The sequence below is a fragment of the Amphiura filiformis genome, chromosome 17, assembly GCF_039555335.1.
Source record: "Amphiura filiformis chromosome 17, Afil_fr2py, whole genome shotgun sequence".
Classification (NCBI taxonomy): Eukaryota; Metazoa; Echinodermata; class Ophiuroidea; order Amphilepidida; family Amphiuridae; genus Amphiura; species Amphiura filiformis.
Genome location: NC_092644.1, coordinates 57,297,876 through 57,442,054, shown reverse-complemented (window position 1 = coordinate 57,442,054; position 144,179 = coordinate 57,297,876). Strand labels below are relative to the sequence as shown.

General features: G+C 37.7%; 6 protein-coding genes across 7 annotated transcripts; 5 read left to right on the top strand and 1 right to left on the bottom strand.

The window, feature by feature from the left end:
- Positions 1-1,360: 1,360 nt before the first annotated feature.
- Positions 1,361-48,040, top strand: LOC140138036 (regulator of telomere elongation helicase 1-like). Its single transcript, XM_072159876.1, has 32 exons — positions 1,361-1,526; positions 3,802-3,907; positions 4,931-5,162; positions 5,632-5,725; positions 6,121-6,202; positions 6,888-6,948; positions 7,885-7,960; positions 8,573-8,657; positions 9,225-9,290; positions 9,857-9,998; positions 10,566-10,604; positions 11,490-11,568; positions 12,175-12,272; positions 14,816-14,874; positions 15,282-15,353; positions 15,707-15,797; positions 16,508-16,640; positions 18,249-18,403; positions 19,005-19,090; positions 20,702-20,779; positions 21,861-21,938; positions 25,916-26,053; positions 26,424-26,539; positions 27,261-27,384; positions 32,266-32,428; positions 32,947-33,047; positions 39,838-39,945; positions 40,586-40,693; positions 42,187-42,252; positions 43,356-43,434; positions 44,432-44,569; positions 47,171-48,040. The coding sequence occupies exons 2-32, from the start codon at positions 3,806-3,808 to the stop codon at positions 47,890-47,892; spliced, it is 3,771 nt and encodes a 1,256-aa protein (XP_072015977.1). The 5' UTR covers positions 1,361-1,526; positions 3,802-3,805; the 3' UTR covers positions 47,893-48,040.
- Positions 48,041-73,804: 25,764 nt separating this feature from the next.
- Positions 73,805-74,455, bottom strand: LOC140137319 (uncharacterized). Its single transcript, XM_072158962.1, has one exon. The coding sequence runs from the start codon at positions 74,453-74,455 to the stop codon at positions 73,805-73,807; it is 651 nt and encodes a 216-aa protein (XP_072015063.1).
- Positions 74,456-85,336: 10,881 nt separating this feature from the next.
- On the top strand, positions 85,337-95,389 carry LOC140138035 (neuronal acetylcholine receptor subunit alpha-3-like). Its single transcript, XM_072159875.1, has 6 exons — positions 85,337-85,570; positions 88,108-88,247; positions 89,416-89,460; positions 89,882-89,991; positions 90,462-91,155; positions 93,044-95,389. Exons 1-6 carry the CDS (start codon positions 85,492-85,494, stop codon positions 93,143-93,145), a joined length of 1,170 nt encoding a protein of 389 aa, XP_072015976.1. The 5' UTR covers positions 85,337-85,491; the 3' UTR covers positions 93,146-95,389.
- Positions 95,390-98,004: 2,615 nt separating this feature from the next.
- Positions 98,005-107,850, top strand: LOC140138480 (acetylcholine receptor subunit alpha-type acr-16-like). Its single transcript, XM_072160365.1, has 6 exons — positions 98,005-98,133; positions 102,363-102,505; positions 103,078-103,122; positions 104,118-104,227; positions 104,456-105,149; positions 107,600-107,850. The coding sequence occupies exons 1-6, from the start codon at positions 98,040-98,042 to the stop codon at positions 107,702-107,704; spliced, it is 1,191 nt and encodes a 396-aa protein (XP_072016466.1). The 5' UTR covers positions 98,005-98,039; the 3' UTR covers positions 107,705-107,850.
- A 9,040-nt stretch (positions 107,851-116,890) lies between these two features.
- Positions 116,891-120,758, top strand: LOC140138479 (neuronal acetylcholine receptor subunit alpha-2-like). 2 transcript variants are annotated; one of them, XM_072160364.1, is made up of 3 exons: positions 116,891-116,997; positions 117,991-118,690; positions 119,378-120,758. In XM_072160364.1, exons 1-3 carry the CDS (start codon positions 116,945-116,947, stop codon positions 119,477-119,479), a joined length of 855 nt encoding a protein of 284 aa, XP_072016465.1. In that variant the 5' UTR covers positions 116,891-116,944; the 3' UTR covers positions 119,480-120,758. The 2 variants fall into 2 exon arrangements, with proteins under 2 accessions (XP_072016465.1, XP_072016464.1); XM_072160363.1 differs by having other exon boundaries at positions 119,375-120,758.
- Positions 120,759-130,552: 9,794 nt separating this feature from the next.
- On the top strand, positions 130,553-139,386 carry LOC140138034 (neuronal acetylcholine receptor subunit alpha-9-like). The gene is made up of 6 exons (XM_072159874.1): positions 130,553-130,774; positions 132,586-132,725; positions 134,271-134,315; positions 134,540-134,649; positions 136,372-137,065; positions 138,098-139,386. Exons 1-6 carry the CDS (start codon positions 130,693-130,695, stop codon positions 138,197-138,199), a joined length of 1,173 nt encoding a protein of 390 aa, XP_072015975.1. The 5' UTR covers positions 130,553-130,692; the 3' UTR covers positions 138,200-139,386.
- Positions 139,387-144,179: the final 4,793 nt, after the last annotated feature.

Below are 144,179 nucleotides of genomic sequence, written 5' to 3'. Positions count from 1 at the left end.
GGCCAAGAAATTACTGTAAATATTATAGAAATCATACTTCTAATACATTGATTGTTCCAAAATTTAAATCAAATTCGGGTCAACGTACTTTTCACGTCAGGGCAGCCTATGCATGGAATTCTTTGCCACCGACAGTAAGAGAGCAGATGGAAAATATGACTTTAGGCCAATTTCAGTCAAAAATTAAAGAAATTTAGGCCTGTCTTTATCTACATTTTGTTCATTTGCTTGCTTATTTTTTGTATAAATATAATTATTGTATTTCTGTATTTTGAATCATGGTATTTATAATTTTCTTGTATTTGATGATACCATTATACTTATTTGTAATACTAGTATATTATGTATGCTACTTTTGTAAATATTGTGTATCGTAATATATTTTGTTGCTATAACATGTATACAATGAGGGCCTGCTTGAAAAGCAGTGCTTGTCACTGAAGCAGTATTACCCTCAATAAAGAAAGAATAAATAATAATAATAATAACTGTGAGTCGCATCATCAACCGGAAGTGACGTGGCACGGACCGACAGAATACCGGTAGTTGTGGGATCATCGATGAAGCAGCCTTTTGCAAAGATCCTTCGCAGTTTTATCCCACCTCATATGCACATTTGCATGTTATTTGTCATGTAAATTACCATGAATCATTCATTGACATTGAAATTGAATGATCATGTTCATACATACACGCTATGTAACAGCGCGCGTGATTGGTCGAGAGATGGGCATAAACAGCGTTTATGCCCGGTATCCCGGATGTGCGATCGCCGTGTAGGGAAAATGAAGGAAAATCACGTCTTTTTTATAATGTTACTTGGAATTTTTTGTTATTATTTTGATGAAATAAGAATCTCAAAATGTTCTGGTATGTATGAACGAACGGGGCTCATTCATATATTTTCATGACTAAACGGTTGTTTATGCCCTCGGGCCGCAAGCGGCCCCTCGGGCATAAACAACCGTTTAGTCATGAAAATATATATATGAATGAACCCCTAATTCATGAATGATGTACTTCAATACATGGTTATGGTCATGGATGGGACAGTAAGCTTACAGACAATGACAGAAAATCATCAAAATGAAGACATTGTGCAAACAGTGCACACCACCATAGACCATGTCCACAATGTATAAAACCTTAATTTTGTCTTTATTGTCAGTAAATATGTATGCATTACCACACAATGTTAAAATTTGACAAACCTTTACGTCCTTCAGTTGAATCCTTCGAGAACTCCCTTCCTTTTGTTTTCAACCGGGCGATGTCAAGGTCATTCGGGGTCAAAGCAGGTCAAAGCTCAGCTGGTCAAAGTTTACTCACATAAATTCAGCGATGACAGCAGTGGCGGGATTGATGAATCATTCTCAAGTCTTGCCTAAACATGTTTAGATATTTAGATGTTTACTTCAACAGAAAAGCTATTCATTTGGCATGGTTAGTATATGACTGTCTTCTGTCTACCACCAGTGAGAGTGTTGAGTGAACTCAGAACTGCCATCAAAATTCTAAGAATTGAGGTAAGCTTACTTACAAAAAAAAGAGCAAAAGAGAGAAAAGAAAAAAAGAGCTAAAACAGTACCAACTGACCAGCAGGGAAACTTTGAATGGATCTTAAAAAGATTCAAGTAGTGTACATAACCAAGGAAAATAAATGTTAAAAACTGTTTAATATGTACAACAACATCCAAAATTTTGGGTTAAAAAGACAAAACAACCGACGTTTCGGGAGCATAAAAATAAAGGGATATTTTTATTCTGTCGGTCCGTGTCATGTCACTTCCGGTTGATGATGTTCGAGTGAAAACAAGTCCCTGATTCGATTTTTGTTGATAATTTCTGTCATTGGTGTAATGTAAATTTCGATCGCAAATAGTTAGTGGAATCAAACAACCGTTTATAAGTCTTCAGACATGTCAGAGTGAAAGAAACTTACTTGATTTACCGTTTATACTGACAAACTTAAAATTAAATTCCATGGTCGAGTGTCGCTTTTTCCGAAATTGAATGTCACTCCAGCAACATCGCTATGTAGCCTCCTTCACAGCCGGTTTCTGTTGTTCACAACAAACCGTGAGCCACATGCAGTTTGGGCCCGAGACTAGAGATAGCCCGGATGTTGGACCGACAGAATGCTCCCGAAACGTTGGTTGTTTTGTCTTTTTAACCCAAAATTTTGGATGTTGTTGTACATATTAAACAGTTTTTAACATTTACAAAAAAAAGTCATAAACATTTTTTGTATGGCGATCTTTTAATTAATTTTAAAGGTATGAGTATGAACTATACTATAATGAGACGCAGCAAACCTCAGTTAACAAATAATTCCAATTGAATGAACGCAGCTTTCAATAAGCCAAATCGGCATTGGAAGTTTGCAATGCATTGTAGGACAGTTTTGCAGTTTTGGGACACTTTCCTTTGACCTTTCAGAAAATTCAGAAATATTGGGTTTTTGTACGTACTAAATATAATAATCATTATGACAATAAGAAGAAAATTAATAATAATTACGTCAATTTTCCCGATATGTCAGAGGTCAAAGTGTCCCAAAACTGCTCTCAAAAACCGGAAGTTAGAATGGCGATTGGGCTTATTGTGTGACGTTTTTCTGCGTACACTATGCGATGTACGCCAGTGTGTGCGACTGTGTGTGTGTAAACACGGAAGAGAATGCAACCATGCCAACACACTCGTTATTGGTTAGCATTGTATCTATCCATGGTTGTGTGTTTGCATTGTAGTTTGAAATACGCGATATAGGATTGCGGTTGGATCGAGTACAGCTGTTGAAAGCTGCGTTCATTCAATTGGAATTCCTACTGTAGTCGGCCAAATTGGCCTTAACTTAGGCTTAAAGGAGTATTTCGTGATCCTAGCATCCTCTTTTTATGACATTTTTCAGTACATATCCACAAAAAAGCCTATTCCCAAAATTTCAGTTGATTCCGATTTTTGCTTTGCGAGTTATGCATGATTATGTGTATTACACTGCTCCATAGACAATGCGTTGTAATTTCGTTCTGGTGCACCAGAACGAAATTCAAATTTCACGATATCTTTGCAAAACGAATTAATCTGCAAGAAATATTTTGTACATAAACATTATGTAGCCAGAGGTTTCCAGTGATATAAAAATCTCAACTTTTTTTGAGAAAAGTGGGGGGATGAGGCTGTGGATCACGAAATGCCCCTTTAACCGGTGCCCAAACTCAATACATATTTACATAGAAATTTAAAAGAAAAGATTTGTAAATACTTTGGTCCATCACATTAGTGAATATTGATGGATTTGAAATAATTGTGAAAGAAAGTGGAGCTGTCTGCCAACATCTGGTAAATTGTCTCTTCAATTGGGCTTGTACCGAAAGTCACAATATATATTATACCAATTGTAATAAAGTACTGCAACTGCAAGTCAGTGTTGAAACTGATGGGCGATACCTTCTCAGCATAGTCTATTGAAATTACAGGTTTTATATAGTACTAGTACATCTATTTGCAAAGACCTGTTCATGTACCGTCACTGATGTAAACATAGCTGCTGTCACGCATATTATGTTCATCGCCACTTTTTCAATATCGTATATCGCCAGCAAAATATTTTGCGATAATCAATAATGGCAATAATGAGGGGAGCTTAAAAACATTTTATTTTACCATGTTTCTGTTTCGAAAAAAACCATGAAAATATTGTTTTAAATAATTATGTTTGTTAGTCTGTATTATGTAGTTCATTTTTAGGTTTAAAGAATTTAAGTTAATCTTTTATTGATCTTTTTTGCCCCCATTCAGGACAATGGCATCATTTAAGTGCAGGGGAGTGAACATAGAGTTTCCATTTGAGCCTTATGAATGCCAGAAGAATTACATGAGCAAAGTCATTGAATGCCTACAAACTGTAAGTATACCATACTTGTTATATTGGTTTTAATACAAGAAAATCATGAACCATGTTGGATTGTTGGTCAATGCAGAGAATTTTAAAGCCGATAAAACTTATCAAGAATGTTGATTTCAAAGATATAACCAAATATTGCTTTAAGATTGACTAAAACTGCTCATAATAATGAGGAACCAGAGTTCTATTTTGATGCACGGTTTCCTGCAAACTGTGGCATTGTAAATTCAAAATACTTTTATAAACAAAGTGGATATGCCCGACACCGGACTGCATTGCATCACAAATGATATAAAGTATAAAGGAGGACAGCCAAAGTGGTTCACTGTGCTCAGCCAAGCTTGGCTGCCTTTGATAATGCATTCTAGTGAAGGCGTAGACAGCTTTTGACAAACTCATAAAAGACTGTAGAAAACACATTGCTCCGATATCACCGTTGACCAAAAATCGATCAAATCTATTTTACAACCATGCTTGAATTGACAACCCCTTGACACATAATTACACCACTTAAACACGTTATTTTCTATTGACCGCAAAAAAAGACCCAACATGCTTGTTTAATAGCCACTTGAGCATTTGATGAGTGGGTCGTTAATGTGTACCGTACATACTGAACACAAAGGAAATTAATTATGGTTGTGTCATCAACCCTTGTTTATAATCTTGCTGCTTTGATGAAGGCTCTGATGCATATCAGCAACTGGTATACTGTTCGCTTGTTAGTATCGAAGGCTCAAGCGAAGAAAACCTTCAGTAAAGTCAGCAAAGCTTGGCTGAGCTCAGCAAACAGGCAACCAAATCTCAGTTTCATAAAACATGCAGTGCTATTATATGGTACTGCTACCAGCACAAGTATAGAGGTATTTACTCTTTGTAAATGCATCACAACAGTTGCCAAATGCTATTTTGCTACAAATTAGATTACACTTCAACTACATGTAGCACTAAATTTAGACTATTTACAACATTGAAGTCATCATCACCATGTAAATAGATTATTGTCCCCCATCTTTTTTGCAGAGTCAGAATGCTATACTTGAGAGTCCCACTGGAACTGGTAAAACTGTGAGTCTTCTTTGCTCAACATTGGCTTGGAGAAGAGCTTACATTGCGACCCAAGAACTGGGAAAATGTATTAGGGATGATGGTGGTAGCAATAATCCAGGCGGAGAGGGAAGCAATTTCAGGCAGGAATTGTCAAAGGAACTCAAAGAAGGAGCTACTGGTTCAGGATGGGGTGAAGTACAAGAAGGTAGGCTTTGTTACAGGTGGACATTGTACCGTATTCATTACAATAAGCGCCCAGGGCGCTTAACAAAATCATTTTGGGGGTGGGCGCTTATTTTTTACCTGGTTTGCCTAATTTTTCGTGAGGGGCGTTTATTAGAGACAAATTTACGTACTTTATAAAAAGGTCCTGAGATGTTCTAGTAGCTTTTCTGATGTAGAAAATGTATTGCAAGTTTACACGGGATGTGTAGTCCTCCATTTATTTCACTATATCAACGTCTATCTGTCACTTCAACATTAATAGTACTCTTTAACAAATAGAAAATATCCTGGGTGGGCGCTTATTGGAATGAATACGGTATTAGGGATGATGGTAGTAGCAGTAATCCAGGGATTGGGAAGCAATTTCAGGCGGGAGCTTTTAAAGGAAGTGCACTACACATATGTAATTTTAAACCACTAACATTTGAATCTTTGAATCATTTTCACAGGTAATTTTGTAGACCGACCTCGCATCATCTATGCCTCCAGGACTCACTCACAGCTCTCACAAGCTGTGGACCAGCTGAAGGACACAGCATACAGGTATTGGAATTGTTTGGTTGTGGATTTTAATAGTAGAACCAAAAATAACCAGATATATACACTCTCTTCATCCCCCATGTGTCAAATTTCACAAAGGAATTCTATGCTTAAGTCCCTAACGACTTGTACCTTTGTAAATTGTATTAAAAGTACAGTGTAAACAAAATGATAGATCCGACTGGTGAGCAATGATTGGTCAATGCAGCTAAACATGACAAGTGATATCGCTCAGGTGTTGAAAATCTTTCCACTATCAATAGTGACATTGTTTTTGCAAAGTGTTAGTTATCAATCGATTGGTGTGACACTCTAAAGGCATATTTTACAGCTTAGTACAAAACAACATTTTCATCTTAGAGCTATAATTTTTGTACCATGTTTATTATCTGATGCAGACCTCGAATGTCTATCATTGGATCTCGTGAGCAGCTGTGCATTCATCCTGAAGTACTACAACAAGATAGCAATGCAGGCAAGGTAAACAAACAGAACATACACATATTACATACAGCTGTCATCTGCAATTACCTTGTTATGAGGCCAACATTGACATAACAAAATTACTGGAAAAAATTTCTTTTTGACAATGGTCTAATGGGGTTGGAAAAAATATTTTAGTTTACTGATTCAATCATCTTTTGGCATCAGAATAAGTTTATGGTACAAATGTGCGCAAAGCATGCAAAACATTTTGCTATATTGAAGCTAAAATTGTGTAATATGGTGCAAAAGTGGAACCAATTTGGGTGAACAGCACAAGAATTTGCACTTTTCAGGTGAAAATTTCTACATACAAGGTTAATTTGGCCAGAAACCCACATACAGGTGTCAACATGGGGGGATGATTGTATGGAGCATCTCCAATTATCAAAATATTTACGCCCTATGCTGTAAAATGACATTGAGTACTTGCTGATTTGTGATAACAAAGGTTACTAGAATGGGTGATTCCATTTGAAATCTACACCCCTGTGTGGGTGATTAAGGTCATGTCTTCCATAGGTGTATGGATTTCAAAGCAAATGGAATAGCCTGAAATTGAGCCAAAAGGTTGAAATGGAATATTGCTCATTTCATTAGAACATTTTTCTTTGGATTGTCATTTTCATGTGTGTTTTCAATTTTAATGTTATTCATAAATTGTATATGTTTGTTTTATCAGGTTCACATGTGTCGTGCTAAAGTAGACAACAGAATGTGTCATTTCCACAACAATCTTGAACGTAAGTTGGATCTCTATCCTTCTGCCCTTGTTTGTCCTTTGTCTGTGTCTATGACTGTCTTTTTGTGCTCTGTACTTCATCGGTTGATATTTTCTGCCAGGCACATAGGCCCTTGTGTTTCAAATAATTATTTCTACAGCTGCTGAGACACTCAAGGGAGGGATAATCATTACATGCTTATTCTCTGATGTCAACCATGGAGTCGGTGAAATGGAAAGTGGTAAATCTATCAGTCCGGAAATCTAGAGAGCCCTGGATTGATTCCTGCTGGTTCTGATATACTGAAACCTAGAATCATACAAGTGTTACACACAATGTGGTTTACCCTGACCACTCAACCGCAAGTACATTGTAACAGATTTCAGCTTTAAAAAAATTAAATAAATATAGGCATTTATATGGCACCATAGATCAGTAAATAAACAGATCAATAAACAGTCAACAATAACGCCGCTGGTATACCCCCTAACAGCTCCCCATTTCACACATTATGCTTTAAGCACAACGTCGGCTTACCAGAACCAGAACACATGGGTGGAGTGAGTAAAGTGAGATGAAGTGTCTTGCCCAAAGACACATGATGTTGGTCCTGACAGGGTTCGTACCCACAATCTCTCGATCATGAGTTGAATGCTCTAACCGGTAGGCCCTCATACACCTTTTATACCATTTTCAAGGACAGCTGTATAGCTCAGTTGGCTGAGCATCTTGCTCTCTTCTGAAAGTCTAGTGTACAAGTTCCCTCACCAGAGATGTAGACTCGAGTCGTGTGACTTGGACTTGCGTCACTATTTTTGGGACTTGTGACTTGCATCATGATAGCTTTACCAACTGCTGCATTAAGCCCCTGACAGTTCCCTATATTATTTTTTCAATGGTAAAAATATGAAAAGACTATCCACTAATCTTATGTTAAATTCTATGATTATTTTGTAGATAAGAAAGGTGAGAAGGCTTTCAGTGAGGGCCTTCTGGATATAGAAGACCTAGTCAAACTTGGAAACCAACATAAGTAAGTGAAAAATGCAAAATATGTGTTGTGCTCGGTATGTCTTCTATTTCATATTATTTAAAGAAATATCCCTGTAATGAATTCTGTAGTTTTGTAAGGTACAAAATATGTATATTTAAAACCATGGATGTACCAAACAAACCCTTTTGGGGCACTTTAAATAAATTAAATTTCAAATGATGAAATGAAAGTCAAACTTTGGAATTTTCACACAAAGTATTTGAAATACAGTACCTGAATCCTAAGCAGTAAAATTGATGATTTAAATGGTAATTTTATTCAAACATTTGATGCAATTTAGGTTTACAGGTGTATTGAAAAGTAGGACTTAAACTGTTGTCACTTTAAAAATTCCATAAGGAGACCTTATTGGGGGAGGAGTACTAATTAGGTCAAATAGGGTAGTTTGTTCTGATGAGGCAATGTAATACACACAAGCAGCAGCATCACAGATGTTTATTGGTATGGCAAGTGACTTGTGCGTCCACATTTGAATAGCTAACATCTGTCTGAAATTTGAAAATCTTACTCATTCTGTTTCTGAGAGAATGTTTGTCATTTGTTTATTTGTATTTGTGCAATGACTTCAAATTGTTTTCTTGCATTATGCAGAGTATGCCCATATTACATGGCAAGGGAGTTGAAGACAAGTGCAGACATTGTGTTTATGCCATATAATTACCTCTTGGACTCAAAGGTAAGTTTCAATTTTTTCTAATTTCAATTGGTAAAGACTGCATATAGCAATTTATCAAATTACAAAGACATCAAATATCACCACAAACATTAAATCAACACCTAAAATCGACTGCTCAGTGCCAGAAGTGGGTAAGTGCAATAGCTGTCATGTGTAGCTGCCATGTGTAGATGAGTACAATATACTGTGTGTAAATTGCCAAATGTTGCACTTACCCACTTCTGGCACTGAGCAGTCTAAAAACACCTTACCATCTTTATCTTCTATGTGTGTGTTTATGAAAGAATTATATTTATACGCACGTTCTGCCTCAGCCGGCCGGCCATTTGCTACTATCTCTGTGACGAAGTATTCCTAATTCTAACTCCGTCTTGATGTAAACTAAATGATCAGGTTCTTTAACTGAAATTCTGTCTGCTCGTCTCTGTAAAGGTGCATCATCAAGTCGCACACCCAAATAAAATTGCAAGATTCAATCCATTAACATAAGAAAATGGTAGACATCAACATGCATCAAAATATTTGATGTAGTTGGTCACTTGTTTTATTGAATGATTTTGTTTTTAGGCCAGACGTATTCATGGTGTGGAACTGTCAGGTAATGTGGTCATATTTGATGAAGCTCATAATGTGGTAAGTGATAAATCATTCCATTCCATTTACTTTGGCAAGAAACAGATGAAATGTGACTTTCATTTAGTGTTACATTCTATCCTGCAGTCTACTGATAATGAGTAAAAAGTACAGAAATTAAATCAAATACTGGAACTTGCGTTTCGTTAACACAACGTTTCGTCCGAAACTATCAGACATCATCAGGTGATAATGAGTATCAGCTACCACTTTTAAACTGACATATTTTTACAATTTTAGCTTACATGAAATTTAAAGCACAAAAACAAAATTTGATGTTGCATGTGTGTGGGAGAAGTATGATTTTGAATCTTGGATTAGTATTATAGTATACTATGCAGTTTGATGCAACTAAGCTGGTAAGAGCACTGGATAGATATCTATGGTCAGTCCCGGGTTCCCTTTTGCTTTTGAGCCAAAAATAAGGGCTCTGTCATTATTTGTAGGGCCAAAATGTTTAATTTTCTTTTAGTGGGTTTCTTGAGGTCAAAACAAGTTTTTCACAATTTTCCATAAATAGTGCCCTCTAGTAATGATCCTACCTATGTATTTGCCTTCCATTTCAGGAAAGGATTTGCGAGGAGAGTGCCTCATTTGAATTTTCATCAGCAGATTTGGCATCATGCATATCAGAGACAGACCAGCTGCTTAAAAGGACTGTAGAAGTTGAAGAACTCAACAAGGATTTCAGAGATGATAACGCTGCTGGTAGGTGCTATCTACTCTTATGACATAAATGTATAATATATGTATTTCTTCATCTATGTTGTAGTAAAAGAATATAAGGTTCTCTTAAGTTACAGAAAAATTAATTTACTCAATAGAAAATTAGAAGTCAAAGAATACAGCTTAGGTATAAAAAATGCTTATATATTTGTGTGACAAATCCACTACCTACTTGAACTCTCGTCATCACCACTTTTACTGGCTATGTGAGCTTTTGCCATCCAGGCATGAGTAGAATGATCCACAATCCTACTGATGTATCTGTATACGGGAAATATCTTAAGTACACAGTGCTTTTTTCTTTAGGCCTAATTTTCTCAATATAATGTTCTTGACACTGTGATACACCAGATAAGTTATAAATTAATATGACAAACTGATCACTACCACAATCATGAGGTCAACTGAGGTCAGCAATCTATGTTTATCTATGTTGAAGGTGTCTTCACATCAAAATATTGAGGTTAGTCTCAATTATTTTTGCACTGAATGACTGTTTTTAAAACTGTAATTAGTGTAAATTCTCTGTTTTCTTTTTTCACAATACAGAAGGAGATTTTGTTGCCAAAGAACTGTGTGAAATGAAGAGTAAGTTATCTCCTTTAAGGCTGACAAAAATATTTGTGTGTCTCTAGTCACCCAACCAACCCATTTTCATACCCTCTGACTAAAAAATAGTGTTGAGTGCTGGAACAAAAATATTTTTTAGGCTTCCAGCTTCCCAAATTGGAACATTTCCAACTTTAAGTGATCCTGTGTGCCACCTTACAGTAGAGTGTGTTTATGTATGATACAATATGATTATACCCGTATGTTAAGCTGAATTTATAGTAGATCGCTGGGCAATTGCGATGCAGTGATATGCAATTGCCCAATTTTCGATGCATCAGTCATCGCTTTTGCATTTATACTAATCATGGCGATCAGGATTGCAGACAACAATTAAATATTCAAAAGGCCACAAAATACATTTTTGAAACATCCATTCCTGTCAATGATTATTGTTTGAATTAATACATCTCCAAAAGTTAATGACCAAGAAAGGTAAATTAATTAGCAAAATAATAGATCCAGTTGGTAGGAAATGATTGGTTGATGCATTCATGTGACAAGTGACATCGCTCGGGAGTTGAGATTTTTTTAACTTGCAAAAGCGATGTCGTTTTTGCAAAAGCGATGAGTATCAATCAATCGGCTTGATGCTGTGAAAACCCCAGAGCATGCGTAAAAATTGCTTTTCTTCAAAAGCGATCCAGTATAAGTTACTTCTGAGGGCCTGGGTAAGGTCCCCAGAAGAGGGTATAATTCCATAGAAACCAGTGTGTTTTCAAGTTAAGGTCCTCAAAGATAATAAAGCTTCTATTTTAAAACCAATACTGATGTGATTAAATAAGCAATTCAAAATAATGTAGTTAAGTATAAGATGCTTTATTCTTTCTCACTACTATCATTTTTCTTTGTCTTTTGCTACAGTGATATTCATGGAGTTAGAAAATCTTCTTTCTGCAGTAGATATACCAGCTTCAGGGTCAGGGGTCACCAAACCAGGAGGGTAAGTATGTGCAGGATCAGAATTCATACGATCGAATAGATGTATCACAATGATTGATTACATAGGTGTGCTACAAAGATGCGAAAATGTAGTGAATTTTATATTCGCTGTTTTGCCACTAACTGCTTACATGAAAAACAAAAGTAGTGTACAGGGGAAAGAAGAATTACGCATCGCACAATTAAACATGAATTTACAAATGGAAACATTACATGCATAGGCAGATATACCAGAGTAAAAACTCCGGACATACCTGCCTGTGTGGGACACTGAAAACCCAGACCTCTCGCAGTCGGGTAGCGCTCTACCACTGAGCTACACAGACTGTCCCTGATAAACAGGACTCAAGTCTGGTACTTATGGATATGAGCAGTCATGCGGGGTAAACAGTACAAACAACACATTACATACCAGTGTACGAGATCAATCAATGATGCTTACCCGCCGGCCTAATATAATCATGCAAACAAGGGAAGAGGCCTACGCATCATACACTGGAACATGGAAACAGTACAAACTAGCGCACGAGATCAAATTAACATGTTATACAGTCTTTGTAACTTAGAATTTGGTTATAAACGTTAGTTTGTGTGATATTATTTTCAGGTACATATTTGAGCTATTTGCAAAAGCTAAAGTGACATATGACAAGAGGACTGACATCATGTCCATAGTAGAGAAGATGATCTCACATCTGACATCAAGTAAGTATAATAGTAAAGGCTACCTACATGTAGAAAGTTTACTTGTCCAAGGCTAAGGGTGAATTATACTGCGCAGTTGAGCGTGTGTGAAGAATAAGTGTTCTCATCTCTAAAGTTGCTGATGGGTGGAGGTGGGCTGCATAGCTCTCACAGCTGAAAGGACCAGTGTATGGGTTTGGTACACTATCAAATCAACCCCGCAACATTTTTAGTTGGTGTTTTTAAGTCCATAGGCTCAACCCTATGGCTTGACTATGTTGACTATTTACAATGTTATGAAAGTAAAAGTGATTGTTTTCCATGTGAAAAATGTTACACTTTAAGATATACAGGGTGTCTCAATAAAAATAGGCCCTATGAAAATTGGGGCATAACTTAAAATATCGGCAGTAAAATTAAAAAATTCTTAAAGATTCAAAAACCATGAAGTGTCTGCTTAACAATGGTGCAAAAACGATTCAAATCCGTTCACGCGTCACTGAGCTAATTAACTTTGTACAAACAGACACATTTTTGGACCATTCCAATGAGGTAATACACATAAACAGAAATGTGTAGTTTATTATAAAAGAAATAAAAGGAAACGCGAAGTGTTGCTGAGTATAGTTCAAAATCAATATCATACAATCAATCTCCCAAAGAATGTTCTTCACACGTTTGGGTTAAGGGCTCGGATAGCAACGTTTGCGCAGTGATTTTTGTGGGACCTGAGAGCACATCAGAAATATCGAATTGAATTCTGAATGCGAGGAATGTCCTTCTGATATCAAATATTTTTGTATTTTTTGGAAATTCGCGATATAACACACATTTTATTCATATGATTCAAATTTGATATTTTTTGTATTTTTGATATTTAACCATCCTCGAAGTAAACTTCATAAATCTAATGATATGTACACCTTTCATATTAATGATATTTCCCCCAAAAGACCTATTTTTTTTGTGTTTTGTATTTTGGGGGAAAATCTTTATCTTCAATATGAAGAGTCAAAATTTCCATATGATAGACGGCTTTTTGTCCCAGTTACATATACTTTAAGTATACGTACATATCATAAAAATTTATACAATTTACTTCGAGGACTGTAAAATTTAAAAAATATCAATTTTTAATCATTTGCCATAAAATGGCATTAAATCGCGAATTTAAAAAGAAATTGATATCAGAATGATACCCCTTGTTTTCGTTTTTGAAATGCTCTCAGGTCCCACAAAAAATACGTGAAAATGACGCTGTTCATACATCTGTTAACCATACAGTAGGGCTGAACTTTATATTGAAGTGGCTGAAATGTTTGATTCAAAAGAAATTGGTTCCCTCAAAATGAAATGTCCAAGTGATAGTATTTATGGTGAAATAAACAAAAATTGATAAGCAACACCAATAACAGAAAAGAGGCATAGTTGCTGATCAGGCAAGTTATCTCCTACATAGCAACACTGGGCGTTAAGGTTTTGCACTATTTCAAACTATTGTGAATTGGTAGTTCACATCATATTGCGAATTGTAGTGAGCTTTAGCAAAACTTGCATCGATATTATAGATATACTTTTATAGGTCCTGTGGTTCTCGAGTTATGTGGTAAATAGGGATGAAACAACATCACTTTTGTAAAATGTACATAACTCATTAACAACAATAAATCAAGCAAGTTTTCAAAGTATGAAGTTTTGCCAAACATCAAGGTGTTTTTTTTTTTTTCCAATAATATATTGAAAATCGATCTTTTTGACTGTTTCAACCAACAATTACTTTCTTCAATTATAAACTACACTGCAGCACATTCTTGTTAATGTGTATTGTCCCATTGGAAAGGTCCAACAATGAGTCTATTTGTAGTTTCCCAATTATCTCTGTGATGCGTGAACGGATTTTGATGCTTTATGCACCAATCTATAGAAGACGTTTCAATAATTTTGAATCTGCAAGAAACTTTTATTTTTACGGCGGATATTTTAAGTTACATTCCCCGATCCACAGGGCCTATTTTTATTGAGACACCCTGTATGCATATAAATTGGGAATATATGTTGCAGCCATTCAACTGATGCCCAAATAGTTTTTATGTTGTGTAACTATGAGATTGACCCACATCCATGTAAATATGTGAACAGACGAGACATACAATAAGAATAAGATGTCAAGTCCACAGAGGCAGCTAACTTAATCTTTGTTTGGTAATGATGTCATGCTTTTTTGTGGTTGTTCTGCAAGCATGCCAACAAACCTCCCTTGTATGTGTGTATGATTCTATACTGTGATCACATACATGACAACCGATCTTGAGGCAAACCAATGTGTAGTGAAGGAGTGTGTAATATTCTAAATGCTAGAACTTGATTTGAAACTTAATTTGAGACCTAGGTAGAGATGTCAGAGGCTATGAATGCCACTAGAACTAAACAATTCCTTTTTCAATAGCTTAACTTCAGGTGTATTTTTCATATCAAGTTTTGATGTGTTGCAGATTAAGTGCAGATTATATTTTTAAAAATTACATTGCGTGTGTATTTAATTTTCTATGTGTATTCATCGACAGGCTCCACAGGATACCAAAATAAAGCAGCAGGCCTGCAGAAGTTCCTGGATGTCATGAATGTAAGTTAACTCAATATTCTGTCCTTTCAACATATAATTTGATATAAACACATTATACTTTGCTAGATACGCTGGTATTTCGCTATGAATTGCACATGCTAGGATAAATCTGTGGAGCGTATACACATCCGTACAAGGGTGATTTGTTGGTACGTACTGATGCACTACCAAACTCAAGAGATACAAGTTATGAATGTATTGTCCTAGAGTCAGTCTGAGTTAGTCAAGAACATGTTAGTCATACAACTTTTGTTTAGACAAGACTGATCTTGTTCAGTGCTTTGTTTTTTTTATAAATCTGAATCCAATCTTTCTGTGAAACCTAATCCTAAAACAAAACCTTAACCATAAACTCTTGATGTAATGACCTTTATTCTGAAGTCTTCCCCTTTTCTCATTTTGTGCAGATTGTGTTCAGCAGAGATACACCAGCCATGTCAGGTCATAACCAGACTTATCAGATGAGCTCATGTTACAAGGTAAGTTTGATATTTTAGTCACAGAGAGCTGACTCTCCACAGTCTCCAGTCTCTCAATATATATTTGTGGTAGTTGTTAATTTCTTCATTTCATCTCAGTGTTCAATTTTTCATCCATTCTGTTGTTTTTGTTTGTTCATGGTCTTATTATAAGTTTAGTCAGCAGAGTGACTCTTGTGGTTTAGTTGTTCCACATTTTAATTAATTGCATGCAAATTGTCACTATTTTAGAGCCAGATGAATGCATTTCAAGTCACCACCAATAATATCTTCCTGATCCTGACTTAATTGGCCTGGTGAAGTTTGCTGAATTGATTATTTTACAATTTGGTTTTGTTTTCTGTATTTCTAAGGTTCATATCAGAGGTGAAGATGGGTTCAGTAAGAAGAAGAAACAGAGAACTGATCTGTGGACCAGTGCCAAGCAACCCTCACAGAAGAAAGGTAATATTGAATAACTTTAAATGATTTCAGTGATGTGTGATTATTTGTTACATCATACAGGGATGTGCTGCAAAATGGTCACATTTTCAGCCCTTTGGTATATCAATGACGCCTTTTTCTAGGACAAGTTTGGGATAGGGATGGGTCATTTTTTCAAAAAAATTGTCTATTTTGGAAAATATGCCAAATTTGCTTCACTGCAGCCAACCAAACTTGAGTGAGTACACTCCAATATATTCTCCCCCAGCTTCATTTCTGGGTTGACTCACTTTCAACAGAAATTACTGGATATGCTTTAATGATATGTTCATAATCAGTCCAGGATGATGCCAAATATGGACCATAATTAATAAAAAAATGTTACAAAATTGATCATAACGTTTCTAGAATGTTTTTCTACAATTTCCATTATTTATGTAATTTTACATGTAAGTTTGTGTTTTTAGTATCCAAAATAAAAAACAGAGTCCTGATAACCAGGACTCACTTTTTTACTTTTAAGTTATGGTAGAAAAAAAAATTTGTATGATTTCAACCTTTATTGTCTCCCTTCCTTTCTACAACATATATGTGATGGAATTAATATGTAGCAATAGCATTACACAAAAAAACAGATTTTGCACTTGATAGAAGGCCAAAGCAATCAGTAATCATGATACTTTCATTATTTTTTTATTAACAGCCTATTATTTCTTTCCATATCCTTGCAGTGTTTGTGTTGAGTTATTGGTGTTTCAGTCCAGGATTTAGCATGCAAGAGTTGGTATCACAAGGTGTGAGATCTATAATCTTAACAAGTGGAACTCTGGCACCATTATCATCATTCAAATCAGAGCTAAGAATGTAAGTGTTTCTACAGTTTGTCCACTCTGAAGTACAAAGTGACAACGCAGCGTTTACAGCGTTAACAGTCGTAGTGCTGCGTTTCTGCTGTAGGTATGTGTGCCTTCAAAGTCGGCACAATGTGTGCATCGCGTCGGTACTTTGTACTTCAGAGTAGACTGACTGTATACAGTGTTTGTGTTAAGTTACTGGTGTTTCAGTCCAGGATTTAGCATGCAAGAGTTGGTATCACAAGGTGTGAGATCTATCATCTTGACAAGTGGAACTCTGGCACCATTATCATCATTCAAATCAGAGCTAAGAATGTAAGTGTTTCTACAGTTTGTCCACTCTGAAGTACAAAGTGACAACGCGCGCGTATACAGCGCGTTAACAGTGCGTAGTGCTGCGTTTCTGCTGTAGGTATGTGTGCCTTCAAAGTCGGCACAATGTGTGCATCGCGTCGGTACTTTGTACTTCAGAGTAGACTGACTGTATACAGTGTTTGTGTTAAGTTACTGGTGTTTCAGTCCAGGATTTAGCATGCAAGAGTTGGTATCACAAGGTGTGAGATCTATCATCTTGACAAGTGGAACTCTAGCTCCATTATCATCATTCAAATCGGAACTGAGAATGTAAGTGTTTCTATTTTGCTTTTGTTTATGTTGTGTATGTATGGTGTTTTGGATGGGCGGGGTGTTTCTTTGTTTACGTCAGTTGGTGTGTGTTTTCTTGCTTGTGTTTCACCTATACATGTATGTAGTTTGTAAGGTTAAATGTCAGAACTAGGAAATGTTTTTATGTACAAAGCTAAGCAACATGTTTATTGAAATTTCCAATTTGAATCAACCAATTTTCTGTTTCTTGAACCAACCAATTTAATTCTACCTAAAGCCAATAATTGGTAAACTTTGTCAAACTTAAGTCACACAAAACATAATCTTTTTCAAATATGACAAGTACATTGTAGAAATAATTATTGAACAATGCTGTGCAGCAGGTCAAATTTGCCAAAAGACTAGGAAATATGATAATTTATGTAAATTTGCAGTCCACAGTAGAGTCCTTTCGGCAGCTGCAGATGTGATCATCCTGCTTATTGTGTGAAAAGTGCTAGATCAACCCAGGGTCTGGCATTGGGAGTTTGCTGGTTCATTGATGAATAAGATGAGATGCCGATATTTCATGGCATGATTTACTTAGGTAATGAGTTTAACAGCTGCAAATCCAGGATGGCCAAAATATGGGGGCGTAGGAGCCATCAGGACCCCAAAATTGTCAAATTTGTGCTGATTTTGCCAAAAAATATGGGAGGCTGTGCCCCGTTAAACATTCCCTACATCTGCTACTAGTTAGCGAATGATTTATCGATATGCTGGAATAAACATATGATCATTTCACAGAGTTTTATATTGCCTTATTGCCATGTATCTTATTTGGCACAAGTTTTTTAATACATGTCCTCAAGAAAACAGGTGTGCTCACATACATACTGATGGCCACAGAACAGTGTCAACTCTTCATCAACTGTTTGATATGACATCACATGTCACCTCATCTATAATAGGGTGTAGTCTTTTAAAACTAATGATTTTAACATGCATATTTTGTTTTCTGACATTACTACAGAGATTTTCCAATCCAGTTGGAGAACCCTCATGTGATAGAGCAACATCAGATGCATGTTGGTATAGTAACCAGAGGACCAGATAAGACAGTACTCAACTCATCATATCAGACTAGATTCAACAAAGATTATATCCTCTCACTGGGCAATACTATAGGTAAGGCCATCTTAATTTAATAGTTAGTCTTAAAGCTCCTCAAAGTTTGAAAACCTAATGCGGAATGCATTTTTTTTTCCTTCTTTGTTTTATTGTCCATGCATGGATGTTTAGTTGCTGTCCAATCTTCGCTTTGCTTAAATTTTCACTGTTGTTTCCAGGTAGTCGTAGGTATCGAATTCAGCAGTCATCAACGCATTATCAATCCCGAGAAATTCCAACACAGGACATATCGAAGCAAGGGTTTTGGCCTAAAAGAATATCCCATGCAACATACATTATGGCTTTGAGTATAGAATTTGGTCACATATACATGTATTTCAAAATAGTAATAATGTGACATAAGTGATGATGTATGTGTTGTAAATTCGATTTCATTCATATCTTGTAAAGTAATGTGATTTTGGTGTCATTTTAAAGGTAACTTACTAGTAACCGTTCAAATACCTCTGGAAAGACCAAACAAATGTGACCTGGTATGGCAGTGGACAATCATTTTGCATTAAGTAAACTTGAACAATTATGTTATGATGGATTTTGCTTCTACATTGTATTTCTTTTTGCAAACAAGTGAGGTCTTTGGTGTTATTTTTTATTGCAGTAAACTTTGCTCGCATAGTACCAAATGGCCTGCTGGTGTTCTTCCCATCGTATCCAGTGATGAACCATTGCTTAGAAATTTGGCAGGTATGTCTGGTCTCCCAGCTTGCAATCAAAAATGTACATCCCAACTTGTGAAATGGGCTATTCAAGTTAAAATCACAGAATTGGAGAAGGAGAACCGGGACTCCCTATACCGCCACATACAATCGCGCCGTCAGCTATGGGGTAAAAATTGGGGGTATTAGAGTCCTTGCCGACGGTGCGCGGAGACGAACAAAAACAATTCTGCGTCTCATCTGAAGCGTCTTGGTACTCGTGTGCAGGTAGCATCAAGTGCGTCTCTCAAATGCGCCCTTCATCCATGTCGCGCTTGCATGACAACGAATGCCTGGAGTGCATTCCGAGGGAAACCGAATACCCCAATTTTTGTTGCTCCATGCCTGTATCAAGATGGCGGTCGAGTCTCGATTCTCTCTCTTTAATTCTGTGGTTAAAATCCATATAACCCCTATGGCAGACATGACCTTAATCTCACATACAGGGGTGTAGATTTCAAATGGATTCACCTATTGAGGTAACCCCAGTTAAAATTCACACTGTGTGTGATATGAGATTAAGCTCATGTTTTCCATAGGGATTGCGTGGATTTCAACTGGAATTGCCCAATGTTAAACTTAAAGCTTAAAAGCATGCAAGAAAAAAAATGTTTGCATGGTTGATTGGTTAATGTTTGGCCAAAGAACTTAGAGAGTTGAAATCTGATTCCATTAGCAGTGGAACTTATTTCTGTATTGCATGCTATTAAAGGGACAATCCTAGATTTTCTCTACTGAATATTTTGCCCAACTGATCTACTAATTGATTAAAAATCATGATTAGGTGAATTTGATCATAACAACTCATGATAATATCATAAATTTTGCAAACTTGTTCTGTAAGTGTTGGTGACTGTTCCCAGCATTGAATGCCCGTGTTTGTGGCGATAATAAAAGTATTTACAAAAAAAAAAAAAAATCTAAATTTGGTTCTGGAGTAGCAAGGAAGGCAGACTTGCGAACTGTCCCTCATTTTGAGGGACTATCCCTCATTTGGGGTTTTCCAAAGTGAAAAAGAGGGACAGTCCTGCTTTCTGAAAATTTCAGTGATGGCAAATTAAAATGTAAGAACAGCAAAAAATGATGCAAATTTCACTTGCTATATAGCATTTTCTATAGTCTATTGTGATAAATTTAGATCTGCAAATCCTTCCCTGAATTCTGAAAGTATTGCACACCTCAAGTCTTTGAATTTGTCGGTACCAGGTTTGTGTACATATACAAGGTTTTGGTCTCAATGTCCCTCTTTCTGACTTCAGTAGGTTGGCTGGTCTGGGGAAGGTGTATACATGAAAGCTGCTGAAAATTGTTTTTAGCTCTTCACATAAAAATTTGAAAAACAAACAAATGAACAAAAACAATATTATTATATTGAATACTAGTCGTAAAATCCTATCATGCAATGCAATATTGTTGTGTTCTGACATTTTGTGTGTAAGAAAACAAATGTTATTAATTCATTCCAAATTTCAGTCAGTCAATCAGAAATAGTTCATTCAGTACTTGAATTCAAGTTAATAACAGCAGAAATAGAGTAGGATTTTACAGCCATGTCTTCAACATAACACTACCAGTATTGCATCATTTCTCTCTGCTCCAGGAGGATGGTATTTCCAATCGTATAACTCAGTATAAACAGATGTTTGTTGAGCCCAAAGGAAAAGGAGATTTTGTAGAGGTAAGCTTGAAAGCATAATGATGCTCCTGCCATGATACACAGTTTATCAGATGGCCATTTTGTCAGTTGGTTGTGTGTGGGTTTGGGAGCAGTGTTTATATCCACATTCAAACTTGGTTTGCATATTATACACATATTATACACATACCAACTGTGGTGTCTGATCACAACATATGTGCACATGCAGAAGTCAATATACCGTGTAGGCCTAATTCCTCGATACGTCACAAGCATTGTTTAGAGGTTAATAACTGCGCATCGGTTATTTGGAGGGCATTGTGAAAAATCTAAACATTTTGCCTTTGGAACCGAGGAATATCCCGAGATATTCCGAGGTCCAAAGCAAAATGTTCAGATTTTTCACAATGCCTGACATATTATCGATGTAAAGTTATTAACCTCATTCATAACCTTCACTTTAATCTCTTCACCTTACAAAATAACACAAAATTTTGCTCAAAAAGTTGATAAAAATAGATGATTTTTACATCTTCCCTTTCCAAAAATCGATCAGGCTAAAACAGAACGACCATTAACAAAAGTGCATATCAAAATATGTGCAAATATGGTAGCGCGCAATCCAAATACGGCAGCCAGCGCGCGCGCAGTTTGTTCGATGCACAACAGCATGCAAACGCCAGTCAATTGTGTTCACCATTGGAACAATTACACATTTTGCGGTCAATTGTGAGATATTAATGACCTCGATTTGCGTTCGCGTTTTCACAAATAACTAAGTGTAATTGGACCGCACGCATCGCGTTTATTAATGAGGTTATGAATGGATATCAATAACCTCTGCACCGGTGTGTGTATATCATCTAACAAGCAATTTGATTAGGATGCACATATGGTGTGATACACAGAGGATATGAATATCCGATAAAAGTTCTGGGTGATAGAGAAGAAGCCACCTATATTTCATGGCACAATTCAATCAGCCAATATCAAATCACACTTTCTTATCTTCGTTATATTTGTGTGAAGTGTAATGAATTTGCATACAAATAGAAAATTTCTAAGTAATTCCCTCTATATTTTGATCCTTGGTTGATTGAGAATCATTACTATTATCTTGTAGGCCATGGAAGGTTTCTATGAAAAGGTACGAGACCCAACCCTGAATGGAGCATCTTTCTTTGCTGTCTGCCGTGGCAAGGTATGTGTTATTTACTAACATTATTTTTTATTAAAACTAGGGTAGGTTTCAAATGTAATGCGTAATAGATCGCATTATAAACCCATCGTAACTCCTAAGCGCATAGAAACTATTCCATAGGATTCTTATGTTAGAATTTTGATTGGTTTCAGACTTGTAGTACCCATACCCGCATTTCGAGTCCCAATTTCGTACCAACCCATGGCTCCGGACCCATTACCGTACTCATGCCCTATTTTGGCTTCGGACCCGTACCCGTACCCCCGTACCCGTACCCGTACTCATGGCCTGGGACCCGTACCCGTACTCATGGCCCGGGACCCGTACCCGTACTCATGGCCTGTGACCCGTACCCGTACTCATGGTCCGGGACCCGTACCCGTGGACACGGGTACCACAAGCCTGTTAACTCCACTGCACTGAGTCCTCTGATCATAGACATAATCAAAACAATAGGTTACATGGATGGGGTTGGGAGGAGAGTAACACATGCATGGATCCAGATAGCAAGTGCCCTAAATTGTAGCCTGGCCCAGGGCCCTGAAAAAGGTAAATCTAGTCCTGGCTACACAAAATGTACATGCATGCTACACACAGGGTAGATACCTACATTGTCATGATTGTGACAGCCTCCAGCCTATGCACACTGTATGCCACTCATACATGTATACTACATGTAGCATTCACACTCTGACTGATACAGAAAAAATAGCAAACTGGAAGTAAAACATTTCAAGAAATTGTTGTTTGTGGTGAATTTCAAGTTATCATGTTTTGATATCATTATTATAGCATTATTTTATTCATCATTTTAATATTCCCCATCCAAATACACTCCCTTAGCACAAGTGCACACATAAAAACTACATTTTCCCACCACATGTAATTGCAGTGTGTGCATTTGAGTCGAATGATACATAGTTCCTTTGCCATACCATGTTTACAGAAATTTATGATTTATTGGAGCTTATAGGCAAAATATTAATAATTATCCAGATGTGCATAATTAATGATAATAATTATATTAAGCTAATGGATAATCTGGTGGATGTGTGCTGGGATGTGTGGATGTCCATGAAAGGCTTCACTAAATTTGATATTGACAATTAAGTCTACAAATTTTGGATCAAATTTGAAATCCAGTTGATGTTTTGAGGTGAATAATAACTTGAATGCTATATCACTGCTAAATGTATGTTGAAATTAGTATTGTGCAGTCTGTGTGTCAATACACAGACATAGTTTACATGATTTTTGCATCCCAAAATATTTAAGCTAGATTCACTAAGACCATCACCAATCTCTTTTTGTACTTGATTAATTCCACAAAACCTTTACCTTTAGTTCTACAATGTTCTGTAAATGGAAGTACTTCTTAGCAAATAGAAATGTCTCAGCAACTCATGGCACACACAACAAATTAAAATGTTGTATACATATGCTTATGACAAAATTAATTTCTCTAATTCTGTTGGTGCGAAATGTATAGTTTAATTCATTTGTTGTGGTATAAATGACATCAAAGAGTGTATTTACAGCAAGGTATAATAGCCAATAAATTAATGTCAATAATCAATAACAGTAGCTTTGCTTATACCCATGTACCCATAATGGGACTCATACAATGTTTCTAGTCCCAATATCTACCCGTACCCATGGCCCGTACCCATACTGGGACCCGTACCCGTGCTTGAGTCCCAATTTCGTACCGTACCCGTACTCATGGCTCCGGACCCGTACCGTACCCGCACCCTATTTTGGGTTGGGACCCGTACCGTACTCATGGCTTCGGACCCGTACCCATGGCCTGGGACCCGTACCCGTACCCATGGTCTGGGACCCGTACCCGTACTCATGGCTCGGACCCGTACCCGTACTCATGACGGGTCCCAATACTACAAGTCTGATTGGTTTTGACTTTGGATCAATCAAAGGATGTATGCGTTGTAATGTTTGTGAAATTGCAAATCTACCCCTCCTAGTGCAAATCATTCACTGTTCAGATACTATACTTTCATGATACTTAAGGGCACGGTGTACTAACAACCAAATGTTACTCTAATTGGAACTACATGTACCTGCAAAGCCTTCTGTAATCCACTGCATGTACCTGCAAAGCCTTCTGTAATCCACTACATGTACCTGCAAAGCCTTCTGTAATCCACTGCATGTACCTGCAAAGCCTTCTGTAATCCACTGCATGTACCTGCAAAGCCTTCTGTAATCCACTGCATGTACCTGCAAAGCCTTCTGTAATCCACTGCATGTACCTGCAAAGCCTTCTGTTATCCACTGCATGTACCTGCAAAGCCTTCTGTAATCCACTGCATTTACCTGCAAAGCCTTCTGTAATCCACTGCATTTACCTGCAAAGCCTTCTGTAATCCACTGCATGTACCTGCAAAGTCTTCTGTAATCCACTGCATTTACCTGCAAAGCCTTCTGTAATCCACTGCATTTACCTGCAAAGCCTTCTGTAATCCACTGCATTTACCTGCAAAGCCTTCTGTAATCCACTGCATGTACCTGCAAAGCCTTCTGTAATCCACTGCATTTACCTGCAAAGCCTTCTGTAATCCACTGCATGTACCTGCAAAGCCTTCTGTAATCCACTGCTTGTACCTGCAAAGCCTTCTGTAATCCACTGCATTTACCTGCAAAGCCTTCTGTAATCCACTGCATTTACCTGCAAAGCCTTCTGTAATCCACTGCATTTACCTGCAAAGCCTTCTGTAATCCACTGCATGTACCTGCAAAGCCTTCCGTAATCCACTGCATTTACCTGCAAAGGCTTCTGTAATCCACTGCATTTACCTGCAAAGCCTTCTGTAATCCACTGCATGTACCTGCAAAGCCTTCTGTAATCCACTGCATTTACCTGCAAAGCCTTCTGTAATCCACTGCATGTACCTGCAAAGCCTTCTGTAATCCACTGCATTTACCGGCAAAGCCTTCTGTAATCCACTGCATGTACCGTACCTGCAAAGCCTTTTGTAATCCTTCTGTAATCCACTGCATGTACCGTACCTGCAAAGCCTTTTGTAATCCACTGCATGTTCCTGCAAAGCCTTCTGTAATCCACTGCATTTACCTGCAAAGCCTTCTGTAATCCACTGCATGTACCGTACCTGTAAAGCCTTTTGTAATCCACTACATGTACTTGCAAAGCCTTCTGTAATCCACTGCATTTACCTGCAAAGCCTTCTGTAATCCACTGCATTTACCTGCAAAGCTTTCTGTAATCCACTGCATTTACCTGCAAAGCCTTCTGTAATCCACTGCATGTACCTGCAAAGCCTTCTGTAATCCACTGCATTTACCTGCAAAGCCTTCTGTAATCCACTGCATGTACCTGCAAAGCCTTCTGTAATCCACTGCATTTACCTGCAAAGCTTTCTGTAATCCACTACATGTACCTGCAAATCCTTCTGTAATCAACTGCATTTACCTGCAAAGCCTTCTGTAATCAACTGCATGTACCTGCAAAGCCTTCTGTAATCCACTGCATTTACCTGCAAAGCTTTCTGTAATCCACTACATGTACCTGCAAAGCCTTCTGTAATCCACTGCATTTACCTGCAAAGCCTTCTGTAATCCACTGCATGTACCTGCAAAGCCTTCTGTAATCCACTGCATTTACCTGCAAAGCCTTCTGTAATCCACTGCATGTACCTGCAAAGCCTTCTGTAATCCACTGCATTTACCTGCAAAGCCTTCTGTAATCCACTGCATGTACCTGCAAAGCCTTCTGTAATCCACTGCAGTAATCAAGGGAACTGTTAATTGTTATTGATTTTGGCTTCTATTTTGGGTCAGCGAACCCGCCTAGGACCTCATGCACCAGAATTAAGACCTTTATTACTGTGTTACGCTGCAATATCCATACAGCTAATGACTGATTTATCATATTAATCATATCACATACCTGTGATAACTTTTATTCTAATTTCATATGATGTATATGTATTATTATATAGGTATCAGAAGGTCTTGATTTTGCTGACATAAATGGCAGAGCTGTGGTGATTACTGGTTTGCCATTCCCACCTCGCATGGATCCTAGAGTTAACTTAAAGATGCAATACTTGGATGAAATGAGAAGGAAAAATAACAAGGTAAGAGAGAGAGAGCCATGGGTCAGAGGTCATTATCAAAAGAAAATCATACAGATTTGACGTTTGACAGCTTTCTGGTGTGAAAAAAAAATGTTAAGAAAAAAAAAACATGTTTTTTTTTTTTTTTGGTTTGCCATAAAAATGTTTATGAGTCCTTGACAATCTGTCAAGTCCTTGACAATCTGTCAAGAGCTGTGACGATTCTACTCACAGGATATGTTGGTCTTGTAGATGGGCTTAAAAGTACTAAAATATTTAAGACATGTTTAGCTGAGAGTGCATTATTTAAATTGATTTAAATCGATATATAGGATAGTCTCTTCAACACATTTTGATGTGCTCATTGCCTCATTCACCCTTTATCTTACAGTTTTTAAGCGGCCAAGAGTGGTATCGTCAGCAGGCTTCCCGAGCTGTAAATCAAGCTATTGGCAGGGTCATCAGGCACAAGGAGGACTATGGTGCAATTCTTCTTTGTGACACCAGGTAGGTTGTCATAAAATATGTACATTATGGTATAGAATTTTTGTCAGTTTTTGATTCCAAAATGCACGGTTGTTTGTCAATACGCATGTTTACTGAATATCATGATCTTTCAACACATATATTCAAGTGCAAGCCTTACAATTGGTTTCTTTTGAAACCCAAAATGACGGGAGATATTAATCATTTTCTACCCCGGTACCAATGATCTGTCGTCTGAATATCAAATAGCAGATACACCACTCTGCGCTAGTGCACAACTCGGCAGCCCAATTTCCCTAGCCCACCTGAAAAGGACAAAGATCGCGAGCGGTTACTTCAAATTATCTCATTGCCACCATGTGGTTTAATCGTTCAGAAATTCTATAGAGATGGTGAGACACTGCTTATTTATTGTCCCCTCAACAATGTAGGATTTTTATTCTGTTTGGTTGTTAATAGCAATAGGGTAGTTATCATTGATTAGGAGCGAATAGAAATGTCAACTCTATTTTGTATATTGTTATCGGCGGCGTGATAATTCCCTGCCTGTATAGTATAATTATTTACCTGACCGCTATTTACCTGTGCGCTGTACTACACAGCTTGACCAGCAAATGAGGTGCCGATATGATGAGGTGATTCAATTAGCCAATCAGAAATGCACTTTGGTGTTACGTTATAAACTGCGAAAACACCATTGCAAAAGCATTTCTAACTTCTCTATGTCATTCTTTTTTTGTAGATTTACCAGCAAAGATTCCAGAGCCCAACTTCCACTCTGGCTTAGACCATATGTGAATGAGTACACACAGTTTGGACATGCTGTCAGAGATCTAACCATCTTCTTTAAAGTAGCTGAAAAGAAGGTAAGCTTTGCATGTATGTCACATTTAGATGTTACTGTTTTTAGATGGAATCTAATTTATGGTTTAAGTCACCCCATAGTCTCCTGTAATTTTTCTGTTTGTTAACATTATTAAGTCGAACCTCTTTTACACAAATCTCTTTCAAAATTACAATTTATAAAGAGAGCAAGGAAGGAAGCAAGGAAGGCAGACAATTTCCACATTGTGTTGTCTACTAATGTCAAGTGTATAAAGGGTCTCATGTGATTTGCACGAACATGCTGGTTGATGTATGGTATGATATGATGCTCAAACCACTGTTCAAACAAGATCGAATTGATCCATCCACTCTTGCTGAACTTCACCATCCATCCCTCTGGTGCCCCTTCAACTAGGAATTTGTTTGTCCTCACATCCTTATAAATCACCAGCGGGGGCATCATTTTACCTGATGCGCTCCCGCACTCCATGACTGTGATATTTGTCTTGTCGCCACTATTTAAAGACCATACATTTGAAGCCTTTCTGCTCGCAACAACCTTCCTTGGACTGAAGTCAAGAGGAACTCCGTATTTGTCGCAATTCCATATTAAATTGGGATCTCTGTCCTGGTTATTTTCTCTGAGAATCGGCTCCAAAGTAGTGTAAAAATCATTCAAGACCGCTTTGTTGGTCATTTTTGCACGACTCTTACTGAGTTTCTCTGGCGTCTTCAGACTTAATTGTTTATTCCTTTGCATGAACCTGTAATACCAATCTTTTCCTGCCTTTTGTTTTGTGAGCCAACGCTCACAGTGATGGCTCCTGGTTGGGTCTCTGTGTATAATCATGTATGCCATTTCTTTTACCAGTCTCTCCCGGTACTCATAGCAGTAACACATGCATGTGTTACTGGTGGAAGTGACATGTTTAGATGATGTTACCTGCAGCAGTGACATCTGCACAGTCTCTGCAATTCACACCTATTGGAGCTAAATAACAATATGTATCATGCCAGTAAGTGACTGTTGTGTGTCTGGATGAGGAGAATAGTATTTCCCCAAGTAAACATAGGATACAGACGAAGGTCAGATGGATTTGTGGTTTGTAAAGTGTTGAAATCATTCATAATTGGGTGTGATAATGCTCCTCTTTGGGGTCTATTACACCAAAAGAAATCAAAAGATTGTATTTCTATCTGGATAATCTGTTACTTTGGTACTTTGAGATCATGTTTACATAGTTAATTTCTTTGCGACTCTCATTTCTGTAGGTGCGACGGTTAATTGAAAACAGGAAGTTATGGCCAATATTTTCCAAGTGTTACTTGGTAGGGTAACACTCTTGGCAGCCATGTTTTTTAATGGTTTTCAATGTTACTGCATTGTAAAATGTGACCTCAAATTGACCTCATTTGAAGGGTGCCGCCAAGATATGGACTGGTGTGTGTTACTTGTAGCAGTAACAAACGTGTGTTACTGCTGTAAGTGCTGGGAGAGACTGTTTACCTGGTCACGTCTTTTGCCAACCCCAACCTCTGCTAATTTAATGAGGTAATTACTTAGTCTGTTATACAGAACTGGCACCCGATTTTGCCTCTTTTTCTACTCTTCCACTAACTCGATCCCCCAAAGTTGAATATGGAATGAGATATATCTGTGATGCATTTTTGATTGATATAGTCCCCGCTTTAATTTTGCAAACCACTTCAGACATCGTTGTCCTGTCGTATTGCATGTATTTATTTTGGGTTTTCTGCGGCATCCTACAAAATATGCTAAAACAACATGACACAAAACAAGTTTCTAAAACTTAAAATGCTGTACCGTTAATGTCTAACACTTAGGCATTGTCTTCTTCCAGAAGTTCATCAAAACCGGCATTGTCTTCTCCCAGAAATTCATCAAAACCGGTATCAATAACGTCAAGAATTATTTGTCGCAATTAAAAAAATATCAATAGCGCCTACTTTATACAATTCACTTGCCGCTAGCAAGCAATTGACCATGCTAAAACTTATGGCGTATACGCCTTGTTCATCATCATCGTCTTCAGACGATTGGCCTCCATCATTGTCTTCCTGGACATTGCTGTTGTCACTTTCATGCTGCATGTCATCATCATTTTCTTCTCCACTTTGAGGCTGTTCAGCAGGCTGCTTGTTTGGAAACATTGGGCTTGTAGAAACAGAATATTGATATTTACAAAAATAGTTAGGCCTATGAATGGAAAACCGAAACTATTTTTACTCAGTGCATAGCTGAAGTTGATGTTGTGTGTGTTGATGATGATGATGACGACGATGACGACGACGATGAGTCGTGTATGTTCACTCTCACTATAAAACACATGCTCAAAGCATAAAAACAAAGTTTGTTTGCCAACGGGTAAAAAATCGCTACCTATCAAAATCCCTACGGGTATATTCGCTCTTCACCACGTTTTCATGTACTTTGCCATAGCGATCTTACCTGATTCTACAAAAGTGTAACTTTTTACAATTGTTCTATGTATTTTCACATGAGATCGTTTTTACCCGACTGTGTATGCTGGCAATGGCCTATGTAACAGTAAACATGGATTATTTTACTGCAATATTACTGAAAAGCTTGACATTATTTTTTACATATAACATGTTATTAGTAATCTATGACGAAAACTGAGCACTTTGTTACATTATTGGCTGAATATATTAAATGGAACAGTTAAAGTGACGTTGGCTGGACGTGGTTCGGAAATTGCAGATGTCGAAAGGAGAAAGGCGCAAAGATGCCCAATTTTACCCTATGAACCTGTATGCCCAGTAATACGCAAGTTCTGATCATTAGTGACATAATTACAAGTATTGCATCTTTTACGATTGCAAGTGAAAGTTCCTTTAACCATCTCTGGTGGCTTAGGATGTGAGGCGCAAACCAGATGGTTAGCAAGATTCCGATCCCTCTTATATGCAGTGATGGAGACCTAATTAGCGAAAATATCCTTGGTGGAAGGGTCCTCCATCAGCGCACTATAGTTCTTTAAAATAATCTGACGGATAGGATGGATCAAAGGGTGGTAAGGCAACACTAGAGGGATGCGATCAGTAGGCTTATGTTCTGGTCTCTGAAGAGCTTGATGCCTATCGACAGTGTTTATTCTCTCAGCAGCAGATTGAGTGATGTCGCCAGGGTATTGCGAATTTGGCGGGCATCAAAGAAATTGGTGATCTGTTCAGAAAGTTGCACAAAATCCTTGTCATCCGAACAAGTGCGATTGGGGCGTAACATCTGAGAATAGAGAGATTGCGAAATTTACGTGAAACGTGACACGGGAACGCGAACGGCAAGCTACATTAGTCGAAAATCGGTTATTATGCCCTCTAGAGGGTGAAATCTATTGTGAATTGGTCAATCGTGGAATTACCGTAAGGCGATTACGCTTGCGGTTGGTAGCAAAAATGACGTTCCAAAATGACAAAAACGCATTATAAAATGCAGAAAAATGTTATGTTTATCATGTTATGAAACAAATCAAAGTATCCTAATAGAACAAGTAGAGTCCGACATGTAATAAAATCCATTTTGGGGTTAAAATTTGATCTCGTATAGACAAGAAGAAGTGAACAAATTTCGATTTTTTTCGACGCTGAATTCGAACGGGCAGATTGCCTATTCATTTGTGTGTGGAAAATGCCGTCCAAAAATCAGCTTATGAAGAGGCGTTTTAGGCCAGATTGTGTCGTGTTACGGCATAAATGCGTATAATTGTCTGTTTGGGACGGGAGCAGAAGTTCGCAAGGAGCATTTTTCGCCTTTGCTTTTTCGTTGTGCATTAAACAGCTGTCAAAGTGTTTTGCTTATGGATACTATTCAGCAAACTCCAAAATGTTTTTAAAACATGATAATGCATGCGTTTTTGGTTTTAGTAAAACGTTTTGATAACATATCGATGTATGTTTATATAAAAATCATGAAAACTCGTGTTATACTGAAAAAATAATACAACATTTTAAGCCAAAATTGAAATGCTATAGTAAAATATCATTTGGCAAACATATTTAAGTGTTGTGTTAGAACGTTTATCAGCAAGTTTAGAACAAAGGTTTTTTGAATGTTATTAAAACTTTTAATGCCCTTGACCCTCACATAACCTTTTTAAGCCGACATTTAACGCTTTCTGTAATATATTTGTGTTTGCTGGGTAGTAATCGAACTAGGCATATTAGATTATCTATTTTCATTTTGCTTTAGAAAGTAAACAGGGTATTATTTATATGATAATGGAGTTTGTTTCTTGTTTTATTCGAATAATATACATCAAGACTTCCTAGGCATCCAACACCAAACTCTGTTTATACAAATAGCATACACGTGTGAACATAGGCCTATACTCATTTTCCAATAGCCCGCAAAACTCAAATATCGCTAATCTGGACTGAATGCTTAGAGCATTATAGATACAGCCAGTCGATTTGCATATCAATACCGAGGAAAGTAGTTCGATGAAAGAAGATAATCTTCTTTGGTTCGATGCACCCAAGGTGAATCAATGGGTGCTTCCTATTACATTTGTCTCAGCATAGCGCCATCATGATTGCAATTGCGTTTACACGTAGTCTTGGTTCAGACTATGCGGCTATCACAAACATACTAGGAACGACGAGCGTTAGGACCGACACAAACTGGCTGTGTAGGAGGCTAGTTTGGATGTGAACGGGACTATGACGTTCCACCGTAAAATGCAGAAATCCGTAACCCGTATGGCGTTTGCAGTGAACGCCTCTCCGCAATCTCTCTATTAAGGAAACAAAAGACTGGATTTCCAATACAGGATACAGAAGTAAAAATCAATGTCCATTACTAATTCAATAATTTGTTATTGAATTGACAAAGAAACAAAAGTCAAATTTTGAAGACTATCAATATATTTAACCTCTCTCAGATGCCAGCACCCAAGGCGAAGAAGGCTCGTAGTACTACACCAATCATGTATGAGACGGAGACTAGTGGGATGCATATGCCTGGTCCTAGCAACAGACTGCCTGCGATGAAAGCTAGAGAGTTGGATTCACATGTACGGAGTCTAAAGCGCAACAGAGATGGTAGTAAGTGTGATATGTCATTATTATAATATTTTTCAAGGTTCCTTTAAATGTTAACCATGGCGTATACGCAAGCGACATCCAGCGTTTGCATAGGACCTTGTGCAAAATAATATGCGCTGGACGGTGAGTAGTTCACTTAATTTGTAAAAGAAAATCTGTAAAATATTATATCATTGATTGATCATGCATAGCTTAGATGCCTTATTCTGCTCCTGCTTCTAAACCCCTAACCTTGCTACCCAAGCTTCCATTGAAGAACAACCCTTTTTGCTCTGAATGATGCGCTGCCATGTTAATGAGGGAAGTACACAGGGTTTCGCTTCGTTCTGCTCTAAATAAATGTCTAAAGCTTTGACATATAATAGGCCAATTAGGTTACCAGCTGATGTAATGATTAAATCAGCCAATCAGAACCCTACTTCCGTGTTTACGCTGTGTAAGCGCACCATTGGCAAGAGAGTGGAAGCTATTGAAGTTACCTTTAGTGATGTATGAAAATATCATTGTTTTGTTTTCAGGTCATGTTAGTGAAGATCAGCTGAAGAGTATGTATGAAGAAGCCAGACCAAAAACCTCCATAAAGAGTACAGGATTACTTGATGCACTCAGTCATGCAGAGGTAGGTGGTTACTAGTCTCTTACACGATTAACTGTGTTTGCTTTTTAGTTCAGCAGCAAGAACTGATCAGCAAGTTTTAACACAATTTGATGAAAATGTATTTTTAGTAAGAATATTATACAATTACAGCATTTTTTTAAGAAGTGGTGAAAACCATACCTCATAAATGTTTTATGGTGTGTAATTTGTAGTCAAATAGTCTGGCAGAAATATTGGATTTTTTTAATATTGGTTGTGGTGGTGTTTTAGACATAGTTATCAGTTCTTGTTAGGGGCCGTCCATAATTTTCGCCATTTTAAGTTATGCACAAAATGTGCATAAGAGGGGGGAGGGGGTAAAAATTTTGGGCATGTGTGCATAAGAAAAATGGCGATTTGTTTGAGCAATTAAAAAATATGAAAGTGTAAAATAATGGTGTTTTCACAACATTTTATTCATAGCTTAATAACCTTTAATGAAATTGTTTAACAAATTCTATAATATACCAATAGTGATTTTATCTCTAATGTTGTATTTCGTGTCTATACCTTTTGCTGAAGTTTTGTTTTCACTGAATAGTCGGGCAGCAAACTACCCAGTTTTTAAGGCCCGTGGCCTTTTGATGAAGACAATGTGCCACCTATCCTAGCATGTTGTTTGGGTCCCAAGTAACATATTTATACATGTTTACAAAATTCCAGATGCAGCCGAAGGCGGCCATCTTGTTTTTCAAAATGGCGCCCATTTTGGCAAAATATTTCCAATATTTGTCAAACTGCCCCTTCCCAATGTGATTTTATTGGCACAGTAGTGATTTTTTAGGCTTGTTATAGTAGTTTTGTCATGTTGGCATGCAGTAGCACCAATATTAATGATTTACAAATTCAAAATGGCCGCCAAAATTCAAAATGGTCACCGAAATCAATTTATTTCCTTCAAACATACAATAAGCCTACATCAATCTGGTAACATATGAGATTGGACACGTGACATGAATATTAAAATAATAACACACACAAATCCCATACTTAATGCACACCCCACCCCACACCCCCTTACCCCCCACGTATATTTCAGATATTATTTTAAAGTGCCACAGAAAATGTATCAAAAACGTTTTCTTGGCTCATACGGGTATCCTTTATACAAGAACAGTTGGTGGTGCTAGTTTGCCTACAGGCTGTATTACTACATCCATAAGCACATGGCAGCAGGGGGTACATGGTTCTTCAAAAAAATTTGAAACATTTAAGGACAATTTTGCCCAAATGTGCCCAGTTGGTTGCACTGGTCTCCACTGAAAACCCACCCATCGATATACCAAAATCGCTGAAAAAGGTACCCCCAAAACGTGGCACCTTCCTGTACACCTTCAAACAGGAAGACCCCAGGACATGGCATTGGCCAGACATTGAGAGGTATTGAGGGGTATTGAGAACAGGGTAAAAGGTACCGAGTGGTCCCAGAAATGGTTTATGGGTCCCGGGGGATGGAATTTTTAATGGATACCAGTAAAGGGTACCGAAGGTCCCAGGGACAACAGTTTATGGATCCAGGTGAAGGTGCTAGGTTCCAGGGGTGACATTAGGGGTGTCAGCAATGGGGTTTGGGGTACCAAGGACATGGTTAGGAATTCGGGGGATGAGGTTAGGGGTTCCAGGAATGGGGAGAGTCCCATGGTCGGTGTTAGGGCACCTAAAACAATGCCTACTGTACCAATAAATTCACAATGGGAAGGGTCAATTTGAAAAATATTGGATAGGGTGAGGGGTACTGGGATGGAGTAAAGGGTCCCAGGGTTTGGATAATTGGTACCGGGGACAGCGTTAGGTGCACTGAGGAAGGGCTAGGGGTACTGAGGACAGGGTAACGGGTTATGGGTCCCGGTGAAGGGGCTAGGGGTTTCAGAGATGACCGGTCATGGGTCCAGGAATGGGGTTAGAGGTCGCATGATCGTGACGCGTGTTTGAGGTCCAAGGGATAGGATATGGGTGACTGGGGATTGAGTTAGGGGTACCAGGGTTGGAGAAATGGGTACCAGGAACTGAGTAAGGGGTACTGGACATTGGGTATGGTGAACCAGATGTGGGCTAACAGGTTCCGAAGATGGTATTAGGGTCCCAGGGATGTTTCATGGCCGGGTCTCAGGGACGGAGTTTGGTGTTCCATGAATTGAGTTAAAGGTCACATAGTTTGTGTTAGAGGTCCCCGGGAATAGGGTAATGGGGATGGAGGCCAAGGGTTAGGGATATGAGTACCAGGAACAGGGTAAGGGGTGTAAGGCATTGAATATGGGGACCAGATGTGTGGTTACAGGAGCCAAAGATGGGATTAGGGTCCCAGGGATGGGTCATGGGTCTCGGGGACGGAGTTACGGGTTCCAGGAATAGAGTTAAAAGTCCCATAGTTGGTGTTAGAGGTTCCAGGGAATAGGGTAAGGGGAAATGGTGATAAAATTAGGGGTCCCAGGTTTGGGGTAGCCCATTAAATGGGTACCAAGAACAGAGTAAGGGGTGCCGGGCATTGGTTAAGGGTAAACAGGTTGTGGGGTTGCATGTACCAAAGGTGGGATTAGGATCCCAGGGAAAACTTTGTACATGTACACAAACCAGGTACCGACAAATTCAAAGACTTGAGGTGTGCAATACTTTCACAATTCAGGGAAGGTTTTGCAGGTCTAAATTTATCACAATAGACTAAAGAGAATGCTATAGCAAAATTTAAAGTGAAATTTGCATCATTTTCTGCTGTTCTTACATTTAAATTTGCCATCACTGAAATTTTCAGAAAGCAGGACTGTCCCTCTTTTTCACTTTGGAAAACCCCAAATGAGGGACAGTCCCTCTTGGCAGGTCTGTATGGGTCTTGCGAGAGTTCCAGGAACGGAGTTTAAAAGTCCCAAAGTTGGTGTTAGAGGTCCTAGGGAATAAGGTAAGGGGTAATGGAGATGGAGTTAGGGGTCCCAGCGTTGTGTAATGGGTACCAGGAAAGGGGTTAAGGGTACCGGACATTAGGTAAGGGTACCGGATGTGGGGTTACCGGTACCAAAGATGGGATTAGACTAGAGGTTCTAGGAATGGAGTTAAAGGTCCCATAGTTGGTGTTAGGTGTCCCGGGAATAGGGTTAGGGGTACTGGGGATGGAGTTCCGGGTTACCAGGTTTGGCGTTAGGATCCCAGGGACGGGTTATGGGCAGACCTGCCAACCTAGCGCAGTAAGAAAGAGAGACATTGAGGCCAAAACTTTGTATATGTACACAAACCAGGTACCGACAAATTCAAAGACTTGAGGTGTGCAATACTTTCAGAATTCAGGGAAGGTTTTGCAGGTCTAAATTTATCACAATAGACTAAAGAGAGAATGCTATAGCAAAATTTTAAAGTGAAATTTGCATCATTTTCTGCTGTTCTTACATTTAAATTTGCCATCAGTGAAATTTTCAGAAAGCAGGACTGTCCCTCTTTTTCACTTTGGAAAACCCAAATGAGGGACAGTCCCTCTTGGCAGGTCTGTATGGGTCTTGCGAGAGTTCCAGGTTCCAGGAACGGAGTTTAAAAGTCCCAAAGTTGGTGTTAGAGGTCCTAGGGAATAAGGTATGGGGTAATGGAGATGGAGTTAGGGGTCCCGCGTTGCGGTAATGGGTACCAGGAAAGGGGTTAAGGGTACCGGACATTAGGTAAGGGGTACCGGATGTGGGGTTACCGGTACCAAAGATGGGATTAGACTAGAGGTTCTAGAAATGGAGTTAAAGGTCCCATAGTTTGGTGTTAGGTGTCCCGGGAATAGGGTTAGGGGTACTGGGGATGGAGTTCCCGGTTTCCAGGTTTGGCGTTAGGAGTCCCAGGGATGGCGTTAGGGGTACCAAGGACTGTGTAAGGGTACTGGAGTAAGAGACTTAGGGTACTAAGGATATGGTTAGGGTGCCAAGGGTGTGGTTATGGGCTGGTCCGAGTACATCAAATTTAGCCAGAACATATCAGGTTATGGGCCACTGGGCAGTGGATTATGGGTTCCCTTGTTGTGTTAAGGGGTCCCTTGGATGGGTCTAGGGGCCCCAGGGATGGGTAGTGCTACTGGCCAGGGATGGGGTTAGGGGTACCAAGAATACAGGGTTACGTGAACCAGTAGCGTAGCTAGGGGGGCAGGGGGCAGAGTGCCCCCTGACAAAAAAAAAAAATGAAAGAAAAAGTGCCCTCTGACAAAAAAAATGAAAGAGAAAATCAGGAGGGCAAAGGAAAAGAAAAGGGCAAGGAGCCCTTTTCTAGCAAAATTCAGGGCCAAAATAGTGTAAAATACAAAATTTTTCAGCGCTACGCTACACATTGTAACAATAAAGCCCTTTTTAGCCGGATAATGGGCGAAAATAGTGTAAAATATTTTTTTTTCAAGGCTACGCTGCGCATCATCCAAATAAGACCCTTTTCGGGAAGCTCAAGACATACAGTCTCTATGTATTGTATGATGCAACTGCAATTTTTTTCGTCTGTGCCCCAAAAATTTTATTTTGCCCCCCCCTGACCAAGAAAGCTGGCTACGCCCCTGACGTGAACCGAGGAGGGTATAAGGGTAGGACATTCGGGTACTACATACTGTAGTTACTGTCCGTTTTCCTATACACAATACACAGTGCTCTCACCATTGACTCGTGAACTCTACAAATGATGTACGTTGGAAGAATGGGCACATGCCTAGTTAACATCACTGTGTGAAAAATAACCAGCCAATATTTTAGCTATTCTCCAAACTTCTAGCAAATATATTTCTCTAACATGACCTAAAATTACAGCTAGGTTAGATGTTCAGAAATAGTCGCACTTTTGTAAAATATGAGTGAGGGCAAGGCATTGCTAGCCAACTCCCCGTGTTAATTGAATGGAGATTTGACCGAAAATATTAGTATCGGACCGCTCACTTCTGAAGGATGCCACTAAAAAAGGGTATAAGCTACATTTTAACTATTCTAAATAGGTTCTAGAAAATATAGTTTTGTAACATGTCCCTAATTTTTAGCTAATTTAGATGTTTGGAGAGGGTCGCACTTTTGTGTTTTAGGAAGGATATGTAAACGACAGATAACACCAAAAATATGAAGAAATTATTTCCAAACCGTGTTAAGTCAACAATCATTATGTTGCTCATTTTGAAGAATGCTGGTTAACAAAAAGCAGGTCTTTGTCTCATTTCGTGAACAAAAGTACACATACCATTGTTTCCTTTCGTTTCCTTTATAATCGGTTACCCAACTGAAGCTATAATACCAGCTTTATTGTGATGTCGCACATTGAAAACAGACACTTGTGCACAACCAGAGAAGATCTGATTTAATCAGTTGAGCTGCTTCAATGAGTGTTATCTTGGTTTAATAGCTTTTAATGGGGTTTAAGTCCTGCAAAGGTCGAAATGAATTCTACTGTAGACATGACTGCATCATGAGTACGGGATACATGTTATTGGGTTTAGATATCAGAGTACGATGTACGTTTAGCAGGGTAGGCCTACAGGGTTATGAGTTAGGTACCAAGTTAGGGGTGATCGGGGTAAAGATTAGGATTACGGGTTCGGTATGAGTATGGGCTGGCCCGGTACATCAAACTTGAAGCGGGAACATAATTATTATTATCATATCCAGATGAAGAGGCATGAAGACATTTAAGGTGGAAGTTACAGATTTTAAATTCTATTATAAACTATTTTAAAATAAAATGTTATCATAGAGAGTGAATTATAGGTAAGCATTGGAATGTGGGGGTGGGCGTGTGGGGTGGTGTGGTGTTTATTTGCAGTGTAGTATGGAGTTTGTGTATCTGTTGGTATATTAATTAACATGTTACTTGCTTAAACGTATATTTTATAATGCTCATTGTATGTATAGAGGAAATAAGTTGAATTTGGCGGCCATTTTGAATTTTTGGCGGCCATTTTGAATATCAAAATCGTCAATATTAGTGCATACATGTCATAAATAATATCCTAGGCCTAAAACAATTGCTATTGTATAAATAAATTCACAATGTGAAGGGTCAGTTTGAAATATATTGGCAAATTATTGAAAAAAATGGCCGCCATTTTGAAAAACAAGATGGCCGCCATCTGCTGCATCTGGATTTTTGTAAACATGTATAAATATGTTACTTGGGACCCAAACAACATGTTAGGATAGGTGGCACATTGTCTTCAAAAAAAGGCCACGGAATTTAGTTTGCTGCTTGACTAGAATACAAAACTTTATTATGGCACTTTATACAGCATATTACCTTAATTTTCAACAGAAAATTCCAAAAAGTTGAAATTGAAGTTTTCTGAGACCCAGTCGTACATACTCACCCAAACAAAATTCGAGAACCGGGTTTGTGATGCAAGGAAGTACACCTTGATTTTGGATATTTTGTTTGAAGTAATATTATTTTTTATGTTTTATTATGTGGAAGTCTTTTAGACCAAGAAAGAACTGCCACACATACCAGGAATGAATGGTGCATCATCCGAAAGTTTATCTGATATGGGGAAAGGAAATAAAGTTGCAAGGAGAATTTCACACTATTCCTAGCAGTTTAATTTTGATTTATATAAGCCTAGTGGGTACTCCCGCACCAAAATTGCATCATATACACCCGCACTAAGGTATCTACAGAATAGTGCATCAGTAGTAGGCCCCTACTCATGGAAAAATTTTCGCCATTTTATTTGTGCATAACTCGAGGGGGGTAAAAAGTTATGCACGCTTTGTGCGTAAGTGAAAATGGCGAAAATTATGGACGGCCCCTTAGTCTAAAGCTAAAGAAATGCTTGTGTATTTTTATTTCTTGACAGGGAACCAGATCGACTGGGAGTGGCTTCTTGTTTGACGATGCCTTGAGAGAACAAACCAACCTACGCGGGAACACTGATGAACCAAGGAAGAAAAAGAGGATTGTGATTGTAAGTTTGTATTTATTTAATTTTTCTCTTCCATCTGTATCAAGCTTGTTTACATGTACAATACCTTAGGCCAAAAACAGATATGTCTAATGTCCCACACACACAGCGTCACCACCCCTATATCTTCGTCATCAAGGCAAATTAGTGAATTTGTGATGATACATTATTCGAGATATGGGCTGCCCTTATGTGGAATGGGCGTAAACCAGAATTTGAATTATATTTTGCAACAATCAATGTAGGCAATTTGATTCATGGTTTCTAGTTTCATGAGAATGAAGGTAACCTTTTTTCAAGAAATCAACTAAGTGGGTTACATGCATTATACTACATTAAGAATGACCTATTCGCAGTATGTGGAAAGGACACAAACCAATCATCTTGCCATCTCACACTGGGCTAATTGAAATCCATACACATGCTATGGAAGATTGCAAACATGACCTTAATCTTCCACATAGGGTATGTGAATTTCAAATGGGGTTACCTGAATGGCTGACTCCAGTAAGCTGTTTGAAATCTACATACCCTGTGTGTTAGATTAAGATCACGTCTTCCATAGGAGGTATATGGATTATATCTGGACTAGTCTTTTAGAAGACTACAATTTCATTATGTTTCTTTGCTTTTTTTATCACAGAAAGAGCGAGGCTTTGACTCGGCAGGAACAAGCTCAGATGTCAACATCCCAGCAAAGAAGAAACCTACTGGAGATACAATGCTGTCTGCACCCGTTTACTTACAAGAAGTAGGTTGACAACATTTTTGCTCACACATACACACATGTTTAATAGGCCTAGGCGATGCATGATAGATGAGGAACTATTTGTCTGTAGGCCATCTGAAAACGCTGCTGTAAAATCACTGAAAAATTGCAAGTTGTATAGCAAAAAATGTGCATTTTAGGGTTCTTTCATTATCTGGTATTTTTGTTGAAATATTCCCTAAATTCATCTGCATGGCATTAGTTTTTAGAAATCATTGAACTCTCAGCCTCAAGTGCACAGTGCCAATTTAAAGCACAATGTATATATGTTTGAGTGTGTTGAAACAAAAAATTCTCGGGTAAACCCAGGGATCTAAAAGAACCAATCAGTGATTTGTTTATCTGGACGATCGTAAAAATCATCAAAATTCAGATTTTGGTACCTTTGTCATTGCCATAGATGTGCTAACATAGTCTGCAAGTGTTTCAGCCGAAAGCTGTTTATTTAAGACAAAATAAGTCATTTATATGAATCTGTAATTTATATACTGACAGTATATAACTTAGCTGCCTGTATTTGAATGGGTCTTCAAATTTGTCAATACTGCTGTTTTCTTCGTTATTTGCCAAATTTTTCATTTCAAAAAATATCAATTGACAATTTGAATGACTTATCCTTCACTTTTAAGCAATTTTTAAGGGGGTACTACACCCCTGTGGTAAAATTAAGACTATTTTTGCATTTTTCTCAAAAAATAATAACACACTGATGACAAAAGTTATGTATATTATAGGGGCATGGAATCCAATTACTACACTGACATTTCAGTGACTCAAGATAAGCGGTTCAGTATATATGATAGGAAATGAGGTACATCCTAGCGGTACCTTATTTCTTATCATAAATAACGAACCGCTTGTCTTGGGTCACTGAAATTCCAGTGCAGTAATTGGATTCCTTGCCCCTATAATATACATAACTTGTTTTACCAGTGTGTTATTTGTTTTGAGAAAATGCAAAATAGACATAAATTTATCGAGGGTGTAGTACCTCTTAAACAATTTTATTTTTTTTTTGCTGGCATTACTGAAATAAGTCATGTACTTTCATCTGATATTGTTGACTTTGAAGTGTGAGAGTTCTGAATATGCAGTTTCTGCTCAAAATTATAAATAAAATTTGCCATCAAAAAGTGTGTAATGGGCAATTAGTGGTATTTAACTGAAAACAGACAATGTCTATAATTGAAGATTTGTGACTCACAGAATTCAATTGACATGTATACATTATTGGAGCAAAAGGGCAAAGTTTGACATTCACATATACAAATTGTCAAGTGGCGTGTGCAGGTTTTCAAAAGTGGGGGTCAGGGTCTCACTTCCCCCGACTGCTCAACAATCATGTGCATTAATTTGTCTTATTTCTCTCTCAACAAGTAATATACAGGTAGTAACCTACAAGTAAGGAGTTGAATTTGATCAGTTAGTTTTACAATTGTTAATTTGCTGTTTAATATTAAAATGTTCACTTCCAGGTCAAGAAATCAATGAGCAATGAATCGTATGAAAACTTTTCATCCCTGATTCGAAATTATAAGAAGGTAAAGTAACATTTTGTTATTGAGTTATAGCTTAGTACATGTAAATAAACACTGAATTGACTTTTATTCAGAATTTGTCCTTCAAACAGTTATCATAGTTGTTGAAGTAACAACAAGTATGTGTTGATCAGTTGAAGTTGAAAATTGTTGTGCATCCCAATTTTCATGTTGACTAAAAAGATGCAAAAGCCCCTTCAAAACCTTGGGGAAAACTATGCATTTAGAAACAAGAGCCAAACTTGCTGATGTTGACTTCTTTCTCATGTATATTACTGAATAGTACTGAATCAACCTCATTTATTGTTGTAAAGTAAATGCTTCAGATCACCATTTTGGTCTGAGCACACCCTGAATAGAAACAAAACAAGCTTGAAGCTAGTACAGCCCAACTTGTTTTATTTGGCCATGACGGGACCAAGCATTGACCATGACCCCCGGGGGGTTTGGTTTTGGTAGGGGTGTGCCGCTGAGAATTTGAAAGTGGACCGATAACTATACCAATTTTCAAGACATTTGGACCCATTGATATACCAAAAGTCAAAATTTTCGGCCAAATTTAACCAAAATTGTCTTAGTTTTTACAAATTTTCCCAACATTTTTGGCAAAATTTCATAAATCTGGCTTTTTTCCGAAAAAATTGAGGAAAATTTGAAAAAAGGACCCATTCATATACCAAAATTGGCTTAGAAAAAGGGGTCATTGATATACCAAAATGCTGAAAATGCTACCCATGTTTGCGGCACATCCCCATATGGTAATTTGCACTGAGTACCCCCCCTGGGCCATGACCGGACCAAGCATTGGCTAGTATAAGGGGAAAATCTGGTTAAGTGAATTATATATATTTCTGCATTAAATGCCTGAAGTGCTAAAATGGGATGGTATTTGAGTGCTGTATGCAACATTGGTATGCCCTTCTAGATGCCTCTGATTATGAAATTAAGGTGTCAAAGTATTAAAAGTATGTTTACCTAGGAAGACCACACAGCCAGATAAAAGAGATCCGTATTAAAGAGGCCCGGATAAGCGAGGTTGGACTTTATTTTCAACAAGTCAAGTTGTTGCTGTTATTGATTGTCTTGTTTTTTTTAACATGTTTCAGACTTGTGACTTGAATGAATTAGTATCTAAACTGGCAGACCTGTTTGTAGATGAGCCTTCAAAACACTACCTCTTTAGAAGTAAGTACTAATATCATATGATCATCCTCAAAGGGGTGTGACCAGATCATCATCCTCATCCCTCCCCACTGTATCGTATCAAAATGAGATTTGGCATCAGAAGAAAGCACATATGTTTATAATCCCATTGATATGTTTGAGAGCTGAAATGTGTTTAGATGTTATAGTACTTACCACCCATGCTGTTCTGTAGTGAAACATGTGCTTGCTTCTAATATCAATACCGCTAGTGCAACAGGCCTCATTGTGAGGTACACAACACAATAGTGAAAAAATCTGTCAACTACTTTAAATTTAATTACTTCATTTAAATTAGTTGAGTTAACAAACTCATTCCCAATCACCCTGACTATTAGTAACTAATGCATATGCACAGAAAGCAATTTCAGGTACATCAAAGTGGGAAAAACAATCCAATCACCTCCATTAACAGTGAATGAACTGTGATTGACTGGGAATTATTTGACCTCTCAGTTACAACATTGGCTGTTCTTACCAGGCTGATCTAATAATTTGCTTGTTATGCAAGTACTGTGAATATAATATGAAATGTTTATGACCAAACATACGCAAAAAGATGGATGGTCTAAAAAAAGGTGAAAATATTAAGTGACAATAAGTTTGCTACATGATAGCTATTTCTTTTTATTAGTACATGTGGAAAGTTTTGATGAAAATCATTTGATCTTAAAAATGAATTTTGATAAAAAATTTCTATTTCCTTTCTTACAAAATAGTCAAGTATTAGATTCCTGAGGAAGAAATGGACGCTCTTTACGGGTGATACCGTTGTATTTAGAAATTATTTGACAGATATTGGAGGTGTGGGATTTTCAAGAGAGGTTATCATCAATTAACACGCCGAGGAATTTTGTTGCATGAACTTTTTCTAAATGAGTGTTATCGATAACAATTTTTACATCTTTTGTGTTTTGATTATTTGATTTTTAACTAAATGTATTTCATCGATTTGGTTGTCTTTGGACAATTATTACAGACTTCTATTTGTTTGTACGTCCTGCACACAAGAAGGAGTTTGATAGTGTCTGTCAGTGTGTGATAGGCAAAGGATGTGGCTTCAAACCAGAGGATGCTATCCCAAGAAAGAAGCTGGAAAGACACAAGGAATCTACTTGTAAGTATTCACTTGGTCAGACTGACCTTCCACACAGGGGACAAGCACCAAAAAATAGTGTGTATATGGGTGTAGTTTTTCCCTTTGCCTTTTTATTTGAAAAATTGTCCAAAAACTTCCAAAATAGGTTAGTTTTTTACAGAAAATCCATAGACATGGGTCTATATGTAGAAAAAAGAGCAACATTTTGGGTTTTGAACTGAGGGGGGCACCCATAAAAAATAATTCAATGGATTGTTGCTAAGTGCACACTCCAAAATTTTGTAAATGGGACAACTTGGCAGGCTATCTGCTACATTTAGATAACCAAGATGTTTATTTAAGATTTTTGTAATCTAAAGGGTTTTGCTGTAATGGTTTTAGGAATTGAGGTGTTGGTGTTAATCATTGATTGTCATTTGTGATATGGATAAAAATGCACCACACTCTTGATTTTGGGAATTATTTGATTTATCTTACAGCAGTGTCAGGCTTTCCCCATTCCTGTGTGTAAGATTTACTGTTTTAAAATTTTGCACCTCTTGTCCACATGTTATAAATTTGTCAATGCACACATAGCTGTATATTTGTTGTTGAGTTCTTAATGACCAGAGTTGTGTGTGGGGGGTGGGGTGGGGGGGGGGGTGTGCGTGTGTGTGTATCTGTAACAAGCCAGTGCTTAAAATAGAGCATGGCCTTGAGTCAATTCCTGTTGAACAGATCCAGAAATAAATATGGAAAAGTAACATAATTTTGACTTGGGGTCATAAGTGGTATTGGCAATAACACTGACCTAGTCCCCTAAAATGTGTGATTTATTCCTTATTTGGTCATGTGGTAAAGATTTAGGGAACTATACTTTGATTAGCTTGTAATTGGCGGACCTTATAACATCACAGATTAATATCAAAATATTTTATTTTGAGAATGTTTGTGTGAAATCTCATCAGAAGCATCACAAATTATTAATTCAAGTCCTATACTTTGTCTACTTTCTTTAACACACAAAATATAGACCAGACAGTTCACCTAATAGCACTTTTAATGTGGGTCTACTTTTTGGTTTATGAGGAAAAATCATTTGAAATGTTTATGAAGTAATTGTATATTTTCCCATACCTCGCAATATTGTGACTTGTGCTAGGGGTGTGATTTCGCCTAATTCCCAATGTTACGACTTGTACATAGGACATATTAACTTAATGCACCTACACATAAATGGTAACCATAAACCTAACCCAATTAAACAAAATGTAATACAAAGGTGCAATGGGTTGTCTTGAACTAATATAACTACTTACATGTTTATGTATAAGTTGTAAGCTACCCCTAAGACCTTTTACAATTTTGTAAAAGTATTTGGTAGCACTTTTTGTTTGACAACATGGTCCAATTGACAATGTTGAGGTCAGTCACAATAGCTCATTATGTTAGAAAAGATGCAGCTTTTAAAGTTGTACTTTGGTATATTCAACGTTTATAATGCATTAGGCCTGGCATACAGTAGATTACTTTTTGCATGCTTTATAGTGAGATTTTAATGGACTAAAGTGTAACTTTCACAACTCTCTTTTCTTATATTATAATGAGCCATTGTGACCGAATGCAACAATGTGCAACATTGCATATTGGACCAGGTGTGTAAAACAAAATAGGCTATAGTCTGTATATCTACCTCAAGTCACCGATACTAGCTTTGAAGTTCAGCGTGTTCTGCGTTAGCTTAGTGCGTGTACATACTTTTACGTAAGCCAAGGCAGCACACGTTGAACTTCAAAGCTAGTGCCGGTGACTCAAGGTAGATATACAGACTATACCAATATCTTTTATAATTTTGTTAACAAATTTTCAAGTTCTTTTAAAAAGTCTTATGGGAACTTGTGAACCGTTATTTATACATGGCTAATTTGTTGTCATAAAATACATTATCTCATCAAGTGCAATCCATTTTACTTTGTCTGTAATAGATATCAATAAAGCACTCTTTCACTCAGCACCCTTGATTTTAAAGCCATAATGTATGATTTCCATCATTTTTTACAAGAATTATATATGTGATGAGATCATGCAAAATGAGTCTGATGTCGATCAAAACCAAAATTCAGTTTTCAATTTCATTACATGAGCCAATCTCAAGGCTTGATGTTGCTGAAAACCCCATCATAATTAGACTACCAACATCCGACTCATTTTGCTTGATCACATCACATATATTAGTAATAAATGTCACAAAAATTTCTGTCCATTTCAAGCTGTATGGGGGATTAATTATCTTAATTAAGACAATATTTCAAAATTGCTCTGTTGTCATACAAGCACAATGAATTTGGATGATTCCAGTTAACTGCAAGTTGGGACATTACAAATATGCCAAACAATAAATCTATAAAATAAAAGTCATTGAAAAAAGTAAAAAAAACAAGAAGATAAAAGAGAAAAAACACCAAAATAGTAGTTGGATAATGTGCATGCAAACCGCATCTTGTCTAAATGAAATGTTGTTTTCTGTCAAACCATATTAAGTCAAAGAAACTTGACAAATTATTTTTCAGTAAATTATGCCATTGAAGTTGTTTGCATAATAAAAATAAATAAAAACTTATTATTTTTTGTTATTTTCAGCCGTAAATAGTGACAAGGTGAAAGGATCAGTGGTTACATCCAAGACTGAAGATAGTGAAAAGGCCAAATCTACTGCAACAGCATCTATAACCAGTTTGAACACAGACTCTCACCTCAATCAAGGACAACTGCAAACTACCCACAATGCATCAGAAATGGCAAGCAGTGAACAAGGTGCAAATAGTCACCTCAATCAAGGACATGTGCAAACTACCCACAATGCATCTGAAGTGGTAACCAGTGAACAAAATAGCGATAGTCACCTTAATCAACGACACCCGCAGACTACCCACAATGCATCTGATGTAACCAGTGAACAAGGTAACAACCAATTGGAAGACAATGAGGATATGGTGAATGAAGTGTGCACTGATGAAAATGACTGTAACATTACTGTTGATAACATAGAAATGGATACAATACAGGGTGTAGGCGATACAAGAAATGATGGTCCGGTATCCCATAGTGCATTAGTAGCAGCCAGTGAAAAACTTACCAGGTGTCGAACAGCAAATGAAAATACAGATAGGAAATGTGATGATAAGCAAAGCATTGTGGGGCTGCATCATAACACAACTGTGCAATTTGAAGATAGCAAGCAATCTAGTCACATAGATATGAAAAGAATGCAACTCAAAGGGATAAGGGAAAAAAGAGTTTTCATGTCCGTAACTTGCCTGAAAGTGATAATCCGAACAAAACACAAGACTGTACAGAAATAGTATCAAGTGAATCGAGTGATCAACAATCATATGAAGTAAACTCTCGGCTTTCTGCTAAACCTGATGTTGACAAACATTATGCGAGCAAAATGTCTCGAAGGCCTGTAAATGAAAGTAGGAACGAAACGGAAAACTATGAACAATCAGAAAGTGGACAGACCAAACAAGCAAAAAGTACCAAAGTAAACCCAAGTGCTGAGCCTGAGCCCTTCAAGCACAATGCGGATAAAATGTCTCAAAGGTCTGTAAATGAAAGTAGGAATCAAACTAAAATCTGTCAACAATCAGACAGCAAAGAAACTAAACAAGCAAAAAAGGACCAAAGTTTGCCCAACTGATGAGCCTGAGACCTACAAACACAATGTGGATAAAATGTCTCAAAGTAAAGTATATGAAAGTAGGAATCAAACAGAATATAGAAAACAAACAGGGAGTAATGAAACCAAACAAATGGAAAGAAAGAAACTAGACCCAACTGAGAGTTCACAAGTCAAGATGCATGTAAACAAGAAGCAGACATCTCTCATGGATCTGTTCAAGAAAGATACCAAAATATCGACGCCTCAGCACCAGAAGAAAGTCTTCAAAAAAGATACTAAAATATCAACACCACAGCACCATCAAAAGAGAAGCAGTAGTGAAACAAAGATACCCAAAAGAGATGCTAAGGAAATTATTATGTCAACAACTCCTGATCATGGAAATAGTAGTAGTAATAACCAAAGAAAGCAACATGGTGGTAGTAGTAGTCATAGAAAGCAGAAAGTCTTCCGAAAGGTGCTCGTACCAGAGACTTCAGATGAGGATAGTGAGGATGAAATTGATGGTGACGACATGCGAGATGGAAGTCAAGAAGGTAACCACAGTTTATCCAGTGTCTCATCAAGTGATTTGGATGGATATGATGATGTCATCACAGCAGGCATCACAGCAAGTGTGGGGGCTTTGAAGAAACAGAACAAGATAGAGAAGGATGGAAATGATGGGAAGAAATCAAAGAAAAAGTTGTCACTTGGTAGTGATGATGACATGGGTTGTACTGAATCTTCAGAAGAACATGAAGGACAAGATAAAGCGAAGAAAGATGAAAAGAAAACTTTTGTGAAATATGGTATAAAAGACAAGAAAATGAAAGTGCATAAAGTTAAGAATAAACACAATCATGAAGATAAATGTAAGAGCACTCACGATAAATTGATGAACAAAAACGGCAAAGAATCAAAAAGTAAGCACAGGGAGGATAGTTTCCATAGAAAAGCAGATGACAGAACTGACTCTTCAAAGAAGACAAAATCTAATCAAGAACTAGGGCAACATAAGTCATCCGAGAAACACAAGGTATCAAAGGACATTCATAGAGCACATTCTTCCAGTGTTAAGTCATCAAAATCAAAGGAAACTTCCAAACATTTAGATGGTTACAAGTTGAAAGTACAAGCACAAACTAGTGACACTACTAGACAAGATAGCAGTAGTGATGAAGATGACTTCCGTGAAATGGTTGATATTCATAAGAAAAAGGTCAAATATCATCATGAAGGAAAGAATGTGTCAGATAGTGGCAGCAAACATGGGAGTCATAAGCGTGATAAGAAGTATAAGAAAGAAAGAAGTCAATATTTTAAAGATTCATAAAGTGGTAATACCTAAGGTTTGGGAGAGTCTGCAATCGCAGGACATAAATTTTGGAAAATTGGGCAATTTTGACTCAAAACACTGTGTTTTTGCACTAAAAAGGAAGAAGCTCAATGCAATTACTAGTATTACTGTATGTTTTCATTTATTAAGATTTTAAGGGGAGTCCCCCCTGCTTCTGCCACCCATGCATGTGGTAATGTGACACATAGAATGCAAATCTGAAGGAAACTATATGGTACACAAGTTGTGCACAAAATGTGACTTCAAGTAGACTAGTACAAAAGAAGACATGAGTTCCCAACCCTAATTTTAGAATTCATGTTCTTTTTTCATTCTGACTTTTGATGTCTTGGATTATACCACAAAACAGTTTTAAACACTTGCTTCACATTTCTAAACTGTTTTAAAATGTGTATGAAGTGATAGAGTAGCAAAATATTGCAATTCACACATATTTAGGCTCTTTTATTAAAAAAAAATGATAATCCAACAGTCAACTGACTGACCTTAACTCCCATTTAGAGGTCAGGTTTTGTGGACAAGCAAACTGGTTTTTTGGCCTTAGTATTGATTACAATTGTTGTCACAGTATTTGCATAATTGTTAATATCTTAACTTCTGCAAAATTACTAAGAGTAATTTAATAGTGTGATATACATTGGATTTTTGGTTATTCAAGTTACAGTTCACATGGAATGACATTATATGACATGATCAAGGGAAATGAGTCACATGTCGACCCTGGTCGAAAATGAGATTTACAAATGTTTCTAAAGAGGACAATTAGAGCTTTCTGATACTGAAAACCCCATGTTGATATGACTTTCCTTTGCAAAGTTATGTCAATTTATCAATCGCTGAAAACAGAATTTTAACACTTTCTTTGCCGATATCTCAAAATCAATATGAGCGACATCCGACTCACTGATTTCCCTTGATCATTTCACAATATTAGAATTTGCTTGTAAAAAATTGATCGCCATTATTGACACAATGTCATCTAAATGTGAGGGTAGTTTCTGTGTGTTTTTCCTATTCCTAGGGGGTAGGCAACATATGAGCCTCATGAGGATTTTTTGTGTTGCTCAGAAGATTATCATTTAAAAGTGTTTCTTGGACAAAACTACACTCAATATTAAGGTTCCTGAACATGTTCCACCAATATAAATTGTAAGGTTTTGTCATAAACTAAAATCGTTTAAGGGCACTGATTAATGATCTCTGCAAAACCAAAACAAATTGGTAGGAATAGCTTAGACGTGAAGGAGAAGTTATTACAAAAAATATTCTCCTTAGGTATTTTTTTTCATAATTATGAATAATTATTACAAAAAGGTTCAAATCCTGATCAAGGATGCAGTTTTTCGTCATTGGCCTACTCAAGGGAAAAATTATATTATGTGCAAACAGGAAGAGAGCAGCAGTGCCGACAAATATTGAGTTCCATTAAATTGTGTGTACATGTAGATGGAAGTGTCCGTATGGACAGACTCCTACATTGACTAAAATGTCAAGTTTTACCTGTGTTATGTCACTATCAGTCTTGACACTTGCATGGTATATTAGCTCATCACCTCAATATACTCTTTACAAAAATGCAAGAATCTGATTTCTGATGATTTTTAGTGTCTGTAAGCTAATCATGTATGTTTAACTTATGTGTGATATACCTGTGTCTTTATGAAACATCTTTCTTGACTTGAGATATGATTTATTCTGAAACTTTGTTAAAATGTATAATTTTACATTTGTTACACACAAAGAGTGCATTTATAGCTATAGCAACATTAGTACAGTACTTGCATAAAATCATGTGTGTGCTTGATACGTCTTAGTTGATAATATTGAACTGTTGGTGCAATAAGTTTACATCTGTATTGGTGTATTTTTTGGCGCATTGATTAATCAGAAATGAAGATAAGATATCTTGTAATTTCTTAATGCATATATTCTTTTCACATTTTTCACAGTCAATGAAAATTTAGTTTTAAAACAATACCATACCAGAATGTTATTCACTATTCTTAAACACTTGAGAACGTTCCTGCAATCTTATTGGTTCTTACCCGTGTGATATGACACGATATCACACGGGTAAGCTGCATGTGCATCGGCGTGATACGCGGACTTGCTATTTGAACCAATCAGAGGCGCACTGCAACAACGGGACTGGTCGATTTTAAGCCCTAGGTAATTCCTTGTAAAATGTAGAATTTAATTTGAATTTAAAATTTGTAATACTTACGATATTTTTATTTGAATTAAAGTGATTAAGAATGAGAATAAAGGTATTGTTTTTAGCCGCTGGAGTGCATCTATCGTCTCATATAACACAGGCGATATCATTATTTTAAGTAAAACAACAAGGTTATTAACCTGAATTTACACTCTATCGCTTTTGTAGAAAAGCGATTCTCGCTCATGCTCCGTGTTTACTTGCGTTTCAGAGTGTCAAGCCAAACAATCGATATCAATCGCTGATGCAAAAGCGACATCGTTTATGCGAACTTTCAAGCAATATCGCTTGACTCATGAATGCAAAATTATTTTTCAGATGGTATAACCATCATCATAAGGACTAGAAGCTCAAGAGAAGCAAAAGTAGAGTTTTACAAACACAGTTTTGTGCCAGAAGTATAAGTTTTGGGTTCATTGTATTTGGTATTCTCATGTGTTTGTGGATCAGGTTGTTAAAACCTTTTCTATGTCAGAGTTGCTACCTCATACCCACAAAGGGGTGAAATTATTGAATTTTTGTTTGAAACAAAACTACAATCTCTTCAGAATTTGAAGGACGGACATGTGGATGATTATGTGCCTTTGAAGATGCATAGTTATATGACATGATCTGGTCCATGGGGGCCAAAGGTGGCAAATTTGAAATTGAGATAAAGACAAAAGTATGGAGAAAAAACAATAGAACACAAAAGAAAATACACATCAAAAAACTTTTGAACTTTAGGATCAAGTATGCCAGCTTGACCTTTGATGTTTTCAGTATATGATATTTTCAGTTTATGATAGCCAAATATTTGTGAAAATGTATTAATTACAAATAACTCAATTTTTAAAAATGCCTCCTTTGGCCACCATGGAGCAGATTGTCAATATCATGTAAAAAGTGTGATATAAAATATTATTTTTCGTAATAAAGATTATCTTATTAATATAATTGTGTAGAATATCTAGTTATGAAGATTATACCAATATTGGTAAGGCTGGGGATGTCAGAAGGTACTGATAAGTTGTATATCTTAAAGCAATATTGTAACCTCAATGTTATTCAAAATTCAGATTTTTACACAATTGTAATGTACTTTAATAAAACTAATATGTGACCTGCTACCACAAAATCAGCCATATGTGGTTGCGACATTTTGTTGACTTGGTAGTTTCAAGATATTCGGTTTGACCAAGTTGATGTTCTTTGTTTGACATCCTTTGTGAATGGGGGCACAATGGGCCATTCACTAAGGATAATGGCTTGTACAGGTGCGCGGCAAACAAAGAGCATCAAAACTCTGAACAGATTCATCAGGATCGTTCATAAATCACTGGTAAGTAAATGTTCTCAACACAGATCCAAATAGTAAATTAGAAATATTTTGAGTCCTATCAGGAATCTTGTTCACTCTGGTGTGGTGAGTGGTAGTGTTTCTAGATGTTATCGGCAAACTTTGTGACGGATTTTGATGACGTCACACGGGTTGCTTGCCGAATCCAATCAAGTCTGTACGCCCCCTCGTCCTTGGTCATGGTGGTGTTGCCTCTACTCCTAATCCAGATGGCCTCTTTGAGCCAACGGGTTGTTTTGTTAGCCTCTTGGTCGATGACTTTGGCCTCCTCCCACCCAATCACGTGATTATTTGTTGCTATGGCCGACTTGTATGTTTCTGTAGTTGTTGCTTTCCTCTGCGCTCATTCATTTGGATTGATCATACAAAAACATCTGGAATTTGAAGGATTTAAAATGGAAAAGCCCATTTTGACTTCTCATCACAAAGCAGTGAACTAAAGCAAGTGCCACTCAAAAACTCTTGTGCCACTCACTCTCCAAGATATGAACCTGGAACCTTTGGGATACCAGCCAGTGTTCAACCACCTGAGCTATCAGATCAAGTGCATTTGGAAAGAGCAGGTGCTTTTTCATAGGTTACTGTACAAAGTAATGCTCAAATAATAGAAAATTAGTGGAATATGTTTCGTGATTGGGTGATGAGAAGTTACACTGTGACTCATTTGTCTAATGTTAACATACTTATGTATGTTTGGTTTGTCTTATGCAAATGTGAGGTAAAATTATGTTGCTTTATGATTATTTATATTTTTGTGTAAGAAATGTATTTTGTATATGATGTACATTAAAGCCATATTATAACATTTGCTGAGGAGAACGCCCTCAAAAAATTTTAAATTCTGGTTTTTACACGATTGTAATGTACTTTAGTCAATAAAGATACTCTGCAAAAATCAAGACTCTAGGTGCTGTAGTTTTGTCAAAATCTGAGATTTTGAATAAAACGATGGAACCAGCGTTTTATTATTACGATGGAAATGTTAGTCGAACATGTATGCACAGTACGTACACAGTGTGCAGGATACACATACACACACACCCCGAGGATTGTATTGTATTATATTACAACCGCGGGAGTAACATGCATGGGCGCTAGTAGTAAATTCCAATTTTCTATGCTTTACCTCACTTGTACGGCTCAAAATTAAAAGGGGACATATCTGACAGTTAAAGCTAACATTTTACGGAAATAAATACTAATCTATTTTTACAGAAATGTTATAATATGGCTTTAACTATCAAAATAAAAGAAGTTCTATGCCAAGGTGAATGACAGAGGAGGAAGATGATGTATCCACCATGCCTTTACTAAGTCGAAATGTATGTACTGTATAAAAAGTGGACATTTTTGCAATGCATTTATTTTCACACTTTTTGCGTTTCAAGGTGTTACTGTGAAAATAACAACACACAAATATATTCCTTTTGTATATAGGTCAATCTAAGGAAACTTGGAATCATTGAACTTTAAAAGAAAGGGAAATAGTTCAAAATTGGTGAAGCCCAAATATTCATCACACAAAAATTTCCACTTTTACAGCAATTAAAGGAGGATTTTGTGATCCTAGCATCTTTTATGACATTTTCAGTAGATATCCACGAAAAAAGCTTATTCCCAAAATTTCAGTTGATTCCGATTTTGTGTTTGCGAGTTATGCATGATTATGTGTATTACATTGCTCCATAGGCCACTGTTGTAATTTCGTTCTGGTATACCAGAACGAAATTCAAATTTGATGATATTTTTGCCAAACGAATTAATCTGCAAGAAATTTTTGTAACATAAACATTATGTAGCCAGAGGTTTCCAGTGATATAAAAATCACACATTTTCGGAAGAAAAAAACCAACACATTTTTATACCAAAATTGACCAAAAAGGGCTTTTGTTGCACCAGAGCCAAAATGAGACCCATATTTGCAACACATCCCGCCCCATGTAGTCATTTGTACTGAGTACCCCTGGGCCATTGTCATGCAATTTGCTTCCGACTTTCCATAATGAAACGCAAATTACACCCATCAACGTCCAATATTGAGCTCATTTACTCGTGTTAGGTCATATTTCTTAAACTGAACTTATTCACTGTTTTCAATTTGCTAGTCAAATAAAATTGTGTTAACTGAAAATCATTTTATCATGTTTATATGGTTATCATTTATTGCCTACGATATCTTCAATTTATAGATTTTTTAAAGTGGTTTTGATCTCCGCTCAGATCGAGATCTAACTTCAATTATGCAAATAGGGTGGATCACAGGGCCAGTGTCCGGAAAATTTGATAGAAAACGGGCTTTTGAATTTTGGTTTCATGCTTTTGAAAATGCCAACTGTTAGGGCCATTGTTATACTGTACTCCAGTCAACGTCTAGTGAGGAGTGACTTCTTATCGTGTATTTTTGGCATATTAAATATTTGGAGGATTTTTGGAAGCCTGCGCTCACGTTATTTCAGTACAAACTGTTTGACAGACTGCTTGGACAATTTAAAATCAAAATGTTCGGCAGTGAGTTCCAATGATGAATGCAGAAAGTGAACCTATCATGAACCTTGGAGTGAGGAACCGTAAAGCCTTAATGTACGATTTCCTTCCAAGTTTAAATTTGTTATTCTATACTCAAAATGCTGAAATAATAATATAGTGGGATAATTTGGACAGGGGAGGGGCGGTGCCCCCCCTTGTCATGGCCGTCGGTTCATGTAAGGCCGTCGGTAGACGGAAGGCGATGGTGAAAAAAAAAAGGGTGACAGAAAAAAGGGTAGAATTATACCAAAATGATGAAAATTTTTGTGGTTTTCTGTTGGTACCGCCTATTCTCCTTTTTTTTTATTTTTTGTTCTTCACTTTTTCAAACCATGCTAAAAAATTTTTGGGTCAACAAATCACAACTTCCGTCGGCAAAAAATATTTCCGTCGGTACATTTACAAGTTGTGCCCCTCCGGTTCCAAAATCCTGGCTACGCCTGCACCAGGGATCACGACCGATGATCCAAATAATTCCCGGACTCCGGAATAAATGATTTACTACCATCAAAACATTAATATTGTTTAAACCATGGAAGTGAGAGACATGGAAGCTGGTCAAATACTACATCAAAGTGAGTATCATACTTGCCGCGATACTCAACAAAAGAAGTACAGGCGGAAGGGGAACAATTGAGTCAACGCATGGTCAACGTGTATCATGTCTAAAATCAAAGTTCCCGCTTAAAAATCAATAGCAGTACGAGGTCGTGTACTAAGTCCTGATAATGGGCTGTGTTCCGCCCCCCAACTCAACACAAAAGTTGACAACCATGAGAGTTACCAAATCTTTCAAAGGTCCCCTTTGCAATGACATGTCCAAGATACAGCACGCTCTTCTGGAATAAGACTTGCTTGTCTGAGTTTTTGGAACACTCTCATCAATCTGTTTTTTTCTTCTATGGTCTTGCCGAACACTATCACATCGTCTAAGTAGATCAGAAGACTTTCCCATTGAAGTCCTGTCATTATATTTTCATAAGCCTTTCAAAAGTCGATGGAGCATTACATAACCCAAAGGGCATAACTGTCCATTGGTATAGTCCTCCCGCACTACAAAGGCTGATTTTTCCTTATCTTCTTGATCTAGCCAATATCCGGAGGCGAGGTCTAATGTTGAAAACCACTGTGCTCCGGATAATGATTCCAATGTTTCTTCAATCCGGGAATCGGATAAGAGTCTTTAACAGTTACCTCATTCAGCAATCTATAGTCGGAGCAGAATCACCGGGAGCCATCTTTCTTTGTGACTAAGACAATCGGAGAGGCCCAAGGGCTCTCGGATGGCTCAATTATCCCTCTCTTCAACATGTCTTTAACTTGCCTGTCAGCTTCTGCTTGCATAGCGGGTGCGAGTCCTCTCGGTTTTTGTCGGATTGGTGGAGCATTACCAGTGTTTATCCGATGTTTGACAATGCCGGTTCTCTCAAGATCACCATCTCCGGTTGAAAATACATCTTGATATTCCGTCAGCAAATCCGCAACTCCTGCGTGGTACTCTTTTGGTAACTCCTGTACGCTCGCTTCATACAACGTCTGCAGGTGCTCTGGTACATTCTTCTCCGACTTTTGTTTATTTATTTCTTGATCTACCTTGTTCACAGTCTCCCACCCTACTACAGGGCTTACTGTTCCAATTGCTGTATTCTTCTTTACTGTTAGGTTTGACAGGATTGAATACTCTGACGGATATGTAATCAGGTTTTGTTGTATCCAAGTCTACAAGCACTCTTGCTACCACAGCTCCGGCTTCTTTAAGTTTACTGCTCCCGGTTCTAGGATTCGAGTCACTCAATTCCGGAGTCTTATTAATTTTTCCAGGTATGAGCATCTCATGCCCCGGAGGAATTGTTATGTTCTGACAGAGGGTGACTTTGGCACAAAATGTGCGTGTACTCGATGTCTTAACGTTGCATTGCACAACCTTGTCACCGAATCTCAACTGCTCCTTATATGGATCAATGGTGCATTTTGACATATACATGAAATCCATACCCAACATAGCGTCGTTTGTTATTTCGGCCACTACTACTGGCGTGAACATAGAAGCGGGTCCAATGTGGACGTTCATTGATGCCCATCCTATAGACTTTAGAGGACTTCCATCTGCTTGTTCTGCTGCATCTTTCATGGGGAAAAGAGCAGGCCTTGAGTCAACTGGAATACTGTTATACATCTGGACGGAAATAATAGTGTCTGTAGTCCCTGTGTCCACCAAGTATTCTACTGAGCAGTTGGCTATATGTCCTTCTACAACTAGAGAGCGACCACGTTCTGCATTTTCAGATGTTGGGTTTATTGACAGTTTTTGCTGATTTGTAGTCGCATTTCTGTTTACTGTTGATTTTCCGGAGCCCACGCTACCGATTTCGACCTTTCCGGAGCTCCTAGGTTGGGCCGAAAATCGTTTCCCGGATGATTACATCCTCCTCTAGAGCTGCGTAACGTTTGAGGACAGCTTGCCTTATAATGATCCAATGCTCCACACCTGTAGCAACCTCTTCCTCTGCCTGGGTCTTGTCTACCACTTCCTTGTCGCCTTCCGCTCCCTCTGCCGTAGTTAGGAGCTTGTGAGGCTTCTGCCGCTTGTCCTTTCTCAGTATACTCCGACTGCTTGCTCGACTCCGATTTTGACGCCTTCTCTGCCACTCAACAACCCAATGACTTCCTCAACTGATCCTCCAATACTCTATCAGTTGGCTCTACACTTTTCACAAGCTTTGTAGGTTGTTTTTGCTTTTCGGTCGTCAAAAACGCTTCTGTCTCCAATGCAGTCTGTAATGCTGCTTCCATAGATGTAATAATAATAATATAATAATAAACAAGCATTTACTATAGCGCCCAATACCCGAAGGCTTCTAGGCGCTTTACAAAACAACAATAAGAAAATACATAATTAAAAACTACCAATACTTAAACATGCATATAAGTATATACAGCCATTGCCATGGTAAACAACAAGGCAACAGGGCGGGAGAGGTGCACCGCGGATCGTATCTCCCTATCTCGCATGTCACCAATGAAGTGGTCTCGTGCTATCCGGTTTCGGGCTTCTTCTGCCATGCCGACGTAAGCATTATCTGTTAGTTTTCTAATTTGTTTCTGCTTTGGCCGCTCCATTCGGCTCCGGAATTTATCCCTTCCTTTTATACAATCTTCTCGCCTTAACCTCCATGGTCCGCTGCAGCGCACTGTTGTGATGTGGCTCCTCTTCTTCGGAGTCGACTGATTCTGTATCCGACATTTCTTCTTTGACTCTTCTGTTGTTGCCTTTATGTCGTTCTATGCTGACATTACCCGGGGTCATATCACCTCCATCCTTCCTTCGGACCTCTGAGCTGTCTACTTGATGTGATGTCGGAGCCCGTTTCTTATATTTCTTATGACTGTCGGATGATACCTGACCCGTTAGCATTTGACGGAGCTCACTACTTTCTTGTTTCAAATTTTCCAACTCCAACTTCATTTGTTCTACCCCCGCGTCCTGACGATCTCCGACTTGGGATCTTTGTCCATAATTAACACTTGCCGAAGCATATGGAACCGCTGGAGTTTCATAGCTTTGCGTCAGCCGCTCTTCTTTCATAGATTTGTTGATCTGATCTGGGTCAGATGTGTTTGTTCTTCCATACCCCGGTGGCGTTTCAAATTCATGAACAAATCTTGATTCCATCATAACGCTCACATCTTCCATCGGGCTACACGACGCATCTTTTTGTGTCCTTTCATGCCTTTTGTAACTCGATTTGTCCAACTGTCCTTGGTTGCGTTTGTCTGGCATATTGTTCAGGAGAATCGTTTGCATCTCCTGAAATTGGCGTTGCTCCTGCTCTTCTCCCGGAGTTAATGCTCTTGCATACTCCACGTGGTCAGCCTCATCTGAGCCACGAGCTGCAACATGCCTCTCCCCTCCGGAGATATTGACCGTCTCCCCGTACTGCTGCTGGGGATTTCTGTCAGCAGAAGACACTGTTTCTGAGCCGAACTCTGGCGGTGGCTCAATCCTTGGTTGGCTTAAATCACTTGCTAGTTTTGTCCGTAAGCGTTTAATTTCCTCAACGAATATCTGCCTCTCGTCTTCACCATTCACTCTCAGTAAGTTGATCTCCTCTTGTAAATCCAAACTCCTTTTCGCTGCTTCCTTCGCTTCTAACTCCAACTGTTTATCACGCTCCCGGAGTCGTTCGATTTCCTCCTGCACCTGGCTGTGGAAATCCTCCATCCAATCTTGATCATCGTCGAAGTTGGACGCCATTCTCTCTGCTCGTCCTACAATCCCTGAGATGTTGATAGTAGTCCAATGTCACAAAAATCCCACCAAATGTAGCGGAACCGGCCTTCGGTATATATAGTAGCGATTGGCAAAGTAAGGCTTAGGATGCTGTGGGTGTACGAACCATATCGTACCTGACACTGGCAAATGAAATACTCTCATACTCACACAGATATGAGAACATTAGGCTCAACGCCTTTATTGGGCTTCGGGCTGATCCAAGATCGGAGTGGAATCAGGAGCGGAGAGCGGCGATTTGGATGCTTAGAAGAGAGGGAGAGCTAATTGGCCAGTCATCGACCAACCACACTCACGGCTACAGACAGACTGTTTTTGTTGTTGTTTTTTTTGTGGATTTGTATGGCGCTTTCAACGACTGAGGTTATTCGCGCCAGTACTCACTCCTTTGTCAAGTTGCACCTGTATAACTCCATTCAGTCACAATGCGTAATTATCTGCTTCACTGCGTCTTGGTTATTTCTATCTTCTTTATGCCACGCTCGTTGTATTTCTCCTGCTGTATATGCTCGTACAATAAAATCCAGGTTTTTTCCTCTGTCTGTGTGGTAAAAACCAAACGGTGTCTCTTCAGAGCCACACCAGGCTGAGCTGAGTCCGCCGAGGAAGGGCTAAAACGTGGTCAAATTACTTTGCATGATCCTCCGCTAGCTTGACTTCCTCGCATCCAAGCCTGTTCCCCAGAGCCCAAGTTTGCGTTATCCATCCGACACCACGTGGAGGTTTGGGTTGAGTTGCCCGCGAGCAAATACTTTGCCAGCTCTACGGACCTTGCCGGACTACAGACAGACTGGCTATTGCACCCCGCTTATATAGCCAATGAAACCACGTGACTGAAGGAGGCCCTCTATCGTCGATATCCATTTCCGCCACAGTATATAAAAATCGGTTCCTGACAAGAATGGACTGCAGCGGCGGATGAATATTACAAGTAGAAGTCAAAGGTCATACAGAAGTACAAAATTGCGCCCAGTACCGAAATATTCATACCAATACAAGGATTCCAAAAATGTATAGTTTGTACTATCTGCGATCTGTGGTTACGGAGATAAGAGCCAAGAGGTGTAAAAGGTCAAGCAGCTATAAATGGGACCAAATGTCATACTCCGAATTCTTTCGAAGTGAGAACGTGTATTGTTTAAATTCTAAGGTAACATACAAGCTTTACTTGAATTTTGATGTGTCTTACATAACAGATAATAAACGAGCCTTTAGGGAACTGCATGGAAATTTAGACCTGAAGGCAAGCATCTCAAGGGTGAAGACATCAAGCAGGATATAGCAGACAATGTTGCAGAGATAGAAGCACAGACTGGCATGGCTTAAAAATTCAACGCACCCCTTGCCTTTGATGATGTCATCTGCACCTTCGATTGGGTGAAGAAGACTATTGAAGCAGATTATCTTGGAAAGAATCTAATCTTTTGTAAAGACATGGCCGCTGTGGAAGCCAAGTATGACGCTCTACCAAGAGGCTTCACGGGCATACATTCCTTATTCGAGATCCTGTAAAAGTATTTACTTCGTACAGGGAAATAATCATGCGTTTGTTTGCGCTTACAGATGAGCAGCGAAACACGTTCCGTCTGATAGACATGCCAGCTGACTTTGTCACCGGTTCTGCTGAGTATAAGTTCGGTGAGATGTTGGATCTTCTTCGTTACTAGCAGGAAACTGGGATGGAATCCTCATCCAGAGTCCATCTTGAAACAATACTGTGAAGCCGTTGGAATACCATTCAGTCCAGGTTTTTTACAATGGAAATCTGGCGTTGACATCATCAATACATGGATCACTTCGAAAAGATCATGAGGACAAATATAGAAAAACGGGGAGGCTGTTACTCGAAAGCGCTTGCTAGTAGCAAATTTGAGCCGCCGAAAAACCTTGTACCGGATAAGAGCGATCTGACACCTGATGTAATACAATTTGCTGAAGCGGCGGATAAATATTACAAGGAGCTTTATGAGATGCGTTTAAAACCATAATGTTTTTGTAGATGCAGAGGGAAAATTATCTTAATGTTTTCATTGAAAGCATAAATACAATCAGATATTCGCTTTGAGAAGCACTTTGTTTTCTCACCAATGCTTAATTCCTCAGATTCGGTCAGATTTTGGCATGAAATAGACACTATGATAATTAACCGAGCAAATGATAAATGCGAAAGCAATCTATATAATATAAAGACAAAATGTGACGTTTAACACGGAGATGGTATAAAAGTATGTAATAAGTACTTTTAATTCTCATCGAGTCACCATGTCAAATTCGAACCCAGCCCCGAACCCAGCAAACGCAAAAATATTTGTAAAACTTTATAAACGTGTTATACGTAATTAACGCCTTCTGACTTTGGTCAAAACGTTCTAATAACATTTAAATATCGGGTTATGGTTATGAAGGTCATGAAAACATTTTTAAAACGTTTTATATGAAAAAGCACTACAATAACATTTTGAAAATATTGTCAAAATGTTATTGTAAAATATATATACTATTTTGTCACCATTTAATAACATTATGTTGGAATGTTTTGCATCAAGTTTCAAAAATATCTTAAACGTTTTATATCCTTTATATAACCCGACATGTAAACGTTTTCTGTAAAACGTTTTGTGTTTGCTGGGAAAGCCACTTACGAATTCGACACTAACATCATATTTTTGCTGAACCATGAAATGCTATATGAGTGCACTCATATTACTCAGCGGATTCTTCTTTTGTTTATTTATATTTTTTTCTTTCATTTTTATTTTATATAATGTGGTGTGATCAAGCAAAATCAGTCTGAAGTCGGACATATTCAATCTTTAGTTTTTTATATGATTGTATAAAACATTAATTTGCAAAGCTACATTTTGCAGAAAACCCCATTGAAATTACTGAAACATTTAGTTCCAAAGATATGAACAGTTTAAAGTGTTTCCAAAACAATATGCAAAAAAAAGAAATTATTGTCTTTGTTTGGCTATCGAAAATGAATATATCAGATTTCCGACTAATTTTGCTTGATCACATAGGCCGATACACAGTTAGGGGGTCAAGACGTTTTTAAGTGATAACGGGCACAGATTTTTTTTCTCATTTAGTGAAAATTTAATTCTTGCCAATAGTTTACTTTTAATATTTCACCGTCAAGGCGACGTCAAGGTCAAATTTGTTGACCAGTACTATTGAAGGCCAAGAGGTTAATCTAGAATTGTACCAGAGAGTAGTTATTCTTGAGAGGGCACTCTATTCACGTGGTTTCTTTTCCAACGCTAAAAGATTACGAATTTATGTCGGGAAGGATCCCGGGGGAAGGATATGGCGGTATGCTGACCTGGGTCAATATGTTCTGGGCAGATGAGGTCCGACCAATTGCCTACGACCTTGTGTGCGATCATGTGTAACAGGCAATTCCCGATAATAATAGAGGTTCCCTGATATGACCTGCTTTAAGGGAAGGGGTATGAACGTTTGGACAGTATTTATTGTGGGACATTAGAGCATATCAGACATATCGAATTGCATTCTGAATACGAAGAATGGCCTTCTGATATCAAATAATTTTGATTTTTGAAATTCGCAATGTAATACACATTTTATGGCAAATCATTAAAATTGATATTTTTGATATTTAACAGTACTTGAAGTAAACTTTATAAATCTGATGATTTATACTTAAAGTGTATGTAGGTGGGATGAAAAGCCGACGATCAATTGAAAATTTTGACCTTTCGTATTGAAGATACGGATTTTTTCCCCCAAAACACCAAAAAATTTTTTTTTGGGGAAAAAAATCCATATCTTCAATATAAAATGTCAAAATTTTCAATTGATCGTCGGCTTTTCCTCCCAGCTACATACACTTTAAGAATATATCATTAGATTTATCAAATTTATTTCGAGGACTGTTATATATCAAAAATTTGAAAAATATCAAATTTTAATAATTTGTCATAAAATTTGTATTATATCGTGAATTTCAAAAAATGAAAATTATTTGATATCAGAAAGACATGCTTCGTATTCAGAATGCAATTCGATACGTCTGAGGTGCTCTCATGTCCCACAAAAAATACTGTCGAAACGCCATAAACGCTCATTCTAGACCCCTTAATGACATGTTATATGAGTTGTACAAAAAGCTCAATATCGAAAAGATAAGTATTCATTTGTGCATATGGACTGCACATTGAACATGCAAAAAATAAGTCACTATAATTTAAACAAGAAGTGGGATTTTGACATACTATAAAAACATGGAATAAAACGACTAATAAATTCTGCCATCATGGCGTCAGGTCAATGGTTCATTATATCCCGTATGTTTCTTTTAATTCATTAATATTAGAGACCAATTTTGCTACCCATTTATATGTACACAGGCGGATCTGGTTTTTTTTTTTTTGTATTTTCGTTTCTTTTTAAATAACAGATTCTGGTTTTCCAGTGCACGGGGCCGCCAGGGTGATACTAATTTAATGCTTTTAAAAGGTATTTCTAGTATAATGGCTCTCCATACACAAATGAACAAACACAATAGAGGGGTCATTCTGCCATGCTTCAGGAGAAGTGTCACCCCTCAGATTGTACCAGGGCTATGACACTCTATTCACGTGGTTTCTTTTCCAACGCTAAAAGATTACGAATTTTGGTGGTTTGTAAATGAAAAGTGTCCGCACTATCGATTGATTACGTAACTGTTATGAATAATTTATTAGTTTTTCAATGCAATCGCCTCGACCCATTAATACATATTATCTGTATTTATCAAAGTACTTGGAATAGCAATCTGGTGAGTTCACTGAACTACGCCCAAATACTGATGGAGTTTTAATGGCGCTAATCCTCTCCATACACAGATGAACAAATACAATAGGAGAAGGTCAACACATATGACCTCCTATATGACATGTTATATGAGATGTACAACAACCTGAATATCATAAAGATCAGTGTTCGTTTGTGCATATGAACTGCATATTTACAATACTAAATATTACTCGTTATATAATGTCAAATATTGGTATTATGACAACACGGTATATACATTGTATATAAAACGACTAAATAGATCCTACTATCATGGCGTCAGGTCATTGGTTCATCATATCCCGTATGTTTCTTAAAATTCATTCATATTTGAGACAAATTTCTGTGCCCATTTTATAGGCGTACAGGTGGATCCGGTTGTTTTTGTCATTTTCATTTCTTTTTGATGAAAGAATTAAGGTTTTCCACTGCACGGAGGCCACTATGTGATACTAATTTAATGCTATTTGTAAATGAATGCGGATTCCCGGTTGTTGTTTTTCCACAGTGTGACAACTGTCCACCCATCCAGACAACATCATCACATAATAAAACGTCTGTATTTGTACGATGAGTAAATATTAAACTGAACTTTGCCTTGGAACATTGTGTAAGACGGTGTAAGATTTTGTGGGCGCCCTCAACATTATTATCCTCTTTGTATCCGTAAATGACATGGCATAGACTGTGTGAATTCTATGAAGACTACTTATACATGGGGTCATATCCATCGGACACAAGTAACGATAATTGACAACACGATACGCGACTGTATTTAGGGAGGCTAACCACTAATTAATAATGCCGGGTAGGGCCTACTCCTGGGCGACTCGTGTGGGCAAGGACGCTTAGGACGGTGACCAAATGAGTCTCAAATTTCACCGGGGAGGGGGAAGGGGCACTCAAGTATGATAATGTAGGCCTATACGCATGTGTGGCCAACTTTTTAAACACCCCCTAAAACGAGTTTTACCCTACCAGCAAATTTAGGATCAATAGGCCTAAGCTAACTTAATACACTAAAGGAAGTTTTGGATGAGAAAACGGACATTTTGATGAGAAACGGCCAAAATGGTGAGAATTTTAAATTTTCTCATTCTTTTGGATGAGAAACTTCCTGGTGTGTGTGTCAATCATTATTGTCTTATTAAAATCCGGGACTTTGGTTGACCTGTGCTAGACTCCAGCACATGTTAATGACGCAAAGACAGTTGTGGTAACACCATGGTCGCAGACCTGCAAAAAAGCTCAAAAACAGATAGGCCTAGTAATGAAACCAATTTTTATTTTCCTTGCTCTAGCGAGTTCACAGAGAAGGTGTTTCTAGTACAATGCAGCGTCGGACTCTAGCTGAGAGCGTAGCCTGAGTCCAAACGGACTCCAAGAAGGGCTCTCCATACACAAATGAACAAACACAAAGGAAAGTAGTCTCCTCCGTGACCAGCTTGATTTCGATGGAGCGAAACCAAATTGGCTGCAGAGGAGACGGGTAATTTTGCCATGCAAATGAGGTGAGTGCCCTCTCAAGAATAACTACTCTCTGATTGTACTCTAGTCTATACAATACAATAATGCACTATGCACTGATGCATGCAAGCTCATGCAACAGGTAGCAGTTCGTGTGAACAACTGGAAAGTGAAACGAAGGAAAACTTTGTCCATCGTATGTACCATGGCTTAGTCGGGATTATGCACTTTCAGTTTCTCACGCGTTTGAACGGGAATTGGATTGCGTACTTTTTCGATGTCTAGTGAGCAAATTTCTTCAATATTTTGAGAAAATGATGTCAAATTTTCTATTCTATATTGTTTGGTAATAATGTCTTTTGCCAATAGTATGTTTAAAGTTGTAATTTTGTGTTTTTGATCGCAAAGATCGGATATTTTCGTTCCCGATTCGAATTCTGAACCCTTCGCAAGGGTGCCGATTTCGGCAGAACTTTGACGATAATTTTGCCTTTTTGGACACAAACTGCATTCGATCCTTAATTTTGTTTCAACCGAGTCTTAAATTAGCAAGCACAATAAGGTTGGTACCACTTTTATATACATTGATAAAATTTTTAAGATTTTTTTTCAAGTTTCTAACCGGCGCAAATCGTTAAGTGTGTATTTCCCATTGACATCCAAAATGGCGTAAGCCAGTCCTTAATATACATAGGTACGGCGTATATAGGACTGGCAAGCAAGTCTAACCATGGCTAGTTCCAATCCTCCGCCTCGTCGTGTTATGTTGTGGGCAGTTCCTAGATCGTTGTCAACTGCGTTTCAAAAATGCATGAGTTTTGTTGACGGAGTGCAGGTATTGTAGTGTAAAGGTGTAAATAGATACTATTAATACTAAACACGTAATGCGACCTGCTAAATTCGCCAGTTAAGGGTATACAAGGTGTTTTCAAGCGGAACGGACTACAATAGTGTTTATAACGTGATTCGCACCGCCGTATTCCTCATTCCTTTGATTTGGTCAATGACCCTATTGGTGCTACATTCTACAAAATAACATTTGCTAATTATTGCGCGAGTGTTGGTATTCTGAAAATTGTAAACGGAGTTTAGGTTTCCCTTCAAGATGGCGGGTAACCCAAAACACGGGAACTCTCTATTGTTGGTCGACGCAGCTAAAAAATCGATTTTCATGATCTGAATCAATATATTATTGAAAATAACACTTTGGTGTTTTGCAAAAGTTCATTCTACAAATCATATACTTTGAAAACTTATAAAAGTTATGTACGTTTTACAAAAGTGTTGTTGTTTCAGCCCTCTTTACAACATAACTCAAGAACCACATGACCTAAAAAGTGTATCTGCGCTATTTGAATTCTTCTACACGCTCGCTATGAATTGTGCAATGCAATTTTTGCTAAAGCTCGCTACCATTCGCAAGATGCTGTGAACTACATTCTTTGTTGCTGTTTCGACCAACAATACATCGTATACCCTTAATAGTTTCGAAATACCCTGGCTACTGCGTTGGTGGTCTTTGTTTCCTTATCGCCGACCCATTGTGCCGCCCGATTCACAAAGGACTACAGATACCTCTGGCTTGAACAGGTGCGCGGCAAACAACGCCATCAACTCAGTCGACGGCCTGGATGTCTCAAAACTGCCAACTTGCGACTTATACTCATTTCATTTTAGCAGGTCACATAATTATTATATTGACAGTACGACAGCAACTTAGCTCACTTCCGGTAATTTTACCGGCGTGACCTCTGCTATTACGTAACACAATGTTGAAAATCAGGTGGCAAATACGGTTTTTCAGAAAACATCAAAAAAATGGAATACACGAGTCGTTTCTCCCTTCATTTCCATATTGAGCCCATAGATAAGATATGAAACATGAGTATAAGGCAAAGAATAACGTGTAAAAGTTGAATTATTGTGGAAAAAATGAATGCTTTTGGTGCGCGAAGTAGCCTAAAAAATGAGAGAAAATGCATGTCACGATCACTAAAATGGTTATATCTACAGCTTTGAGGAAACGCCGGTCTAATGCTTTTCTGTTGTGATAAACATTAATTAACCACAGCTTGTATTAAAATTTCAGCGGTGGAATAACCTAGTCGTATGTTGAAAAGTTGCGTTCTTTGAGTCCTCGTGTCGTAAGGGCACGTTGCAAGTGTCACGATGCTTCACGAAATGGATCCCAGCCGGCGCTGTCTATTATACATGTTATATTGATTAATATAGCAATTAAAAACGTCTATTGTTATAAACTGCTCAAATAAAGAAAGTCCGCAGTCATGTAACCTGTTCTACATCGAACCCCCTGATCTTGTTATGACAATTTGATTGATAAAGGCGTGTGCAGAATTTTGTTAGCTCAATTTGATACCAAATTTGCTACCCAAAACTCTAAATTCACAGAGATTGATACCTGTATATGAAATTTGGTGCATTTTCAAAAGTTGCAAATTAAAAACGGAGCACGCGGATCTGTAGGTGAATGGCAGAGCTCGACCATTAACATAGCCCGAAACAACCGCTAGGTCCTATCGATCGCATCGTGCCCTAGTATTCATCAGTAAAGCACTGTAACAATCCATGCGTTTTAAATTAACAATTTAAAAAAAGCGCGCACTTCGGATAGTCGACATGGGTTCATCGTGGGCAAACAAGCTTGACCACATTGCCACGCTAAGCAATTTCGACCGCGTGTATCGTTTTGATTTGCAACTTTTGAAAATGCACCAAATGCCATAAACTGGTATCACTCCTTGTTACTGTTGAGTGTTTGGTAGAAAATTTGGTATCAAATTAGAGCTAACAAGATCCCGCACACGACCGTATCAATCAAATTGCCATAACAAGATCAGGTTTTGAAGTAGGACGAGTTACATGACTGCGGACTTTCTTTATTTGAGCAGTTTATATTTTATAAATGCAAAATACTCTATTGTGTAACAAAATATTGTAGTCGTCAAAGAAGGAAGTATCATCTCATTTAACTGAAGTACAAGCAGTTTTGAAAAGATTGTTGTTGAGTGAGATCCTTGAACATGTTGAACGAGAAATAAGATAGCAAAAGAATACCCTTTGCCCGAACAAGTTGCGATGGCTTAGTGGACAGAGCGAAGGTGTGCAGTGCGGAAGGTTGAGAGTTCGATTCCCATGTTATTTTATCGATGATGTGGAATTTTTCAGTTCGTTTTTCTTTTCTTTTTTTCCTCTCCCTTTTGTCTTTAATAATATAGGCCTAATGAATGTCAGCTTGAAGGCCCACGTTTTTCATGATTTATTTCTTGTTCATGTTTAAGGGATCTAAAATGAGCGTTTATTGCGTTTCGACAGTATTTTTGTGGGACATGAGAACACCTCAGACCTATCGAATTGCATTCTGAATACGAAGCATGTCTTTCTGATATCAAATAATTTTCATTTTTTGAAAATCACGATATAATACAAATTTTATGTCAAATTATTAAAATTGTATATTTTTCACATTTTTTATATATAACAGTCCTCGAAGTAAATTTTATAAATCTAATGACATATTCTTAAAGTGTATGTAGCAGGGAGGAAAAGCCGACGGTCAATTGAAAATTTTGACCTTTCATATTGAAGATATGGATTTTTTTCCCAAAAGACCTATTTTTTTTTTGGTGTTTTGGGAAAAAAATCCATATCTTCAATACGAAAGGTCAAAATTTTCAATTGATCGTCGGCTTTTCATCCCACCTACATACACTTTAAGTACAAATCATCAGATTTATAAAGTTTACTTCAAGTACTGTTAAATATCAAAAATATCAATTTTAATGATTTGCCATAAAATGTGTATTAAATTGCGAATTTCAAAAATCAAAATTATTTGATATCAGAATGGCATTCTTCGTATTCAGAATGCAATTATGTCTGATGTGCTCTAATGTCCCACAATAAATACTGTCCAAACGTTCATACCCCAGCCCTTAAGCCTAATCCTACATTCGAGTTCATATCTTTTTTTTTAAATGCATTTAAGTTCAGCAGCTTTCAATATGAAATAATCAAATAAAGCATGTCAAACTTAAGTAATTTTTAAAAGTTCAAGAATATATATAGGCCTATCAAATAAAGGAACGTCAACACAGATTTTCACGATTTTTTAATTGGACTAGACCCCTCCCCTATCGGCAACACATTTTATGAGCTTTTATGCATATACATATCAAATCATGAGATGCACGAATTTCAAACCTAATATTTTGGCATATTTGTAATTTTTACACAATGTCCAACTTACACCTCGGATTACACCTAATTGGAATCAGCTAAATTCGTTGTCTAGATAGAGCAACTAACTTTGATATCTTATTAAGACTAATCCCCCATAGCACACCACAGTTAAGCGGTCAAAATATTAAGAGTTTTCTTTCATTTTTATCTCGCTACTTCGGCTTCAAATGTAACGTGAAAACCTTCCTGACAATTATTTACTAATATTATAAATATTATTATAAATTTTGGAATAACAAAACTTCAAATTTGCCCGAAATCGTATATTATGGCTTTAATAAAAATATGAAAACTAGGATTTAAAAATATGAGTTAAAACCAAATCAAAAATCAAAGAGAGGTGCTTGCGGGGTTCGAACCAAGATCGAACTTCCAAATACATGTATTTACCACTAAGCCATACCAGAGATATGATTAATTCGGTGACAATAATAGCAATGTTATTCCCACTCAGTGCCTCACTCGTGTATTCTATTTCTGGAATGAATTAACACCGTCCAAATAATGTAACACAAACCTTTATGCTGACTTTTAAAATTGTTTGAACGTTGGGAGTATTATTTTCAAGTTAAATAACCAACAATGGACAATTGACAATGAAAGTTTCTTTGCATGAAAAACATCGGCCGTACAATATATGGCGTGACAGTAGTCACGCACAAAGATAAACATTTCAACATGTTCAATATACGACTAAGAATATACCCCAACCAAAATTCACGAAATTTTCAGGCAAGCTAACTTAAGTTATTCTATAACATGACACCCATTTTTGATTCCGGCGCCTTTTCTTGCTTGATGATATGAACATTTTTGTGTTCGTGACATGCAATTTTTCTCATTTTCCGAGCTACTTTGGACATGTTCAAGCTTCTTTTTTTCCATTTAATTCAACTTTTACACGTTATTTGTTGCTTTACACAAATGTTTGATGTCTTATCTGTGGTCAGGGTACATGAATGGAGCAATATACGACCCGTGTCTTCCATTTCTGGAGCTATTTTGATAAAAAGCGTTTGCCGGCTAACATTTCAACATTGTGTTACGTAACCCGTGTTCACCAACCCGTATAAATTTTCTGTCGAACAAAAGAGGTCACGAAGTTGCTGTCGTACTGTTGAGGGACAGTTTCATATAGCCCTAGAACTCTGGCCATAGTTAGACCATAGAACAATACCTGGAAGCGGCAATAGAAATTAGCATGAGGCGCATTGATATGTAAATAGCGTATTGTTATTGAAAGTTGTGCCCAAACTTATAGAGGGCGACAGTCATGTTAGCCAGACGGAGAATGCCGGGCATGTCAAATTGCTGAGTGAAGGCTGATAATCACCTTTTTGTACAGGTAATAAGCTAGTATATTTCGTGTACCAGTTGGTTATAACAAAACAATTAGTGTCATATTAAATATATTAAAGCCATATTATAACATTTCTTTAGAAATAGATTAGTATTTATAAAAAAATAATAAAATGTTAGCTTTTACTCTCAGATATGTCCCCTTTTAATTTTGAGCCGAACAAGTGAGGTAAAGCAAAGAAAATTTACTACTAGCGCAAATGCATGTTACTCCGACGATTGTAATACAGTACAATCCTCTGGCGTGTATGTGTGTCCCGCACGCCGTGTACGTAGGGGTGTGTTATGAACAACACATACGCGTTCGACTAATATTTGTATCGTAATAATAAAACGACGGTTCCGGCGGTTTATTTAAAATCACGGATTTTGACAAAACTACAGCACCTAAAGTCTTGATTTTTGCAGAGAATCTTTGTTTACTAATGTACATTACAATCGTGTAAGGGCCTGAATTTAAATTTTGTTGTTCTTCTCAGCAAATGTTATAATATGGCTTTAAGTGTATAAACTTTGAAATTTACGTGAATTTGAAAAGCAGAGCTTCGGAATCTAGCTAAGTCAGGTGGTGTGAAATTCTGCTGCGTGACCCCCTCTGCGTGGTAGAATTATATTCATAAAACATTGAATTTAACAGATATCATGGGCAGCCAACCACGATTTATCAGCATTTTAAAGACATGTTAATTAACAAAGATAAATAATGAAGAGTACAAATGGCAATTAACTAGTAAACAAGCCTGAAATCTTAAAATGTTGCCACGTGATTTCCTGAACAAACGATATGTCAACATGTGATCATAATAGTCAGATTTGCCATAAATATTTGGAGTATTGGTGCATGGCTGGCACACGTCGTAGTCAACTGTGCATTTCTTTACCTCCGAATAAAATCAATAATTCATGCTCGGAGCCAAGTAACATTCTGTCTGATTAGTGCAGATTGGTGATTTATTTTACTTGAGAACATAAATACACACACATGGACAAATATGACGCCGTGATGGAAGGTCAGGTGGGATGTCAAAGGTTTTCGTAACTTCAAATACTACTTGTATTTTATACCTTGCCTCTGTCACGTATTTCCTTTGTATTATTGACAGCAAGTCCTAATTTTGACATTGCTATTGCAACATGTCATTTCATATCAATGGAAAAACATATCACTGGTGCCTGATGGGAAATACCTGTCCGCCATTTCATAAACCGGATCGTTTTTGCCTGGTTTGTGTCAAGGTGTATTGGGGGCGCGCTATGCTCTCATTGAACAGGCAAAGTTCGCAAAACTAACAACGTTGTTATTGGCCAATCTCAATTAACATGATCAAAGGGTCGAATATGAATTATTCATAACGAGCTATAACGGGCATCATAAACTACGATGAACTTTCGACGGTCAATTATGGATGAGAGAGGTACTTTTGCCAAGTATATCCAGTGTGCAATCAAGGGTGTGGTGGTATGTCTGTATATTTTTTCATATACTAGTCCAAGTTAAACACACTTACGTGCAGACGTTTCGATAGCTACCAGCTATCTTTCTCAATGCTACTGTTGATGTGATGATCGCTGTACAGCTGTTGTTGATCGCTGCTTGGCAACAGAGTTGCCAGACGATTTCTCCATCAACAGGTCGTCATAGATGTGACTTAGGTTGTACTGGCCCTCGTCTCGGTTCATTGTTGCTCCTTGCTTTCTGATGGTGATGGTCTCCTTAATCCATCTTGTGTATTTATCACTCTCTTTTCCGACAATCCTTGCCTCCTCCCAATTGATGATATGATTATTGTCCACAACATGGTCAGTTATCGCAGATTTATGGATGGTAGATTGCGAAGCTTTCCTGTTGGCTCTTGTGCGGATATTGGTAGCGACTTTGTCTGCCTCACTTCGATGTTCATCTAAGCGCTTCCCGAATTTTCTACCGGTTTCACCTGAGATCACATTTTTGCATGGGATAGAATAAATGACATCCGTAGAATTTTGCGGCTCGTGTTTATCTTTCGGATTGACGAGGAAGGTTGCGTAAAGAGGTGTGGGGTTTCATGGCGGCATGGATATTATAAGACTTCATGACTCTGGGGACACGCTCAGACATCCCTTCCACATACGGTAATGTCACAAATCCCCTGGATTTTTCACTGTCGTCTTTGGATTTCTTGCCTTTTTGCTTAGGAGTAGCCATTTTGCTCTTAACTTTATCCACACACCAGTCCGGGTATCCACACTGTTTTAAAGCACCTTTAATTATCTTCTCCTCCTCCTCTTTGTTCTGATCTTCGGTGACAATCTTGTCTTTCCTATCTAACAGTGTGCGGACAACCCCAAGTTTTTGATGTAGGGGATGGTGCGATTTGAAGTTCAAGTACTGGTTTGTGTGGGTGACTTTGCGATAAACTAAAAGCTTCCCGGACCCATCTTCGCGGCGAACAATTAGAGTGTCCAAGAATGGTATCTTTCCGTCGACTTCTTTCTCGAAAGTGAATTTGATGGACTGTGTGTCATCGACTTGGTTAAGATGGTCAGTAAGCGGTATGACTGCGTCTTTGGCTACTACTTCCAGAATGTCGTCGACGTATCTTTTCCAAAGCTTGGGCTTGCATTCAATAGGGGCGGTCATGATGGCTGATTCCTCTAAGTATTCCATAAAGATGTTGGCTGCTAATGGGGACACGGGGCTACCTAAGTCACATCTATGACGACCTGTTGATGGAGAAATCGTCTGGCAACTCTGTTGCCAAGCAGCGATCAACAACAGCTGTACAGCGATCATCACATCAACAGTAGCATTGAGAAAGATAGCTGGTAGCTATCGAAACGTCTGCACGTAAGTGTATTATGAAAAAAAATATACAGTTTTATGGAACAGTCCTGATGAATTTGTTCAAGAGGTGTGGTGGTATGTCTTGTGTAAGAGACTGACCTGTGCAAGAGGTGACGCACAAATAAAACGCTCTGTAAAAAAATAACTGACAAAAACTGACGAACAATTATTGATTGATTAGTCAATAGTTCAAGTTATTTAGTTAAGGTAGCATCGATGGATACCTTGAATATGAACAACAGGAAAGAAAACGAGCAAGGTACACCAACTTGATGTGGGGAAACAAGTAAAATACAGACTAGACAATATGCAGAGGGGGGGGGGGGGGCAAAACCAGCAAATGTAGGTAAAGTTCGATAGCCAAAAATTACCAGTTTCAAGGCTCAAAAAAGTGCTAAACCCGCAACAACAATAAGGATCAATGATGTAAATCACTGTGCACATAAACAGACTCGGTAAACCAAACAACCAATGTAGGTACAAAAATAAGCAAAGTTCGACGGCCAAATATTGCCAATTTCAGAGCCACAGAAGTGTCAGCAAATCAGTATAAAAGTAACCTGGAGCAGACAAACAAAACCAAACACAGACAAAAAACAACCGACGTTTCGAGCAGATAAACTGCTCTTCTTCAGGGACAGACAACAAAATATAAAAGCAAACAACGAAAACTACATGCTGTAGTTTTAAAAACAAACTGAAGGCAAGTTCAAATACAGCCTGTCTCAAAAAAATGTGCAAGTAAAAATGCCCTCTTTGGCAATTAGAAAATAATGTTGTGAAATGATGCTTATATCAATGTTAAGGGCGCAGTCCTCGCTCTCGAATGCCGTTTCTTCTGTTCAATTTGCTTGTTTTAATCTCGAGATATTTTTAGTTAACAAAGAAAGGGTAAAAGCACAATTGTGCCACTATTACTAGAGATGTATCAATTCTTCGTGAAATGGGCAGAATTACATCGATTACACAAAATACAAAATTGTTTTTACTGTTTGTTTTTCATGTTTTATCATGATACAGGTATATTGATTCTCTTTTTTCACTTAAAAAGATTAAAAGATAAATACATATTTCACATCTGCTGTAAAACGTTTTGTAAAAAAACATTATAAGAACATTTCTGTGTTTGCTGGGTGCAAATATATTTTATCATAATGTTATTTAAGTGTTGACAAGTGTTTTCATACAAAACGTTTTAAAACGATTTCATGACCTTTATATAACCCGACATGTTAATGTTATGAAAACGTTTTACCTAAACCAAAACCCAAAGTATAACTTATTTAAAACGTTTTAAAAACGTTTTTGTGTTTGCTGGGATGTCAGCGCTCAAATCGGATACAATAGAACAATAGACCATGCAGTGCGTTGATTATGCCCGTATCATAATGCAATCGCAAGGAGAATAGCGTTTTTGTGGCGTAACTTCCGTCGCCTATCGGAAAAGCGATTATCGATATCTCATCGATAAGTCGCTAGCATAGCGCACAGTATCGACACCTTGTATTATAAATATAAACATAATACTCCGTTGGTGAGCGACGGGCGATTGGTATTTCACCGAACGCAAGAAAAGGAGGCCTATCTGATTGGCTAGAAATCAATCGCTAGATCGCTCAGTGGTGGAGTACAAACTAAAATGGAAACATGTATTCAATTCGATTGAAATCAATATTCTATTATTGACGCAGATAAAGAAGTGGTATAGTGTGTCGATAATGTACATTGTATTATAGATACAGCACCTGGATCTTACACGGGTTCCTTTATATAATTCATTTCTCAAACAGTTGAATATGTCACAATTTGGACTTTTGATTTCAAAATCTTTACTTATATTAAAAATGCAGTTAAAATATATCCATAGCAAACAGCAAGGCCCCGCTAATTAGTGTATTGCATTTCGAGTTAGTGTATTGGAAACAAAACCTGCGTTTTACCTGACAACAAATCGAATTTTCTATAATGGCAATACCATATGTGGTACTGATCATGCGCAACTCGTAGAATAGAAACTCTGCGGCAGGCGCTTTGTGGTAGGCCTATCTCATATCGTGTAAATGGCCTATCTCGAACAAAATTGCCATGCGTAGCTTTTGAAAAACGAGAGGATTCGCCGTACTATCACGGCAATTTTTGACACGAAGATATAGGGATGATGACGCTGTGTAGCGTCAAATCAATTGCAACAAGTTGATTCGAAGGCAACTTTTTCGCTGCGGTCGCTAGCCACGACTGAACGCTGGTAGCGATTGTGCAAACACTGGTTACAAACGCTGGCAGGGTATGGTAGGGTCATGGGCTTAAAATTCTAAAAAGGATTTGGTTTCTTTTTAAATCAAAATGTGTCGTGTATATTTACAGATAATCAACCAACCATACGTAGCTGCACTGCAATTCGGTCCAGAAAGAAGACAGTTACAAGATGAAGGCATCTATCAGCGCATTGTGGATTCTAAATCAGACATAGAAGCACAAACTAAAGAATTCAACGCACCTCTTGCCTTTGATGAGGCCATCTGTACCTTCGATTGGGTGAAGACGACACTAGGAGCAGATTACCCTGGAAAGAAACTGGTCTTCTGTAAAGACATGGCATCTGTTGTGAAAGGCAAGTTTCACGTTCTACCTGAAGGCTTCAAGCATACATTCATCATTCGTGATCCAGTAAAAGTATTTATTTCGCTTAGGAAAACGATCTTGGCTTTTTATGCGCTTCCTGAAGAGCAGCAAAACAACTTTCGCCTCACTGACGTACCACAAGAAGCTCTCCGCGCCAAGTACATCTTCAGTGAAATGGTGGATCTTCTTCATTACTTACAGGAAAATGAGATGGAATCCAACCCAGTGGTGATTGACGCTGATGATCTTCAAAGCCATCCAGAGTCCATTTTGAGACAATACTGTGAAGCCGTTGGAATACCATTCAGTAATGATCTTCTACAATGGGAAGCAGGTGATGACATCACCAATACATGGATCGCTGCGCAGAAATTTATGAGGATGATCAAAATACAACGGGGAGGGATTTATGAGAGAGCGATTTCTTGTGTTAAATTTGAGCCGTCGAGTAAACCGGTACCTAATAAGAGCCAACTGACACCTGATGTAATACAATTGGCTGAAGCGGCGGATAAATATTACAAGGAGCTTTATGAGATGCGTTTAAAGCCATAGATTATTTTCTCTAGATCAGGAAAAAAAATCACATCAGACATTTCTATAAACAGTCTTGCCCACGACGAAATATGTTTGTTACAGGTACCCGTCAAAATCAAATTTCGAGAGCGTCACACGGAAACGGGACTACGTCAGTGATAGACGGCATATCGTTAATTCGTTAATTCAAACATCTGTGATAAAAATGATAATTTAATTAACATGAAACTTCACGGAGTACGAACATTGTAGACAATGTACCCCTATAACGGAATAGCCACTTATATGATACCTTAACTTATTCCCATTTTGTAATTTCTGATAATATAGACGAGTTGATCTGTTATGTCACGTGTTTATATTTTGGATGCCCTCTGTTATTTCGAACAATACAAAATCATTCAAAACCCAACTTACGAAGCCTTTGTTGTTTTTATTCTGTGGTATTATGTAGCTTGTAGCATCTGTGTTTGATCAAATGTTTGGTATTAGTTGCTTTGAAACCAATATTAATGAAAACAATGGATTTTTGCCCAAGTTAGCGTTACCCATCCGGCACCAGGTGGATGTTTGGGTTGATTTACCCGCGAACAATTACTATGCCAGCTCTGTGGACCTTGCCGGACCAAAACCAATGGATTTTTACCCTGCCGGTTTTTTTTTTTTATCTCAGACCAACCAAAAAAAAAAAAAAAAAACAGAGGGCGTCCCAAATATTAACACAATGCCAACTCATTTACTTATATAATGTATATATAAGAACCACTGACAAGAGCTGCTCTCGAACGACGTAATGTTTGAATTCTTTAGTTTAAAATATCGAAAATAAGAGTCATGTTATAGTTGTTTACTAATAATGCAGGGGCTTAAGATACTGAGTAAGATGTGTATCTGTGTGGTACATTTTGTAACAAACGAGCCATACCTTGCTGCAATGGCATAAGGGAGAGCGTACGGTTACAACGTCAAGCAGGCTTTAGCGGAACCTGAGAAATTAATCAAAGCTCAGGCTGAAGAATTCAACGCACCCCTTGCCTTTGACGAGACCATGTGTACCTTCGACTGGGTGAACAATATTACAAAGAGCTCTATGAGATGTAGACTATGCCATAGTCGAATTTTGATTTAAAAAATATGTTATTATTAATCATGATGAACGCATTCCGTTGAACTCAAAATTATACTGATGTTTATTAGAATTAAAGTGTTCAATAGTAAAATGGTCATAAAGAGTTTATATAATTAGATGATTAGTGACAATAAAAGTTAATATAATATTGCTCACCTAATATTGAACAATTCTAATCTACCAGTTTATTGACCGCGAAAGCCCGAGTAAAATATCCGACTATGTACTTTGACTTTTAAGCAGAACTTTACCCCGGGACTTTGGTCTTTAAAACACACTGTCAATCATACTTGTTTATCAATACAATTTAACCGCAAATACCAAGCATGGTAGTAAGACGCGCTAAATGTACGTCCACACACACCACTGAGAGTTTAACTTTCGCGCCAGATCAAACGTGCCGCAAATTCCATAGATTGCTGTGTACGATGTAGTTAAGTAATGGTAATGGCACGTGTCCGGAGGATTTAAACCATATCGAGATCTGGGCGACCAATCACAAGCCAGATCCATTTAAAGATGCATTACATCATGGCCAATTTTAGTTAGGACAGAAATTGACCTAACTCTCCATAGAGTCCCGTGTTAAGAATCTTAACCGCAAGTCAAAGTAAGTAGTCCACATGGGAAGCTAACAAACAGAGGGAGTACGGTGACTGAAAATATCAGATGTGAAAATCTATCAATTGCACACAAATTAATACAAATCAGCGTTTTATGCTTAAATGTAATAGCCAGAGTCGAAGTGTCGACTGAAAATTCCAGGTACAAAACTTTTTGCGTTGTGATCAAAGGTTTAAACCACTAAATTATGTTTGCTACCAACACAGATGAACTTTCATTCTAATCTAGCCTGCCACGCCGTCAAGCGGGACAGACTATAAGAACTATAAGAAGTGGTGGCGTATGTAATACGACTGCCGATTTCTCCAGCGTAATTTTAAGTACACGTAAGATAAAATTAATTATTCAATTTAATTATTTAATTTTGTACCAAGAATATTCACGTTGGATCGGAGAAATCTCATCTTATCATGAAAATTTGACGTATCGTTCTCAGCTGCCTGATGAAGTCAATGACACGCGAAACAATTACGTATATTTTCCCTTTAACTCTCAGTTATTCTAAATAAATTCCGGATGCAAATACGGGGAATAAACATTGATGACACTACGCCTAAAGTATCCCCTAGATTTGTATTCGGAGACAGCGTTCCCTTGTGGTAGCGCGACTAGTACCCCATACTTCCGCTATCATAATTCAAAACAATAAACTTTCATTTACAATATAATCACTCGCTTCTTCTTTTGAATTAATTCCATAGGTTTAGAGTCACAGTTGTTTGATGTGATCATTTATTAATGTTTCTAACAAAACATTACATGATTTTCAATTCTAGCCCTTACAATACTAACAGCCATCACACTAATCGTCTTTGCACCATGTATTTACGTCACTGTCCTGCACGTAGCGTAAGATCTTATTTAGACCCATGTAACTTATTTTAGCAGTGGACTTCGGGTGTATATATAAATGCGCTTTTATAAATGCGCACGTGACATCTACAAGTCGCCATACCGTGTTCAACGAGGTAAGGTACCCGGATGTGCACAAATTCCACACGCAAAAGTATAGGCGAAAATGACAGGTTACAAGGAAAATTGGTTTTGCAAAATAGTGGCATTGATTGCAAAGGGCAAAATTATTTGACCCAAAACACAAACTCTTTATTTGGATTTTCCATTACGGAGAAAAAAAAATTATGACGGAAAAGCTAGATATAGCTGATTTAAAAAGTTATATTTCATTATTTCCGTGCTAAATGGGCGTGGCAATTGGCCATATTGATGACGAAATGTGATTCTTACTGGCATTAAGGTCAGAACTGGGTAGCTGCCGATGATGTTATTTGATAATGTTTGCACGTAGGGAACTTAGGGGGCATTTTCTTCGGAAGGAAGGGGTCATGGATTTATTTATTTGGGAGTCAAGATAAGTATCCCCCCGTAGTGCCGCCAATGAACATAACTCTGACCCTAATTTTAACTCTAATTATAACGTAAATTGAGGAAACTATAACTTTAGCCCTTTTCGGTATAATGACCCTCTCAAACTAATAGGCTAGATGTCCCCGCCCAACCTCTTCAACTCTAACTTACTCATTCGCTCGCAAATGGACAAAAAAACAAATTCAAAATGTGTTTTTAAGCACCTTTTTGTGTCCCCCATGCTAACTCGGTAATCTGTACACCCTTTGTCACCCTTTAACGTACAATTTAGAGTATAAACACGTAGATGACTGTACATGATCTAATCATCCCGGCTGGAAGATGTTGAGGAAGACTCGTATACTATACATCACGCTCATACGTTATATGACAATTTGACGTACAATCACGTATGTGATGCATGGTTTGAGGTTTATTCAGCTAGTAAGTTAGATCTCGTCATACACATTATTGTCATGGTATTATATTGTAATTGTATACGTCAATTTTGTTCAGTTTGATTCAACCGGCTTATAAAGTTTTACTTTACACGGAAGGGGAAAGTTAGCAAAAAAACAATTAATTTATGAGTGTAAAAGGGGGAGGGGTGGTTTTGGGGAAGGGGGGACAAATAATATTTATAAAATTATAAGTAAGGCGAGAAAGAGAGAAACCCTGTTCTACGGGCGAACGGACCTTTCAAGTAGGGTCGGTCGGTCGGTTGGTATTTAAAAAAATTTTTAAATAACCCAAAAAATTACAAAAATCTGTAAATAAATTTCAATTTGAGAAAATACAAAAAAAATTGTCCTGAAATTTCCGAAATTTGGGGTCGGCATTCATTTGTACAGGAAAAAAATTGTTTCCCAATTTGTTCAAAATAGAACAGGGTTTTCGTTTTTCGTCGCATAAATAAATAAATAAATAAATAAATAAATAAATAAATAAATAAATAAATAAATAAATAAATAAATAAAGAAATAAAAATAAAGAAATAAACATTAGTTATGTTTGTACATGGGGGTGCTGTGCAATAATCATGATCCTTTGATATCCATGATTTATCCTTGCAAATTTATAGCATCGAACCACCAGCCAATGTTCCTTGCCAGTGCTAGCCACGAAACAAGGTCACAACTGTAGCCACTCCTTCAATGGTCGCCATTTCAGTGATTGACAGTGATGTAATGCAAATATGGCGCTGGCTATCTGGTCACGTGCGCATTTATAAAAGCGCATTTATATATACAACCGAAGTCTACTGTTTAGGGTGGCCAAACTGTGTACGAGCATTGCTCTTTTTTGTTACTTCAAGTACTGTTAAATATCAAAAATATCAATTTTTAATGATTTGCCATAAAATGTGTATTACATTGCGAATTTCAAAAAATCAAAATTATTTGATATCAGAAGGACATTCTCCGTATTCAGAATGCAATTCGATATGTCTGATGTGCTGTAATGTCCCATAATAAATACTGTCCAAACGTTCATACCCCTTCCCTTAATCCAAATAAATTTTTGAGCCTGCGAAAACACAAGAGGATCAAACATGCGAAGCCTACCATGTTCAAAATCATTACATAAAATGTCCCGCTTGACTCTATCGTTATCCCCATTCCAAATGAATTTGTAACATAAGCGATTCAACTTTAAAAAAAAGGTTTTTGGGATATTAATGCAAAGAACTTAAAACAAATAAAGAAGTTGGGCAGCAAAAGGGTTGGGGCAGCAAAAGGGTAATAACAGTAACTTTCCCAATAAGGGATAAATTTCTATGCCTCCTACAGTTAAGGTTTTGCTCAATCTGATTAAGTTTGGGGATAAAATTGAGTTCATAAAGGGAGCTGACATTAAGTGAAAAATTAACGCCCAATGTTTTAAAAGTGTTTGAATTCCACCTAAGGCCATCATCGTGAATGGACAAAGATTAGTTCCCTTAAGACTACCAATGTGGATAGCTGCAGATTTAGACACATTAATTTTAAAGCCAGAAAAAGAGGCAAAATTATCAAGGGTGTTAAAATGTGCCTAAAAAGAACCCAAATCTCCCTGTAAAAAGCATGTGGTATCATTTTTCAGCAAATTATTCTTTTTTTCCATGTTGCCCACCTTAATTCCTTAGTAGTCTGACATGTTGCGCGGAATTTTTCAGGGCTGCCCAATATCCCCGTTTTTGTTTCTTTTTGCAATTGAAATTCTCGCCATCGCAATTCGCAGAAATGATGATCTGGTAAGCAATCTTCATTTGTTGTTGTTTTTCTGCATGTTGATGTTATTAGATCGTCGCTTCAACCATGCTTCAACTAATTTGGAAATTTTATTGTATGTATCATGGCGGTTTTAAAATCAAAGAAATATCCCAGGAGAAATACCGTCTAAAAAGTACGGAAAGGGTAATAGTGACATCTTATTGTAGCGTGTAATAATAACGACTTAAATCTACACAGCAATTTCCTTTTATGAGATTTCTTTTGAAAGTTATTTGCAAAGGTGATCACCAAGCTCACTTATAAAACTGATAAAATGCGAAAAAAACATGATAATAGTATACTATAATAGTGTCGTGGATTTTGCCTTAAAAAACAACTTTTCTTATTTTTATTAGCAGTGCTCAGATATTTTATTGAATAAATGCAACTATTTGTCCGCTATTGTTGAAAAGTTCACAAGACCTATTGAAAATAACCATTAATTGTTATGGGTGACTTAATCTGTGTGATCATAATATCATGTTATCGGTGAGGCCCGGTACCATTGACAGTCTATGCATTACAGGCACAGTGTAGAGTACGAATTGAGCAACACAACATCACCATTTCTTCCTTATAATGGAGACTCTTCAAAAGTTACAAGTGTTTACGTGTTGTTTTCTTCTTGTCAACATTTATCTTCTAGTCGGCGCTCAGGACGGTGGTAAGTATGTTACATAAGTCTGCTGGGGTGTGTGTGTGTTGTGATGAGGGGTGGGACCGAGTGAATTACGTCATTTACTTATTGTTCTTATGGAAACTGTAAGTTTCAGTCATGGACTCCATCAATATACTAAGTAGCCTATTTTTTAAACTTGAAACGTGGGAACCGACGTTTGTTCGTGCCATAGTAAATGAATAGTAAATGAGAAATACCGTCTAAAAATACGGAAAGGGTAATAGTGACATCTTATTGTAGCTTCCGTGAATAATAACGACATAAATCTATACAGCAATCTCCTTTTATGAGATTGCTTTAGAAAGTTATTTGCAAAGGTGATCACCAAGCTCACTTATGTACAACTTAGATAGTAAATGCCATGCAATTCGGTACAAGAATACCCTTTAAATATAATCTGTAAACAAGTGGTATAGGCACAATAATAGAATTATATTAATAAGTCTGACATGAACCCAAGCAAGTTGGCTACCAAGTTATAATATTAATAGTTCACGCCTCCTTTGAATATGTATTCCATATTTACACACGTACCTGTGAACTCAGGCTGTTGTTTGTTCGCTCCATTATTTTGCACGAATGGAGCGATATGGTAACAGTAAGTCAATAACACTAAAGCAAATGGAGTGTTCTTGCTACTGGTCAATTCGTACAAAACAAAGAAAGAAGTTGCCATCGCAATTTGTTCACATTAAAAAATAGTATATATTCATGTTATAGAACGATAAATAAAATAATAGCAAGATATCATACATTTTGTAATTTTTGAACACAATTCTTATTTTCCTGTTTCTTTAATGTTTTGTTTTGCATAATTTTGTGTGTGTATTTGTGTGTATTTTTTATTTAAGTCAGCATGGCTATAGTGTGATATATCGACCAACATTTGGTTATTTTTTTACTTTTGTTTTGGCCACATATTACTATGATCTTTTTTGTTGATCGATTCTCCTACGATTATTTAAACAACCACAACATAAACTTTACACAAGACTGCTTGTGGTCTATAACGACCCCCTGGCCACACAAGTTTCAAGTTTTTATTTGGAATTCACTTTTACATCAGCGGCACTCATCTATCAGATGGTGCTTCCAATCCAAGACGTTAAATATACAAACAAAACAAAATACACATGATGGTAAAATTAGGATAATGATAATGTTGTGTATTAAAATCTTCTGGCATATATACCTAGGCCTATGTGTTGGTTGGTTTACGGCACTGAAAGAGCCACCGGCTTTAGGTCTTGTAATTTCTAAGACAGGTTAGATAACCTGATAAAAACCAACATCATGCCTGAGGCTATTATACACTAAATACAATGCGAAAAGACACGGCGTGCGTGATTAAAATAGTATACACATAATGTTATGGACTTTGCCTTTTAAAAGACTCTTCTTGTTTATATCAGTGCACAAAATATTTTACTGAATAAATTCAACTATTTGTCCGCTATTGTTGAAAAGTTCACAAGACCTATTGAAAATATACCTATTGAAAATAGCCATTAATTGTTATGGGTGACTTGGGCTGTCGGATAATAATATCAAGTTATCAGTGAAGCCCGGTATCAGGTACTATAGCAGTCTATGCAGGCACAGTTTAGAGCAGGAATTAACCAACACAACATCATTAACCAAATAACCCAATATGGAGAGTCTTCAAAAGTTGTTTGCATGTTGTTTTCTTCTTATCAACATTTATGTTCTAGTTGGCGCTCAGGACGGTGGTAAGTATGTTACAGAAGTCTGCTGCGATGTGTGTGTTGTGAGGAACTGAGGGTAGGGGTGGGACTGTTACTTGCTGTTCTTGTGGGAAACTGTGTAAGTTTCAGTAGCCCTATGTTTTAAGCCTGAAAGGTGGGAACTGACTGTTTGAGCCAGAGTAAATGAATATTATTAAGCTTTGCCTTTTTGGAGTGTCACCGGCCGGGGTGGACTTGGGGTTATACATTTGTGGCATTTTAAGATAAATCCATTTAAAGACACATTCAGTCATTTGCTCATCCAGAGGATCGTAAAAATCATCAAAAGTCAGATTTGGGCACTTTTGTTAGTGTCATAGATGTGCTAATCCGAAAGCCGCGATACGACATTTTACATGAATCTGCAATTTCGCTATGTACTTTAATAGGGCTTCAAATTTGTCTGCCGTTTCCTTGTTGTTGTTGTTATTGTTGTTGTTGTTGTTTTCCCACATTTTTCATTTTAGAAATACATAATGACTTATCGTTCACTTTGAGTAATTTATACACAATTTAATTACACTTTCGCTGGGATTACTGAATGGGACTTTAAGACAAGTCCAAAAGATAGTAACGTACCCTTCTGTATGCTGCACTACAGTGCAGCAAAAATAACAGGCAGTGAAAAGGTTTAGAATGTGTCAGGATTTTTCAATTTTACGGTTCACTGACTACATGCAATAAATGGCTTACGTGCCGAATAACTGCGCCAAACGTGAGTTATGTTTGATAAAATATACATGTACCAATAATGACTTCGAAGTGGAATAATTTGTTAATGTAAGGCTAAACAACTTGTTTCCTATAGGTGGCCTGAAAACCAGGTAACATGGTAACATATGCCTCAAATCACATTATATTTAATGTCAAATCATAGACTGATGGATTATAAATAAATAGATTGATTTTCATAGGATTTACTGATTTTATATTATTTGTAAAAATTGTTGTCATTAATTTTTTTTTGCTTGCAAAAATATATAAAAAATTCAGAATTTCTCAAATAAAAATCGAAATACGTGTGACCTACGGGAAACAAACTTGTTTTTATCTGTTTAATATCAGCGTTGCCATCAGATGAACCTATATTATTCCGAGAACTTAGAAACAAAGCTGTTTTTGTAAAAAAAATAACGTTTAGAGAAAGTATATGCATGGTAAATACCTTTTAATTAATCAAAATATCCGACAAAAAACAATTATCTTCCTATTCTTTTGTGAACATTTTGAAATGTAGGATAAATAAATCACATAAACTACTCTAAGTAGTAGGCTAAAAATCATAAGTAAATGACCTGAACTCACAGCAACACAGTAGAGAATCGTGCCTTCCCACTTTAATGGCTGGCGGGGATGTGCGGCCCACATTTTTCAACTCCCTCTCACCGAAATGAACCCCTTTTTTTCTCTCTCTCTCACCCAACACTCTAAGGAATAAAGGTTCTAAAAGAGGAGGAGAAGAACCAAAAATGGTTCCAAAACCATCGAAAATGTCCCCAAAATGTGATACAGAACCGTTTTCGGTTCTTTAGAGAACCATTTAGGGTTCTCCAAAATTAAAGAACCCTTTTAGAGGTTCAAGAGAGGACTAAAAGGGTTCCTTTTGGAACTTTCTTTTCTAAGAGTGAATGACCCCTTTTTTGTTTTCCTGTCACCAAAAGACCCACTTTTCAAGAATTTTGGACACATTTTTGATAATCTCTCACCGAATGACCCCGTTTTCATTATTTTTCTTTAAATTTTGACTTTTGAAAATTTTGAATCAACTTTTATATTTTGACCCAATTTTTTCCCAGTGTCACCGAAAGACCCCGAAAGACCACTAGATTCGAACAGCTGTCCGCACGCGCACATCTCAGTCACTTCCAAAGTCAAGCACCCCCCCCCCGATAAAAACACTGGCTAATGTCAATATGCAAGTGGCATCATCGTGCTATGATATTTATGGGAGGAGAGGTCGTTCAATCTCAGACCGGTGATTACCCCTTCAATGATCTTTGACCCCGAATCTTTGAGCACATAGTGTGATCTGCCCTGAGTAATTTAATTTGATTATTTATCTTTGTTTACAATTAAAAGCAGGCTATTTCTTGAGAGATATAAGCGATGGGAAACCCCTTGCAAGAGTTTGTATGCTCTTCTCTTCCCAAAAAGGAATTTAATATATTCTTCTGTCGTCTTGCATGTCCTGCTGAAGTCTAGTTTATGAAACAACACATCTGTCAATAAAGTGGGGGTAATTTTGTCAGTGCAAGAAAATACACTTTCCTGAAGAAAGTGAGTGATTGGTAAGAGCAGCATAATTTTGGAGATTGTCATCTATGACCGGAATTTATACGCAAAGGATATATAAAATCAAGTCTTCAGTTGAACAGTGATTTTCGCAGGACAAGCAGGATATACATCAGTGCGGTCATTGAATGTAACAGAACTTTGGGTGGATACTATAAAGCCATTTTAACGTCATATTTAACCATTAGCCCTCCACAAATATCATATATTTTTCTTCTTACATTTTGCAGTTCATTATGCATGGCAGACCAGACTTCTTGACGACCTGTTGTCAAATTACCATAAAGGAGTGCCGCCATCTGCAAATGGACCGCCTGGACCCGGGATGACAGTTGATCTTCAATTTTCATTGGTCAATTTTGATTTTATTGTACGTTGAAATCTTAAATTTTTATTAGTGTGGTGGTGAGCACGTTGCGTTATCATTGGTTATGGTGTGAACTGGTTGGTGGGTGTGTGTGTGTGTGGGGACTGGGGGTGATAGGGGTGGGTGGGTTGGGGTGTATCGGGGTGTGTATATGTGGTGTATTCATTGGCGTAGATCCCGCGCGGTGGGATAGATCCCCCAATATTTTCAAGTGCCAGGAGGATGGTCCATGCAATCAACCCCCAGCAATGTTGACGTCTGTGTGTGGGTTTTTGACCTAATTAAACTCATATTTGGCCATTTTAGCCACAAAAGTGCAAAATTTATTCCACTTTTGCACCATATTTCATCAATTTAGCTTCAATTTGTCAAAATTTTTGCGCGCTTCGCTTTGCTCGCATTTGTACCATTGACTTATTCTCTCACCAAAAGGCTCTTGATTCACTATACTTCCAAGATTTTTTTCCAGTCCCATCCCCCAATGTCAAAAAGAAATCTATGCCACTGGGTGTATTGCGGAAAAAGTTAAGTTTACACCATCCCGATCATTGGGCGTAGTAATTGATGAATTGTACTTATAATGTCGGGGAGGGGCAGACTGGGGTGGAGGGGTTAGGTGTGTAGCCCTATGTGTGTTTGTGATAAAGTTACAAGTGGTACATTCCATTACAACTACACGTGTCAATTGCTCAAGACAAGTTTATAGTCATTCCATTACCAGGTACTGGTACATAGTGCCCATAAAACATTCCTCAATATTACTGCATCATGAAATTTTCCTCACTGAATGTTGCTAAAATTATTATAATTTGGTGTGGGCTGCGTATGTGTGGTGGGGTGACGTGTATGACATGTCATGGCTGGATTTTGTACATGTAATGTGTGGAGGAGGGGGATTGATAGACGAAGATACCATTCAAACACCCCTGAAGACAATTTCGATAACAATGTAGTCTTTCCGTTACCAGGTACGTCACGTGTATATCATAATGTAATGATCCTCAATGATGAAGTACAAGCTGTGTGTGTGTGTGTGGGGGAGTGGGAGGTATGTGATCGCAAGCTTGTGTGGGGGTGTGTTTGTATGGGTGTGATGAGTGGGTACGCGTTCGCGCTTGTGGTTTGGTGTAGGAAGATAATTCATGTTCATTTTTACTTTTTTTTTCATCAGGATGAAGACAATGAGGTCGCAAGCGTACACGGCTGGCTTTTTCAGGCAAGTTGTTTTTTGACACACACGTTTTAAATAATTCAATTTTATGTCTCTTTTGCATTGCTTATATCTTGGTTTGTTCACGTGCTACGAGACATCCTCTTTTATGCGCTATTTAAAATGGATTGTGGCAACTATATACTTCCTTCCGCATATTTATGATCAGTTACTAACAGCGCCATCTACGTCAGCTACCAATAGGAAGCAACCGATGAGAACGGTCAAAGCTGATCATTCAATTTGAGAAAGTGCTGTGATACAGCACAAAACGTCATTGAGGTATGTCAACATCACCTTTTCTTGGATTTGTTTAAGAACACTTTATATAATTATTTATATAATTATATTACATTAATAATTTCACCATCATAATTTTATTTTAATTTTATTTTGCTAATAATAGTAATATATGTTCAATGCACAGACATGGAATGACCCCCGTTTAAAGTGGGAACCTGCAGCATACAATGGTACTGAGTCGTTAAAGATGGCAGCAAATGACGTATGGCTGCCTGATATTGAAATGTTCAACACGTAAGTTCTCATAGAACTCATAAACAAGCCGCCATTACTTTATATTCAATATTATCACTATGACGTATTTGGACGTATTCTTCAACGTTTCAATTCTCGAACAGATTATTTTCACTCTCATCGTATTTATGCCGTTAAATTTTAATTTAAACATGGCATACGTATACATATGTGATGCGATCAAGCAAAATCAGTCGGAGCTCGAAAATATTAAATTTTCAGTTTCTTATAGGATAGCAAAAAGTTTTTACAAAGCTGCATGTTGCAGAAAACCCCATTGAAATTGAACAACCAGTTCCAAAGATATGAGAGTTTCCAAAACAACAGGAAACAAAAGGAAATATTTCCTTTATATGGCTATATCTCAAAATCAATATTTTCGAGTTCCGACTGATTTTGCTTGATTGCATCACATATGTGTTTCTCCTTTTATTTATCTCATATTGGCTTAAATATTTGTGTCTTTGCAGTGGAACCGTCGTTGAAAATGTCGAGGCCGATGTGATGGTTGACAGCACTGGAAAGGTGCTCCGAGTTCCTTCAGTACAGATTACTTTCATCTGTAAAATGGACTTAAAATTCTTTCCATATGACAACCAGGTTTGTCAACTCAAATTCGGTTCCTGGCATTACCATGCCGGTGTCGTAAACCTGACCCAATCAAATGATAATATTGATTTGTCTTACCATGGACAATCCCGCGATTTTGAACTAACGAACACAAGCGCTAAACGAAATGCTGTGAAGTACGAATGTTGCCCGGAAAAGTACGTAGACATCACGTACACGCTGCATCTAAAGCGTGTGTCAAGTGCATACAGTGTCAAGCTTGTCCTACCAGCAGCCCTCACTGGATTCCTAATTTTAGCAACATTTCTGCTGCCTCCTGCTTCCTATGAGAAGATCACACTTTGTGGACTCATCTTCATCGCGCTTCTGCTTCAGTTAATCTATCTTCATGACATCGTGCCGGCAAGTGGCGATACAATTTTAGGAGACTACTTTGCTTTTGCGCTTTTCATCGATTTCTTTGCTACCATAATTGCCGTAGTGTCTTACCACGTGCATGTTAGATCTTCTCCGAAGATGCAGCAACATTCTTCTATCATGATGAAGGAGATGGAAGGAGACGACGGTGACTTGAGGATGAAAATGCCGCAAGATGTAAGTTAATTAAATGTTAATTTTAGTTATAATTATGTGAGGTTAAATTCGTATTTCAGACACGGATTAAAGATTGTTTTAGTCGTAGTCCAGAGGATGATTTAAGGAAGCCCCATCATGCACTGTAAAAGTGTTATCACTAGAGTTTCAACTGCCACTTTACTTTTCAAATCCCATTGAACTCTGTGCAAAAGATGTTGTTTTAGAATTGCCCGTGTGTCATTATTACTTGGTCGATTTCAGATCTAAAGTGATGTATGCATGAAGGATAATTCACACCTTCTGTAGATAACATAAAATGTGAAATCGACCAACCTTTTGAAGGTGTTTTTATTGTAAATATATCTGTCAAAATTCAAATTTCACCATGCACGTGTGTATGCAGTGGGCGGGCAGTGGTGTCATGTTCACTCACACAGCTGTGCTAACCGCAAGACTTGCTGGGAAGTGCTTAAATCATCCTCTGGTCGTAGTCTCATCGCAAGCGAATGGGATACGAATTAAGCTTAACTACAAAATACCAGCTTAACTACCAAATCAATCTAAGCGAATTTTGGTTGAATAATTCTGATCTATCAGGTTGTTCCTGATCTATACAATGTTTTTACAGTGTATAAGGCCTTAATGTATCTCTTGACACACGGACAGTCAATATACCGGCGAATCTGGGAGTACAAACATATTTAAGAATATTTATCATCCTCTGAACAACTAAATAAGCAGTGCATTCAGGAATTCAAGCTAACCCGGTAGTGTCCGCTGTTCTGATTGGCTGAGCAGGCCGTTAGTACAGTTGTTGATAGCCATGATATGTAGAGATTCAGACTGTAGTGCAATTATGGTTAGACTATAAAATCCCAAAATGCAAAGTAGTTTGACCCCTTTTCCTTTGTTGTAAATTTCTGATATGATTTTGTTTTAAACACCTCAACATAAGAAAGTCCACTTGTTTGACCAGTCGCCATTTTTAACAGCATTGATTACAAGCACTAACATTGATTAGAGCATGTGGAAATTAGGAAGCTGAGTATGATATCCCACTTGTATAAAACGAATCAGGAATGATCAAGATTTTAATGAAAATCAACAGACGTCAAACTTGCCTCGTCTACTGCTGAGTAATAATAGGCTTCAATGGGAATCAACCACGCAGTTTTTTTTTAAAGTTGAAAAGCCCGCGTTCAATGCAGATTCTAACCGATTGATTAGACCTGTTGATGGCCACTCACTTCACAGTAAACCAATGAATTTGCAACTTTTCAAACCGCAACAATTTTCACAGAATCTGTCAAATCCGGAAGTGAGGTATCAAACTTCACTCGTTCATATTAAAGGAGTATTTCGAGATTTTGTCACATTTTCCAGTGATATAAAAATCTAAACCTTTTTTGAGAAAAGTGGAGGATGAGGTTGTGGATCACGAAATGCCCCTTTAATCTCATTGCTATTGTATTACTAATAATAACGACTCAAACTAATGAGGTATTTGTTTTTCTTTTGTGTTTAATTGGACTTACATATGCATAAGGTACAATTGTGGGGTGTATGAATGAAATCACTTTCATCATTTATAACACAGCCTCGTGTATAAAATAAAATCAGGCTATAAATCCATGTGCATCAGGTATAAACCATGTTCGTGGTCAATTTCTTACAACTACGCCATGAAACGCTATGGTTAGCAGACCCAGGTAAAAATGACAAACTATTTTACCGAGATACTGGCTACTTGGTGAGGAGAGATATGCCTGTAGCCAGTACCGAGGAGAAATAGTTGCCCTGTTAAATTATGCCATTTTAGATTGACCAATAAAGTGGCATGATCTGCTCATGAATATTAAGAGGTGTAATAATTTTTCCTTTTACATTTTGTCTCATTTTTCAACAGCGCAAGAGAGAATTTCTTCGATACGTGGATTTTGTTTCCTTCGTCATCTTCGGAATTGCATTCGTCGTTGGATTGGCCATCATCTTAGGTCATCGTGGATAAGGAAACAGTAATTGAGTTAGTCTGGTTCTGGATCGACTCACCAGACGTCCACTGAACTCTATATTGATCTTGCCTTGTTTTTGTAATGTAACGAGACACCCTAGATGGTACAAAATATTCTTCGTTTGAATTGCAAGCGGAACAGTTGTAAACACTTTTGCTTTAAATCGGAGCATTTTGTATGGGTTTGACCCCTGTGGATCGAGCTCAAAATAAAACCTTTGACCTTTCGCCTATAACTCCAGAAACGCACGTCACAGGTCAAACTATTATCTTTCTAAATCCTTTTTACTAGGGGAATACTTTGGGTTAACTTTTAAAATTTGACCCCTGTAAGATTCATGACTTGTTTTGAACATGTCACAACACAATAGTTCTTGGTAATATCTCGGTCAGGACACATGGTATCATTAAATATTAAAATTATAGTTGCCATTTTCGGGGTTTGCGATTTTAGTTTTAGAGCAATTTTGGCTTTAGACTTTATTTATGAGGCTGCGACTCCATGCTGGTTTCATACTTTCCTGCCGCTTGCCGCTCTAAAGATGATTTTACTTCACTACGCCAGAAACGCTAGCGGTGACCAGCGGCAAGCCGATATATCGATCACTCCACCGCTTTTCCGCTGCGGCAGCACCGCTGGGAGTTGAATTCAAATCAACTCGGAGCGGTGCCGCTCTGACGTATGAGAACAAAATACGATTTTGGAGTGGTGCTGTGCGGCAAGAGTGGCTTTCAGAGTCATGCCGCTGCCGCGCAGTTGTGTGCCGCTCCGCTTGCAGACAAGTGCAAGCTGTATGATGAAGTATCACGCCGCTCATCGGAAAGCGGCAGAAAGTATGAAACCAAACCAGCATTAATGCTTATGCTCTCCCTAACTATTTCAAATCATTATCACGTGACATGATTTCGAATGATTAGGCGGGTGTAAGCACCAATGCGTAAGGAATAGCGACCTTTCAAATGTCTCGGGTTAACTGTACGAAAACTCGAGGAGATGATCCTCATTGAACTGACGTTAATTTTAGATCTAGACTGATAGTGCGCATGTATATAGCTGCATTCGTGAATTATGCTAGATCCCGGGTGCTAGATGGCTTATAGTATTATGTTGTGTATGTATGAGATATAAAGGGTGAGAAACAGACCATTACCAGAAATAATGGACCTGTTGTTCATGACTGGTGAGATGTTAGTTGGTTTGAGGTTGAGACCTTGATACCAAACCATCTAACATTGAGCTAGTCATGAACATCACGCCCATTATTTCTGGTAATGGTCTGTTTTCAACCGTTCATCTTACATATAAAGCGAGCAAAACTAAATTGTTTGCACCAAAAGATGTTCAAAAAGAAATTTAATGCCAAACTTTAATTTCTTGAATTAAAAACACTGACATCCCAGTCGCCAGCATTATCAGGGGATGTGTGACTTGAAAGGCTCTTGAGCTAAAAAAAACTCCGCAGTCTTGTGCGATTACATTGACTAATGCACCTTGTTCAGTTAATTATCCTTAGCATATAACCAATATTTCGATGTTTTTTTGCTATATTGCCACATTTTTGGAGACAAAACATTTTTGATTTATACTGCTGTTACCATGGTTACTTTAATAGTGTAGTAGCGAAATGGATAGTAAGGGAGTAAAATTAATTGGAAAACGATTTATTAAAGTAACTATAACATTATGTAAGTGCACATAATTGTATACGTGTATGTTTAAATTCTAATATAAGGGCATATACGTAGAATGTTTTTATAGTTTATATACAACAGAAATGAAAATGAAAAAAAATGAATGTACAACTAGAAGTGTATTTAATTCAAATCAGTATAATTTTCCTATGTGTTACCCCCCCCCCCTTCCCGAAAAACACATGCAAGAACAAAGATTGTTACGGGTAGCCCCAATGCTTGTTCTTATGTGGCTGCGATTCCACTCGCCTAAGTAGTGTTTAAGAGTATTTCGCCCTTTTTATGATGAGCACTCCATTGTTGTTTCCTCGTGTGAAGGTGGCTTGGGAATAGTTTCTTGAACTGTATTTCTTCTCTTTGCTTGCTTACAAACAAGCAAAGATGCACTACACTTGCAAACGATTTTGGTGCTGTTAATGTAAATAGCAAAGTGGTTATATTACCCCAGAGTTTGTATATAAGAACATCTGTGAATTGTGATCTTACAAAAGCATACATAGCCCTTTATATTTGAATGACCCCAGGCTCCTAGATGCAACAACCTATTAGCATGATTAGCTCATTAGTATGATTAAAGATAAAGATCACACGTTAGTAGCGATTTTGTATTTAAAAAAAATTAAATGTCACATATCCCGGTTCCAATAATTTTAATTCAAAATGTTCTTTAACAATCATAACTATTAAGAGTGATAGTGGGTTGACATCTTCACTTACAGAAACAGGTAATGTATTCAGTGATTATTTCACCTCAATAGGCGCTACACTTACAACAGATTTTGATGCTGTTCCTTGAACTGTGTTCTTCTCCTTGCTTACTAACAGGCAAGCAAAGGTGCACTACACTTGCAAAAGATTTTGATGCTGTAAATGTAAATAGCAAAGTGGTTATGTTACCCCAGAGTTTAGAATATAAGAATTATGTGTGATATTACAAATAATAGGTCACCTAGTATGGATGGTTTTATTGTCAAGTTGTTGAAACTGCACCTTATGTTTATTATTCTATACATAGTGGAGTTATACTGCACAGCAAACATGATTCGACCTTTGCAGTACTTAAACCTGGTTAACAGGAAACTATTCCAGCAAAATCAATCGATAAAGTCTAGTCTATCCTCCACATTGAATGGAGGACTGCATTTATGCCCAAATATGGCAATTGTCAATCAATAATCACCTACTTGAAATCCCCTGGCTCGCTGCACTGACCAAAGTTATGGACAGATATGTGAGCTGTTTTTGCTGTATCTGTCATTTACATATCAGGGAGGTACGAACATTTGCAGATGCCCCACATACTCAGTTTTTAGCCTACATGTAATGTATACATTATTCTTGATTGACATCAAGTACAAAAAATTTCCGTCAAGTTGTTTAGCTTTAATGCCCTTCGGAAGAGAGCGGTCTACAAGTGAGTGATATTCACTAAAAGTTGCATTCGATTTACACGGGGAAATTTGCAGGCCATGCTGTGCCCTACTTGCTAAAACACCATAGTGCTAATATTTACAAAATATCTAAGTTAACTAAAAATTTAGGACATATAATTTAGGAAACTATATTTCCTAGAATTTCAGAGAGTACAATCAATATTGGCCGGTTATTTTTTACACAGTGACGTTAACTAGGAAATGCCCTGTTTGTAGAGGTCACACCTCAATGGTGAGAGCACTATGTATTGTGTGTAGGGAAATGAACAGTAACTGCAGTATGATCATATACTAATATTTATTTATAATACACCTATTTATCCAACAGAGTGGATGTTGGCTCTAGTTACACCAATTTTTAAGGGAGGTGATAAATTTCAAAAATCATTGAAAGAACTGTAGATAACCAATTGTATTCTTATCTAACCTCTATGGGTATTCTATCCGAACCAATCTGGTTTCCGTAGCAATCATTAAACAGCAACTACTTTTAATAATGTTCAAGATTTCATTTTAAAACTATGGATAATACCCAAGCCACCGATGTAATTTGTCTTGATCTCAAGAAGGCGTTTGATTGTGTTAGTCAGTCTCTTTGTCAACTTGTCAACTAGCATAATACTCGTGTAAAAGGTACAACATTTGAGTGGTTTGAATCATATCTTGGTAATATAACTCAAGCTGTTAACATTTACGCCACACGATCTGAAGTTAAAAAACATCTATATTGGCATTCCTCAAGGCTCATTTCAGGCCCTTTTCTTTTTATACTATTTGTAAATAATATTGTTGATTGTAAGTTTACTATGTACACCGATGATACCACATTACTATGTACTGCTAATGACTCTTTTAGTCTTCAATTAAAGCTTCAATGTAATTTATCCATGGAGATAAAAATATCTTTATCTCGATGATAATTGTTGACTGGTTCACTAATGATACTCTTACATTAAAATTAAGAAAACTAAGCGTGATAAGCCTGGGTCCAATGGTCATTCATGCGATTCCAAACCTTTCTTTTTCTATGTTGACCCCTTTTGATCATACCAACACGCACCTTGCGTATAAGTACCCATACATACTCGATGAAAATTCGATGTAGAATATTCGTTCATCAAGTATTCGCTATTTTTAAATGTTTCGATTCATTTTTTATCTTCAGATGATGGAAAATCAATTATATGTCGCATGTCTGGTGGTATTATCGATTTACGTCATTGTTAGAAGTTTTAACTTCTATTACTTGAAATAGAATGGGAATAGATTAAATAAAAAAGTCTGTTTAGCGGCATTACTTAATTTACAATTAACTTTACACATAAACCTAGCACATAAACAAACATCTCCTTGGAAAATATCTGCGATTCACCATTTCCTACATGTTTCAATGGTAGCTATGGTCTCTTTCATATTTCGTAATTTGTATCTTTTTTTTTTTTTTTTTTCTTTGTAGTAAATGTCTGTGTAACTTTAGGGCTAGGGCACACTCACGCTCTTGTGTTTTAGCAATGTCCTCATCTAAAGGGTTTTTTCATTTTTCTTTTCTCATTATATATTGTGTATAATAATAATTGTTATTTTTATATTTTGCTATTTGCATTGTAACTCATTGCATACTGTTGAGCTCTGTTGCATGATGTATAGATAAATAAAATGGATTGATTGAGTGATTGATTAATTGATCTGTGGGGTAACACCCTGGGATCCAGGCACAGTGTAGCACGAAGCAGCACGAGTCAGCACCATACACCATTAACATCATAATGGAGAGTGTAAAGAATTCGCGGAAGTTAGTAATGTTTTCATGTTGTTTTCTTCTTATCAACATTTATGTTCTAGTTGGCGCTCAGGATGGCGGTAAGTATGTTATAGAAGCCTCTGTTCGGATGTGTGTCGACTGTGTATGTGCGGGGTGTGTGTGTGTAACATGTTGAGGGGTTCTTGTGCTAGTATTATTGTGGGGGACTTTGTTAGTTTCGGTACTGGAGTGCGGGGTAGTCCCACAACAGGGCCTTTTAAAACAAATTAAATACTCCAAGGCACCATCAGGAGAACTGAAAAATCCAGTAGTGACAGCTCACACCCAGTGACCGCTCACCCCGAAAAAAAAGTTTCTCGGGGTGAGCGGTCGCTGGGTTTAGCAGTTCTCATGATTTTGCATGGTGTCTTAGGCCCTGTATCCATAGGCTGTTCCCTTGTGGCGTGTGCCCTTGTTCCGTGTTCACTTGTTGCCATGTGACCTGCCACACAGACAACGAACCTTTGTTTTGCTTAGTGGCCGTAGCAAAACAAAGGTTCGTTGTCTGTGTGGCAGGTCACATGGGAACAAGTGAACACAGAACAAGGGCACACGCCACAAGGGAACAGCCTATGGATACGGGGCCTTAGAGTATATAGTTTGTCAAGTTAAAAAAAAAGGCCCTGTGGTAGAGCGAAGCGCGGGTACAATTTCTTTACGGGTAAAATAGTGGACTCCATTAAGATTAGTAGCCTATAAGACCCTTTAAGACTTGAAAGGTTGGATTTGATAGGGGTATCTCACGATTGCGGGGATTCACTGGCTGCTGATCAGCTGATGTGGAGGTACTAACAGGGGTAAACCCTCGGTTTAGCGAAAATAAAGACACGCATGCATATTATGATATATCCCACAGCCTGTACGTCTGCACAAGCGGCTATTGGTAGAACTTACACACGACCCCAGAAAGCAACAACCATAGCCTAATGCAAGTCACCTACAGGAACACAATTGGTTTTGTTTGTTACCTAGCTGGTGGGTTTCACCCCCAAGCTAAATCCTGTTTTCTATCCGATTCTGCTTCTTTCTTTCTTCTTTCTGGCAACAACTTCAAAATGCTTCTCCTCCTACATGTTACACTCTACAATTACGTCACTTGCGCATATGTATCGGCTATACCCAGTACCCATAGGGTGCAAACAGAATTGGAGTCAATGGTCATTAAGGGGGGATTTCTGGTAGAAAACCAAATACCTTCAAAATGCTTCTGCCACATATTACATAGCACAATGACGTCACATACACATATGCAGCGACTATACCCAGTGCCTATAGCTTGCACGCAGAATTGGGGTCAAAGGTCATTAAGGGGTAAAATCTTACAATTGCGGTAAAGTCTTACAATTGCATTATCTGGGACCCAATACACACATATTGTACATGGAAAACACCGTGACAATACGTAGTGTATTGTCACGGTGAAGACCGTGCTTGGAAGAATATGCTGTATGCTAGCATACGTATGGTCACGGTGTATAACGTTGTCAAAATACCACGTACTTTAGTACAGTAATAGTACAGTAATAGCGCCTTCTGTTGGTCATAATTCACTTTAAAACGTATTTTCAACGTAGTGAAGAAATATTTTAGGTAATATAACACTATAGAATATAAAAACTAGTATTTTTAGAAGTTACATTTCAAGGTCGTTACATTAAGGTTACTCAATGTTTTAACATTAAGGTTATTTTTTTTTAAATTAGAGACAGCCCGTCACCCTTAAGGTTACTCATTGTTGTTTTTTGATGCTGGGGCATAGTATCAACCAAAAACATCAAGGCCGCAGGGCCGGCAGGCCCGAGACCGGCGACTCCCATACGACGACTAAACACTCCAAATGGGACCCCAATATAAGGGCCCCGCAGGGCAAGGAAGCAAGAGTAACCTTAAGGATGACGAACTGATAACGAAAATTCTGTTATATTTACGGACAGCTCGTCACCCATTTCATAGGCCTACTTTTACATTTTTTTTTACTCTTTACAGTTGGAGGGCCATTCAACTTTGACGCGCTATTATTAAACTGTACGCTATGAATACGCACACAACGAAAATTTAAATTTGCTTGATTTGGGTTGCAGTTTTAAAAGCTTCCAAATTTCTCTCTACAACTCCTAATAGCTATATATTTTATATGTAACTACAAGAAAGTCTTTCAACATTCCATATATGTTCACAAAAAATACCGTAACTTTGCAAGGAATATGATATGGGCACATAAACACACATTTTTGTCATGAATTGAGATAAAAGAGTAAGAAAAACTGCGTTATTTAAAAAATGGTGCGAGTTCATAAATCAGGAATTTGCATATGATTAGAAACATGGCTTATTATCCTCATATTAAAAAATCAAGATTTTTGGTTGGTTAAGACAAAAACCTGCCGGGATGAAAAGGGTATTTTACAAGACGGAAAAATACCAGTAAACAGTAGGCCATGCGACAACAGCATTGAGAAGGTTCATGCGAGCAGTGTTAAACTGCGCGCGCGTATTTCACTGAACGCAAATGAATGGCGCGCTTGGGCGCAACAAAGTCACGCGCGTGTACTCGTTCATGGTGTCAAGTCACGCGGTATTGTTATGAAGTTGTTTACTTAATTTTCGTCGATGGGCCTAATCTGGGTAACCAATTTAAACTATTATAACAATTTAGAATTTTAAGTTCAAAATTTGGGACAAAGACTAATCGATAGATAAAGGTTGAAATTACTTGTCTGGCTAAAAATTAGAATGATTAAAGCGTTAAGACAGAAAATATCCGGGTTAGAAGTCCTTAGCAACGAAAATAAATTTGAAGGTAAAGCAAACGCAAAAATCACGAATTCTAACGACAAAAGTAGACAAAATGGAAATCAAGTAGAGAATTGTGAAGATATTTTCTAATAAAACTTATTTGTTAATTGCCCAAGATGATTGGCTACACATAATACGATACATTTCAAATCGAAATTTTCCGCGGGAAAAGTAAAAAAGCATACCCAAGAGTGCGACGGTCATTTTTGCCAAGGTCGCGTCCGTTAATAATTTGACCTTTAACGGAAAACGCGCATGATGGCCCTCCGACTGTTTACCCCATAATTTCCCTCATTCTTCAGGCCCTGCCCTCTATCGGGGGCTAATTTATAGTTTAAGCTTGTTTGCTATTGTTTTTGGAGCAACATTGTTTCTTTATAAGCCTGCGGCGCAACCTTGAACAATATTGTCTTAGCAATATTGTCTTTTGAGATAACACCCCGTAGCCGCCCCAGCCAGCCCCATGCCTCATTTTGATTTTTAACATACCAATATTCTGCTTTTTATATTCTATGGGGTCGCATATTATCTCAAATATTTCTTCACTACGTTGAAAATACGTAATTATGACCAACAGTCACTGTACTAAAGTGCATGGTATTTTGACAACGGTATACACCGTGACAATACGTATGCTAGCATACAGCATACTCTTCCAAGCACGGTCTTCACCGTGACAATACACTACGTATTGTCACAGTGTTTTCCATGTCCATACGTGAGGATATTTGGCTCAAATTTAATGACAACAATCCTCATGACCAGGGGAACTTTTTGCACGGGTTGGGACAAAGGTCATGCAGAGGTATTTCTGATAAATCAGAATACTGTACTAGTATCGACAAAATTCTTTTGAGATCATAACCTTAAGGGGCTCTGCAATAATTATGAGCCCTGGGGCGGGAATTTCTGTCACGCCATTTGGAAATTTTTTCTGGCTCATTATTACACAGCCCCTAACTCACAAACATAGCAGAGAACCATGCCTATCCATAATGATTTATTCATAAACACATTGTAAGTGATATCATCGTGCCATGATATTTGTGGGAAAATAGACAGTTTAAAGTATTCAATCTCACACTGGAAATGACCCCTTTAATCACATTGACCTCAAATATGTGCGCACCCCATAGACAGTGGTTATGTAGATGGTTATGTTCAAGTGCCGTCACTGTCCTCCGTAATTTGTGGGGGAAGAGGACTTTTGAAATGTCACATTTGTTTGACATCTTATGTGACCTTTGACCCCATGATTGTCATGGTCAAGGATAGTCATGCTTGTGGCCAACATAACCAAGTTTTGTTAAAATCAATGAAAGCATTTAAGTGCTAGAGCAAATGCGAGTGTTGGCAGAAAGAATAAACGACATGATTACAGTATTAAACAGCCAGTGACTCGGCTTTTATTTTATGTCCTATTCACTGTGTGTCCTATTTAACCTGGATGAAATAAGCCGTCATTTTATACTTTTTTCTTCTTACATTGCAGCTCACAAATATGTATGGCAGACCAAACTTCTTAACGACCTTTTGGCAAATTACCATAAAGGAGTGCCACCGTCTCTAAATGGATCGCCAGGACCCGCGGTGACTGTTGATCTTCGATTCTCACTGGTCAATTTTGACTTTATTGTACGTTGAATTCGTAAATTTCATTTTCATCAGTGTGGCTCATAAAACAATCCTGAAATGTTACAGTAATATAGTGTATCAACGACATTGTCCACACTGATTGTTGCTACGACGATTTGATGTGGGGTGCGTATGTGAGGTGCAGTGGTCCCGGGGGTGGTGTGGATGGTATGTCAGGGCTGGAGTTTGTAAATATGTGGGGAGGAGTTTGCGTGTGTTATGGGGAATGAGAGACGATTAATGAACATATTATGTAGTCTAGGTACGCCACCTATGATATTATAATGAAAATACTCAATGATGACGGAGGGTGGGGTGGGTGTGTGAGGGGTTGTTATTGGTAGGGTTGTGGGGTGCTTGTGTGTGGGTATGGTTTTGGAACATAAATTTACATAAAGTCTTATTCAGATTTCATTTGACAGCTTAACCATCGCGTATACGCGCGCGACGTCAAGCGTGTGCATTGGACCTTGTGCAAATAATACGCGCTGGACGGCTAGCAGTACGCTTAATTTGTAAAAGGGAATCTGAATAAGACTTTAATCATGCTATATTTTTACATTTTTCATCAGGATGAAGCCAACGAGGTCGCAACCGTATACGGCTGGTTTTATCAGGCAAGTATTTTTGACACACACAAGTACAAAATAAATAAGTCATTTTATATATCTTTTGCATTTGCTTATAATATAATTATATCTAGGTTTGTTCAGCGCTACGAGACCTCCTAATTTAAGCGTTATTAAAGTTTTTGCAAGTTACATTACAGGTCGAACACGATAAGATTTCAGTTATTAATACTTTTTGATAGCGCTTTGAACATGTTTGCGGCCCTCACCAGCTAGCTTTTGATTCAACGAGCTACTTGGGGGAGGGGAGGGGGCCGTGTTCAACCTTCAAGTAATTATTTTGTGTAAGCTAACCCTAAGCCTATTCATAACCCTAATCCTAACCCTAACTCTAACCCTAACCAATCAATGACAGTGCCTGTTTCAACTACCTGCTTCGACCGGAGTTTCAACCCTGGTCCTATTGGGTGGCCGTGTTAACGTGCCTATGACTGAAATCCTATCGTATTCAACCAATAATGTAGTTAAGGTAACTAAATAGACAGGCTTACATGACTAATTCACCTTCCTGCACATTACTCCATCTGGACTTTGGGTTGTTTGGGTCCCCGGGGGTTTCTTAGTGGAAATGAGGGTACGGGGATGTGCGGCAGATTCGGGGTTCATTTTTAATTTCAATTTCATGAAAAGTTGGTTTAAGAATGTTATTTCCCCAAAATGTTCTCGAATAAGTGATAAATTTTTCAGCGTTTTTAGCAACATTTGCGAAAATTGTTTTTCGTCAGATTTGACCGTCGGGTAGTTTTTCGCGAAGTCCCAACAACACATCCCCACCCAAACCAAAGATTAGAAACCACCGGCTTGGGTTTACATCCTTCTGACATGAGCTATCTACCTGAGCTTAAAATTTCTCGAGCTTGTGACAAAGACGGAAGGGGTGATGGTCACATTAAGGTCGGACTATCATTATTTGAATTAGGCTACATGAACTGATAATCATATTATTTTGCTGATAATAGTAATGTTTTATTTTCAATCCACAGGCATGGAATGACCCCCGTTTGATGTGGGACCCTGCATCATACAATGGCACTGATGTCATGAAAATTAACGCAAATGACGTATGGCTGCCTGATATTGAAATGTTCAACACGTAAGTTCTCATAAACAAGCCGCCATTACTTTATATTTAATATTATTGCTATACGTATTTGGTCATGTATTTTCCGAAGTTTCAATTCTTGAACAAACAATTTTCACTCTCACCGTATTTCAAATTCCTTCAACAATGCCGTGAAAGTTGAATGTAAAGGTATAGATATAAATATTAGTTTCTCCTTTTATTTGTTTCAAATTGTCTTTTATACTTGTGTAATTGCAGTGGAACCGTCGTTCAAAATCTCGACTCCGATGTAATGGTTTACAGCACCGGAATGGTGCACCGAGTTCCGTCAGTACAGATTACTTTCATCTGTAGAATGGACTTCAAATTCTTTCCGTACGACAACCAGGTTTGTCAACTTAAATTTGGTTCCTGGCATTACCATGCCGATGTCATAATCCTGACCCAATCAATTGACGATATTGATTTGTCTTCACATGAACGATCCCGCAATTTCGAACTAACGAACACAAGCGCCAAACGAAATGTTATGAAGTACGAATGTTGCCCGGAAAAATATATAGACATCACGTACACGCTGCATCTGAAGCGTGTATCAAGTGCATACAGTGTCAAGCTTGTCCTACCAGCAGCCCTGACTGGATTCCTCATCTTAGCAACATTTCTGCTGCCTCCTGCTTCCTATGAGAAGATCACACTTTGTGGACTCATCTTCATCGCGCTCCTGCTTCAGTTGATCTATCTTCATGACATCGTGCCGGCAAGTGGTGATACCATTTTAGGAGACTACTTTGCTTTTGCGCTTTTCATCGACTTCTTTGCTACTATAATTGCCGCGGTGTCTTACAACGTGCATGTTAGATCTTCTCCGAAGATGCAGCAACATTCTTCTATCATGATGAAGGAGATGGAAGGAGACGACCGTGACTTGAGGATGAAAATGCCGCAAAATGTAAGTTGAATGTTATTTGTTAGTATATGTGAAGTTAAATTCATATTTCAGTCATGGGCGATTAAAGACTGGCGAATGAGATATATGTTCAGCTCAACTACCAGTACATTGCTATTATCAATTTAAGTGATTGCGATCGAGGACAATTTCAAAATTATCAATCTTATTTCAATCTTTAGTCAGATTGACCCCCCCATTCTCAGAGAGTAAAGGATTGTGCAATAATTATGAAACCCTGGGGTAAAATGTCTTAGTAGCGTGCCAAAATATTGCTTGCCCTCCCCTAGGCCTGCCAAACTGTGTGCAATCCCTTACTCCCCATATTACAAAGTACTTTTACCCCCATTTCCTTTGTTGAAAATTTTCAGTATGATATTGTTCGTCGAAAACAAGAAAGCTCACACTTGTTTGAGCAGTCACCATTTTTACCAGCATTGATTACATTGATAAGAACATGTGTTGGGTAGCTGCACTATAACATCCCACTTGTGTAAAAACAATCGGGAATGATCAAGATTTTAGTAATTAAATGGAAATTGGTCAGATGCCAGAAATGCTTTCCAAATTGAAAAACCCGCGTTCAATGCAGATTTTTACTTGATGACACCTGTAAGATAGACACTCACTTTCACACTTATAAAACCTCTGTTTGAATGCGCACCGATTTTGACAGATACTGTAAAATTCGTACGATTCGGAATTTGTTTAGATGTATCATGTATCAAACTGGGGCTAACAAAATCCTTCGCTCATTAATATTAATTTTATTGCTATCACGTTAATAATTATGACCAACATATGCCCACTCAAACAAGTGAAGTGTTTGCTTTTATGTGGCGTTTACATGGAATAACATATAACATTAAGTACAATGATGATGTTCAGCAATGACATCATTATCGTGGCCAAACAAACTCCAGGCTATAAATCTATGTCAGTTTGCTACTACTACACTATGCATGCATTTACCCCAGTTCAGAGGAGATGGTAAATAAGACAAACCGTCGTTTTGTCTTTTCAGTTTCTGTTTCCGTATCCGTATCCGTTTTTGTAAGTCATTGTTATTCTGAAGTGGTAGTCTCCCAGGTGTGACCAATCTTTTATTCTAGCCTTTTTATTAGTTACTGAAAATTTGAAGCTAGTGAATTTCAGTTTTCGTTTTGGTAAGTTGTATTGATTTTTTACATAAAACCTTGAGATGTGCGGTTGGGTGCTAATCTAGACAAAAGAAGAGTCTACATTTTACGGTCCTAAATTCGCGGTAAATTGTACGGCTTCAATTGATTTGTGTTTGGTGTATATGCACTTACGCCTAGACGTAAGTGGCTCGTAAATATAGTCTTGCATCGAAATATATACTAACCATGTTGCCAAGTTATAAGCAAACGTCTTTCATAGTGGCGATGAAACGAACGTCTGAAATAGTCAAATATCTCCCAATGAGGCGCGTACAAGTGGTCATTTGGTAATCATGTTTTATATTGAAATGCAATACAAAAGAATTGCATTGGCGCAAAGATAATGTATTCTATTCATTCGTACCAATGGCAAGCAAATCTGATTATTGGTTGGGCCTATATGCAAGACTCTGGTTTATTTTAAATGTTTCTTTTTGCAGAGCTTATTTTCAGTCATGGATCATACTGATAAATTTCGCAAGGGAGGGGGAGGGAGGGAGGGAGATACTTGAGACTGAACAAGTGAGAGTGGGAGGGGTGAGGAAGAAAGAGAGGAGAGGGAGGGACGGAAAGACTAGAAAGAGAAAGCTCGAGAGGAGAGAGTAGGAACCGGGGAGGGAGTGGGGAGCCTGATCATGGGGGGGCAGGAGGAAGCAAAATAGGGAGATATACATTGATACGAGGGAAGGGCGACACTGTGGCCCGTGAGACAGGCTCTGTGGGGCGCGACAGGCTCATAAGCAGGCCTTAAGGGCTTATTTTCAACGTTTTTACAGAAAAAAGTGGACATTATCATTCGGATTGGCATGCATTTTGTCAAATTAATATAGATCAATTTAGCAATGCAAAGACGAGAGGGCGCTAGACCATTAAAAATATCGGTCTTGTCTCTCCCGCTTTTATTGACATAGACGTCTGCCTATAAATAAGCTGATTGGTACTTCAAAGTTAACAATGAAGTCAGGTTACAGTAAACTTACTGAATCACTTGTGTTTTCGTATCTGAACAATAGACTTACGGAAACTGAAAAGATAAAAAGACCCAAACTATTTTCCAAAGGTACTGGCTACGGCGTAAAGGATGATATGCCTGTAGCCAGTACCGAGGGAAATAGCTGCCCTATTTCTCTCATTTTCCTGAATATGACATTTTTGATTGACCAATAAAGTGGCATGCTCTGCTCTTGAATATTTATGAGATGTAATTATTTCTCATATTATAACATAAATCTACCTCATATTGATAAGCATACATTTCGTCTCATTTTTCAGCAGAGCAAGATAGGATTTCTTCGATACCTGGATTTTGTTTGCTTCGTTATCTTCGGAATTGTATTCATCGTTGGAATGGCCATCATCTTAGGTCGGCGTGGCTAAGAAGGACTGTCAGTAATTGAGTTAGTCAAGCTAGCTACTTTGTCACAAGATAACAAAAAGAAGAGAAACATACAACATACAAGATCAACTGAGATCCATACCGATCTCAGGCAAGGGAAAACACAATTTACAAACAGCAAATACAAAAAAAGCAATGAGGAAATACATCATGGCGGGAAGAAAACAGTTAAATGATTTCTTGGACATTCCATTTTGGCTAATGTCTGACATAAGAACAGACTTGGTTATTTGATCTTTCCATTCCTTGAAACGTTTTTAGGATGTTTTATTTGTTTTATTGTTTTGACAAACGAGTCGGCCTATTTTTAATGTCGGTGTCAATTAAGCCTCTAGATCCGACTTCGACGGCAATTAACAAGCAATTATCCTCGGCGTTGGTAATGTCGGAAACAAGGGAAGCGTATATTCACTTCATGTTGCCGGATTCAATTAAGTAACACTGCAATTTGCGGTTCTCAGAGGCCAAGATCTGTTAGCAGAGCATCATTTCTTCATATCGAAGGCCGGTTCCTTAGAAGTTCCTCGAGTAGGGAATTATCAGATTGAGATGGTTGAAACTGTAATGGCTCAACATTGGAAGACTACATGATAAATTGGGAACTGACGTATCTGTGTCTAAACCTGAGGCTATCGTTACTATATTGTAGAACATACAGATGTCATTAATGTCAGGTCATTAAAGGTCATATAAAATAATAAAACAAATGTTTTTGTTAGTTTTTTTCACGCAGTGAACATTAATGGCTCTTGAACCACATCTCATATACACAGTTTATTCCTTACATACTCTTTGTCTTGATTAGATACTCGTTTGAGGTGTTGCACAGTACCGGAAGAAGAAGAGGAAATGCCAAATTTGTTATTATTTCCAGAGTCAAGATGCAGAATAGGTTATTATATGAAAATTGAAAGTTGAACAAATACACCTGATCCGTGAACCTTGTCTTTTTAAAGACAATTCTTGTTTGGGAAATTTTACGGTATTTTTTTTTCAAAATTCTACAAATATAACTGATGTTACCGTATTTTGAGGTGAATAGGGTTTGCCTCTAATAACTAGTCACTGAGTGATAAAGAGGCCAATGAACAAAAACCTCTGAAATTTGTTAATACAGGGGTACTATGGGAAATAAGGTTAAATGACCATTGGTGTCAAAGACATGCATGCATGATGGCTGCCTACGACTTTTGTAAATAGCTGTGCATACTCTAGAAGTTCAGTGTTTCGATTGTGTCTAAATTGTCTGATGTGGCCCTGATAAGAGCTATTCATATTATCTGGCTAAAGCTGCTTCATAATGGTCCGAAAAGAGTCATTCAAATTAGTATTCCTTTACCTAGAAGTAATGCTGGCTATGAGAAGAACATTTCGTAGTATATTGCTCTTTATCTAAATATATTAAGGGTACTTGCCCATGAATTTCATTCAGGGGCGCGTTTGAAAAACGGCACAGCGTATTAGTAAAAAGAATAAAAAATACTAAAATTTACACCAGGGTTCGAACCACTGCCGATACACTATGCTGAACAGTGAACGATGCCACTGTGCCACGGCGGTACCTGTGGTTAACGTCTGACGATTTTCAAAGATATACATATCAACACGTTTCTAGTGTATTGAAAAGCAGGTTTTGGTAGTAATACAGTCATAGTAAGACATTGGACTCTACTTGTCTGTTTGTTTTTCATTTAATACAAATTAATTTTGATGAATTGAACTGGTATGACTCTTAGGACTCGTAATAAACGACGATTAATTTTCTAATAAATATAATAAAAACGCTGGGTCATTCAAGACGTCCTTGTAATTTATGTCAAAACCAGGGGAGCGACAACACACCTCTACGTGTATAAGCCTACTTGCGCGATCGATACTGTCTCAATGATCCAGACAATAGCATTTGAATATACCGCCCTTATGTATGCATCTGCTTGACATGCCTGGTACCATAATAGCTTCCAATAGCCTACCCCACCGTAAATGGCTCTCTTCATTTCCTCGCTGTCCCAATATATACGTGTCACGTACGTAATTTCGAGGAATATTTTGTTCAAAAATGATAGGAAGGGACTGTTTTCAGCCAAAATATTGACTGTCACCAGATGCGCAATGGTACCGGGAAGTGTTGCAGAAAGGTAAGCGTGCTCATTATTAATTCAATATATCACATTTTAATGAATTCGGATGCGAAATCCGAAAAGGGATTGACAGGTCAAAATTCTCACACTAGAAATATTGTGAAATCAAATCAAATCAAATTTAGGCTCCGCAAACAACGTCCAATTATTCCCATTGGGGTTTGCTACACGTGCATATAATAAATTATGATTTGGGGCTAATTTGAGAAGAGTTATGGCCTCGAATTTCAAAATACACCGAGTGACGTTTTTTGATCATAAACCTCGTCAATTCAAGACTCTGTAAAAACAAATCAAGAATTTTCTGGGATAATTGCAACTAAAGTATATGAAAGTTATGATCTAAGCTACCAGATGCATCATTAATTTCCTGACTATGATATTTAGTTGTGGGAAAAGATTACTTTATATTTGTGCGGGATTATTTCCCGCCAAAAATTTCAACCAAAAAGAGCATGTAGCCTTAAGAAATAGCTAAAGCCCATTCTTTCACTAAATAATGTTTCCCTCATGTTCTAGAGCTTTCTAGATCGTTGCTTCACCTGATTATCATTGTATGTATCACGTATATCTTTAAGATTAAATATATACCCTCTGAAACATGGAAAATGTAATAATGGCATTTTATTGTAGCTTCTGTGTGTTACTAACAACATTTTTTTTTACAAATTTCTACCTCCATCATCACATCTCTGTTATCGTACATGCCAGGATATTGAAATTATTCTTGATTATTATATTCTTAAATCTAGGCTACAAAATAAAACATTTTGGTTGTTTGGATATGTTGGTTAAAGCGATACAGATTTGGTACGTCGGAAACGGTAAAAACTGAAGTCAAAATTTTAGTTAGCATCATATTGTAGCTTTGAACAACCTCCATAAAAATGTTTTCAAAATGAGATTGTTCAACTGCTTACTCAGGATAAATATTTTGTCCTATTTGAGCTCCCTGACAACAGTTCAACAGACAGATTTCGTACTATTTGCAAGCATTAGATATTGATTAAATTATTGAACCGAAATAAAGCAATATATAATCATTTTCACTTGCCAACGTGTAATGTCTATGAAAATTATCCCCCTATGAACATTATACGTCTTTTGTACGTTTTACGCTATGTGCACAGTGAAATGAATTACCGAAGGGACTACACTATAAATACAACATTGTGCACGTGTTTATGTGATTCGACGATTGGTTGAATGCAACTGCTGCAAGATTCAAAGTTCATGGCTGGGGGGCTTACTTTGTTAAAAAAATCATGTAAAATCAGCCGTTTGTTTGGCGATTTTAGCCATTAAGCCCCCGCATAACCCTCAAAGCCCTCTGAGCCCCCCCCCCGCAGGAACAGATCCTGACCACGCCGGTGGGTTTAGTCCAAATAGCGTGACCATGTGGATGCCAAATGACAACCAGAAGTTAATAAAAGGTCCTTAACAATTTCCCCGCGTAGACATTGCGATTTTGGTTTTGTTTCAATCAAGGAAATACATACATTTCTGGTTGCTGATAATATACATTTGGTGACAATATATTATTGAGCATTTAATTTACATTCATAAAACTTTCCCAATAAGCATCACTTCGACTATATTCTACTTACAAGTTCAACTATATTCATCTTCCATGTGTATTAAAGTATACATCCCGACTACCTCAAGTTGACACGCACACTAAAAGCTACTAAAGTAACAACCTGTTGACAAAATGTCTTCAACGGTCACCCTGGGTTGACACTATGATTGTCGTATTGTAACATTCAAAAGGGGACGTATTTTGTGATCACCCCAAGAGAGAATGCTCTAACTAATCTAACTTACTAAGGTTAGGTACTTACTATTATTTGAATATATGTAGTGGCGTAACTAGGGTTGGTAGCGCCCGGGGCAAGAAACAAAATTGGCGCCCCTACCCCCCCTAGAATATCTACATAATGGCGGCCCACCCCAATTTTTGAAACAATTGCACGCGGAGCGCGCGAAATTTTGGACAAATAAGGCCTACCACTAATTAATTTTGGTTACTAGAAGTTGAATATTGGTGTTATAATGCTCATTCAATTGATTTTGTGCTGAAATGCTCGCGAAATGCGCGCATGTTGCCCCCTGCCCTTCCCCTCCCCCCCCCCCCCCCCCCCCCCCGTAGTTACGCCACTGAATATATGGTTTGCACGATTGATTACAGAACGTAGTCATGTAGTTCACAGAATAATTGCACGTCTAAATAGTACTTTGGGAACACGACATGAGATACTACCCTGGGTAAACGATCTCATGGGTATTTCCATTCGTGCATTTAATAGATACCTGTAGTTATTCTGAATAAATTCAACTATTTTGTTCACTATTGTTAAATGTTCACAAGATCTATTGAAAATAACCATTAATTGTTCAGCGTCAATTCAACTGTGGTCGAGCCAAGCCTTGCAGAGTCACAATCTATCATGTAGTGTAGCACAAAACACCACATCACTATACACCTTACACCATAGATCATTGCAGACCCTGGAAGACAGAATGGAGAGCCTTTGGAAATTGGTATTGATGGCATGTTTCCTTCTTATCAACATTTATGTTCTAGTTGGTGCTCAGGACGGTGGTAAGTATGTTACAAATGTCTGTTTGTGTCTTCAAGTCAGAGACGTGTCGACCGGGGACAGGTAATTTCAAGCTGGGAGTAGCTAGGATTTCCAACTGTGGTTGCCCTTCCCAGGGACTCTAAATACCGGTACAGGGTAGATCGAGATACTCTAGCTAAAATACAGGTTTACATTTACTATCTTACATTATCTTGCTGTATTTCAGCTAGAGCTCCAAACGACAAGCTTCCGGGTTTTTTGGAGAACAATACTGTTACGTAAGATGAAGAAGAAACCCACCTCGGAGCCCGCCCTACTCATTATTGTATTGTACTTATTGCAATTTGCCTCCACACATTACGTAATCAACACAAAGCTTTTGTGAGGATTAGTGAGTGGATAAGAAATTGACAGTGGAGGATACGAAGGACACGCCGATTGTTAGTTGTCAATCATGAATTGCCACAACGTATTAATATTTTATTTCATGGCATTCCGCAAACACCAAGACAAATTATGCCGTATTTTTCCAAAGATCATCTCATATGAAGTAAGCTGAATGCGATCTGTACTTTTGTAGCATTCCGATCGCTTTTGATCACCTATTATCGGCGAATTTGCTTGAAAACACATGAGTTCATGTTGTGTAAACATAATTAGCATAGACACAAATGAAATTATGATGCAATACAATGCAATTTGAATGCGCAGCAGATCTATAGAAATAACGTTGCCCAGTTTTATGCAGAATTAGACCCTGTCTGGTACAGGGACAAAATTGACTAAAAGTTGTGATATGCATGTACATAAGTTTGGCACAGTTGTCCCATTTTAGCATTAAAATTGCCAATTTTTGATTTCCGCGCATTCATCCCGTTAAAGTAATTTTTAGTAGCTGGTTGGCGGAACGATTTGGAAATGTTAACCCCTGCATGGCTCGGTGGCCCTGGTACACACCTGACCGAATTGGGGTGTATCGTGTCTTGTGTCTTGTGTGTGGGGCCCACCTTGGTCTGGGGCGGAAATTTAAAAGAGCAGCAACGACATCACTTGCATTACATTCCATATGTTAAATCTACATCATATGAAAAATTTGAGGAAATTCGCACGAGTCCGTTTTATTTTAGGGCCATTTGTCTATAACTGGTCTTTACATGTAGCCCTATGGAGAGAGTGCCCGTTGAGGGCGCTATAACCCCCATTTTAGGAACAAAAATGTGATTTAAAAAAAACGGACTCGTGCGAATTTTCTAAAATTCTCAGAGTAGAATCAAGTAGTTGCCCTACCTGCTCTCCTCCGAAAAAATAAGAAGTCCTATACCTCAATGATAATGAAACCTAGGTGGGGGTATTAGGGCGGGTATTGGTGTGAGCAGGTTGACTGTCTGTGGTGGACGGTTTCGTTGTGTATAATCTTTTTTGTTTGCTTATTTATTTGGTTGACGAGCCTTTTCAAATTACGTTGCGACCTTTCTGGTGCAGTGTTGCAGACAGTAAGAAACATGCATAGTTAGCAAGTAACAGTGACAAGGGCTACGTGCGAACTCGGGCTTGCGAATCTCGTAGATCGTTATGTTTGGTAGAAATAAAAGAAACGTAGCCAATATTGACGTAGATTCGGTATACTTATTTTTTAAATGCATCATGTGTTTGATATCTCATTTACCGACAGATGAACCTTTCCTATACCGAGGGCCCAGAACATGCGTAATAGTATCAGAGCGGGCTACTTCCAAAATTTACGTTTCGTGAAATTATGAGTTTAAAAGTGTATATCTTTCTGAATAATCAGAAAAACCTTCCTATGCCACTTTAAAATATAGAGTATAAATTACTACTCATACATAAACTATATCCAAGAACATGCTACAATGGTGAGATTTGCTCACAAATAACCATAAATGAATAGACCCAGTTTGGTTCTTTGTCCTCGATATATTGCTTTCTTTTTACATTTTGCAGAGGCGTACCAATACAAATATGAATGGCAGACCAAGCTTCTTGACAACCTGTTGAAAAATTACCATAAAGGAGTCATACCTTCTCAAGATGGACCGCTCAATGTTGGGCTTCAATTAGCACTGATCAATTTTGATTTTATCGTACGTTGATATCAATTTAGTATCAAACTGTGTTAATTTAATTTTTATCACTGTGACACTGAGTTGTCTAGTGGTGATGTATGATGGTGTGTGTGTGGTGGGGGTGTGCTTGTGACGAAGTTACACGTGTTACTATATAACAATAGAAACCTCTAGCTACATTATCAGAGGATGATTTAAGGAAGCCCCATCATGCACTGCAAAAGTGTTATCACTAGAGTTTCAACTACCACTTTACTTTTCAAATCCCATTGAACTCTGTGCAAAAGATGTTTAGAATTGTGAGTGTGTCATTATTACTTGGTCGATTTCAGAACAAACGTGATGTGTGTTTAAAGGATAATTCACAGCTTCTGTAGATGACATAAAATGTGAAATCGACCAGCATCTTCACATCGTTTTTTATGTAAATATAACTGTACAAATTCAAATTAAACCATGCACGTGCAGTACGTCTATATGCAGTGGGCGAGTCGGAGTAGTAGTGGTGTCATGTTCGCTCACACAGCTATGCTAACCGCAAGTAACATAGTGGAATGTTGGGAAGTGCTTAAATCATCCTCTGCTACATTATGTTTATGTTCAAAACATTTTTTGCAGACTAATTCGTTTAAATATATCGTCATAATCATTATGAAATTTTGTGAATAAGCTTTTTTCGTGGATATTTACTGAAAATGTAATATAAAAGATTGATATTTGAAATGAATACCTAGCCTCCAAATATTTTTTCTGATTATTACATTTTACAGAGACTGTAATTTCATGAAATTATGAAATTGTAGGCAGCTGTGTGCATTTTATGCAATTTTGCAAAGTTTGTATCCGTTTTTGCATTCTGATTTACATTGTTTAAACATAATACCTAAACTAAATGACATTAGTGAATGGTGAATGGTTGTACTTTATGGAGCTGTAGGTAATTAAAAATAATGACAAGTCAATTAAATAAAGTTCAAACCAATTTCTTTTCTGATTAACATTTTATATTAAAAAAATGCCCATATACGGGGGAAAGAAATTGACGGCAGAAAAATATAAATGGATGAAGAAGTGAAAAAAGTTTACGACATAAATCGCCAGAGTAGGCCTAGGTAACCCGTTCTTCCCCTTTTAGTGATTGCTCCCGTTTGATCTCTGTGGCCCATGGACAAGGAGCAGTGCGGCTCCTTTTAACATCTCCTTTATAAGCCCTGTCCGTTTTATATTTCCCACTTATTTAATTTTTGCTTTTGCTCAGGGCCCTGAACACTTGGGGGCCATGGACTTCGTACAAACTGTCCACCAGCTTGCTACGCCCCTAGGTCTGTGGTCGTGGGTTAGCTTGTAAGCGCTGAATTTCATTTATTCCTGGATGTCATCTATCACACGGTAGATGAAAAAGGTCGCGTCATCGCGGAACACGTTTGCCGAGGCGTACGTGAGTATTTAAAACGCGGTATAGGAGAGTACGGTATAGGAGAGTAAAACAAATATCCATATCTTTATTCTGAAAGCGGGAATACGTGTATAAATGTGCTGCATGTAATCACATGATCTGTACTTATTCGCAAGACTTTAGTTTTGATAACAAGGTAGTCTCACGTATGAGAAATTGGCCCACGACATAATGCTGAAGTAATACAAATTGGTATTTTGGTGTGTTATGAATTGTGGGGTGTAGGGGTGTGGAGTGTTGGGTGACGGGGTGTATCGGTGGAGTGTGCGGGTTATGTTTATGTGGAGGAGGAATGGTTGACAAATCGAAGTTGCTAGTATCACATTCTATCACTGTTTATAGCAGAATATTACCAGGTATACATCATGTATTCATGTATTGCTTAACTCAACAAACAATCCTCAATGTTGACGTACTATTGGTGTGTATGTATGGATCATGGGGTACGTAGGTACTGTGGTAGGTGCTGGGTGTGCTCGCAAGCGCATTTTGTTTCAGTTTGTGACGGTAAGGAGGAGAATGTAGAGAAGTGTGGGTGTATGTACAAATGTAGGGGTGTATTGTGGGTGTTTTTAGAAGATAATCGTGTTAATATTTACATTTGTCGTCAGGATGAAGCCAATGAGGTCGCAACCGTACACGGATGGCTTTATCAGGCAAGTTACTTTTACACACACAATAAATAAATAAAATAAAAGTAGTAAAAAAAATAATTGCAAAGTGCATGTCATAATTGGCTAGTTTCATAAATGTATAGGTATAGCTGTTGATAATTGCATATAGCAGGAGTTCTGCAAAATGACTTTTAGTTTTATCAGTTCCATTATGTAACTTACAGCAACTGATTATCATTTTATTTTGCCGATAATAGAATAGTTAATATCTTATGCTCCATGTACAGAGATGGCACGACTCCCGTCTGACGTGGGACCCTTCAGCATACAATGGCACTAAGGCGATGACAATTAAATCAACTGATGTCTGGCTTCCTGGTATTGAAGCGTACAACACGTAAGTTCTGATCACCTAAATCACATTGGTATTTGGTCGTATTTTCGCACTCCACCAAAACATTATGGAGTTTGAGCAACTATATTATTGATACAGGCGACTGAATGAACACGTATTATTGTAAGACCAATCTATTGTGATGTATTTGTGGAGGGTATTTGGCTTTCGTCTCTTTCGTCAAAAAACCTTCGTTTAGAGGCATGCAGTATATGCATGTAGAAGGAATTCTAATACATTTACGTCTAATCCCGAGGCTTACCGATTGAGCTAACTTGAGCTTACACACTGAATAATTATGAAAAAATGTTACCTCACTGATAACCATCAACATCCTGAACACACTATATTTTTACTTGAAGTCACTAAAATTCGTTTAAAATTAATAAACAAGTTTTTCGGATAACTTCCGAATTATAAAATTTATAATGAATTGCAGAGTCATACGTAGTGGTAATAAAATGAAGGTAATTAAATTGAACTTCAACACTTCGTTTATTTCGCTTACCGGGACCGCTTTCGAGTAACAGGATTGGAATTAGATCCTGTGTGGGACAATCTGATGTCATCAAGTGTGATGCCACCTGATCAGGCTGGTCTCTAGCTGTTTCCAAGAAAACATCAGAGCTAACAACATCGGCTTCCCAGTAAGCGAAATAAACAAGTAGTGTTGAAGTTGAATTCAATTACTTTTATAAAATTTATATTTTAAATTACTGGCTTTCAATTTTTGTGAACGCTTGCGGAAGAGATTATTGGCTCGTCACCATTCTTAACCTAACAATTTTGATCCTTGTAACTAAATGTAAACTAACATAATGTATAAAAATAATGAAAAGAAAATAATTATACTAGTGTCAGGTTACAATGATTCAAAAGGATCTCTCTAAAAATGAAGAGTTAAAAGTTGAATGTAAACATGGCATAAAAAATGAAGAAATATTTGATATTCCTTTTATTTGTCTAAAATTGTCTTTAATACTTGTGAAATTGCAGTGGAACCGTCGTTGAAAATGTTGACGCCGATGTGGTGGTTTATAACACCGGAATGATGCTCCGAATTCCTTCAGTACTGATTACCTTTACCTGTAAAATGGACTTAAAATTCTTCCCGTACGACAACCAGGTTTGTCCACTCATATTTGGTTTTGGTTCTTGGCATCACCATGAGGATGTCTTAAGACTGACCCAATCAAGTCCTTTAGCTGATTTGTCGTACCATAATCCATCCAGCGATTTTGAACTAACGAACATAAGCTCTAAACGAAATGTTAAGAAGTACGACTGTTGCCCACAAAAGTACGCAACCATCACGTACACGCTGCATTTGAAGCGTGTATCAAGTGCATACAATGTCAAGCTTGTCTTACCAGCAGCCCTGACTGGATTCCTCACCTTAGTAACATTTCTGCTGCCTCCTGCTTCCTATGAGAAGATCACACTTTGTGGACTCATCTTCATCGCGCTCCTTCTTCAGTTAATCTATCTTCATGACATCGTGCCAGCAAGTGGCGATACCATTTTAGGAGATTACTTTGCTTTTGCGCTTTTCATCGATTTCTTTGCTACCATAATTGCCGTGGTGTCTTACAACGTGCATGTTAGATCGCCTCCGAAGATGCAGCAACATTCTTCTATCATGATGAAGGAGATGGAAGGGGACGATAGTGACTTCAGGATGAAAATGCCGCAAGATGTAAGTTGATTGAACATGTTAAATGTTATTTTTTAGATACATATGAACTTGATTTCATAATTATTTCAGTCACCCTCGATTAAAGACTGCCAAATGAGATATGAATTCAGTTGAATTACCAGTACGCTGAATTCCTTATATTAAATATCAATCTAAACGATTGCGACAGACAATTTTGCAGATATTTGGACATCTCCGTATTGTTTTCTTAGACCTTTTTAGGAGTACCGTAAGTGTATCTTCCCATTTGGAGCTGCCATTTTACCCTTCCCAGGATCATTGCACAGCCCGAACCTCTGTATCTCAAACTATCACTGATGGGCAAATGTGGCATCATGTGTTGCTGAGTAAAAATACGCTTCAATGGGAATCAACCACGCACAACTTCTCCCAAATGAAACTGCACCACACCATACATGCATTTACCTCAGTTCAGAGGAGAGGGTAAATAAGGCAAACTATTTTCCCGAGATTTCCTGAGCTGAGATACTGGCTACGGAGTGAGGTATGATATGCCTGTAGCCAGTACCGAAGGATATAGTTGCCCTATTTCTCCTGACTATCATGTCATTTTTATAAAGTGGCATGCTCTGCTCATGAATATTTTTGAGATGTAATAATTTCTCCTATTATAACATAAATTTACCTCATATTGATAAGCATACATTTCGTGTCATTTTTCAGCAGAGCAAGAGAGAATTTCTTCGATACGTGGATTTTGTTTGTTTCGTTATCTTCGGAATTATATTCGTCGTTGGACTGGCCATCATCTTAGGTCGTCGTGGCTAAGAAGGACAGTAATTGAGCTATCCAGTATAAGATGGCACTTGACCCTGTTCTTTCTCCACTTAAATTACTATAATTATATATAAAAGAAAAGGATATTTTATGGTTGTGACAACATTCACTAAAGCTACCACACATTTTCCAAAAGTTTGGTATACCTTTCGGCCTTTTTCTCCCCCTGGGGACTCGTGTACTTTCCAAAGGTCATGTGCCATCTTATACTGAGAAACATACAACATACAAGATCAACTGAGATCCATACCGATCTCAGGCTACATTTAGGTAAAGAGCAATATATTACTAAATGTTCTTTTCATAGCTACCATTACTTCTAGGTTAAGGAATACTAATTTGAACGACTCTTTTCGGACCATTATGAAGTAGCTTTATCCATAAGAAATTACTAAAGCCCTTTCGTTCACTACATAATCTATCGCTTCACTTCTTGTGTTTCCTATATGTTCTAGATCGTTGCTTCACCTGATTATCATTGTATATATCACGTATATCTTTAAGATGAAAATATACCGTATGAAACGATTGATGACAATGTGAATGTTGGTTAAAGTGATACAGATTTAAAACGTCGAAAACGGTTAAAAACTGAAGTCAAAATTTTAGTAAGCATCATTTGTAGCTTTAGTTTGGACAACCTCAATAAAATGTTTTAAGATGCGGTTCAAAATAACTTAATATCCTAAAAACATTCATGGAATTGACAGATCAAATAACCAAGCCTGTTCTCAAGTCAGACAAAAGCCAAAATGGAATGTCCAAGAAATCATTTAACTGTTTTCTTCCCGCCATCATGTATTTCCTCATTGCTTTTTTTGTAGTTGCTGTTTGTAATTGTGCTTTCCCTTGAGAAACAAAACTCTTGGTGATGAAATGGCGCTTGCTCTAAGGTACAATCAAACTCAAATTGTTCTCACTGATACAGCAGCTGGCAAACACACTCAACAGAATTCAAAAACCAGGGTGAAGTAATCTACCTGCACAGTGGAGAGAATGAAGAGTTATTGACACTGCTTTATTTTCTATATGTTAGAAGGGACAGTCCGTAGAAAGCGATGTCATCTGTAGGTTGTTGTCAGAATCAAAGAGAAATATCTAACTTGTAACAGTGACTTGGTTGTAGGCCTAGTCCAAGCTCTTTGCAATCGAGCAATGTCAGTTCCTCTATATTGACTTCATGTTGCCTCTATACCTCCAGTTTCAAATAAGTAGCTCAGCAATTTGCGGTTCTCAGAAGCCAAGATATGTTAGCGGAGTATCATTTTTTCATTATAATCGAAGGCCGCTTCCTTAGAAGTTCTTCGAGTAGGGAATTATCAGATTGAGATGGTTGAAACCAGAGGATGATTTAAGGAAGCCCCATCATGCACTGTAAAAGTGTGTTATCACTAGAGTTTCAACTGCCACTTTACTTTTCAAATCCCATTGAACTCTGTGCAAAAGATGTTGTTTTAGAATTGCTCGTGTGTCATTATTACTTGGTCGATTTCAGATCTAAAGTGATGTATGCATGAAGGATAATTCACACCTTCCGTAGATAACATAAAATGTGAAATCGACCAACTGTTTGAAGGTGTTTTTATTGTAAATATATCTGTCCAAAATCAAATTTAACCATGCACGTGTGTATGCAGTGGGCGGGCAGTGTTGTCATGTTCACTCACACAGCTGTGCTAACCGCAAGACTTGCTGGGAAGTGCTTAAATCATCCTCTAGGTTGAAACTGCAATGCCTGAACATTGGATGGTATCGGTTACGCATGAAAATCTGATGTTCTTTGGTGTTAATGAAATGCCAGTTCACCACTTCATGAGAGGATCAGAATGGAGTTAATTCCGCTGTGTGGCATAAATCACCGTCAACTCCATTCATCTGATATACCAGATGTTGCAGGTGTTTCGGAAATTCAGTGTCTCGGTACACACGAGGCCATTGACGAAATCGATTGCATGGATTCAGGTGTAAGTGTCGGTGATGAAGTTACAGGTTTTGGGCAGATAGTCTTAGCTTCTCATGCTATCTGTGATGACAGGTTAGTTATACCCAATATACAAGGTATAGATTATACTGGTCTAATCCCATTTGTCACAGCTTCTTCATCGGATGAAACCCTCCTCATCAATTCCCCACAGGGGGCATATCAAACATTTTTGGAGGGTTTGTTCCCATGGAATTTTGAGGTGGTGGGTCTTTGGGAGCTGATGGCGTACCGGTATAAAATGATGCATTTTGGTTGAAAATCGCTTGAAAAAAACAGATATACGAGGAATTAGTAATTTTGGGGTCTTTTAGAGTTGAAATTATCAAAATGAAGTGTCTTTCGGAGCTCTATTTTGGTCAAATATAGGGGGTCTTTCGGAGTAGCGAAATCCAAAAAGGGTGGTCTTTCCGGGGAACATACCCGTATGGTCATTTGTGTTAAGTGCCCCCCCGGGTCAATTCTCACAACCTTCCTCTATGGTTAGCAGCACTAGAGATTGTCAACTACATCAAATGTAAGGCCATTTGCATTGCAGTGCATTTTTAAAATTAAGTCTTCCTGAAAAGAAGCGTTGGCGTTGAACATGTGATACAAATATTCTCAAGTTCTTTCACAGAATCTGTTTTTAGATGGACAAACAACAACAACGTGGATGTTGTTTTTCTTTCATTATGTGATCCAAACTACAAGAAGATTCAATCTGTTCTGTCTCCTGATCAACTTCTTCCAAACCGATAAAAGGAATATTTCATCTTGATACTATTAAGTATGATGACGATCCCTTTGAAATCGACGCGCGAGGCCGAGGAGCAAGCAAAATAATCAGCGATACAGTAGCGAGAACACGTAACTCCATGGTATCCCGTCCAAAACCCTTTTTATCGGCGGTCAGTTCTTGACACTCTTGCTAAGGAACGCGCGATGCTCAGGGTTTACCATCACTATATGTACGGCTAGGTGGGTCCGATAAGATGTACGGGTACTGTATCTGGTGCTTCGGAGATCGAGTTGAATCAAATACACTTTGAAAGAAGCTTATTAACATACATGATTTCCTCCATCTTTTGGTTTGCTACTGAGAAAATCAGATCAGTAAATGGTGTGTTTTGGATATATAGTAAAAGGCAGGTCCGATAAAATCCGCAGGAATGACTAAATTGATGGTTGAAGTAAGAAAAATCCCCCAAAAGCCGGAAGATGCCATGATTATATATGTGTATTGTACTCGCATACACCCTAGAAAACTTCAACCATTTTCAACAAAACTGGGATACAAAATGTCATCATCAATTGGAATTTGATGAAATTTTTTATCAAAATTGCCCTTCGGAAATTGCTTTAATCTAGCCAAATATCAATCCATTTACTCGTATTTTCTGCAAAACAGTATGCATTCTTGGGAATATGAGAGTGAGTCGTGAAACGATCTTCTACATGCTGGGTACGATAGTATGTTTCGGAAACTCTTCGCCGTCAAGCATATCCGTATATCAAGTGATGGCGCTATTGTTGGGGTAGAGAAATATCGCTGTGTGAGAAACACAAAAGAACTATGGTACTGCATTCGCACAAGACCGAAACCATATCAGTACTGTAATCGAGTCCTCCTTCTCCGAGTCCGAGTGAGAGTCCCGGGTGTCCGAGTCCGAGTCACACTGTAAAATATTACCGTTATTTTACGGCACTTTGCCGTAATCTTTACAGTAAAATTGATTACTATTTCACTGAAAATAGGCATGTTACTGTTAAGGGTATACGCGGTATTGGTGGTCGAAGCAACCAAAAAATCCATTTTCAATATATTATTGAAAAATAACACTTTGATGTTTTGCAAAAGTTCATTCTTCATATTATATTCTTTGAAAAACTTGCTTGATTTATTGTTGCTAATGAGTTATGTACGTTCACTACCATTCAGAAGATGCTGTGAACTACCAAATCGCAAAAGTTTAAAATAGTTACTATATATAACTTTAAACTGTATTGGTTTATTTGTGTGTTTGTGCAAAGTGTTGTATCGTCCAATTTTTTAATAGTACAGTTTGTAAATAGCAAATCGCCGCATTGTTCTGACAGATTGGGTTGTGTATACGGTATTCTTTTAATATTCAATGTTTGATTATATCCCAAATCCTTGAATATATCCCGTGATTTTGAAATTGACAAAAATCGAAAATTCTTAACTTGGCAACGTTGAAGACGCGTAATTACCTTGCGCAAATCGTAAAAAATAGTGATTTCAGTTAATGAATGTCAACGCCGAATTCGTAGTGGAAAAGAAATTTTTTATCGTGCAGGTGGTTCGATCGGCCTATCTAAAAAATCACCATGCGTGGCTGTTGAAGAACCAGTGGATTCGCCCTACTATCACGGCAATTTTTGATACGAAGATATAGGGATGATGACGCTGTACCAAGGGGTCATCAGCATGAGGCTTTCGTTCCTAATTATAACACCTCTCATGCTGTGGACGTTGTCTTTTTAAAAGACTCTACTTGTTTTTATCAATGCTCAGATATAGGCCCTATATAGATACATGTACTTATTCTTAATAAATTCAACTATTTTGTTCAATATTGTTGAAAGTTCACGAGACCTATTGAAAATGACCATTAATTGTTATGAGTGAATTCAACTGTGGTATATTAACGGTCAAGCCTTGGAGAGTCACTAGCTATCAGGGAGTGTAGCACAAAACACCACATCACCATACACCTTAGACCCTGGAAGATAGAATGGAGAGCCTTTGGAAAGTGGTAGTGATTGCATGTTTTCTTCTTATCAACATTTATGTTCTAGTTGGTGCTCAGGACGGTGCACACCGACATCGCCTGTCTAATAATTACTTTGTCAGCAGTGATACTTAAATAAATACCCGGGATCGATACACGTGAATTTGCTTTGCACGAGTTTGATATGAGAAGAAAATCTTTGGATACCGGTGTAGAAAATGATGAATATCTCCCGTAAATGATTTCGTATAAAGAAACCAGATGTGGTTCTTTGCACATGAATATATATTTTGAACAGATATGATAGTCGTTAGTTTGCGCTTTGAGACAGCAGCTTGCGTCTTGAGTCAAAAACTGACAATAATTCCGCAATAATTCTGATTTATATGTGCCGAATTATATAGCGCAGTGTATCGGCCAATCGTGAAGGTAGTCTAACAGAATATGACCAATGGCTACCATGCTCGACTTGACACACAGCGAGGTCAGTCACCGAGGTAATCGGGGCTATTGTCAGTAGCCTTAGTCAGATGTCCTTCGGCCTATTATGCCACTCAAAACTATTAAACAGGTCGATACAAATGGCCATGCGTGGCGGTGGATTCAATCTACCATGGCGATTTCTGTCATGAAGATATCGGGGCGATGACACTGTGCGGTGGTAAGTATGTTACAAATGTCTGTTTGTGTGTTCAAGTCAGAGACGTATCGACCGGGGACAGGTGATTTCAAGCTGGGAGTTGTGGCGATATATTATTTTATATCCCGTGCCTTCTATTTAAATTTATTTATTTAATCAAAATTATGGTGTCATTCACCCCGAGTGAGATCACTCTCTTGTATCATTTCGATTAGACTATCGTAAAACGTCACAATGGTCTTTTGTAAACGGAGGTCTTCTTGTGGACGACGCAAACTGAGAATGAATTGTAGCTGGTAGCAATCACTCAGAGAGGTAACACCTCTTTGTAAAATCTCCGTGTGCGTCAAGACTGGGACACAACTTCTTAGTTTAGGGCGAGAACAATTCTCGCTAATTATTACTTGATAATGGAGTTTGTTCTACTCCTAGTTCACTTGTTAGTTTTAATATAAAGTTTCATACCGAATGAAGAAGATGTAGTAAGTAATAAATAACTTTAATACCAGTAAATAGTGGTTTATATTGTCTTGTTGTTTGAGTGATAATATTCGCGCTTGGCTGAGTATGAAAGCCTAAATAAGACCCTGGTTGAACCTCTAGTTCTATGAAGAGCTTTTTATTAGCGCCCCTACTCATGCCAAATCTACGATGAAGAGCCGAGGAACAGAACTACCAATCAGAGAGACTAGCCGAGACGAGTGTACCAAGACGCATCTACCAAGCCGTGTGATTATTCCCTGGTACCTACCTCGCCGCCTAAAATATTTAGCGAGTCCTATTCCCAAAGTTCTTTATTAGACCTAAAATAAACGATAAATGGTTTTTGGGTAGCCATGTCTTGATCAGAGATCAAAAGGTCACATAGCCTGGAAAATTGTGGCAACTCAGTTACATGACCTTTTAACCCCTGGTCATGTCAGTGCTGCTCTAAAATCATATCTCATTATTTTTTAGCGCTTCTGCAGTTAATATCTATGCAAAAATTCCAAAATTATGACAATTAACTGAGTAAAACTGGGCGAATACACCATAATATTACCCCTACCCCTTAATTTCGCAACTCTAATAACATATATATTTACCTACATACCTGACTATAGCGAAAAATAATTGTGATGTTCTGGAGGTTCCAGGCAAACTACCCAAAGTGTTTGATATTGGATAAGTCGTCAAATGAATGCCTACGTTTCCCATGTTGCCTGGATGAAACATTCTCTGATTTTACTGATATTTCAGCACAGTAGTAGTATGTACGTTAGTAAAATTCTCTGAGAGTTCCAAGTCGATCCGAAAAAAGCGTTTTCGCCACATCACACCCTAATGTAGACCTTCAACCTTCACCAGAGCAGTTTTCTGCAAAGACATCAAAGCTATATAGTCACTGCTGTCCATACAAGTCTAGCGTGGTTCCCGGCGTCGTTAGATGTATCTCATGATGAATTCCCAACTTCCTCCAAACAGACGCAGAAGTTTGTGTGTAATCGTGATGTTGAAGTACGAGCATACATAGCAAACCTCCGAATGAGTGCGCGGCAAAAGAAGTTGTAGATGGCATTGGATCAACTTCTGCCAAACCGATTAAGAGAGTATTTTATCTTGATACTATTATCTATGATGACGATCCCTTTGAAATCGACGCGCGAGGAGCAAGCAAAATAATCAGCCATACAGTAGCGAGAGCACGTAACTTGCATAATGCTCACCAAGCGACATATCAGTTCTGTCATGCTTTTTTCCATCAAGTCTTCCCGTCCAAATCCATTTTTATTGGTGGGCAGTGCTTGATGCTCTTGCTAAGGAACGCAATGGTCATAGTTTACCAGCACTCTATACAGGTGCAGGGATCCGATAAGATGTATGGGTACTGTTTTTGGTGCTTCGGAGACCGAGTTGAATCAAATACACTTTGATAGACGCCAGGAGCTTATTCACATACATGATTTCCTCCATCTTGTTTGCTACCGAGAAAATCAGATCAGTGAATGGTGTGTTTTGGATATATAGTAAACGGCAGGTCCGATAAAATCCGCAGTAGGAAAAAGGTAGGAAAAATCCGCCAAAAGCCGGAAAATGCCACATGCATGTATGTGCAATGTCATTGTACTTGCATACACCCTAGAAAACTTCAACAATTCTCAACAAAACTCGAAAAATATTGTAAAATTGGGATACAAAATATCATCAATCGGTATTTGATGAAAATTTTATCAAAATAGCACTATACTTCGGAAATTGTTTGAATCTAGTCAAATATCAACCGATTTACTTGTATTTTATGCAAATCAGTATGCATTCTTGGGAATATGAGAGTTGAGAAACGATCTTCTACATGCCGGATTTTATTTGGTACTGATAGTTTCTCATACTTCAGTTGCTCGAGATGTTTCGGAACGCTATTGTTTTGGGTAAGGAAATATCGCTGTGTGAGAAACGCAAAAGAACTATCATACTGCATTCGCACAAGACCGAAACCACAGAGTATATTCATCAGTGCTGTAATCGAGTCCTCCTTATTCGAGTCCGAGTCCCGGATGTCCGAGTCCGAGTCACAATTACCGTTATTTTACGGCACTTCACCGTAATCTTTACAGTTATTTACCGTAAAATGATTACTATTTCACTGAAAATAGGCATGTTATTTGTTTATTTGTGTTTGTTTGTAAAGTGAAAATTTTAAATAGTATATTGCCGTATTGTCTAACAGCTTGTGTTTAAATGCTAAAACATGTACTTTCTACCGTATATTATACAGGATTATGGGCATCCTATCGCACTTTTATGTCATTATACCGTATATATGCTAATTATGCGGTGAGATACTTGTAAAATCGTCTTTTTTACGGTAGAATGCTGGCAACCCAGTTTCCAGGTATTCTACCGCAAAAAGCGCTGTCACATATTTACAGTGTAGAGAATCCGTCCATAGGGTCCATATATGGACGCCGTTGGTCACTCGAAATGCTGTAATGTACAATAAGTGATACATGAGCCAGGCACATCGTCCACACCAGGTAAAGAATTACTTTGTATAGGTAGTAAACGAACCAACAGAAATTCGACTTGCATCAAACCACGTATCTTTATCAACTGCCCGCCGGCTACTGAGAGTAGCTGCTATTACAAAATAAGCTGAACTTGTACTCGCGCTCTGTGAGCGATTGGTTAAAAATAAATCATTGGCTAAAAACCAATAGCTCAGCGACGTAAATAATTCAGTTATGAGTTGTCTTTCGAAATGTCCAGGCTAAATCCTGCCGGACGTCGAGTGTATCACTGTCTGTATAGAATAGAAGTCTTATTGACATTCAATGTATGATTATATCTTAAATCCTTGAATATATCTCGTGATTTTTGGTATTTTCTATTCCTTGACTTGCATATGAATATGATCCTGTGCCATATACTGGGGTACACAAAAAGGTGGCTTTGTTACATTTTGATGTGCAGTTTGGATTTCAAAACACTGTCTCTTGAGTATTCCATCACTTAGAAGATTCAATTAGGTCTTAAATTGAGGCTAATTTATTCTATATTACTCATGTTTTTATCCTGTTTTCAAATATTTTTCAATTATTTTCTTATGACGTTTGGCATGAAATGTGCCAAGGGTGGCTGAGGATTAGGGGAGGAGGATTAGGGGAGGGATTCATATTGTAAATTTGATTTAAAACCCCCTTTAAAAATTTGAATCTGGTAAAAAAATGTCTAAATGAACTCCCAGACATCTAAACCAAGTGAATAAATACAAAAGTTCATTTAAAAGACCAATACTTGCTCAAAATGATTGTAAATGTGGAAAAAAGAGGTGGGGTTACACCTCCCTACTTTGTGATTGTTTTTTGCCCGCACTCTCTCATTTTTAACCGATTTCCATAAAAAGGTGTCAAAATGCTCAGAAGGATGAACCACTTCAAATGAGATGTGTAGGTAAAATGTATGAACCATTTCATTTTTTTACTATGTAACACAAAGGTACCCCAGGTTGTGACACAGGACCATATACGTGTCGAAAGAATATGGCAAGCTCCTATGTGCGATTTGAACTTCCAGTCTGCGCCTTGAAAACAAAAACTGGAAAAAAAAATCGAAATTTCTTAAAAAATTAGTCATTTCAGCTGATGAATATCAACGCCGCAATCGTTGTGGGAAAGAAACGTATCTCTTTTTATCGTGCAGGTGGTGTACTTAGCCTGAGTCGATCGGCCTATTTCGAACTAAATCGCCATGCGTGTCTGTTGAAGAACTAGTGGATTCACGGCAATGTTTGACACGAAGATATAGGGATGATGACGCTGCGCCAGGGGACCTCAGCATGAGGCTATCGTACCTAATGACCTGAAAATTACAAAATCATTTAACACATCTCATGCTGTGGAGGTTGTCTTTTTAAAAGACTCTTCTTGTTTTTATCAATGCTCAGATATATATAGATACTTGTAAATAAATAAATCCAAGTAAGGTAAATCATCCACAGTAAAGTGCTCAACCAAGAAGGGAGCTGGAATACATTTAAAATAGACTTGGTGATTTATTAAAGCATTATTTACAATATTGTTTCATGCAAGCCAGCCGAAGCCGACCTACACTCGTCAGAATATGCTTATCACTGGAAACTGATTTCTATTTCTAGCGCGGAATGCTCACGCCGCGAAGTGGCGACGGCGAGCGCGAAGCGCGATCACCGAGCGTAAAACGCGCGGAGCTAGTGCTAGATCTTTAGACAGTTTAATTGGCATACATTTACAGATTTTTCCCCCCTGGACATAAATTGCACAAACTCTTAAACAGAAATACTGTCAAACTTAGTTATTGTTGCATGACCAATGTAAAACAAATCCTAACTTCACACAACAGATCAATTTTGCCCAAAGCAGAACCCAAGGAACCAGATGGAAAAACTTGCAACTGTAAAGTGAAACTTGACTGTCCCCTCCAAGGCAATTGTTTAGCTTCCAGTATAATTTACCAGGCGACGGTAACTCGACAATTCACATCATGAAACATATATTGGACTTACCGCTAACTCGTTCAAAACACGCCTTAATTGCCATAAGACTTTAATAACAGTGACAAAAGGCATTCAACAACATTAAGCGAGTACATTTGGAAATTAAAGGATAAGAAAATACCTTATTCAACTGAATGGAAATTAATCAGTCGGGCTAAGGCCTATTCAACTACCAACAAACTATGCAGACTTTGTCTAGAGGAAAAAATACTTCATCATATTTAAGCCTCGTCTCTCTTCACTGAACAAAAGAAATGAGCTAATAAACACTTGTAGACACAGGAAGAAGCATCTCTTGATCAACTACAACTGATCAATATATCAAGTATTGACTGTCTTCATGAACTTGAATTGCTTATATTATGTTATGTAACCATTTTTGACTGTAAATGTATGCCAATTAAACTGTCTAAAGATCTAGCACTAGCTCCGCGCGTTTTACGCTCGGTGATCGCGCTTCGCGCTCGCCGTCGCCACTTCGCGGCGTGAGCATTCCGCGCTAGAAATAGAAATCAGTTTCCAGTGATAAGCATATTCTGACGAGTGTAGGTCGGCTTCGGCTGGCTTGCATGAAACAATATTGTAAATAATGCTTTAATAAATCACCAAGTCTATTTTAAATGTATAGATACTTGTAGTTATTCTGTATAGATTCAACTATTTTGTTCACTATTGTTGAAAGTTCACAAGACCTATTGAAAATAACCATTAATTGTTCAGAGTCAATTCAACTGTGAGCCACGTTTGGAAAGTCACAAGCTATCAGGGAGTGTAGCACACAACACCATATCACTATACACCGTACACCATAGATCATTGTAGACTCTGGAAGGTAGAATGGAGAGCCTTTGGAAATTGGTAGTGATTGCATGTTTTCTTCTTATCAACATTTATGTTCTAGTTGGCGCTCAGAATGGTGGTAAGTATGTTACAAATATCTGTTTGTGTGTTTAAATCAGCGACGTATCGACCGGGGACAGGTGATTTCATGCTGGGAGTAGAAAGTTGCCCTTCTCTAAATAGTGGTACAGGGACAAAATCGACTAAAAGTTGTAATATGCATGTGCATACGTTTGGCCCAGTTGTCCCATTTTAGCATTAAAATTACAAGTTTTGTGATTTCCGCGCATTCATCTCGGGAAGGGTCGGCGGAACGATTAACTAAATCGTTAAATCGGAAATGTTAAACCCTGCACGACTCGGTGGCACTGGTACGCACCTGACTGAATTGGTGTGTATCGTGTCTTGTGTGTGGGGTAGTAGGGTGGGTATTGGTGTGCATGTTGACTGTCTATGGCGGACGGTTTCGTTGTATTCATGTATTTTTGTTTGCTTGCTTATTTGGTTGACGAGCCTTTTCAAATTACGTTGCGACCTTAACACAGAATTTCTGTTGCAGTGTTGCAGACAATAAGAGACATGCATAGTAAGCAAGTAACAGTGAAAAGATGATGTATGATTGTGTCAGAAATTTTCACGGATCAATACCTAAACCTTTACCTTAGGCTACATGCGAATCTCGTAGTTTGTTATGCTTGGTAGAAATCAAAGAACAGTAGGTATATATACAGGGTGTATCAAAATGATTGGTACCGGGCTATGTGACATTTTCAAAAATATATCAAAAATATGAAATTGGTAATTAATATAGTTTTTGTACTATAAATAGAAAGGGGCATATGTTAACTTATTGATCTATTAATCTGAAGTTGATAGATTGATGCAGGTTCACTGCTTGAACCATTTATCTTCAATATCTCACCTCAGTATACATGATATAAAATTGCTTTACACATGCTTTTAGAAAGATGGTTCCTGAAGTCCCTGCCTTACGACTCTGGTAGTGTGAGGTGAAGCCCTAGGTCTAAACTAACCTACACTGTCTACAGTCTATAGCCATTCTGCCACGCCATCTACTTAGTAATCTCAATAATACAATTTAAATTACCGCCCTGGATGGTGTTGATACACAAACTTCTTTCAACCCCACCTAAATTATTCAAGTCAATAGTATTACTCTCAAGCAATAAATATTGAAATATTGATTATAACATTTATATATATTATGAATGAAGAAATAGGCAAGGAAAATATTAAACATTTCCATGATTTTCAACATATCATCCTCACAAGGTATTTGCAGTAAAATAGAGCTTTGACAATGGTGCGCTACTGATCCAGCGTTACGATGAAAAGAGTAAAAACACCTACTTTCCTTTAGAATCATGTAACTTCTGAATAGAATGCGCTATCTTTATGATCTAAAATTTCTAGAGAAGATAAAACTACTATAATTACAAATATTTAAACAGTTAACCCCAAACTGGCACACACAATAGTAAAAAATATCGGCAAAAAATGAAAAGTCTTCGGTACCAATCATTTTGATACACCCTGTAGCCAATGTTGACGTAGCTAATGCAATATGTGTTTGATATCACATTTACCGACAGGTGAACCTTTCATATACCGCCATAGGGCCCAGAAAAATAATTATGAGATTAAAAGTGTGTATCTTTCTGAATAACCAGATATAACAGACAAAAATAAATGACCTTCCTGTATCACTTTAAAATATAGAAAATATATAAAATATTAAACTATATCCAAGAACATGCTAAAATGATGAGATTTACCATGTTTACTCACAAATAACCCCATAACCATAAGTGAATATAGCCAGTTTGGTTCTTTGCCCTCGATATATTGCTTTCTTTTTACATTTTGCAGAATCATACCAATACAAATATGAATGGCAGCACAAACTTCTTGACAACCTGTTGAAAAATTACCATAAAGGAGTCTTACCTTCTCAAGATGGACCGCTCAATGTTGGGCTTCAATTAACACTGGTCAATTTTGATTTTATCGTACGTTGAATTCAATTTTTAACCGTGTAAATTTAATTTTTACTACTGTGACACTGAGTTGTCTAGGGGTGATGTATGATTGTGTGTGTGTGTGGGGGGTGAAGGTGTTGGGGTGGGGTGTGTGTATGGGTGTGTAGTGTATGTATGCCTATGACGAAGTTACACGTGATACTTCTAACAACTGTACTGTTTAAAAGGGCATTTCGTGATCAGCCTCATCCCCCGACTTTTCGCCAAAAATTCTTTTAATACCACTGGAAACATCTGGCTACAGAGTGTTTATGTACAAAAATGTCTTGCAGACTGCTTCGTTTAGCAAAAATATCGTGAAATTACACAATCATGCATAACTCGTTAACGTAAAATCGGAATCAACTGAAATTTTGTGAATAATCTTTTTTCGTGGATATCTACTGAAAATGTAATAAAAGGGGGATGCTGATATCACGAAATAGTCCTATAAATCTGCCAGACAATTTTGTCTATGACTGTCTTTTTATGCTCTGCAATTTTGATAATAATGTAGTCTTTCAGTTGTTAATTCTTTTGAGGAGTGTATGTGTATATAATCATGAAAGTGTCTCTGCTGATGTTGCAGTTGAGGTGGGGTGAGGTCACGTGTGGTTATTCGCGGCTGGGGTGTGTAGGGGTGTGTATGTGAGCAGTTGAGTGAAAGTAGGAGACAATTTTGAAAACAATGTAATCTTTCCGTTACCCGGTACATCATGTATTGCTCGACTCATGCTAATCGTCAAAGTATCATAGTATCATGTTGCAATACTGGTGTGTATATATTATTGGGGTGGGGTGGGGCCCGGGGTTGGGGATGATTGTACGTGTGTGGGATATGTGAATGTATCTGTAGGGGTGAGTTGGGTTTGTGGAGGTGAAAGACGAATTTCAGATTATTACATTCAGTCACAGTGAGCCACTTCTGTGTCTGTGCAATGGTTATTTTGATAACAAAGTATTTATGCATACTTTACCAGGTACGCTAAGAAATAATCATCAATGATATTTTCAGTGTGCGGAAGGTGTTTGTGTTTGTGTGTAGGGTATGTGGGTTTCAATAGTCTGTGGTTGTGGTTTAGTTTGTAAGCGATGAATTTCATTAATTTCTGGAAGTCGTCTATCACACCGTAGATGGAGGAACACACTTTCCAAGGCGTGAGCATTTAAAGCGCGGTATAGGAGAGCACAGCATAGGAGGGTAAAACAAAAATCCATATCTTTATTCTGTAAGCGGGGGTACATGTGTGAATGTGTTGCGAGTGTTGCATTCAATCACATCTGTACTTATTCGCGAGATTGCCCCCCGATCAAATTCGGATTGACGCCCTTGGCTGGGGTAGGTGGTGGGTGTGCTCACAGGCGAGTAAGGAGGGGAATGTGGGGCGTGTTATGTGATTGGGGGCGGTTGTGGGATGGATGGGGGTGTGTGGGTGGGGGTGTGTGTGTGTGTGTGACAGTTGGGGTGCCTGTTTATGAGGATGTAGGGATGTGTTGTTAGAAGATAATCGTCTTAATTTTTACATTTGTCGTCAGGATGAAGCCAATGAGGTCGCAACTGTACACGGATGGCTTTCTCAAGTAAGTCATTTTTACACACACAATAAATAAATAAAACAAACGTTATCGCAAAGTGCGTGTCTTAATTGGCTAGTTTCAAAAATGCAAAGGTATAACTGTTGATAAAATTGTGTATTAGCTAGAGTTCTGCTAAATAGTTTCTATCAGTTCCAATGCCAAACTTATAGCAACTGATAATCATTTTATTTTGCTGATAATAGTAGTATCTTATTTTCAATGCACAGACATGGAATGACTCCCGTTTGACGTGGGACCCTGCAGCATACAATGGCACTGAATCGATGACAATTAAATCAACTGACGTCTGGCTTCCCGATATTGAAACGTACAACACGTAAGTTCTGATTACCTAAATCATAATGGTATATGGTCGTATTCTCATTTCACGATGAATCGTAAGAGGGACCGTCCTTTTTTTTTTTAAAGATGACTTCCATGTGATAGGTCGACTAGCCCATGTTGGAAAAAATCCTAATTTAAAACTAAACCATATTCCAATTCGGCACATTATGACACCCTATTGAATCCAATGTGATTTCAATCATCAAAATTACAAGCACTTGATTAGACGAAGGCCAGTTTTAAAAGTGAAAAACTCCACGGACAAGACAGCTGGTTTGAGAGTGATGAATGGCTAATTTATGCGTGCCTTTAATTTAAAAACAAAAAGAACAAAACAAAAATGAAACAAATGAACTGACAAATAAAATTAAGTTATGAAAAGTACAGAAAAGTAAAAACTGAAATAAAAACTGCTTTAAATAAAGCTTCATTGTAAAAACTGTGTTGTCTCGTTTTTGCGCTTGTTGCGCCTTGTATAGGTCAATTTGTCACTTTTAAAACTGGACCTTCGTCTATTCAATTGCTTGTAACTTTACGTCTTGAGGTCACATTGGATTCAATGTGGTGTCATAATGTGCAGGATTAAATAGTGCATCTATTGAAGAAACAAAAAATTAAAAAAATTTACCCCAATATTGTTCAGTTTTGAAATTGTGATTATTTTTCCAAATGTAAGGAATACTTTTTGGCGCAGCATGTAATAAGGGCGCTTGAACTGATAAAAGCCATTTAGAAGAACCTCTGCTAATATGCAATTATCAACACCGGCCTATACCTTTACATTTTTAGCGCAATTATTATTTCCAATGGTAGCCACCCCCAAGTACATTAACACAGAATCCCATGTTTTAATCATTATGGCATAAAAAGTGGCTAAATTCAACAGCCCAAACTAATATTAACTGTGTAAGCTGGAAGCACATCAATAGAAAATCGGACAGTGAGGTAAAAGGATTAATTACAAAGCAACACTATTTTTGAATGTATTGCCCTTCACTATGAGCATGATATAAAGCTAAATTTATATGAGCCCGACTCATCATATACCACACAGGCACTCGTAATAAGCCTGATCATTCTTCACAGATATTGACTGACCAATGTTGCCCAAGACACACCTATAAACCATTTAGCAACAACGAGGGACTGGCAGTTAAGAAGCGCACACTTTATACATACCACAATAGAACATCGCGGCCAGGATCAGCTCCCCAAGTTCCCGTACGGGTAACCGATCCACTACAAGCAGATTCCTTGTCCAACTACAGTAGAATTCCCTCTACAAGCATATATGCCTCTAAACGAGTTTTTTTTAACGGAATAGGCGGAAGGAGAGGCAGGCGCTCCACCAAAACATTATTTGAAGTTTGAGCAACTATATTACTGATGCAGGCGGCTGAAGAAACGTGTATTATTGTAAGACGAATCTATTGTGATGTTCTTGTGCGGATATTTGGTTTTCGTGTCTTTCGTCAAAAAAAACCCTCGTTTAGAGGCATACCGTATATGCTTGTAAAAGGAATTCTAATATATCGAAGTCTAACGCCTTATCGATAGAGCTAACTTCACTGCTTACAACCCAGCAAACACAAAACGCAAACACAAAAACACTAAAAGGCTAAAAGTTGAAAGTAAACATGGCATAAAAAATTAAGAAACATTTGATTTTCGTTCTCTTTATCTCAAATTGTCTTTAATACTTGTGAAATTACAGTGGAACCGTCGTTGAAAATGTTGACGCCGATGTGGTGGTTTATAACACCGGAATGATGCTCCGAATTCCTTCAGTACTGATTACTTTTACCTGTAAAATGGACTTAAAATTCTTCCCGTACGACAACCAGGTTTGTCCACTCATATTTGGTTCTTGGCATCACCATGTCGATGTCTTAAACCTGACCCAATCAAGTCTTTTGGCTGATTTGTCGTACCATTTTCCATCCAGCGATTTTGAACTAACGAAAATAAGCTCTAAACGAAATGTTGTGAAGTACGACTGTTGCCCAGAGAAGTACGTAGATATCACGTATACGCTGCATCTGAAGCGTGTATCCAGTGCCTACAGTGTCAAGCTTGTCCTACCAGCAGCCCTCACTGGATTCCTCATCTTAGCAACATTCCTACTGCCTCCTGCTTCCTATGAGAAGATTACACTTTGTGGACTCATCTTCATCGCGCTTCTGCTTCAGTTGATCTATCTTCATGACATCGTGCCGGCAAGTGGCAGGACCATTTTAGGAGACTACTTTGCTTTTGCGCTTTTCATCAATTTCTTTGCTACCATAATTGCCGTGGTGTCTTACAACGTGCATGTCAGATCTTCTCCAAAGATGCAGCAACATTCTTCTATCATGATGAAGGAGATGGAAGGAGACGACGGGGACTTGAGGATGAAAATGCCGCAAGATGTAAGTTAATTTAATGTTAATTTTAGTTAAATTCATATTTCAGTCTCGGGCGATTAATATTGCTTATCACCACACGGACTTATCGCTACCGAATGAATTCAGTTTAACTACCAATATTTTGTTTTTGTCTTCTACTCTCTAAATTCCTTATTATATATCAATCTAAGCAAATTAGATTGAAATCTAATCTGTTAGATTGAATATTTCAATCTTTAGTTGGTTCTGTATCTACCTCATTCTTTGAGATCAATCTCTGCAACTTAAGTTGTTCCTGATCTATACAAGGTCGATGTAAAACGCGTTATTCCATTGACAGTAAAGAGACTTGCAAAAAGTAATCACTCCAAATGAAGAGAGTAATATTATAAAACAGGTATCATTTACGAATTAATTCTTCGCACGTTCATAATTATTATTAATCTTATTGCTATCGTGTTAACAATTATGACAACTCAAGCAATATGTGGTATATGTTTTTGTGTGGTGTTCATTTGGACTAACATGAGGCATAAAGTAAAATCATGAGTTGCATCAATGATGTCACTATCATTTTCAATGAAATTACACCACCGTATCTGAAACAAAATCTTGTTATTAGGCTAAGAAAATGCGGTTGTTTCCTGCAAGTCGCTCGCATTTTTCATTTTTGGGAGCAAGTCGACCGCATTTTTTTATTTGAGAAATCCAGAAAAAAATTACATTTTCAAGAAAAAATTGATGACATTTTCTTTACAAGAAATATGTAATTCTTAATGTTTTAGGAAATCAGTTTTCTTATCTAACTTACACTGCACTGATTTGACAATATTTTAAGCATACTTATCATACATCCTAAAAATTAATAAAATCGTACTTTGCAAGAAACAAATTTGATTATTTTTACCCTGAGACCATGTCAATTACGTGAACGTATGGTTCATTCCCGGGGTTCATTATTCATGCATTTACCTTAGAATGAATGACAGTTCCTCCTATTACGAAATAAATTTACTTGAAATTATTTTGCATACATTTTCTCCCATTTCTCAACAGCGCAAGAGAGAATTTCTTCGATACGTGGATTTTGTTTGCTTCGTTATCTTCGGAATTATATTCGTCGTTGGATTGGCCATCATCTTAGGTCGTCGTGGCTAAAGGGGACATTATAGTTGAAGACTGAATTAAAAAAGACTTGTTTGCGTCTGACGTCCTGTCAACCAGATCACAAATGCCGTACTGCGCAGGTCAGCAACCTATCACACTGCGCTGTTGTCCTGACGTCAGACGCAAACTAGTCTTTTTAATTAGGTCTTATTACGGAAGACACGACCTAAATCTTCCACACAGGGAGTGTGAATTTCAAATGGGGTTACCTGAATGGGTCACTTCATTTGAAATGTATACGTAACTATGTGGGCGATTAAGCTCGTGTCTTCCATGGGGTATATGAATTTCAATTGTAATAGCCCAATAGTATAAGAGGTTGTATTATTTTTATAAGAGGTTGCGATTCCTTGCGCCCGTACGACCGTCTTTAAACTATTCAAAATCAGGCTTTTAGAAAAGGGGAACTTTTAAAATACTTTCTTTATAGGTTTCTAAAATACGCAGATTCTTCAATTTGAACTAGTTTCCATTGAACAGACATCATGTCAAAATATAAGGCATTTGTTTATTTTCTGGTTTATGTTTATGTTTATAGCCTCATATCCCTATATAAATGAGCCCCCTCCCCCACCCGTTACGCTTGATATGCAAAATCGACGGACATTAATTTCCCATACCCGTTTTTTCGATGAATGCTATACAGGGTGTATCAAAATGATTGATACCCATCAATATCCATTGAGTATTAACAAGAGCGCCATATCAAAATGCAGCATAACATCTACCTGATTTGTAGATTTATGTAATAAAAGGTCATAAAACTATCAATTATAGTAGCTTCAAGAGGAATCAATGTTGAATTTGGAAGAAACATGCGATTCATTAGATGACAAAGCTGATGGGTACCGATCATTTTGATACACCCTGTATTTTCACACTTTTGGAGAAACACTGCTTGTTGTATACTTTTAGGCGACAAGCACAACCCTCCCTGCTAAGGGTAGGTCTATACCGTCGGGCTTTTAAAATAGCAAATGACACTAACAATTAAAAAAATCTGTAAATAAATTGCAATATACTTTTGATACTAATCTCATATTCTATACTTTTTGTACTAATCTCATATCATATAGTTTTACAAGTACTGTTCTCATGGTAGGCAATAATGGGATTTAAATCAAACAATGATATTCAGGTCATTATATGCTAAATTGGTAAAAAATAATTTTGTTTTTTAATTTGTAAATAAAACCTATAATATTCAACACAGTTTGATGCCTTTTTGTGTATTTTATTATGAATCTCATTTAACGTCAAAAGAAAGCAAAACACTTATGACTATAATTTGCACTACTAAGTGTTCATTAGTCGTCGTCGCAATTATTCGCGATAGTCGCGACTATGACTTGGTAATCTATTATGTTATCAAGATACAGAAAATAAGACAATTAATACATACAATTTGACAAATAAAAGTGATGGTTTGACATCCATACAAATGTTGATGTTTTTTTTTAATGTTCAACCATGCATGGGAAGAATTTTTGTATCACTCAGTCCATCAGGATTAACGCGCGGTCGGTGAGACATTTATTTGTAAAAACAAGTTTTTTAATGTGTTTCAATACCTTGGGCAGGACTACGACACTCAACTCATTTGCATAGCAAAATGACCCGTCTCCTCTGCAGCCAATTTGGTTCCGCTCCATCGAAATCAAGCTGGTCACGGAGGAGACTACCCTCCTTTGTGTTTGTTCATTTGTGTATGGAGAGCCCTTCTTGGAGTCCGCAATGACTTAGGCTACGCTCTCAGCTAGAGTCCGACGCTGCATTGCACTAGAAATACCTTTTCTGTGAAATCGCTATAGAGCCAACCGGGAACACGTATTCGTTTTGAAAATATAGCATTAAAATTAGTATCACCCTTGTGGCCCACGTGCAGTGGAAAATCTTAATTCTTTCATTAAAAAGAAATTAAAATTAAAAAAAACACGGATCTACCTGTGCACCTATAAAATGGGCACAGCAATTTGTCTCAAATATGAATGAATTTTAAGAAACATACAGGATACAGCTCAACTGATCATACTTTTCCTACATTCGACCTTGCATGATTTTTGAGTTGACACAGTCATGAAAATAACTATAGATACTTGACAGACCATTAGTAGCCCAGTTCTGAACCTTTTCATTGATCATTCATAACAATAGGTATCTGATGGATCAGTGAAGATAAGAAGGGATTATAATATATCCGTAACCTTGATATTATAGTACATCTCGAGGAAAAAGTGCAATGGACATGTTTTCATTTTATGTTTCAAATATCCCGCGCATGAAAATTGAGTATTTAACTCAAAATGGAAAATGGAACAATTTATTGGAAATCTGTTTTAACAGATTTTTTTGACATCTTTTTCTGCACTGTATTATACCTAAATTAAGAAATTTGATAAATATTCAAAGAAAATATAGGTCATCCAAAAAAAGTTGATTTTTACACATTTTGGGGCAAAAAAGGAAAAATAAGCAAAAATATCAAAATCTGTTTTAACAACTTCATTCATCAAGTCATAACAAACGGCCTACATGCTTAATTTATTGATTTTCATGTTTTTTCTTGCAAATATGCTAATAATATGCAAATTATGAAATTGCAAAATAAAGTTTCTACATAGCATACATCTTTCAAGTGTTCAAAATGACAGACATCAAAAAGAGATTCGATGAAATGTAAAGGTGTAGTAACAATTTTGGCATGGACTGTCTGGTTTGGCAAAGTACGGTAAGTTGAGCTGTATGGTGAACATTGACCTGACGCCATGATAGTAGGATCTATTAGTCGTTTTATATACATTGTATATACCGTATTGTCATAATACCAATATTTGTCATTATATATAATGAGTAATATTTAGCAACGTAAATGTGCAGTTCATATGCACACACGAATACTGATCTTTATGATATTCAGGTTTTTGTACATCACATTATAACATGTCACATAGGAGGTCATACGTGTTGACCTTCATCTATTGTATTTGTTCATCTGTGTATGGAGAAGATTAACACCATTAAACGCCATTAAAACTCCATCAGTATTAGGGCGTAGTTCAGTGAACTCACCGTACGTATTGCTATTACAAGTACTTTGATAATACAGATAATATGTATTAATGGGTCGAGGCGATTGCATTGAAAAATCTAATAAATTATTCATAACAGTTACGTAATCAATCGATAGTGCGGACACTTTTCATTTGCAAACCACCAAAATTCGTGATCTTTTAGCGTTGGAAAAGAAACCTTGTGAATAGAGTGCCCTCGCAAGAATATCTACTCTCTGACCTTGGGTCTTATTATATTGCCTGCGTTTAAGACCTTATGGTTAAACTAGCCTTACACGGCGTGTTGATTCATGCATTTTGGGTACGAAAATGACCTTCGAGTTTTACCTCCAGATGGTCGACTATTGTCTGTCCAAATAACTTAGACACCCGGTTTTTAGGATATATTTCGAAAAGTTTTCACTTTGGACAAAAAGTCATGAAAGAAAAGTTGCTAAACACGATTAGACAGAAATTATTAGTAAAGCGATGAAAAAATATTCTTCCTTGTCTACTTTTATTCAATTTTGACCGATTTACAGCAAGATATCTGGGTCCAGCCGAATATTCCTAATGACTTGAAACTTTTGATGGGATAATCTATTTACAGTAAGGGGTGTTTGAACATTGTAATCATGCATATTGATCATTGATTCCACCCTTTTTTCTTTAATCCTTTTAATAATTAAAAATAATGCGGTCTACTCAAATGCATTCAACAAAAGCATGTTTGCAATCTACCGCGAGAGGTCGTCTCACACGCATAACAAATACACTACGATCAAATAGGTTGATGACAATATTTGATTGAATGGACTGCACTGTGCCATGATTTCGGTGAAGGACACCGGTTCAAATCTTTTGTTTGGAGCCAATCAATAATTTCATGCACAACCTCTATAACTCAAAATATGTCACAGTTGTTGCATTATAACAAATGATAGGGCAAGTTACAATGCGTCTGGAGTGTATTGTGAATTATACTCTCCAATAACATCAGAACATTCATAGGGCATACAATTTGTATTTTCTTAGAATTGGAAAAAGCCAAAGGCATGCACAGAAGAAGATTGAAATACCGCGCCGAATTGTTGTAATTGGTTGAGGGACAGCTGGGATCAATGAGTTAATACACTAAGAATAAATATGCCAATCAGAAACACTGTCTGCATTTTATGAACTGAATTATATTTTTCATTTTTATCAAATGTTTTTGGTGAGGAGTATAATTGATTTACTATTCATCCATTCACTATCCAAAATCACCATACCTACAAATCTGTATAATGAGACCTTCCAAAATAATGGTACCCAACTTCTACCGGATTATTTTTAAAGTGTTGAGAAAAACCTTCCAATTTCAATAGACTCTTACTTAATGCTTTGGAAACACAAAAATCTCTCGGCGGTCTCGGCAAATGTTAACACTTTTCTTTCATGACTTTCTTTGTAAGTGGATATTTTTTCAAATAAGTAATAAAAACTGGGTGTCTAAGTTAATTGGACAGACAATAGTCGCGAATACGGCTTGTTGATATATGCATTTTGGGTACGAAAGTGACCTCGAGTTTGATATCCAGATGGTCGGCTAGTCGCGAATACGGCTTGTTGATTTCCATTTCGGGTGCGAAAGTGACCTTGATTTGACCTCCAGATGGATGTCTTACTCGGCTAGTCGCGACTATTTGCAGCGACTAGTCAACTACTAAAAAGCTGAACTTGAGTCGTGAAAACCCTACTATACACAGTAATAACAAATTTGAGGTTACGCACACAGCATGAAGAGGTGTTGCGTCACTTCCTGTCCATTAGTCAATGAGCCGTGTTATGTGCCCCATAAATATTCCATGATATTCGTTAAAAATTAATTTTCACTGACAAGAATAATAGGTTTTGCGAATGAATAATGAAAATAAAGTGGCATGATTTTCTAATAAATATTTATGAGTGATGTGCGCGGCTAAAAACATCATCATACAAAGCTAGCTGCTTTATGATGCCAGTGGAAAAGCGTTTCTAAGCAATGTTTGTGTACCATTGTGATTGACTGCTGGTGTTCTTACAAATTTAAGGTCTCCTGTGATGTATAATTTAAAGAGATGATCTACTAAGTGACAATGTGTTTTCAGAAAATGGTAAGTAGGCTAATGCCAGACGCTGTTGAATTTAATGAGACTATAGGACTAGCAGTTATTATAATCGGCTATCTATCAAGTTGTGTGTTGTTTCACTTTAATCAATCTATTGGAGTGCTGTGTTGCTATCATCCTTCATCTGTTTACAGCAGCAAATGTTAGTGTTTAAGGTTTCCTCTATGTGTGTTTCCTTTTGCTATATGTACTTTTTGTAAAGTACTTTTTAAATTTATTGTTAAGTGTTATTAATTTGTTTCGGACAAAAGGATTCCGCCATTAAATTGGTAACTGACCCGGCAACATATTAACACTTTTTAAACGCTTATCAATAAGTGATCAAAAGAAAGTCATGTGAAAGCGCTCACTTGATAAAGTGGGACCTTTTGTTTCGATGTAACCCAAATGTCTGTTGAAATGTCTCAAGAACACCCCAACTGTCTCTAAAATGTCCCTAAAATCGATCAATCAATACAAAGGAACAATACACGTATATCACTAGCCCTACATGATATATCAAGGATAATCTCTCCTGTTGCTCGTGACGATTTTTACTTGTGCGTTTACATTATGTACAGTTGCGTACAACTTACCAAATGAGGCACTTGTCGGCTCCTATATGAACCATATAAAACATTTCCAAATCACGTGTTAGTTTAGGACAGGCCCTTTCAACTGGCGGCGCGCGCGCTACTTGTGGCGATTGGAGTCAGTCGAATTGGCGCACGGTAATTTTAATAATTTTATTACATAAATCTTGAACAAAAAAGGGGCGAAAATACCCAAGCT

Excerpts from the sequence above, each read along its gene's own strand:
- LOC140138036 (XM_072159876.1), top strand. The coding sequence starts at position 3,806 with ATGGCATCATTTAAGTGCAGGGGAGTGAACATAGAGTTTCCATTTGAG. Across the intron at positions 5,163-5,631 it reads ATGGGGTGAAGTACAAGAAG|GTAATTTTGTAGACCGACCT; the intron begins GTAGGCTTTGTT and ends TCATTTTCACAG. Across the intron at positions 19,091-20,701 it reads ATTGCTTAGAAATTTGGCAG|GAGGATGGTATTTCCAATCG; the intron begins GTATGTCTGGTC and ends TCTCTGCTCCAG.
- LOC140137319 (XM_072158962.1), bottom strand. The coding sequence starts at position 74,455 with ATGGAATACTTAGAGGAATCAGCCATCATGACCGCCCCTATTGAATGC.
- LOC140138035 (XM_072159875.1), top strand. The coding sequence starts at position 85,492 with ATGGAGAGTCTTCAAAAGTTGTTTGCATGTTGTTTTCTTCTTATCAAC. Across the intron at positions 88,248-89,415 it reads TGGTCAATTTTGATTTTATT|GATGAAGACAATGAGGTCGC; the intron begins GTACGTTGAAAT and ends TTTTTTCATCAG. Across the intron at positions 89,461-89,881 it reads TACACGGCTGGCTTTTTCAG|ACATGGAATGACCCCCGTTT; the intron begins GCAAGTTGTTTT and ends TTCAATGCACAG.
- LOC140138480 (XM_072160365.1), top strand. The coding sequence starts at position 98,040 with ATGGAGAGTGTAAAGAATTCGCGGAAGTTAGTAATGTTTTCATGTTGT. Across the intron at positions 104,228-104,455 it reads GATATTGAAATGTTCAACAC|TGGAACCGTCGTTCAAAATC; the intron begins GTAAGTTCTCAT and ends GTGTAATTGCAG. Across the intron at positions 105,150-107,599 it reads GGATGAAAATGCCGCAAAAT|CAGAGCAAGATAGGATTTCT; the intron begins GTAAGTTGAATG and ends CTCATTTTTCAG.
- LOC140138479 (XM_072160363.1), top strand. The coding sequence starts at position 116,945 with ATGACAATTAAATCAACTGATGTCTGGCTTCCTGGTATTGAAGCGTAC. Across the intron at positions 116,998-117,990 it reads GGTATTGAAGCGTACAACAC|TGGAACCGTCGTTGAAAATG; the intron begins GTAAGTTCTGAT and ends GTGAAATTGCAG. Across the intron at positions 118,691-119,374 it reads GGATGAAAATGCCGCAAGAT|CAGAGCAAGAGAGAATTTCT; the intron begins GTAAGTTGATTG and ends GTCATTTTTCAG.
- LOC140138034 (XM_072159874.1), top strand. The coding sequence starts at position 130,693 with ATGGAGAGCCTTTGGAAATTGGTAGTGATTGCATGTTTTCTTCTTATC. Across the intron at positions 132,726-134,270 it reads TGGTCAATTTTGATTTTATC|GATGAAGCCAATGAGGTCGC; the intron begins GTACGTTGAATT and ends ATTTGTCGTCAG. Across the intron at positions 134,316-134,539 it reads TACACGGATGGCTTTCTCAA|ACATGGAATGACTCCCGTTT; the intron begins GTAAGTCATTTT and ends TTCAATGCACAG.